This window comes from Rousettus aegyptiacus, unplaced genomic scaffold, assembly GCF_014176215.1.
Source record: "Rousettus aegyptiacus isolate mRouAeg1 unplaced genomic scaffold, mRouAeg1.p scaffold_m13_p_2, whole genome shotgun sequence".
In the NCBI taxonomy this organism is placed as follows: Eukaryota; Metazoa; Chordata; class Mammalia; order Chiroptera; family Pteropodidae; genus Rousettus; species Rousettus aegyptiacus.
Genome location: NW_023416295.1, coordinates 54,828,973 through 54,944,031, shown reverse-complemented (window position 1 = coordinate 54,944,031; position 115,059 = coordinate 54,828,973). Strand labels below are relative to the sequence as shown.

The following is a 115,059-nucleotide window of genomic DNA, read 5'->3' as shown; positions in this document are numbered from 1 at the left end:
GTAGCCTATATAGTGATCCTAAGTAACAATGTAAGAAATTACAGTTGCAAACATGCACATAAACAAGCATGCCAACCTGTCATACTTTTTTTTTAGTAACACGATGAAACAAAAGAATAATTTGAATAAAATAATGCTGATTGAAAATTTATATATGAGAGTTGAGCCTGCCAGTAGTTTTAATTTTGAATAAGAACACATTTCCAGAAACCTATTCCTTGGATCGTGGAGCCTGATGGAGGCCCAGAATTTGCCCTGGGCTTCTAACTAGTGTGGCTGTGCAGTTCCTGAGCTTAGTGGAAGTTTGAACTTTTCTCATTATCCCCAGATACAAATTCTACACACACAACCATCTCTATATTTGCTCTGCCTTCAGACTTTCCACCAATTCATCTAAATCGTGGCCAGTACACACGGGTGAATCTGTGAAGAAGCCTTTCCATTTCTGGGAAGAAGCACTCCTTCTTCCAAGTGGGTGCCGCACAGCTGCCCTGTTCTCATCTACCTCTGCTCGTCTTTGGTCCAGAGACGAGCTCCTAGACTAACGCTGGGCCTAGAAGTCCTCTCCTTTGGCATTTTGGATTTCAGACCGAGAGAATTGAGTCAGTCTGTCTGTGAGTTATCAAGACTGAGACCTTAAAATCCAAGAGCTTTTAGTGACCATTAATGAAACTGAAGAAGTAGAAAGAGCAAGTAAAGGAATGAAACCCAAAGGAGCAGCAACGGAATATGAATAAAGTGCCACCACGTGGGCTCCCATCCTTGGCTCCGTTGCTCCTAATAAGTATCTTTGCCCTTTGCTCAGCTTGAATGTTTGGTTAGTTCCTCCTTGGATTCCTTACATTCCCAATATCCTCCTAATAAACTCTTCCTTTTGCTGAAGCAAATGCAAATATTTTTGTATTCTTCAAATTCAAAAGTGTACTAATATATTTTTTGAAAGGACAAAACCGACATATATCTTTCAATGTCTGCTCATTACTCTCTCATCAAGCCCACATTCTTTAGGATGACCTATGAGGCTTCTTGTGATCTCTCAGACCTCGCTGCTGGCTTTGCTTGTTCTTTCCTTCCTCCCGTCCACCCTTCACCTCCTTTCTCCATCTTCCATGCTTGAGCCATATGCAAAATTCTCACGCACTATACCACGACACTCTACTGGCCTCTTGGCCAGGTTATTTCCTCTCCAAGAAATACTCTTTCACCAACCTCTTCCCCCAGCAGATCCTATTCATCCTTCAGATCCTAGTTTAGGCATCATTTTTTCTAGAAATCCTCTTAGATTCCCGTCAAGCTGGGCTGGTTGCTCCTCCTATTTTAGTACCATGTCTCTAACCCCATTACAACTTTTATCACTCTGCATCAAAATGACCTGTTTATTTGTTTGTCTCTCCCAGGAAGCTCTAAGCTCCATGAGGGAAGACAGCTCCGCTTCACTGTTGCATGGAAATGCTTTGTGCATAACCTAGAATACGGTCAGTACTCAAATATTTGTTTAATGAGCAAATGAATATACACGGAGAACCCTGTCTGTTATCTAAGTAAGAAACACTAAGGCCCAACTGAGCTGTGAATCTTTTCAGAGCAAAGTGTCCAATCAACCTCATTTCTGCTTAGACGAGGATCTGTAAATCTCTAATAACATTTTTGAGAGCTACTGCCTCATATTTAAAAATCAGACAAGTACTTCTAACATATGCAACTTCTTCTTATGCTAAGTCAAAGCTAAATGCACGTGAATCAGTATAAGGATTATCTGTATTTTGTGGACATGGGTGATCCAGACACCCACAAGGAGATAAATAAATGTTTTAGGTGAGTCCTTCAATGATTTTTACAACTGATGCCAATTTGGCAAGCTCGACTGGGCCCTATCAGTGTGGGGAACCATGATTTTGGTATGATGTTGGGGAATTTGTGGCTTCCATCTGCTGGTTATCTCACAAAATGTGGAGCTGAGAAAAAAAAAAAAATCACATACTGATTAAATCATAGAATCCCACACTTGGAAGGGACTTCATGAGATGATCTGGGCCCGCCTCCTGAAGGTCAATGCATAAATCATCTTGTGCAGATGGCTGTTTATACTATTTTTAAAGCTCTTTAAGGATGGAGATTACACAGCTTCCCTTGGTAGTCTGATCTTCATGGTCAAGAACTTCCTTTTTTAAAAGCCCAGCTTCTCACTGCAGTTTGGCCCATTTCCTCTTCTTCTTCCCTCCTTCTCCCCCGCCCGCCCCCCCCCCCAGCTCTCTATGAATATGGAGAGTACATGATCAACCTTTCTTGCTAATTATCTCTGGCCCACACTCCATACTGTTGCAATTAATCATTAAGATTTATGCTATTCTCCCCCACCTAATCTACACAGTTCTAATTTCTTTATTTTTCAGAAGACTTATTTTTTTCCCTCTATAAGAAGTTGTGTCATTTAAAAATTTCTCCTTAGACTCTATTCCATAGCTCACAATATAAAATGGGTAATAACATTTCTGCTCATGTCCTAGTCAGCTGTAAATAAACAACAAAATTTTCTTCTTTTCTTATCCCAGTATCACATTTACTGTTTAAATTACAGCATGTCCTTTTTGTTTCTGGCCTAGATTGTGTTTCAGAATAAATCTCAAGCCTTTTGCTATCAAATTGCTACTTTCTATATGTCATAGCTATGTAAGTTGTCTTGGGTTTTGGGGTAGGTTAAATAATACCACTCCCCCCACCCCCAAATAGTTCATATCTGGATCCCAGGATTTGTAAATACGTTATCTTACATGGGGGGGGGGAGGGAAGTGGGGGGGGGGGAAGCCTTTGCGGATGTGATTAAGTAAATTAAAGATCTTAAGATGGGAAGATTATCCTGGATACCCAGGTAGACCCAAGTAATAACAAGTATCCTTATAGATAGAGACAGGAAGATTAGGGTCAGAGAGAAAAGAGATATGATAAAGGGAGCAGAGATCGGAGACATATACTTTGGAGGCAGAGGAAAAGGCGACAAGCCAAGGAATGCAAGTGGCCTCTGAGAAGGTGGAAAAGGTGGGAAACGGATTCCTTTCTAGAGTCCCCGGAGGGAATGTGGCCTCGCTGACACCATGATTTCAGCCCACTGAAACCCACTTTGGGCCTCTGACTTGCAGAACTGTAAGGTGATTATTGTGTGTTATTTTAAACTAAGTTTATGGTAATTTGTCATGGCAGCAATAAGAAATGAATATGACTTGATTTGTGAAAATATCTGCACTTGTTTTGAACATCATGGTTTTATTTAACAAACCATTTTTCGATTTATAAAGTTTTCTTAGCTATGGTTCCATCATCCAAAACCACAGCAAAACTAGTGAGTGTTTACTAGATTATTGATAACTAATCAATATTTTATCAATTATTTTAAAATAATATATGTAAATAGAGGATCCCATTTATTGAAAGGGTTCTAGGTTCAAGGTACTACACTATGAGCTTCGAATGGACTCTCTTATGGGAGTATCACCACAAAACCACGAGGTACAAATTATTATCCCCATTTTACTGGGGCTCAGAGAAGTGAAGCACCATGGCCGGTCACTTTCAGCGCTGACATTTCAGCCCCAGTCTGCGTAACTGTAAAGCCCATCTTCTCTCTACTCTACCACATTGACTCGTTACCGTTCTATGCTCAATTTTTCTAACTGGGGAACAAAATTAAGAATCTGAAGCATCATGAATTTTGAAAGAAGATGTGTTACTATAAATGTATCTTTCTTGGGGGAAAACAAAAGCTAGTTTCCCAGAAATATCATGTATTTGTTCCAGATGTCAGATGGAAATGATTTCAAACATCAAAGTGAAATAATTTTTGGAAAAGTGAGAAGGATCATTCAACAACATTGGGGGGGAAACAAGAACTTTTTCTGTCCTGGAAGGAACCTGTAATTTGCCCAAGGAAATATCATTCCTAAAGAGTAAAACTTTAGAATTAGTATCCAGCAAGGTTATAGTTTAAACTCATATTCTGTCTACAAAGTTTTCTGAAATTGTGTTATTCTTCAGTCCATTTTTGTTAGACATGTTGAGCAAGGACTGATGCTATTTATCTCTGTGCCCTCTTCTTTCTCTCAGTTCTCTCTGTTGGAAGGAGAAGAGGGTGCAATTTCATTTTCAATATTAACCTTTCCCAACTCTGCTTTCCATGTGGTCTGTGCAGGCTGGGTGGATATACAATTATTTTCTCCAGTTCTCTCTTCTGAACAAAGCAACTGACACATATTCAATAAATTAATACAACCCTTTGGTTCTACTAATCAGCCCTCCCCTTACCCCTTTTACATATGAACAATTAGTAAGTCTTCTCAATTTTATATAACACGTTTTTCAAATATAGCATCAAGTTCAATCCTTCTTTCAACCATACTGATCCTATGTCCTTCATATGTCTAAACCTTACGGCTGCCCAACACCTTTTTTTTTTCCAAGCAAAATTTGAAAGACCACAATGATCTGTACTCGTCATCTTGTATTTTCTTAATTCACTATAAGTCAATCTGCTCCATCAGTCCTCTGTGGGACAAGTTCTAGTGGGCTGTTGTGGGGGTAGGAGTATGTGTTGAAGCCAACTGGGTATCTTTTATATTTCTCTCCAGCTTCTAAAACCTATTCTTCATCCAGTATTTATAGCAGGTCCTTGAATAATGTTTCAATCAATGTCATTTTGTTATAGCAATGAGATGATATAGGCATTTAATTCTTATTTATATCAATTAGCTTATGGTAAAGCTGGTTTTGTTATATGTTGTTTCACTTAAAGTCACAAAACCTATCAATGATGATAAGTGAAGATTATTGTACCTTTCAGTGAATGACATCATCCAGATGCCACACCAGAAATCTAGGATGCAACCTCTATGCCACCTTCTTCTATCCATGCCGCCCCCCTAATATTTTGCTTAGCTCTTCCTTTCTGTTCACTCTCAGCTTTTCAATTCAAGCCTTCATCATTTTCAACTGAATTACCGAAGTCCTCTTCACACTGCTGCTTTCCTCCAATCTTTAATTCTCTTATGAGAGAATTAAAGAATTTCTTCATTTCAGGGGAAGGAAGAAAAAAGAAAAGAGAGGAGACTGCTCAGATGGAAGAGATGTAGATACCTGTACCTAAGCAAAAGACACCCAGAGCAATAAGATGGCCAAAGGAAGAATTAAAAAAAATTGTAAGAGAAATTGAAATTAGATAGAAGACATGGACTAAAATGTCAGGATCATAGTGATTGTCTAAAATGCATATGGACTAGTGTGCTCCTAATTCCCCTCCATCTCACAGAATATGATGGTATAAATGAGCATGAGTAGGTGAAATATAGTCTATGTAAACATATATTATTCAGTGAGAGTTGTTGTGGTGATGAGAGGAGCTGAGTTTATCGAAATGTAACCAGAATAACCAGCTATGGCTACAAAATAATAAATGATGATGAGAATGATGAGTCATTATTCTTATTATTTTCATCTTCATGGGTATTTTATTGGGAAATTTGAAAATAATAGTTTTTTCTTCTCATTCTTTCCTTATCTTTATTTAATCTATAACTTATTATGACATATTTAAGATATTCAAAAAGATATAAAGAATAAATTAATGCAAATATACTCCCCGTCAACCTTAAAATATAAAATTCCAAATACCATAACAATCGAAGCACCGTGTTCAGTCCCTCCTTACCGTGACTCCCTACCAGAGGTAACACACTGTTCTGAAATTGGTATTCTTCTATTACCAGGTGTATTTACTTTTCATGCCCAAATTATAATGGCTCTCACTCACCTGACATAGCATCTCAACCAAACTACCTCATTGTTGAAGATAAAATCTTAGGGGTAATTCTGATTCATCACCTTTTCTCATCCTGTGGAATGAAGGTGGGCTCATATACTGGGAAGAGGCAAGAGTGCACATCTCTCCCCAAATCCACATTCAGTGAGATTGGCCATGGTGGGAGTAGTCTGTTTGAAAACATGGAGATAACTTCAAATCAAGGGTCTCTCCCCCAAGATGTTAAACATTTACTAACATGCTACTGCTCATCCAACATATTCAACTGATTCTGTTCTCCCTCCAGATTACATTTCAAACCTGCTAGTTGATCTCAGAGTCATTGCTACATTCTTGGCCAAACCACTGCTATCATTCTTCTTCTTTTTTTTATTATAAAAATTTTCAAACACAAAGAAAGTAGAGAGAATAGCAGAATACACTCCCATATACCTGTCACCCAACCTCAATAATTATCAATATTTTGCCAATAATATTTTATCTTTTCTACCTCCCTGGTTTTTTTTTTTTTTGGTTTGTTTGTTTGTTTTTTGGTGGAGGAGGCTAGAGTAATTTGGGCAAATATCATCATTTCACCCATATGTTCTCAATATGCGTATCTAAATTACATATATATGCATATACATACGCATATATAATCATTACTAGTATTTCCTCTAAAATTAACAATTAGTCCTTAATATTTTTAACACTAAAATTATTTTCAAATTTTCTAATTTTATCAAAATGTCTTTCTATAGTTTGAGTCAGGATCTAAATGAGGTCCACAATTGCCTTCGATTACTATGTCTCTACCATGTCTCTCTTATTCTACAATTGATTCCTTGAAAAAATTATCTGATTGAGACACAATAATTTTTCCCATAAAGAGTTTTGGATTTTTCATTTAGCTCACAGTTTCCCCCATATTTCTTATCACTTGATATTTAGATTAAGAAGTTTCATAGATTCAGGCTCTAACTTTAGTCAACACTAGTTAAGGGTGATTCTTACTATTGCATCACATCATGATGTCAGATGTTAGCCTGACCCATGCATTGTAAAGTTCTTCATCAAATTTGCATCTAATGCTATTAGTATCTTTTGATGATGATTGTTATCTCGATCGGTTATTTTTATCAAAGACTACCAAATGATGATTTTTCTAATTCTGTAACTTCTTTTTTATTATTTAACTGAAATTCTATTTAAAAAATCTTTCTCTCACTATTTACTGTGAAAAATAATTTGTGCAGAAAAAGTATAACAAATGCCTGCTTCTTTCCCTGTTTATCAGTTTTTAGAAAAAAATTAACCCTTGCAAGAAGTTAAAAGAACAGTGCAATGAACACTCATATACTCCTTATGTTCAAGGTGCACACCAGTTGGTAGTATTTTGTTACATTTCTCCTACGAGCGTTGAGCATTTTCCTTGTTTTCTAAAACCTAAAGTCCAAGATCACATTGTGCTTTACATAGCTCAGTGGAATCAAGCATTTCTCTAGGGAGCTCTTGATATTTTTGGTATAAAATGGTATTTCAAATTGTGTACGTGCACGCACGCGCGGGCATGTGTGTTTGTGTGTGTGTGTGTGTGTGAGAGAGAGAAAGAGAGAGAGAGAGAGAGAGAGATGCGTTGTTGTGACTTAAATTCACATTTATTAGGTAAAATCTATGGGTGTGGTGAGCCAATGTCCAACAAAAGAAGACAAGAGAGAGAAAAATAGAGATGTTTATTACTCACATGTCCTGGAGGAGGCATACAACAACCTTGTGGGGAGTCGCATAGGGAAGAAAAGGCAAGGTGCAGGGAGAAAGAGAGAGAGAGGGCGGGAGGGAGAAAGGGAGAAAGGTGGACCTGGGGCACATGTTTTTATTAGGGTCTGAGTGTAGAGTGGGCTAAGGCTGGATTGGTCAATTCAAACCAAAAGAGTGAAGTTTCGGTAAGCTCCAGGGGTGTCTTATCTAAAAGACACTCAAAGGGAAGGCCCTTGGAAGCATAGAGAATGTTTATCACAGGGGCAGTTGAGGGAGTCCTATCAGGGGCTTACATTTACTCATGACTCTGCAGCTGTTATATGGGGCATATGCTCTAGGGAGAGGCTAGAGTCAGGTCAAGGTGACTGCAAGCCACGTAGGCACACAAAATGGATGCTGAGGCAGCAATATTATGGAGTAGTTTATCTAAATTCTCAATATTATGTATATATATATGTATATATATAAAATATGTGCGTGCATGTGTGTTCTATATGTTATATAATATATGTGTGTTATATATGATATATGTGTACATAAGCATATAATCAATATACAGATATACAATTCATTTACATATATATAAACAAGCACACATATATTCATGCACACATATATATATTAAACTTCTAATTCAAATCTATGTATTATTTCCTTACCTTTCCTACTCCATATTTGTTTCTCCCTTCTCATCCAGTGAGAACCTGATTCTTAAGAGTTTTAGAATTATTACGCTAACTTAAAAATACACATGTTTTTATGAACATTCTTTTTTTTTTAACAGCTTGAACTGAGACTATTGAATTGAAGGGCAAATGTTTAAGTAGTTTAAGTAGTCAAATTCCTCTCCATAAGGGGTGATAACATTTTGCATGCTGATCTGCAGTGTTTGGAAGACTCTGTCAAGAGTTTGAATTAGAAATAAGATCTCAGTATAGTTTTTATTGTTTTGTATATATATATTTTGCATATTTAAATTCATTTATTAAGGCATAATTTTATGTACAGTGAAATACACAGATCTTAAGTGTTCATTTTGCTGATTTATGATAAGTGTATATACTCATATACCCCACATCTCAATTAAGAAATAAAACATTTCCATCCCCCTAGAAAGCTTTTCTGTGCCCATTTCTACTCAAATTCCATACCGTCATCCCCAGAGGCAACTACTAAGCTATTCTACCACCATTGCTTCATTCAAACTGTTCTTAAATTTCCTATAAATACAATCACGTAGTATGTTCTATTATGTATCTGGCTTCTTTTGTGTAATATGTTATTTGTGAGATTTATCTATGTTGCTGCATGTATTAATAATTTGTCCTTTTCATTGTTGTGTATTATTTCATTTTATAAATATCTGTTGATGAACAATTGTGTCATTTTTAATGTTTTGACTATTATAAAGGCCACTAAGAACATCCTTATTCAAATCACATGTACATAAATATTTAATGCTTATGTAGTGCTTCATTTTTTTTACATAACCTGATTCATTCAATCAGGTAAGATAGACAAATGAGTATTTAGGTTGTTTATAATAATCTGTTCCTTTTTGTTAATATATACATAGGGTAAGTATATGTTTAACTTTATAACAAATTGCCAGTTTTCCTAAGTGGTTGTCTAATTTTACATTTCTACCAGAAATATATGAGACTTCTAGTTTGTTCCACATCTTGGCCACCATTTAGTCTGCTGGATTTTGCAAATTTATATAATTGTATGCATTAATTTTATTTTACTGAATTTTTGTATGAAGAATGAGTGTTGATTTTTGTCCAATGTCTGTGCAGCATGTATAGAGATGATCATAGAATTTTTCTTTTTAGATCTCTTAACATGTTATATTACTTTAATAGGCTTCCTTATATTGACAATTTTAAAACAAGTTACATTTGGTGATGGTGTATTAATACTTTTAATATCCTGTTTAATTCTATTTGCTGATTTTTTAGGATTTTAAAATCAATATTTATAAGTGAAATGAGCTCACAATTTTCTTTCTATTTCTTCTATCTTTGTCAAGTTTAGGTATCAATGTTACACTCACTTTATTAAAAGAATTAGGATGTTTTTCTTCTCCTTTTTTCCCCATAGCCATGGAATAATTTATGAAACATTATAATTATTCACTCTTTAAAAGTGTGATAATTTAATATAATAAAGGCCATGTATGACAAACCTACAACTAACATCATACTCAATGAGGAAAAGCTAAAAGTGTTTTCCTTAAGATCAGGAACAAAACAAGGATGATCACTTTCACCATTCCTATTCAACATTGTGCTGGAAGTCTTAGCCACAGCAATAGCATGAGAAAGAGAAATTAAACGTATCTGAATTGGAAAGGAAAAAGTAAAACTCTTATTTGCAGATAACATAATACTATGTATAGCGAACCCTAGAGATTCCACCCTAAAATTGCTAGAATTTATCAATTAATTCGGTAAAGTAACAGGGTACAAAATTAATATTCAGATGTCAGCTGCATTTTTATACACCAATGATGAACTTTCAGAAAGAGAAATTAGGAAAACAATCCCATTTATAATTGCATCCAAACAATAAAATATCTAAAACTCAAATCAACCAAAGAGGTAAAAGATCTGTTCTCAGAAAATTATGTCAATGAAAAAGATATTGAAATGGAAGCATATATCATTCTCATGGGTAGGAAGAATCAACATCATTAAAATGGCCTTACTACCCAAAGAAATCTATAGATACAATGCAATCCCTATCAAAATACCAATGGCATTTTTCAGAGAGCTGGAACAAATAATCCTAAAATGTATATGGAATCACAAAGACCTCAAATAGTCACAGCAATCTTGAGAAAGAAGAGCAAAATTGATAGTATCACACCACCTGATATCAAACTATACTACAAGGCTACAGTAATCAAAACAGCGTGATACTAGAATAAAAGCAGATATATTGTTCAATGGAACAGAATAGTGAGTCCACAAATAAATCCATGCTGATATGCTCACTTAATATATGACAAAAGAGGCAAGAGTATACAATGAGGTAAAGACAGTCTTATCAATAAATGATGTTGGGAAAATTGGACAGATACATGCAAAAAAAGAAAAAGAAACTGAACTACCTTCTTACACAGTATACAAGAATAGACTCAAAATGGATTAAAGACTTAAATGTTAAGACTCGAAATCATAAAACTTCTAGAAGAAATCATACACAGTAATCACTCTGATATAGCTACTAGTAATTTATTTTCAGACATATCTCCTCGGTCAAGGGAACCAAAAGAAAAAATAAACAAATGGGACTATATTAAACTAAAAAGTTTTTGAACAGCAAAGGAAACCATCAACAAATGAAAAAAACAACCAACTGAATGGGAGAAGATATTTGCTTATGATACATCTGATAAGGTGTATATCCAAAATATATAAAAAACTCATACAACTCAACAACAACAACAACAACAACAAAAACAATCCAATTAAAAAATGAACAGAAGATCTGAATACTTTTCCAAAGAGGAAATACAAATGGTCAATAGACATATGAAAAGATGCTCAGGCTCACTAATCATCAGAGAAATTAAAATTAAAACCATGAAGAGATATCACCTCACACCTGTCAAAATGCCTATCATCAATAAATCAAGGAACAACAAACGTTGGCAAGGATGTGGAGAAAAGGGAACCCTTGTACACTGTTGGTGGGACTGCATATTGGTACAGCCACTGTGGAAAACAGTCTGGAGGTTTCTCAAAAAATTTAAAATGGACGTACCTTTTGACCCAGCAATTGCACTTCTGGGTATTAATCCAAAGAAAACCAAAACAATAATTCATAAAGATCTATGCACCCCTATGTTCATGGCAACATAATTTACAATAGCCAAGATATGGAAGCAACCTAAATGCCCATCGACAGATAATTGGGTAAAGAAGTTGTGATTCATATATACAATGGAATATTACTCAGCCATTAAAAACATGAAATCCTATTATTCTTAACAACATGGATGGACTTAGAGGTTATTATGTTGAGTGAAAAAAGTCAGACAGAGAAAGATAAATGCCATATGATTTCACTTATATGTGGAATATAAGGAACACAAAGAACAAACTAATCAAAAACAGACTCATAAATACACAGAACAATCTGGTAATGGCTAGACGAGACGGGAAAGTGGGCTGGGAGAAAGAGGCGAAGGGTTAAAGAAGTACAAATTGATAGTTGATAGATAGTCACGAGGTTGGGGAACACAGCATAGGCAATGCAGTCAGTATTAATGTAATGGCTAGGTGTAGAGCCAGAGGAGAGAAAGAGCAGTAAGGGGGGTCATTTCATAAACTATATAAAAATCTAACCAACGTACTCTATACTTGAAACTAATAATAAACTAAAATTAAACAAAACAAAACGAAGGAATACAGCCACACACCAAAAAAAGAGTTTGATAGCAGCTGCATGCAAACCATCTGGATCTGATGTTTTTTTGATACTTTTCTCCATTTCCTCTATGGAAATCCATTTATTTAAGGTTTACTTTTTCCCTATTAGCATCAATTTATAAAAAATACAATTCCTTTAAAATTTTATCCATCTCTTTTAGATTTTTAAGTCTATTTGTTCAGCACCTTCGATAGTCTCATATTTGTTTTAATTTGTTTCAATGGTTATTTCCTAATTTATTTCCTTTAATATATTATTGTTTCCTTTTATTCTTTGCTTAAGTTGACTGGTGGTTTTTCTTTTATTTCTTTTCATATAATCATAATTTTGATGTATTATTTCTATAGTAAGTAATAAGTAATAAATACAAATTATTTCTTTTTGTTTTATTTTCTATCCAATTTCTTGCCATTTTTAACTTTGTTTCCTTGTGAGAGTTTAAAAATTGTTAATGGGTTTTGAATTTCATCAAATGTCTGCTACATTTATTGAAATCAGCATATGAATCTTCTCCTGTTTGTTTCTGTTAGTATTGTGAATTTCATTGATTTTTTAAAATAATAAACCACTCTAAAATTCTTAGAATATATCTCATATTCTTCTTATATGTTGATAGATTCGATTCTTTGTGTTTTGTATTCAGTTTTTCACCTGTGTTCATAAGTCAGATTGGTTTGTTATTTTCCTTTTCTATAAAATCTTTGTCAGATTTTTGCATCAAGGTTATCCTGGCTTCATAAAATGAGCTGGGAAAAATTCCTTATTTTTCCCTTATTTTGAAGAGTTTATGTAATATTGGTGTTTTTTCTTTTTTAAATGTTTAGAAGAATTCACCTGTTAAACCATCTGGCCTGAAGTTCTTTCTGGAAAAGTTTTCAAAATAACAGATCTAACTTTTTATGATACACAGAGGACTATTAAGATTTTCCTATTATTTTTGTCTATTTTAGCACCATTTTAAAAGGAGTTTATCCATTTCATCTAATTGTAAAATTTATTAGGCATATACTTTTATAATTGTCTTTTTTTGTAAGATCTTTAGAGATGTCCCCTTTTATTATAACTTTTGGTAATTTTTCTTATTTTTTTTCTTGACTAGTCTTGCTAGGGACTTATTAATTTTATTAATTTAGTCAAAGAACCAAATTTTGGCCTTGTTCATTTTTACTGCCAATTTCTCCTCTATTTCATTATTTTCTCCAATTTTTTAATTCCTTTCTTTTACTTTTTTGAGATTCACTGTTTCTCCCCCCACCCCCCTGTTTTTGAGTTGAAAGCTAAACTATTGATTTTCTAATTTATTTATTTTTCCTATCACATGCATTTAAAACTATATTTTACCCTTAAACACTGCTTTAGTTGCATCTCCAGTTTATAGTTATTGTTTCTTTATTATCATAGAGCTCAAAAGTATTTTTAAATTTTCTTTATGGTTTCTTTTTGTATCCACGGGTTATTTAGAAGTGATTGCCTAGTTTCGAACAGTTTTGAATTTTTAAGATAGCTTTTGTTTTTGCTTTCCAGCTTAATTTCACTGTGGCCACAGGACACCACGAATGATTTCAATCTTTGAAAATTATTGAGGATTTTTGATCTTCAAACATTTTATGACCACTTGGAAAACATATTAATTCTATTATTACCAGATGTGATGTTCTATAAATGTTGTTTATTTTGTAGATTGAGTTCATCAGATCTTACTGATTTCTCTGACTGTTTTCTCTGTCAACTATTGACTAAGCTGTTTAAGTTCTCTGATTGCAGATTTTTCTACTTTAATTCTGTCATTTTTAGACTCATCTGTTTTTGAAGCTATTATTTTTGTTGCATAAAGATATAGAATTATTACATATTATTGATGGATTGATTCCTTTTTAAAAATGCCCCTCTTTATCTCTAGCAATTCTAGTTTCTTTAAAGTCTACTTTCTGATATCGATATATCCCATAAGCTTTCTTGTGTATTTGCATGATATAAACTTTTGTAATTTTTTTATTTTAATTAAGTTTTTATGTATAAAATATGTCTTTCATAATAGTTGGCTGCATTTTCTTTTTATCTAGTTGGATGACCTTAGTCTTCAGTATGAATATTTAGTTCACTTATATTTAGTGTAAAATTACTATGTTTGGAATTATATCTGCCATCTTACTTTGGTTTCTATTCAAACTATAGTCGAGCCTCATTTTTTGCTGATTCTGTATTTGAAAATTCACTTACTCATTAAAATTTATTTGTATCCCCAAAATCAATACCCAGAGCAATTCCACAATCATTCATGGACACATGTAGACTGTAAAAAATTAAGGTAATAAAAACGTGATCCTTCTTGTTTTAGGTCTCATACTATAAGTGTCTTTTTTGTGGTCTATTGAGTGTTATGTTTTTCACATTTTTGTACTTTTTGTTGATGACATCACTTCAGCAAATTACATTGAACGACCTGGGTAACCACATCCACAAAAATGAAATTAGACTCCTATCTTATACCACTCACAAACATTAACTCAAAATGGATTACAGATTTGAACATAAGACCTGAAACCATAAAACTGTCAGAAAAAGAGATAGAGAAGAAGCTCCTTGACATTGATCCTGACAATAATTTTTTTGGATATGACACCTAAAGCACAAGTAGCAAAAGCAAAAATCTACAAGTGAGACTACATCAAATCCAAAAGCTTCTGCACAGCAAAAGAAACAACCAACAAAATGAAAAGGTAACTTAAGGAGTGGGAGAAAATATTTTCAAACCATATATCAGATAAGGGTTTAATATCCAAAATACCGAAAGAACTTATACAAGTCAACAACAACAACGACAACAACAACAACAATAACAACAAAAGTCCAGTTAGAAATTGGGCAGAGGTACTGAATAAACATTTTCCAAAGAAGACATCCACGTGGCCAAATAGGGTTGTGAAAAGATGCTCAACATTACTAATCGGAAAAATGCAAACCAAAATCACAATGAGATATTATCTCACATCCATTATAATGGTTATCATCGAGAAGACAAGAGATAAAAGTGTTGGTGAGAATGTGGAGTAAAGGAAACCCTTGCACACTTGCTAATGAGAGTGTAAACTTGTACAGCCACTATGAAAAAAATGTAGAGGTTCCTCAAAAATTAAAAATACAAAGATCATGATCCATCAATCCCACTTCTAAGTACATACGCAAAAGAAATGAAAACAGGATATTAAAAAGATATCTGCACTCCCATGTTTATTACAGCATTATTCACAATGGTCAAGATATGGAAACAACCTAAGCATCCATTGATAGATAAATGGATAAAGAAGATGTGATATATAGGTATATAGACACATGTATCAATATATGCTATGTATATGTGTGTGTGTGTGTGTGTGTGTATATAAAATAAAATAAAATATTCAGCCATGAGAAAGAAGGAAATCCTGCCATTCGCGACAATATGGATGGATCTTGAGAGCATTATGTTTAGTGAGATAAGCTAAACAGAAAGAGATAGATATTGTATAATATCACTTATACATGGAATCCAAAAAATCCAAACTCATAGAAACAGGGCCTGGGAGTTGGGGAATTGGGCAGATGTGGTCAAAGTGTACAAACTTGCAACTAGATAAGTAAATGCTGGAGACCCAAGGCGCAGCATAATGATTATGGTCCATAATACTGTATTATGTATTTCAAAATTACTAAAAGATTAGATCTAAAATGTTTTTTATCCTCTAAAAGAAATAATAATTGTGTGACTTAATGGGGGTATTAGCTAAACCTAAGGTGGTAATTAAATTGCAATATATGTGTATTAAACTGATTCATTGCACATCTTAAACTTACACAATATTATTTGTTTACTATACCTCAATGAACAAGAGAGATAGAGGAAGAAAGTTGGCAATGCTGTATACAACACACAAGTCTCTGGCATGGCAATCAGCAGCAGTCTGGGGCAAGATACTGGACATCGCAGGATGGAAAGATAAAGGTACAAGGTATGAGAGACAAATTTAAATGTCAGTAGGTGCCAGGCAAGCGAGATGTATAAATAAAGTGGGCCAGGGGAAAGTGCTTACATGTGCACATTATGTGAGTCTTGGTGTGTGAGTATGCCCAGGTATGTATTTTGTGCACATGTGTGTGTATGCATGTAGGGGGCACAATAGTGAGCTGAAGAGTTTATAACTCTTCAGAAAACAACTGGTATTGAGCTCCAGCAGAGATTTGTTTTATGGGTCTAATATTGCTTAATGTCCTAATCTTTCAAAAGAAGCTGGAAATCAATATGTTTATATAAAATACCACGAGTTTTTAATATCGGCTCAAAATGTTACAGCACTGTGCAGCCGTTTACAACATAAAGCAATAGCCGGACACCCGATTTGGCTCATGGGTTATCAGCTTAGGAAAAAGGGGTGTTTGGAAGGAGTAGGGACATGAAGAAGAAAGAAGACAATGGTAAAGAAGCTTGAAAATTTTATTTAAGTCTATTTTTGATATATTGAAAGTTGGACATTTTAATGACAAAAATCTTTTTTCAGTTTCACCACTATAGTAACTGGTCTTTCCCTTATCCTGTTATTACAATGTTGTGATTGGAATACAATTTACATGTACAAACTATATCATGAAAAATAATTTCATTGCTAAGTATAAGCAGGTTAGGGTACTTCATCTAAAATAAGAAGAAAATGAGAATTTTGCATTTTTATATTTTAAAGCTGATATTTTAGCAATGTTTTGACAATGGCTTATTTCATTTATAATTTTTTTGGCAACACAATATTGAAAGAATATCTATTTATTGGCATGCAAAGCAATATGGCTTCAGTATACGCCTCTTAAATTTACAGAACTTAAAATTCCAGACATCCTACATGGCTGGCAGGTGATGCTGTGATGATCTTGAATAGTGACGTACTTACTTCCTAAAGGCAAATAACAAAAAACAGTGATTTAACACAGCTGTAATAGCCAGATGATATAGTTAACTTATCCAGGAAATATTTCAATCATTTATTTTGGTAACAGTTATTTATCAATATTTTCATCTTACAAATCCCTAGTCTTTTGGACTCTTCAAATATTTGCATTAAAATATTACTCATCCTTAAGTTCCCCTACCATGAAGTATAAAGTGTATGAATAATTACAAATAGCAATTATTGCCCATTGAGATAAGTGGTTAATTTTTGGTGTTTAGATTTTTATTACTATGTTTATTATGTTAAATATATAATACAGATATACATGTATTTTACTTTATGCTAAAAGTTCAACATATATAACAATTCATAAGGTGACTTCAATCTGTGAATGACTTAACATCTCTGTGTTTAACTCTTACCTGTGTTCCTAATACCTTGTCCCTTATAGACACTAAGGAAATGTTTTTGGAATAAATGGGTGAATTGATAAAACTGTAATAATCAAAAACAAATAAATAATGTATTCTTAAATGACTCATAATTATAATTATATACCAAGAAGGTAAAGATTCTCCCCAACATAGACAACAACCTGTAGCAATATGATATATTCATGAAAGTTTTGATGGTTGTAGAATGAACTAAAATTTATTCACCTGTCAGTGATTTTGGTTTGAAGCAACCAGTTTATAAAGTCTCGGGTGGCGAGATTATCAAGAACCGTGTTCATCTCATCAGAGAAAGAGCCATCGGCGTGTCTGCGGCGGAGTTCTTCAATGATGGTGACTTCTTCTGGGAAACTGAGCAAAAGAGGGACAAAATCAGCATTTGTTAAACACTTTTTAAATTATTTGTTTGTTTGTTTGTTTGTTTATTATGCCTACAGCACCTGGTCTTCCTAGGTGGTCTCCCATCCAAATACTAACCAGGACACTGCTTAGCTTTAAATGTTTTAAATAAATGTTTATTGATAGCCTATCACAGGTACCATGTGTGAGGGTCATTGAGAAAACAATACGTTTCTATTTACAGAGGACCTACTATGAAAAGTCTCACAGAAAACCCATATGAACTGGTGCATGTCAGAATGGAAATTATACAGGTATAAAAGAGCAGAGCTGGGATGTTAAACAAAGACTATCTCTTCACGTCCTTTTCAATATTCCAGTTACTTGAAAGATTATTAGTATAGTATCAACACTGAAGTTATTATTGAGTCTATTAATTTGTTTATAATTCAGAAAAAAAGTATTATATATTATAAAAGTAGTGATTATCAGAACAGCTTTGCAAAGTGCAGTATTAAGGGATTAAATCTTAATCTACATTAGATTTTCTCTTTGATCAGTTTAATTAGCAGACATTTTGGTATCCCTTTAAAACACCAGAAATATCCTCCAGTGTGACTATTTTACCACTGATTTTGTAAATTTGATCATTAATGTTTAAAAAATCAGTGACAAGTCTAGTTCCCTTTAGTCATGAGAAAAATCTTTAAGTCTCAGTAAGCTTGTTTTAAATCTCTCTAAAAGAAATTGAATTGAACATGAATTTCCCACTTCTCATAATTCAAATGTCAATCAAAATGGTCAGGAGAAAATGAGATAGTTTAAGTTTTCAGCATTATTTCTTCTTTTTCCTTATCCCCAGTTTTCTTAGGACAGTCCTGGTTTAAGCTTGTTGTCCTGGTGTAGTTATCAAAAGCACTCTATTCTCAAAAGTGTCTTGGATTGACAAATTAATACCCTAATTATAGTACAACTATACTTAGAGATAAATATGTCCCGTTTGACTCTATTAGTAATACTTGCTACCAAAGATAAAACAGATAAGGCTTTTATAGGCTGTCTTCCATCAATAGGAATTATTTTCCTCCTTTGTGAGACCATATTAATTGCTTCTATAATTCAGATCCATATATAGTCAACTGTAGTCTAAGTTTTTAGCATGAAGCAAAAAAAAAAAAAAGGTTAAATAAGAGTGTGTAGACTTACTCTCGCCTTCCTCGGCCTTTCACCAGCCAAGCAATAAATTCCTTGGCAGCCTGGCCTTCCAAATAAGAACTTACATCACTGGTAAAGGTCCCTTCAGCATGTCTCTCAAATTCATCATGACGTTTGGCAATGTTATTCCTGAAAGAAATGTGAAAATTAAATTGAAGATCTGTCTCTTTAGCAATATGGTTCTCACCTATAAGCAGTGGCAGCTTCGGGTTCGAGATTCTTCGTACAAGGGGCTTAGGGAGATTTGGGAGATGAGGGTGCCTAGGACATTCATCTTCAAATTACATTAATTATCTGGACTGAAGATCTGAAGATTGAGAGGAGAGGGCTAATTACAATTAAGGGAGCCTAAAGTTCCCCCACACCACCTAGTGCACCCATTTTCACCTCTCCTGCTTATCTGTTGATTATTAATGGGGCATTTACTTCAGTCTCAGTATATGTGGGCTCTCCACTCTGCTATGCTACTTGCAAACAAGGCAGCTGTTTGTTATTAGTACATACGGGGTCAGAGTTAGTTAAGTGAGTCAAGGAAAAGCAAAGGATCACTGAAAGTGTCATCAAAAAGACCACATACTGGGTGAAAGGAAAGGTGATAGACAGCAATGAGGAAAACTAACACAATGACCCTCTAACACTTGCAAGTGTGTGCAGTGTTCTGTGGAAGTAGTTGACCAGCTACATTCAGTCTCTTCTGCATATATTAACCTGGAATGTCTCACGTTAAACGCACAACAGAAATTGCCTGAGAGCAAGGATTATTTTGCATTAGTTTACCAAATTGCAGTATTCCCTTTCTAGAAGAGAGTTGTTTTCATTTTTTTTTTTTCAAATTAGTGATTACTCACATTTCACCAATGGCTCCATCTGCAGTCCTTAACAAGGACTTCTCATAATATCTGCTCTAACCATGACCACCTTTCTTGTCATGCCCTCTGCTTTAAGAACTTCTGGTCAACTGCCCTGTATCTCCGATTCCTCCTGCTGGCTCATTCTCTTCATTCTCTTTTTCTCATGCGCTCGCGCTCGCTCTCTCTCTCTCTTCCTCTTCCTCTCTCTCTCTCTCCCTCATTCTCTCTTTCCCTTCTCCGTTCTATTCAGATAAATCTATGCCCTTTTCCTTCAGCTACTTGGTATGCATAACTCCCATCCCCTGTGGGCCACCCTCCAAAGAAATTGTGAAATTCTACCATCTCTGTGAAACTCTTGTGGATGATTTCCTTCAGTAGCCTAGATGCAGCAATAAACCCAACACTGTCAACGAAAATGCAACATTAAAATGTATGCCTTAACGATAGGCTTGTGTTCTTATTTGCCTTCTTCTCTCTTTATGCGGTGCAGCTAGACTATAATTTTAAATGTGTATCTTGGATTGTACTCTACAAGAAAAAGACTGCATCTGTTTCCATGCCTTACCATGATTAACTTGGCTAGGGGATACTTTAATGTGATCACAGTCATGAGTTTGAACCCTACAAGGGAATGTTGAATTTGCTCTTATTTTTTGGTCAGAAATTGGATTCCTAAACTTGCAGTTCTACAAAAGGCAGCTTTCAATTTTAATGGAAAGTGAGCAAGAGAGTAAATATTGCTGAGACCACATTTGGAAAAATAGCTTAAAGTTTATGTTCCATAAGAGGGTAAGTAAGGGGTTTGGAGGGGTGAGAGGTGAGACATTCAGACGCATAAATACAAAGGACGGCATCACCAACCAAGAAAACCATCAAAATTGAAAGAACTATGGGCACAATTCGATGAGTGTGATGACTTAAGGAAGTTGGAATACGTTTTAGACACACTTAAATCATTCATTTATGTGCATATTTTGGACCATGTTTAAACTCTTACTTGTTCCTCTTAGTGTTCATCAACCATTGCACAAAATCCTGGGCACGCCTGGAGTCCAGATACTTGCTGTAGTCACTGGTGAATGTGCCTTGTGAATGGCGCTTGTCTTCATTCATCTGATCTGGATCGTTGAATGGGTCTGTCTGAGGAGCTGGGAATGAGCTGTGAAAAATAGTGATTGGTACAACTAAATCTCTCCTCAAGCTCAGTCACTCGAGGAGCATTTTGCCACAGAATATGGGGCCACATGAAGCAGAATGGCAGGCACCTTAATATTTCAGTTGGTACTTCTGAGAGATCTTGTTTGTCATGGGAATCCCAGAGTTTTATTAGAGTTGGATACACTCTGATTCTGAATTTTAGCAACAGATTTTTCAACTTGCTTTTTTTTTCTGAAATAGGATTAAATAAATCTTTTTTTAAACCTAATTCATCTAGTTATGATTATGCTGATAATAACAGAAGAGAGCAATGACTCAAATTGAATATCTTAAGAGTGAAGAATCCTAAATCATTTGGGTAGCACATTTATGTTTCCAATTTTGTTTTGCATGTATTAATATAAAAAAGTAGTTCTATTACCAGAGTACATGGTAGGTAATGGTGAAATATACAAAAGTTAAAAGAAAGACAAGAAAAAGCCCATTTCTTAATTTGAAACTGTGCAGTAAATAAGCTGCATGCCAGTAATCAACAGTTTATTGGCATGGCAAGTATGGGAAATACTCAACATGATTAATACTCAGAAATAGAAATGAGACACTATTTTCACCTGTCAAATTAGCAACAATTCAATATGGGGGGAAGATATTGTGAAAGGAGTATTTCTATAATGCTGATAGGAGTGTGCATGTATACGACTTTTCTGGAAAGCAAATTGGCAAGATATTATAAAAGATTTAAACTCATTCAAATCCTTTGATATGGTAATTTTACTACTAGAAAAGTATCCTCAGAAAGTGGTAAGAAATATAGGGAAAAACGTTTGCAGCATTCTGTTTGGGAAATTTGAAGAACTCAACTATTTGATAGCGGAGGAACAGTTAAATAAATGTTGTACACTTAAGTATGAGATGAAATTGTATGCAGCCATTAAATATTATATATTTAATAGATATTTTTAATGATATAAGAGCAGATAATAATACAATGCTAAGAGAAAAAGCATAATATGTAATTGTATAATGATCTGGTATTTATTCATATACAGTATATACATAACCTTTTTTGTGTATTTTCTATCGTGAACATGTATGATGTTTACAATTAGCAAAATAATCATTTTAAAAAAGAAATAAGAAAAATTGTTGTGAATAATTAAAATAATGTACTATGCACTGTGTGAGTAAGTAATGGGTAGCTAGGATCAGTTGCAAATTTCAAAGAGCTAAAATTTCCCATGTAACCCATTTTTTCACATTGCCTACCCCATTGGTTGTGAAACAACATACACTAGTCTATACTCCAGAAGCGACTTTATCACAATGATATTTTAAACATTTGAAAATCATGCAGAATATTTATTCGAAATTTCTGAGACCTATTCACCAATCATAGGTTTCACAGGCTATATTCTAACTATAGTGCTATGTTAGTTCCAGTCTAAAGATTTAATACCTGGATTTCATCTCTGTGTCCTGAAGGGAACGTTGCCAGCTGCCTTGTACCAGCATCACAAACAATCCAGCCAAAAAGTAAATGCTTTTCATTTTTGCTGCCTGTTGGAACACAGAGTCAAGGGAGGTGGGGGGAAGGAGACAGGCAAACATATTTAAACATGTCAGGCTAAATTAGTTTGATTTCGACTAAGTAAATATTATAAATAGAAATAACAAGCTAGTCGTCAATTTTAATCTGAGTACATTTCCAACTTATTTTAAATAGTAGATTATATTTCCCCCCCAATTTGTTAGCGGCAAAAAAGAATACAAAAGATGTGTACCACCGTTAAGATTTTTCATTAATGTAGGACACTTCTGTTAATAATTAGAAGGCTCATTTCCAGACTCGAAGTATAAAATGTCCATGATAAACATTTAAAATATCCACTGTAGATGATATGCTACATATGGTTAGCCTGAATGGCACCTTATCCATAATGCCACCCCCTTCACTATCAGTCTGGCTTTCAATTAATAGTCCTTCACTTCCAGGCATTTACATTATACTGCATTTCAACCATCTTAAAGCAGCCTCAGGCTACAACTTGGCATACCAGCTGTCGGTTCAGATGTATTATTCATTTATATTTTAAATAGTGTAACTTGGTCTAGACTTTGTAATTATAAAGCGGCCAACAGATTTGAGGTATTTTAGGGTGCTTTGACCTGTTCTAAATTAAAGGAAAAAAATCATTTTAAAGACAAGCAATTTGCAACAAGAACTAATGCTTCTGGCAACTTGAACAATCGCAACTAAGAAATAAGAGATTACTGTCATAATGAAAATTAATGTTTGCTTCTGAATTCTTGGAAGTCCCCAGGTTGCTTTACAATTGGACTTAGTCCAGGACATGTCATTCACTGTTTGTGACACCCTAGACCTGGTTATAGAATACACCTGGTTGCTCGTCCTTGTGTCGCAAGCAGATGCCTTATGAAGCCATAGGATGCCAAGGACATGATGATGCGGTGTGGATGGGGCTCAGACAGGGACCAGTGAGAACGCGGGGCAGAATGTCCCCACAGGGTGAGCTTCTCTATTTTCTGAATAGAAACCTCTAATCCAGTATTTGTCATGAACTTCTTTTCTCTGCTACTTCAGTTGGACCATATTTACTTTGAGAAGTGGAAATTTTAATTCAAGTTTGATTATGCTTACCCATAAATAATTTGAATGAGTATTTTTAGCAAATGGCATTTGGTTTGAAATAAGAATTTTACAAATATTATCGTTTTAAACTATCAATCTAAAGAAAATAGCATCCCAGCCGTATTTACTATCTTTGGCACTAAAACATGGACACTATTATACCAGCAGTGATTTTTTTTTTCTTTGAAATGTTGCCTCTTTAGATTAAGTGGTCAGTTAGACAAAGCAACACATTAGGAATTAAATATTCACCCTCCTTCATTCATCAGCAGTAAATTACTAATGGGTGCTGTGCTATGCTTCAGTTTATCCAGTCGGCAAACTTTAAAAACCTTGCCACATATGTAGATAGTGTCTTCTAATTGTAATTCTCAATTATAAATTCATGCTTTCAGGAATTAAAAAAATTAAAGCAAGCCTTTTTTTTTTTATTACATCACTTTTGGAAAGTCAATTTAATCCCAAAACATTCCTCTATACAAAGTCCCTAAAGATTACATGATCTTTCTTCTATTATATTCTACAGAAGGAGATTTAGAGCACATGGTGTTCTGCTATGGGAGCTGACTGAAGAGGAAGCAGCCACCCAGAAGTGAAGGTTTGAAGTCCTCTGTAGGCAGTAAAATGAGATCTACTGAAAGAGAAACCAATTTTTTAAAAATTTCATTTATTTGTTTGTGAAAGTCTACAGAATTGTGAAAAAATTTAAGGTGATACCACCACTGAGGAAGCAAATAATTATATTATTTTAGTATCAAAATCTTATTCAATAAGAGAAGAATTTCCAGTTATTTCCCTGCCCCCTACTTTAGGTAGTCTAAGGAAAGAATCTGAAGTTTTGTAAGAACTTCACATTTCCACTCAAATTTAAAGGGAATATATAGTAACAATAGTATTCCCTGTATAGGAAGTTTTTTTAGAAAGATTAATCTTGTACCTAGGCAAGGTGACACTATATAATATTCCTAAATGTATTGGCTGGCATTGTAGGCCAAATACTTTTTAAACTGGTTAGCTCATTTTCTCTCACAGATCTGTAGTATGTGTGGAAAACCCACCAGTTAATCACTTACTCCATTGAGGATTTTGTACAATTGTTCTTTTTCCTTAAGAGCTTAAATGAGTACTTTCTGATTTTCTTTTCTAAAGAGGTTCATTAAAATTTCATTTCTGAATGTGGACATATTGGATATTTTATTTATTACTATTGGTTCTCAATACATAGGAGATAATTACTAATCTGTGGTTTTACTTACCTCTAGTCAAAGAAATCCTGATAATCGATATTTGTTTTCTGTACCAAATATGCTAATTCTTATTTACAAAGGGCTGATTTCATGGACTTTGATTTTTCGATAGACTTATTAGAAATTTGAATATTTGAAAGATGATGTTGAATCTGCTCTTTTGGAAAATCATAAATTTTCATTGATAAGGAGCAATTTCTATTATAACCCCTCTAATGGACACATTTCTGCTGAATTTAAAGGTGCCTTCTGTTCAAAGTAATATACACATTTATCAAATCCAAGGAAAATATTTATTTTTTAAAGTGTTACTACTTATTTTTAAAATGCAGTTCTCATAACAGTTAAATCATGTAACAAGCATGGTTTGAATATCTGTTTTTCTTTCTATTTTATATCTTACCATTGAACTTATTTTCCAACTCCCTTTGCGGCTTCATTATGTTGAAGTACATGTAAATACGTTTTATATCATCTCAATTCTGCCCTGTGTAATATTAGTAATAAACTATAGATGAAATAATAATACTTTAATCCATAATACTTTGTCTCCTTAAAAATACGTAACTGTACCCCAAACAGGATATACGATCTTACAATCACTCAGAATTAACCTTACCTCCTGAAATCCGGACGTGGAGCAGAGCAGGTGGAGAGAGCGAGCCCTCTTTTTGGAGCTGCAGATGTGCTGTGTCCTGAGCTCTGTACTGCCGCACCAAAGCATACCGCTTTTATATATTCTCCAATGCTGTTTATCCTCACAGATATTACGCTGACAATATAAATTTCTCATCTGTAAATAATGAGCTTTTGTTACAAACGATTTCACTCGCTTACTCACTTTGCTCATCTCATTCTACCCGTATATTGGGTGGGACCTCAGAGGCCAGGAAACTTTTTATTTACTCTTGTGCCTTTTTTTTTGGTTGTTGTTGGGAATGGAAAGGGCAGTTTGGAAATTCACCTTTCACTCTCAGTCAGGCATGAAAATCACTTAAGTACTCTAAAGTGAATTTTGATGCTGAAGATATGAAATTACATAGTTCATGGCTAACCCCACTTTGAGCATGACCTCATTTGAAGGTCATGCAAGTCCTCTGTTTTGCTATTTGGTTATAAAGAATTTATCTGAATAGAGTAATTAATTCATTTTTTCATCTACCCCAATAATAAATCATACACTTAAAATAAGTTTAGTAAGAATCTTCTCATCCCCGCTATACAGAATTAATTTGTATTATTTTGGTGGGGAATTTTAAAGAATACCAATTAAGATGTAATGTGTCCTATTACAATAAATTAGAGGCGGAAAGAAAGGATGAAACAAAATGAGGACTACAGATCCAAGATAAGTGATGCTAATAAGACAGGGTCTGGTATTTCTTTTCTCTTCTAATGGATATTTAAAGGTTAAGTTTACTGATAAGACATCTGTACACTAATGTGCAAAAGAATGAGATGCTATGTATACCTCATATGTATTTTCTGAGTTTTGTGATCTGCCGCTTAGGACTTCAATGATCTATAGGATTTACCAGATATGAGTCTAATCACTTTGGAGAAAAAGAAAATGGGAAGTGATCTGGACAGACAGCATCAGGACAGTGTCAGTGTAGTTAGATTTTAGTGTGGCTGTTATCAACAAGCTGTGTGACTATGGTCAAGTCACATACTCTGTGCCTCAACTTCCTGATTTGTAGAATGAGCGATTTGGTTAAATGACTTTTCTAAAATAAACATCTGATTCCATATGACAAAATCATTGCAACGTTTCCTAACTAGGTTTCAATATTCTAATACCATCATGATAAAACTAGTGAGTTATAAAAAAATACATCATTGATACAACTGGAGAAACATTCCCAACAAACAAACTGTTAGATTGTGGATTGGATTCACTGTTAGAAGTAGAGCTACTTAAATGCCATAGAGATCAATTCTATTGAAATTAGGAAAACCTGAATGGGGTTTTTGTGCTGGTGGTTACTAATGGTGGAAAGCCTTGCTATTCAAAGTGTGGTCCAAGCACCAGCATCACCTGGGAACCTGCTAGAAATGCAGATTCGCAGGCCCTAGCTCAGTTATTGAATAAGAATCTGCATTTTCCCAAGATTTCCAGGCAATTCATATGTGTAGTAAGGGTTGAGAAGCACAGCTGCATAAAATACTCATGCCATTTTCTTCACCTCCTCTCTGATGCTTGCTGCTGTTTGAATTGAGGACAGCTTCTTGGCCCTACCAGCAGAGGGGGTGAAAGAGCAGAAAATTGTGATACTCAGGGCCGTCTGGATTAACACTTATAAATACAGTAATGGCTTGAAAAGTGTGAATTAGTTTAATATATGGTCAAATTGTCCTTCTCTCTCACCTCAGTCCTCATGAGTATATTGGGTATGCTTTATTAATTGTTTGGCATTCAGTTTTGTTTTTTTTTTCTCTTTGCCTTTGTCTCTCTGTTTCTGTCTCTCTTTCCTTTTCAGATGCTACCTGTTTGTGGACAAGTCCTAAGAAGGGAGCTCTGCAGATAATGTAAAGATAAAAGATAGAAATATATAAAGCCCTTAACATGACATCTGGCATCTCAGTAAATGTCCTTTCCCAATATTTCATTAAAACTTTAAAAGTTAAAGTTTCTTTCCCTTTATCCCACTTGCTTTCTATTTCAGAATTGACTATTCCAAGTTCTTTCAGGAAATTTTCTCTAGCTTCATCTCCAGCCCACCAGCTGATTCTTAGAGATCTCTGACATAATAAATTCTGAGAATGCAAAAGTATTAAGAGCCTCACTGTATAGGGCACTGCTCTCCTCCCCAGGAGAGGCAAATTAGGCCCCTTAATGGGCATTGTGTCACCAGAAATTAAGACAAATACCAAGTGCATTTTGAACTTATAGATCTTCCAATGGCTGTTCCAACACCAGCTTCCACTTGACCTTCAATTCCCATCATTGCAGTTACCCGTTATTTAGATGTGAGGCAGGGAAAGTGGTGGCCCTGTATTTATACGAGTTGTGTTAAAGCTTGTCTGAAAGCAGGGGATTTCTGAGAGATGTCATACACTGTCATACACAGTTCTCCTATCAGGCGCTGTGGGGTGCCTGGTGGTTGTCAGGGGTTTGCCGCACAATAGCCATGATATGCCATCTTGAAAGGTCAACTTAATTTGATAGAAATAATATAAAATATAATTATTACATGGAGTGGAGAGCAAAAAATTACATCTCTTACAGATAAAATAGGATAAAATAAGATACTTATTTTATCTTTATGTTAATCCAGACAGCCCTGCACCACAATTTTCTGCTCTTTCACCCCCTCTGCAGGTAGGGCCAAGAAGGATTTTTTTGCTTTTATTATGACACTTAGAACCAGAGACAAATTCCATGGGCTACATGGAATGTTGTATGTGGCCACGTGCTTAGAAGGTTCCATGCTTGGCTTAATGTTTTACTCTTGTAATCTTGAAATTTTTAATAAGTTTTGAACAAGGGCTCCATGGTTTTATTTTGCACCTGGCTCAGAATTTATGTAGCCAGTCCTGCTTAGCACCTCACCTCAAAAAATCATGGGGTGGGGATTGGCGCATGCTGGTTTTTCTCATTTATTCAACTTAGGTTGAACTGTTTGAGAATGGCAGAGATCCAGGTACACTCTGGTGGCAAGAATATAGATAGGGGAACTCTCATACATTGCCGATGTGAATATAACATGTCACAAACGATTGGGAGCACAACTTGACAATGTTGTCAAATTTGTAAATACCTAAAACCCTTGGCCTATTAAGGCTAAAGCACTATTCTGAAGATTTATCATATATATGTATATGTGATGTGGGTACAAGGTTCTTCATTGCAGCATTATACATAATAGTAACAGGTTGGAACCGATCTAAGAGACCATCAGTAGAGCAGTGTTTAGAAAAAGAATGAGGAAGCTCTTTATTCACCAATGTGAAAAGATTCCAGGATACGTTGTTAGGTGCAAATAGAGACATGCTTTATCGACATATAGGGGGCTATCTTTTGTGTTAGAAGATGAAAGGGGACAAACATGTTTACTTACTCATAATTGCATTAAAAATGGGAAGAATGCTCAAGAAACTAGTGAAAATGTCTTCCTGTAGGAGGCAGTGTGGAGCAGTGGGGTAGACAGGAACAGGGAGTAAAGAATACTCCTCAATATATCTTTGTTATGCTGTTTGGACTTTTTGACCACTTATTTTAATTATCTATTCAACCCCCCCACCCCCGCCAAAAAAAAAAAAAAAGCAAAAAAGGAGTGACAGAATAACCACTTTGGGAAAAGGTTAAACTTTAAAGCTAAAGGTACAGCAACCTTGTAATTCCGCTTCTAGATATTTTACCCATGAGAAATGAAAACATGTATCCACAAAAAGACATACAAAAACATCCACATCAGCTTCATTTACAATAGCTAAAAACTGGAAACAACCAAACTATCCATCAACAGGAAAAAGAATGGACAAATTATAAAATGAAATTTATGCAATGGGATACTACTCAACAGTAACAAAAAAGAACAAATAATTGATACCGACAGTAACATGAATGAATTTCACAGTATTATGCTGAGCAAAAGAAGCTGGACGCAAAAATACTACATACTATATGAATCAATTTATAGAAGTTCAAGAACAGGCAAAAATAAAATCTAAAAAACCCTCAGAACTGTCATTGTGTTTTGAAAGGGGTGTGGAGGGGAGAGTCTGGAAAAGAACTTTCTGGGGAAATAGAAATATTCCATATTGCGAAAGGAATGTGTGTGACCCAGGTATGTTCAATTCTTTAAAAAGTGTAGCTAAGATTTGTGATGTCAATTTATGTAAATTTGAACTAAAAGGAAAAAAAAGTAATATTTAAAAAGGGGTGTGGGTGTATGTATAAATAATACAAGTATGGCAGAATATTGACAATTGTTGAAACTGATCAATGATTGAACAGTGTTTATTATGCAATTCTGCTTTTTTTATATATGTTTGAAATTTTCTGAGCTAAAAAGTTAAATTAAGACTATAATAAAATAAATGTGGTGGTAGGGCATTAGCATCAATTAACCAGTTATTTTGGAAGCTAAAGAGTTTAACCCTTCAGTTACTAAGTAGTAGTTACTAGGTAAAATAAATGTAGTTTGGAAACCTGGGGTAGCAACCAAGCTTGGAGGTGAAATGGCAGCACAGGGCCGAGCCTGGGTAGTAGAAAACAATTGCAATAAAGGCAGAGCAAGGGGGCCACCATTCGGAGGTAATGGAGTAATAACTCTTCCAGGCCTGTCCTGAAGGTATGCATACCCTGCTCTGTTAGGTGAGACTTAGTAATTACCAGTAAAACTTTTCTTACTGAGTTTGAGGTCAGTTTTTATTTCTAGGAGATGATCTTCTCAATATGCCATACTTTTCCTAGATTAGAGCACTCTTTTCCATAACAAGGGTCTTCTGAAAATAGGTGTGGGCCTTCAAAAGATTTTTATAAAAGTAAATAAAATTAAAAATGGCAAATGAGAGAACAGTTTACATTAATTGAGATTTTTTTAGCTTTGAAAAGTATAATCATTTAACAATAGCTTTTAAATTTTTTTTTAAAAAATCGAGTATATAGAATGTAATAATGAGATGTCCTTTACCTCTCTAAGTGACTAATGGGCTCCGAGATTCAGGGACAATAAAAAGAGAACTTCCAGGGGAAGGTCTGAGTTTACCAGAAGACATGAGAAATAGCCATACTGAGAGATATTTAAGAAACAATTCTTGACCCATCCATCTGGAATAAGGAGGTATGGGGGATGATTTGGTAGTAAGCTTAAGGGACAGTCTTCCAGCCCTGAGGGTCTGAGACCCTGTGAAGAGCTCACAATTCTGAGAAGGGAATTGCGTGGCACCATGGTTTTGCATACGTTGATTTTAGCTTTTGCTAGATCCCCGGTATAATGAGATGTTTAAAATTGTTCTAAGTTTCAGTTGTTATTTTTATTCATAAAGGGAACAAGAAAAAGAAAGAAAACAAAATCACATTTGTACAAAATAATCTTATCTCATAATTTATAAGCAGAATATATATTTATATGTATAAATACATATATATCATTGGATACATGTGTTATGCTTCTATTTTTCGCATATTGTAGCTATAAAAAACAAACCATATGTCATTACATTTATCCAACCTCTTGCTCATCTGGAAAGACTTTTTCTTCAAGCTTCTAAGAGTCTTTAATGTGAACCAATTAAAAAATTGAAAACTTTCTAAGGTTTCTGTAAAAGGAAGTAACTTCATCCATTAGGAAATTTAAAATTTGAAGTCTGTATACTTAAAGATACAGAAAATGAAAAGAGGAGTGATAAATGTTTTTTCTTATTCATTATGCCTTGTAATTGGGCTTGACCCCTGACTGAAGCTTGCTCACTGTTGCCAACCCATATTTTATCAGATGTATTGTAAAGATATGCCCAGTTTTTTTGAGATACAGAAATGATATGAGCATAGAATAGAAAATAATTTATAAAGTCCTCTAGGCTATTATCCTATTTTTACATAGAACTTTATTTAATTTGTTTTAATTCATTGTTGGGCTATTTCACTCTTCAAACATAGAGAATTTCTACAATTTCATTGGGTAATAAATTACCAAAATAATTTATTTCTGCATGCAAAAAACAGTTGTATGGCCAGAAAGTCTTCAGTACTGTGTTCTAATCCTGACTCTTTCCTGCAGAAAAGTAAATCGCTTCTTCGTTGCCATATTGTAAGAGAAAGTAAAGACTGATTTTTCATTTCCATTTTAATAAAAATCATTTTTCCTTTATAGAGTATATTAATTATGAGCCCTTTCTGATTCTGAAGATAGATTTCTCATTCTTCCTCATAAATCTAGTCAATAATCACTAGCATTCTCCTCCATAAATACTGATCAGCTAAACTCTGGAAGTCAAAGAACATGGCTCGTACACTGCTTTTTGCACCCCTTTTCTCTCAACATTAGGCATAACACGTAGCAGAAAAGATGATTTAATGAATATCTTAAAATGTGGCTGATTTATTAAACACCAATTTGCATCTAATGTTTTCCTGGATACTTGTTCTACATGAATGTATCATTTAGGACACTTGACACTGATGAAGACAATCAAGTATAAATTGTAATTTCAGGGCTACATCTGACTAAATACCTGGATAAAACTATAACAGCCATTCATCCCAGCGGTTAGCACATAGTATCAACCACCTAATTAGATGATTGCTTTTTTCATTTTCACCTGAAATTCATATGGAAACTTAATTATAAGCAACTGATATAGAAAATAATAATTTAATGGAATAGAAAATATTTATATTGTTTTATTTTTTGTTATACTTCAGGGTTGAGGAATAAGTCCCCTAGGATAGTAGAAATAGCTACCATTTATTGAATCCCCAGGAAAAACAAAGCTCTCTGAATATAATATTGTCTAATCTTCATGATACATGTAATTTAAATATTTCTGACTTCATCTTACAAATAATAAGATGAGGCTTTAGAATAGGCAATCAAGTTTCTTAAAGCGCATCTGGATCTGAATCCAGATCCAGATCAAGGAAGGCTCTGCAAACTAAGGGTAAGAATCCAGGCAAAATCTTCTAACTGTGTTGGAATCTGCCATGACTGCTGCCTGAATCCATTCATAGCTGCCAGATGGCTAAGGTAGCAAAACATCTAAAGATTAAACAATTGGCAATTTCAGGTATTTTATAGTTTAGCTTCTATTTTTAAAGTGTATGAGTCAGTGATTTTTAGTATATTCACGATGTTGCATAATCATCATCACTTTCTACTTCCAGAACTTTTTCATCATCCCCCCAAAAACCCAGTGCCCATTAGCAGTCACTACCCATTGTTCCTTTCCCAGCTGTTGATGACCACTAATTTACTTTCTCTCTATTTATATATTTGCTTATTCTGTACATTTCATATAAATGGAATCACTCGATGTGTGGCCTTTTGATTCTGACTTTTCTATCATATTTCCAAGGTTCATCAATGTTATAGCATAGATTAGTCCTTCATTCAGTTTTATAATTGAATAACATTCCATTATATGTATATGCCACATTTTATTGAACTATTCAAAAATTGATAGAAATTTGAGTTATTTCCACTTTTTGGCTTTTATAAATAATATTGCTATAAACACTTGAGTATAAGTTTTTGCTTGGACTATTCTCAAGCAATAAAAAAATGGAAATCTTGCCATTTGCGACAACATGGATGGACCTAGAGGCTATTATGATAAGTGAAGCAAATTAAAGAAAAAAAAATATCTTATGTTTTCACTTATATGTGGAATCTAAAAACAAAATGAAACAAATGAACGAACAAAACAAAACAAAAACAGATTCACAGAAACAGAAACAGAAACAGAAACAGAGACCAAGGGGATGGTTGCCAGAGGGGAGGGGTGGGGAATGGGTGAAGTTTGCACAGTGACAGATGATTGCTAGAATTAGTGGGGTGAACACGTTGTAAGGTATAAAAATGTTGAATTACTGTAATTTACACCTGAAACGAATATAATTCATGTTATATTGTATACTAACCATACTTGAGTAAAAAAAGAAAAGAAAAGAAAAGAAAAACATAATTCTAGAAGTAGAATTGTTGGATGACATGATAACTCTAAATTTTGAGGGACTTCCAAATTGTCTTCCAAAGCAAGGGAGGAGATTCCATTTTTGAGGAATCAGATCTTCAAGTTTTGGGTATGTCACACAGTTGACTTTTCACCCTTTCAAATGGCTAAGGATTTCACTTACTAACGATGAAGCTGGGGACGTTAAAAAAACAGGACTCAGAGCAGGGAAAAGGAGTGGGATGGGTCCAGGGTAGGAGAGCCCATTCTTACTGTTTTCTCTATACTGATTTGAAGACAGAATGGGAGGAACAAAGAAGGAGGCAGCCTGAGGTGGGGTATTTGAAAAAGTTACCTTGAAAGAGCTGCCGTGTTTAGTGTAGTTGAGCGGGAAGTTGGAATGACAGAATTTAAGAGTCAGACAAGGGAATTTCCAATATTTGAGAGATCTAAGTGTTTTGAATGCTCAGGAGGTGTAAGGTATGGATCTGTAATGACTGAGGGGGTGAATTCAATGGATTTCCTCTCTGTATCTAGAGGTGTAATGGCATGAAAAACTGATCAAAAGTTTTAATTTTTTCTTTAGTAATGAAAACAATTCTTTTATTGGTAATGAGGGTCGGTCAGAATGAATATTTATAAAGCACCTAAGAGTCTAATTTCTTGGAATATACTTTCCTCATATAAAAAACTTGAGTCTACTGATTCTAGGAATAATGCCATAATTATTATAGATTACTTAGACTGAAAATTATTACAAACAAAGTTTTAAAAATAGATTTAAAAAATTGAGATGAAATTTGTATAACTAAACCAACCCTTTTTAAATGAACAATTAAATAGCATTGAGTATATTCATAAGATTGTGCAAACTCCACCCCTTTTATTACCAAAACATTTCCATTATTCCAAAATGAAACTTCCTATCAGTTAAACTATTTCTCCTCATCTCCCTTCCCGCATCCTCTGGCAACCACCGATCTGTATTCTATCTATGGATATACCTATCCTGAATATTTCATGTAAATGGAATCATACAGTAACATTTTGTGTCTGGCTTTATTCACTTAGCACGTTTTTGAGGTTCATTCACGTTGTAGGGTATGTCTGTACTGCATTTCTCTTTATGGCTTAATAATATTCCATTTTATGTATATACATCAATTTGTTCATTCATTCATCCTTTGAACATGCCTGTACATGTATTTGTTTGAGAACCTTTTCTCAATTCTTTTGAGTGTATATCTAGGAGTGAAATTGCTCGTTTACATGGTAATTCTGTTTCACTTTTTGAGGAGCAGCTAAACTGTTTTCCATAGCAGCTGAACAGTTTTATATTCCTACAAGCAATGCATGAGGGTTCCAATTTATCCACATCCTTGCCAACACTCCTTTTCTTTTCTTTTTTTTTTAATAGCTATCTTCGTAGGTATAAATTGGTACTTCAGTGTGGTTTTGATTTGCATTTCCCTAATGACTAAGGAAACTGAACATCTTTCTATGTGCTTTATTGTTTATTTGCATATCTTCTTTGGAGAAATGTCTATTCAAGTCCTTTGTCCATTTTTTTTTAATTGTGCAGTTGAATTCGTAAGAGTTTCTTATGTATTCCAGGTACTGGGACCCCACAAAAAATGTTAAAAATAAATATATATACATATCTTCATATACATATGCATCGTGCATTGTACATACGAAACATATACCAATATGAATGTAATATATGGAATTATTTTTCAAAAATGAATAACATTTTAGTGAAAAAAATTATACATTTTAATAAATTACACATTTAACAATTGCATTTATTGTTTCTATGACTACTTTTGTTCTGGGAAATATGACACAAGAATGATATAAATATTGAGTGGCTACTTATAAAGTTTATCACAACTTTTTAACACTTTGATAATGATAAATTCCCAGCATTTGTTAAGAGGAAATACCATGCAAGTCTATGTCAAGAAATTGATATCTGGGTTTCCCAAAGCAGATTTCACTGGGCATGGCTTTTTCACCAAAGAAGATTATGTAAACAATATTTTATTGTTCCTGATACCATAACTTGAAAAAAAACAAATAAAAGCACTCCGGAAGTGTGCAAGTGCTTTGGAAAACTAGAGGTACATGTTTTGTTTTGTTTTTCAAACATATATTGACAGCCACTAATTGGAAAAAGGAAAGAGATACAAAATACTTTACATGATATCAAAAAAATTTTACTTTTTGTTTTTCTAAAAACCTAATCTGAAGAAAACCTCAGGTTTATACTTTCATTGTTCTTTATTTCTGAAGATTCTGCTTTGGCAGCCTGACTGTTGCTGGCAAGATGCACCTGATACCAATTTGGGGACTATTCTTTTGTGATATCTTCGAAACTCCCTCCACCCCTCATCCTTCCTCCTTCTGTAGCTCCATGGCCAGGGTGTGGGAGTTGGCAGCAGAGCAGGTTGGGAAGACACATAGCAGGGGTAACATCGGAGAGAAGATATGGAAAAAAAAATACTGATGAGTGGAGAAGAGGTGAAGAGAAGATTGGAAAGCTAACGTTATTTTGAGTCCAGTCACGAATTACATTTACATATTGGATGGCTTGCCTGTACATACACAATATTTTGCTGGGGCTAGAAACAAGATGCAAACCTTACAGAAGTCACGAAGTTGTGAAGGAAGACACAAACCTCCATTTTCAAAGCTGTCCCACAAATGTTTATTTAAGCAGTCACTTAATGGCTACTTCAATAACTGCATTTAAATTCTAATAATGACTGATAAGGGCCTGCTACTAGGATTGTTTATTTATACTCTGTGTGGAACGTTTGATTAATGACAGTAATATATGACAAAGCCATATGAAAAGGCATTCCACATACTCCTTCTGGACTGACAGATGGCACTGCCCGTATTACATGGAGGTATCGTGGGGATAGGAAGACATTGGTCCTACAGAACCGAACCTATAGAATCTTGGGTAAGTGCCATAACTTGTACCTCATTTTCCGAATCAGAAATACACATATTTTGATTCCTAATTTACAGATTTTGGATAATTAAATGAAACGATGTAGGCAGGGGTCCCCAGCCCCTGAGCCACAGACTGATACTGGTCCGTGGCCTGTTAGGAACTGGTCTGCACAGCAGGAGGTGAGCAGCGGGCCAGCAAAGCTTCATCTGCATTTGCAGCTGCTCCCCTGCGCTGACATCACCGCCTCAGCTCTGCCTCAGATCATCAGGCATTAGATTCTCATAGGAGCAGCGGTCCTTGGTACCAAAAAGGTTGAGGACTGTTGGTGTAAGGCATGGTATTATTGTCTAATAATATGAAAGAACCATTAGTACTTGAAATACATTTAAGTAAAATGTATTTTTTAAAAAGTATTGTCTTTTTACACTAGAGGTTGCTAGAAAAATCAAAACATTCCAGAGATTTGACTTTTTCGTCTGAATATTTTTGCCAAACTTTCTGACTGCAATGTCCTGGCGATTCATCTAGAAGCCGCAAGAATCAGAGGTAGGACAGTATAGTGGGCTGTGCTGTCATTCCCTAACCCAGATTGTTCTTCTTTAAAAGACCAAACTCTTTTAGATTTCTGACTAAGATTCATGTCTTTCCTAACCCCATTCTTCTGACCGTGGGCTGCCTGCTGCTCAGGGATTTTTCTTTCTCTTTGCTTTGAGGAGGAAATAGCAAGTTCCTATTACATACCAAATTCCAGAAAGGGTGAGATCTGTTTTTTCACTGTGAAATCACACATGAAAATTCTAGTTTCATGGGCCCTCTTATCCACAGAGCATGGAAATACATTCAGCAAATATTTATCGAACTTCTCCTACCTTATTCCAAGGACTGTCTAGGCCCTGGGTGCAGAGAGGTGAAAAGACAGAGAAGGTCACTGCTCACAGGGAGTTTATATTCTAGTGGGAGAAATAGGTCACAAACTAACACCTATATAAATAAAATAATGTCTGATGCTTATAAGTTCTATGAACAAAACACAATTAACCAATGTGGTTGGAAGTCTCTAGCTGTGGTAGAAACAACATTAAATCCAGTGACTAAAAAATTTCTCATTAACGTGGTAACACATGAGCTGAGACCTAGATGACAAGGACACAGCCAAGTGAAAGTTTGAGAAAACTATATTTCAGACCCTGAAACAGAAAGAAGCTTGGCTCGAAGAAACACATGGAAAGGAGACCAGTGTGGCTGGAGCTGGAAGGGCAGCAGGAGAAGTGGTGGAGATAGGGCCACAGAGGAAGACCTGTGTGATGCTTTGTAGTTTGTGCATGAAGCTGGGTGAGTGAATTCACTTACACAGTTTCCTGGCAGTCAGTCTTACCCAAACGTGTTTCAATCAATACTATCAAATATTTGACTTTTCAGACAGGTATTGAGATACAGGGATGGACGACTCATTCAAGATAAGTACCAAGGTCAATAAGCCTCCCTGGACTCTCATGACTTCTAGATCGATTATTCTTAAAAGCCCACATTGTTTCAGAAAAATATAGAGATTAACTTATGTGACTGATGATTCTGACTTTTGTACTAAATCAACTGATATGGGAAAGAAACTATTGGTTTTTGAATCAGACTATTGATCTCTAGAGAATTTGTTGAAAGTGCTAATGGTTTACTTTTTGTATCTAGTAAACAGTTTACTTTTTGTATCTAGTAAAACCCCTACCGAAATACTTACCACATGCCAGACTCGTTTAGCTCTATAAATAACAACTAATTTAAACCTTCGAACAACCCTAACAGACAGGAATTGTTATTATTCTCCATTTCACAGATAAGAAAACTGAAGCAGAGAGAACTTACACAAATTGAGCAAAGTCACACAGCTAGAATGTTACTGAGCTGCGATTCAAACCGGGTAGTCTGACTTTAGTATTGTGCCCTTACCTATCCCATCCACTACCTCTAAGGTGAGTTGTAGTGGACATATTATATTAAAAGAATTTACATATAAACTACCTAATATTTCATTCAAAAGGAAGTAATTTGCAATATTGCAAAGTATTACTTTAATCTGTAAAAAAAGTTTCCTATTGGTATATAATGAACTGGTATATATTGAAGCATCATCGCTTTCTGTTATCTCTTAAAGCTGGAAATTTAGCTTAGTGCTAGTCTGACATAGGCAAATTTTATGACATGTCTGAAATTTCTATCATGTCCATGAATATCTAAAAAGATATGTCAATAATAAACTGTGAATAGATAGTAGTTTTTTAACATACTAATATTTTTCACATCATTTTAAATGCTTAAGACAATTTTTTCAAAAATTAACCTTCTATAACAATAATTAATGGCTAGCAAAGGTGTTCACATCTTTGCTTGTCGATTATGACAGAACAGTAATTAAGAAAGAGGGAAGATGAGTTGTCCAAACTACTGTGGCATGACCTTGGCTAGATTACAGCTCTTTCTTACTCACAGGAAACAGACTCTGTATGACCACAGAGTGAAGGGTGCGATGCTCTACTAACAAATGTTTGTGAAACAGATACTCTCAAAGCAATTTTTAAGGAGAGTAATAGAGTATTAATTATAGGCCAATAGAATAAAATCATACTGCTCCAGCTTGCCAAAGACATTACCTGTGTGTCAAAAAAGAAGTGTTTATGACCAGCATGTTGGAACTGCACTCCAATAATCTGAGCAGGTGGTCATTAAAGGCTTTTGCTAGAAACCAGATCATTTTCCCATGAATAGCTTGGTAAGGTCCAGACACCTATTTCTTCCTGAATTAGAAATCATTCCATTTCAAATTGCCAAGGTACCTGTCCAATATGCCAAGGAAGTGTTTTAGTAGGTCTTTCACAAACTAAGAATGATTTACTGCGTTCAGATTTTTAAATCTGTTTTATTGGATAAATTCAAAATATCTGCTCTATTGAATAAATTTAAAATGTCTGTTAAGTGCCTTCTTCTTTACAAACAGCATAATTGAAAGCATTGTTTTGGTAGAATCTTCTCAGAATACCACATAATCACTATTTAAATTAGCCCTAATTCATTTTACATTTGCTTATTTTACTGCTAACTTTCCCAGAATGTTTTTTTTCTTTTCTTTCTTTTTTTTTTTTTTTTACAATTAGAACATCTGAATTTTAATTACATTACCATCAAGAAGCTCATTAAAGTCACTTAATTGGCAACGTTTCCAAAAAAACCTTAGCTGGGTTTAATATATTTTAAAGAGTTACTGTCAAAGTATAATTTCACCATTACAAACAGCTTGGCAACAACATTTGCATAAAGATCTGTCAGTTTCTGAAAAATGCTCAAATGTTGGGAAAATCAGATTCGTTAAGTCGCCTTTACTGAAACAGTCCAGAAATGGAGAATTTGTCACATATATTCAATTGTAACCCCTGAAGTGCCCAGAGTACTACCATGTACAGTACAGATATACCAATATGCTTCTTGAAGGAATAAATTATACATTTTATATTTTGGGGTAGATTAAAAAAAAAGTTCCTTCATTTGTGCTATTTTCTTGCTGGTTCTTTCTCAGTCACTCTCAGAAATATTAGATGGTCATTTAGAACTTTGAAACCTTTTAAAATAGCTCTAAAGTCAGCGTTGTGGAACTAAGAGTTGAGATTATTTTGAGATGGTATACTTTTTAATGGTTTCCTTCTCACACATACTCCTAGAGTATTGATCTCTTTGAACTTACATTGGAGTTACTCACATTCATTTCTCACATTTACAAAACTTTAAGCTCCTGCCTATAGGCATGCATCTTATTTAACATACGTGTCTTTTGAGGGGCAGGGGGATCACCTATAGTTCCTAAAACGGTGGCTTACAATTGCATTTGCTGAATAAATGAATAAAAACTCAAGTTTGTGATGTATGAAGGGTATTTATACATTAATTAGGGTGTTGCACCACTCTCCTCCCCAAATCTCATGTGCAAGATTAAATGTAGTAAAGGATAGTTATCACAATTTGCTTCCTAAAAATATAAAACCTAAGATGTTTTCTAATCATTCCTTTTTAGTTTAGTATTTCCTACTAATATTTTTCCCCTTTGTACTTTAGATACCTTTTATCTTCCAAGTCCCAGCCCCACCCCCCACCTCCAAAGAATCCAGTAAAGTTGTACAAAATGCAGACAATTAAAAAAGCAGAAAACAAAAAAACACAAAAAACACTGCCTCTTGAGTTGTTGCCTTGCTCTCCACTGTATCCTCAAAGTCTTGCCCAGTGTCCAGTATACAGGTGGACTCAAAAAAATTTATTGAATGTTTGAATAAATGCATAAACACATGCTGAGAGTCCTGAGGAGCAGCTGGATGATTTTACCTGAGTAGGGGTCAGTGAAGACTTTATCAACAGTATTGTAGAAAATCTGAGTCTTCCACGAACACAGAGGCATTCACTCATTCGCCATTTGGTAAGATTCTACCATAGGCTATGCTCCAAGATATGGTCTGTGAAGATACCTCTAGGAAAGCACCATCCAATAACACTTTCTGTGATGGTGGCAGTGTTCTACATCTAATATCTACGATACTGTTTTGTAGACCACAGAGAATCACTGAAAGTTTCTACATGGAGAAATGACACAATTAGATTTGTCTTCTAGAAGTTGTCTCTGTTACAGTGGGAATAGAGGCCTGGGGCTGGAGACCACTCACTGCGTGGTGCTATTCAACGCTAGCTTTGCATATTTTAGAAAGACAGAAAATAAGTTGGAGTAACATGATTTTCTTATTATTTTTAATTGTCCTGTTATCTCCCTTGATAAGGGTATTAGGAAGTGACTGCTGATTGGTTCTTCTCTTCTTCCTAAGTAGAGTGAATTATAAGAAAATTATGAGGAATTCTACTGGGCTTGAAACAGAGGCTGCTCCATGCAGAAGAGAAAGGGAAGATAGTAGCTTCTTTCTGACCCTCAGAAAGGGCATTAGCAATTGCATGGTTGTGGTCAGTCCTGAATCCTTGGGGTGTTGCCCAGGCTCCCTGACCACCACAAATCTCCTCTTCCTGAGGGATGCGGTAGGATTATGTGGCCTAAATGGGAGGCATAATTTCAAAAAGCTATAGCGGAAATAGTGTTGGACTGAAAAATGTCTGAAAACTCTTGATCTTTGAGGCTCCTTCCTGAATTGGTTCTTCTGGCTACGGAGCATGAGAAAAGTCATGAGCATCTTCTAACTACGACTGGGAAGAGTCAAGCTAGGAATGGGGAAGAGTCATCCAGGGTAATCAGTGCTGGGAAAGATGTCACTGAAAAGTTACAGAAGCAGTGGTTTCATGGATACTTCTAACGTTATTTTAAGAAATAGCTTTGGTGACCTGGTGTGGCTCTTTTTAATTTTGTGATAATTACAGAGATGGCAAGCTGCCCATAGATTTCTAATTGACGGGGATAGTTACTGGTGGAGCGCTGTCTTTGGGATTGCAGGCACTGTAGCTTTTTTTTCTCCCCCAATATAAACTCTTTAACGTAGAACTAAAACTCCAGAAAAATCTTATGAATAGAGCATGTTTCCTTTCCAGCTACTGATGTCCATTTTATTTAATTTTTTGTTTTGTTTAGTTTGGTGTGGGTTAGCAGTCTGCAAGCAGTTACCATTACTAATTCTAAAAACGGATACAAAATAGGAACATTTCCAAATTTGAAACATTTCTTAAAAGGAGCCTGAATTCAAAACTCTGACTTTATCCTTATCAAATGCTTTTGGCAATGTTGAAGAAATCTTATGGGAGAAATTTAATAAACATTTCTTGGAGGGACAGCATGGAGTACAAACATCAGGGTGCCACCACAAAATGCATCTCAAACTCGATTTCTGAACAATGCTGTTGCATACTCTGGTCTAGCATTTGGAATTCTAATTACAAAAAATCCTAAACTGCTTCTAGATTCTTCTCCTCCATGGCCACCCTATTATTATTCATGCACTTGTCAAGCACAGACACTTCTTTCTGTGATAGAAATGAAACTGAAATCAATGAACACAGACAATATAATAGCACTTTAACTTCTGACTTTATTTTTTTTCCTCAAATAAACAGGCGATAAAATACTGTGTCCAAAACAAAAGGCATGGCTCCCTGTTTTCTTCTTTCACAGAGTATCGGACAATGTAAACAATAAATTTTGGTCGAACTTCTGAGACCTCTCAATTTTTTGCCAGCCATTCAAACAACATTCATTTGTTTGTTTATACCAACATTAGACAGCATAAAGAGTAAAACAAGCAAACAGTCTGAGGCATATCTGATGTGCTCACATTATGAACACGTATCAACATCATTTTTAGTCTGGCAAAGAAAAACATTGCTTTAAGAAGTGGGTCATGTGAGTGTACAAATGCTTCGTGGACAGGCCGGATATGCCGTGGTTCTGGTCAGAGTACCACTGAAACACAAAGGGAAGGAAACTGCTTTATTTCTGCAGCCGCACAATGCATCTAGCTTTGACTTTTTGATGCTGTCGGGATTATTTTGTAATTTTTCTAATATTATGGTTGAAATTCTACCTAAGAACATTTCAGCAAACACAATAATTTACATGTAAACATTTGGAGCAGGAAGATTTAAAGACCTATTAACCTTCACTTATTCTTTAACCTTATTTTTTAGATCTCAGTGGCTAAGCTTTCACAGCAGCCAGCGTCCTTGGGGGTCAGAAGACAGGCATGTGTTCCAGAGCTATCTGCTGGGACTGATACTTTACTTCTCTGGAGCTTGGTTTCCGTATTTGTAAAACGAGCAGGCTGGATTTGATTTTCCCTAAGGCTTCTTCTAGCACAAACATTCCATGAAGCTTTTAGACTCTAATTCTTCTCTATTGCAGAAAATCCACAACACATATAATCATAAACATCCTTTGTAGGAGTTAAAAATAGTATCAATAAAAAAACAGGAACATGATATCATAGATTCAAACTTTGTCATTGGAGAGATATTGATAAGATTATTGCTTTCATTAAAGGTGGCTATTGCTCACAGTGTAGTGCTATAGCCTTATAAGCTGGATTTACTTCAGGAGATCACAATTTAAAAACTACAAAAACTCTCACCTGACCCTTTGCACATTATTTAAAAAAAAACAAACATTTCAAAAAGAGGGGGGTTTCCTTTTCTGGGTTCTTATTCAAGTGAGGGAGAATTCATGCTCTCTGAAGTGGGGGAAAGGTAGTTATTAAGGATTATCTCCCTTGCTTTGGCCTTTGCCTTATTTTCCTGTTTTCATTTCCCACTCCCATGCAACCTGAATTAACAGTCAGCTCGTTCACTTATTCACTCAGTAAAAATAGGAGTTTCTGTGGTAGGCCAAGCACGTGCCAGTCACTAAAAACTTATAGACAAAAGGATTCTCTAACTCTGAAGGGAGCTATGTGACTTCAAGAAGCCTCTGGGGTCTCTGATAACAATCTGCAATTGCTTCTTACTAAATAAACAGAATCTTCTAGTTGTTTTGTGACTGCCAAGTTTTTTAGGCACTCTTAACACATAGCTACACTTATGTACATAGTATGACAGAACTATTGGATGTGGGAGCTAGAAATTATCTAACCTTAGATAAATTTATTTTATATGATTCAACTGGGATCACCAGAGGGAAACTGGCTTGCCTAATGTCCTTCAAGGAGTTAATGAAAGATCAAGATTCATTTACCAATGTTATGCCTACTCTACCCTACAGCCTCATTTTCAGGTTTTAGTTATAAAAAAAAAAAAAAATTAAAACTAAGATTCCTCCTTTTAGCTTTAGGGTCTAAGGCCTTGAACATGAGTAAAATAAAATTATGTACCATTGCCTGGAAATCCACTTGTGCATTAACCAGAGCTTTAGCAATCTGTGCTGAGTTTTGAAAGTGCACATTATCTGCAACAAAGAGAGAAAGTTAAAGCGCTGCTAAATACCAGAAAGCATAGAGTGACAATGTACTGCCTGGAAATGAACACCAACAATTATCTAGTCATGCCGTTGACATTGTCAGCAGTGAGTAATCACACTCATTTATGGAAATGTCCCTGACTCTTAGGTACTGACCCTGAGCACAGGCATAGGAGGATGCTTAATGTTTCTTAAACAAAGTGATGCTGGCTCAGTATTTTTATGTGTAAGAGTCTTGCTTAAACCTCACCATCTGCTGTTCCGTGGATGAGAAGATAGTCTACATTTCTGAAATATTCTGCTCTTGCCATCACAGTTGAATTCTGGAAAAGAGAAAAAATTAACATTTTAGTTGCTGCGAGTTCTAATAGAAAACTAGCTAAATCATTGTGCAATGGACTTAGCACCGATACTGAAATTATGTATTGCTTTGGTTGATAAATATTTAAGAGTCAGAGCAACACATTTTCTTCATCATTTGCATTACTTCCATCTGATTCTTAGTTTGAAAAACTGAAAGTTTGTGTCATATGTTACATATGAGTGAGACCTTAGGCATAAATGATGCCCGTTCAAGCTGTGTAGGGTTTGGGGGTGGGGAGGAGGTTGGGAAAGAAAGAATAAAATCCGAAAGGAGTAAATTCCTTTCTAGTGAGGTGTTTTGCAGCTAACAAAAGATCATCATGTTTGCTTGGGAACCCAGCAGAAGGGTAAACTCTGAATTACAGCTTTAAAATGGTTTTGCACATTTGAAATAAATTAATGACCTAAATAAAACAGAACGTGCTTACTTTATAGTGCTCGAGATTATCATCCTTTGTTGGGAGACCCATGAATCGCTCCGTGTAGATAGATGCTATAAAATGTACAAGAATAGGTTGTTTGCATCATCTCATTAACCAACGAGACTCCCTGGATTGATAACTGCTCCTCGACTCTCCCATGTGCAGCTGCTAAGGAAGGCTCTTGCTTTCCTTTACCGTAACACTCTGCGATTTGCCTCAATAGGGGGAGGCGATTATGGAAACGGGAACATCTATTATTAGAAAGGGCTGATTTTTAGCTTTTTCACTTCTACCTAAAGCATTTCAGTTGGAGGAGTATAGAGATAGGAATGACCCCATGGAATTAGTTGAAAAGAAATCACAAATGTGGCCACCCATATTACTTTTGCTGGTGTCTTAACTAATCCGGGATGGAAATGTGGCCCTCAAATCCTCCTCATCCAACACACATAACCAGTTTTTTTCCGAATAAAGACTCCCTACAAGTTACAACTATCTCATCTCTACTACCCAAAAGGGAAGGGATTCTAATGAAAGTTGATTTTTGTACAATTTTTATAGTTAATTCCAAATAATATTACATTCTGCATTGATGCTAGTCATAAATATAGGCACCGATGGGATGTATACTTCTCGAAGAAAGTTTTTATCTCTCTGATTTCTGGAGCAATGAATCTAGCAGCTACCAACTGTGGTGGGAAGGTGAATTACTCAGCCCCTGTCCAGCTTTGCATAAGATGCACTTAAAAGCCAGTTATGCTACATCAATATGCCTGCAAAAACACAGAGTTAGTTCTAATTTTAAAGGCTTGGTTCCGTAAAGGACAATGGGGCTCAGGAGAGAATAAGATACATTAGATTTTGGAAAAGTCCTTCCTCACTCTTAAGATGTTTGATTGTTACAACATGATTATACTATATCATATAAATAATCTCCTTTATAGGTTTTATTTTCCCCAGTGATGCTGAGGTGAATTTTACTGTATAATTTGTTTTCCTAGCAACCTTAAATATAGAGTAATTATGTGTTAAATGTTTTTGCAGCAACATTTATGAAATGTTTCCATACCATAATATTCCCAGCTGGAGACTGGAGCCACTGCTATCCCACATTTGAAAAGACCAGTTCCAGATGCAAGGGCCAGTGATGAAACATAACCTCCGTAGGACTGTAGAGATATTGTTACGTGTTAATCCCACATTTTTATAACTCTCCTCCACATTTTTGCTATAATATACTTGACTCACAATAAGTGCTGATGGGAGATGGGGGACTTGGATAGAGTAGATTAAATGTCTACCCTGCATCCTTGGCAGCAAGCTCCACCAGACATAACAGTAATTTCACCGCTAGGAAAGCATAACTACTTGGTGTGCTGACCAGAATACAGTAGAAGTTTAAGAGATGGATATAAATGCAATTTTCCAGCAAAAATTTCTCTTTTTTTCTTCCTCTCTATTTTTCTATCCAGAACCTTGTGGGAGCAAAAACAGGATTTTACTTGAAAGAAATACACCAAAAAAAAGGAGATTTTTCCAAAATGTAAATGCAAGCTACTTCTAAGAGTTTGCAAAAGTCCTGTGAGGCAGGACGCGTATCTGTGTATTTACTTATTTTCATAACAGAACAGCAATGGGAGGACATAAGAACCTTCTAGATAGTGTAAGACATGGCTAAGGTTTATGTATAATGTAGTTTACTTATTTTGTTTTGGGGATTTCTGGCAAAGCAGCTCAAAGGAGGAAAAGCCATTGGTGTCTAAAAATTTTACATTGAACGAAAGAGAAAAAAACAAAGAAACACAAAAAAGAATACAAATTGAAGAGTTAAGAGTAAGTTTAGCTTTCATCAGCTTTCTTCCCCTAGAAGTCAGAGGTAATTCAGAAATGTGGCCCTAATAGCAGAAGGAGATATTTGCCTGCGTCACTTGGAACTCTGAACCTTATCCTAAAAATGAAGACAGAGAGCATCACAAAGAGGCTGCGTCTCTCCCTGGAGGCGTATTTGCTCTGTATGCACATGCTGGCAAGAGGTGCTTCTCCTCAAAACATCGATTAAGTGGTGACATTCTGGGACATAAACCCCTGAAAACGTGTGTGCTAGATTAGGAAGTGATTCTCAGTGTCTATTCTTGCCCCAGTGCTGGGATGGGGCAAATCATACAAATCATAAGAGAAAAGTGTAACTCTCCAACTGAGGATGTACTTTTTTTTTTAACAAAAAAGACAAAACAATACAAAACACCTAATTACCGCAAAATTCTGGGAATCGTTTCCCTTACGTCAGGAGAAATCATATCATTCTTTAGTACAGAAAAGTCAGTTTTTAGAGAGAGTGGAAGAGTGAGAGCTCCACAGAGCAAGAAAGACAGGCGGACATGGCGGTGGCAGCAGGTCAGTGGCAGGGGTCCATTTTTAATCCATGAAATATATGAAATGGGGGAATAAGCTACACAATCTTGCTGAATGCAACAGTTTAAAGAAGAATTCTCTAGCTACTTTACAGTTTTATGTTTCTAGCTCTAGGAATTTTATTGAGGACCCACAGCTCCAAAACACAGAATAAAAGCGGCAACTCAGATTATACCATGGGCTCTTTTTATCATACTTGGAGGAAAACTAAAACATAGAGGGAAAAAAATGTATTTAAAAACAGAATAAACACTTGGGTTTCAAAATCATTTCAGTAAGTGCAAATCTCTCAGATTCAAACTTTCACCTATAATATCAAAATAATTTGTTTTGATGAGTAGGTTAGCAACAACTATTATGGAAATATGAGAATTTTCCTTCCTTCTTAATTTTAGGTTTAGGTGAGGGTAGAGTAAGCTGGAGTCCTTTAGAAATATTCTCATTGTTTATGGTTTTATTGGAAAAGTATGTTCAGTGCAAATAACAATACTAGGTCCTGCTTCTCCTTTCCTATGCCTCAGAACAGGAAACAGCATGAAGTGAGATTTGAAATTGGAAGCATCTGCATATAGTAAAAAGCTTTTAGGAATTATTAATCTGTATCCAAAAAGTGATTCGATAATAGTGCTGTATCTAACTGAAATTTTCATGTTTTCAGGATGAATACAAACTGTCTCCCAGAATTTGTAAGAACAAAACTACTAGAGCAGCAGCACAACAACAAAAAAAAGGTGTACTTTAAATTTCAAGGCAGCTTAGAAAAGCTATTCCTATTGTAGAAATGAAGAGGAAAAAAAAGCACCCGAGTTAACTTTTTTCTGCTCTCCCATGGGTGGGGCTCCAAGTCAGAGTGGGTGGTTGCCGCAAGAAAAGAACCCACGGAGCAGATTGGCCATGAGAATTCTAGAATTTTGTCCTTTGCACTTAGACGCCTTGCCATTTTGCTTAAATGAAGGATATCTTTAAAAACATTTTTAGAAGGGCACAGAATTTTGAGGGGTTTATAGAATATTCTTATGTGAGCTATAATGCACATTGGTACATTTTAGCCACAGGCAATAATAATAAAGAGCTAATGTTTGTGGGCCAAGATCATGGCAAAGGTCTTTTTGGTCCCACACAGTCTGTCTCCCTTTTCCCACCTCACACCACCCCCTTGCTCATTGGCCTTGTCGTTGTTTGTTGAACTCTCCAAGAGTGATCTAGCCCCAGGACTTTTGCAAATGCTGTACTCTCTGCCTAGAATGACCTTTCCTCGGAAATCAGCATAGTTTACTACCTCCCATTTCAAGTCTTGACTCAAATAAAAAAAAAAAGCCTCACCTGTCCTTCTAATCTAAAATTCCACCACCCCTGCACCATGCTTCTTTCTTGTTTTGTTTTTCTCAGAGCACTTATCATTGTTTCACATCCGAAACATTTTAATTATTTATCCTGCTTATTGTCTTCCTCCCAACCACTCCAACTCCACAAAGGTAGTTTTTAAGGTAGTTTTTTCTAATCTGTCTTCTTAACAAATACATCCCCAGTACTGAGAATACAACCTGAAACACAGTAGAAATTGCATAAATGTTTGTTTGCTATAAGACTTTCCTATTAACTCATCTAATCTTCACAGCGACTTGGTGAGGAAATTATTGCTGAGTTTCATGAGAAAACGAGCTCAGAGTACACTTAGAGTCGTTACAGAGTCAGTAAGCACCAGAACTGAGACTCAACCCCGGAAACTTGACTCTACAACTCATGCCATTCCCTCTACATTCCTACACTAGAGCAACCTCTTTGGGAACTTTAAATTTTGAGTCTAATACAGTCTCATTAGAGGTGCATTTGTCCTACTTTTACATCGTTGATCACACATAGCAATTCAAATTGCTTATAATTAGTCACTGGAAGAGAAAGGAACTAAGATTAAATCATGAACTAATGCTTATTCAACACCACCTGGCTAGGCCTATATTAACAAAGCAAAGCCCATAAATGAGGTTGTTATTCTAATAATTTAGGCAAAACCCCCGCTGCTCTTCATTTGTCAGAAAATAATTGCTTCAATTTTTCCTTGCATAAATCAGGATTTTGCAACCTCAATACTACTGACATTTTGGGCTGCATAGTTTTTTGGGTTTTTGGGGGGCGGGGGAAGGGGGGTACAGTCCTATGCATTGCAGAGTATTTGACAGTATCTCTGGCCTCTATTCACTAGATGCCAGTAGTACTCCCCAAGTTGTAACAACTAAAACTGTCTCCAGACATTGCCAAATGTCCTCTGTGGGACAAAATTGCCTGGTTAAGAATCACTATCATAATAAAAACTTCCTAAGCATAGTGCTGGGTGCATAGTGGATAGCTAAGAAGCAGCTAAAAAAAGAGCTAATAGACTTTGGTTTGTGTGAGTTAGAAAAATGAAAAGGTAAGATAAAAATGCCTCCTCTCTCCTTCTAAATCTGGATAATGAAAGGAAATGTAGGATTTGCAACTTATTCACCAATTGACTACAAAAAATGTGTGGTTAACTCTTGTGTATTTCTTAGATCACTAATGTGCCTAACACTTTATGGAAGCAGATACTTCCTTCCATGATATGAAACACAATAATAGTTAAATAACCCTCATGGTCATTCTCAATGTCTTCCTCTTTCCTATCTCCAATTTTTCATAGGTACTTGCTTATTACACTATAAAAGGTCACTTGGAGCTATGACTTCTCATCTCCTACTTCACTGTTTAAATTCAGGCTCTTGGTATTTGTTGCCAGAATTTCTGCTTTCTTAGACCATTGGCCCACTCTCTCTCCTACCCCAGGTCATCCTTTGCTCAGCAGCCAAGAGTTTCTTTCTAAGACACCAATTATACTCCCTATTGACTTCAAGAGCACTTCTCAAAGAGAAGTGGGTCGAATATATTTTGGCAATACTGTATTAAACAAAATTTAACAGGATTCTTTACTACTCCTTCATACACTTTTACATAGAATTTATGATTTACCAAATTATCAGATCAGAGAATATTTTCTTGAAAAAATTTTCTGGCACTAATAAAACACATTTGGGGGAACATTGATTTATAGGGTTAAATTCAGTTTAAACAACATCATAGATGTGCAAGATGGTGAAGTTTAGTGCTAAACATTTAAGAAACAAAGCTAAAAAAAAAGACAAAGTCCATTCCCTTTATGAGCTACGTTTTTGTGAGAGAAACCAACAGACAGATAAGATAAAACATTATAATTTATATAGGAGCAGTTTTTTTTTTACTCTAGTACAAAAAAACATCTTTTCTGAGTTGTGTCTTAAAGAACAAGTAGAAATTTTCCATCGTGGAGTGAGAAAGAGGTAGGGAATAGAAGAAGAGAATAGACATTGCAGGCTAAGGAAACAGACTTTACAAAATCATGGGAACAAGGAAGCACAGACAGAAGTCATATTATTCAATAAGGTGTGGGGAAAAGTAGAGAGAGATGAGACTGCAAAAGTATGTTACAGTCAAGGGCCTTGAATGCAAGTAAATGTGTTTGGATGCTAGGATGAGGTCAATGCAGAGCTTCAGAGATAATATATTTATAGAAAATAACTTGGTAAGAACTGTGTTTTGGAACAATAACTTCATTGGCAACATTGGAGCTTGTGAGACCAAAGCAGTGAGTCTAGTTAAGAGGCAATCGGAATAGTTAAACTGATAACAACCAACCTATGGTCCATGAATGAAAAAATCAGTATTACTTGGGTTCTTGTCAGAAATGCAAATTCGTGAGGCCTCCCTACCCTGGAGCACTGAATCAGAATCTTAGGTGATAAGGCCCTGGAAACTGTGTTTTAACAGGTTCTCCAGGTGATGCTTATATAAGCTAAAGTTTAAAAAGCTCTGGTCTAAATATCATATGAAGAAACTTGGACTATGGCAATGTCAATGGGATTGATGAGAACAAGTTTCGATGTTTGAAGGTAGAATTGACAGACTTCAGTAACCAACAGAATGCTTGAGTCAGGGAGCAGGAGAAATTGAAAATTGCTTTGAACTTACTAACCTGGGTGACTAGGTATGCAATGAGGTCCTTAGTAAAGATGAAGACTTGTTTTAAAGTAGAGACTATAACAAGTTTAGTTTGGGCAAGTTAAGCTTGAGGCCCCTGCAAGTCATTTGGAAGAGGTGATCAGTAAGCATTTGAAAGGTGGAGCTCAAAAGAGACTGGAGCTGGTGGCAGGGATCTGGTAGTCACCATTATCCTTGAGCCACATGAGTTTCCCAAGTACCCAAGGAAATGAAGAATAAGATTCAAGGCTAGATCCAGAAAAATAGCAACATTTAAAGAATGTATGGAGTGTAAAAATCATGGAGACATAGAAAAATGAGAAGTGATGAGCCATGTGAGTTTCCCAAGGACCCAAGGAAATGAAGAATAAGATTCAAGCCTGGACCCAGAAAAATAGCAACATTTAAAGAATGTATGGAGTGTAACAATCATGGAGACATAGAAAAATGAGAAGAGAAATGTGTCTCAGAGCCACAGATAAAGCCTACTCTTCCTCATGTGGCTTAAAAGGGCTTTTATTCTCTGACAACCTACCTACCCAGACTCATTTTCTACACCTTCTTCCATATGCCTTATGCTTCTGAAATTTTAAGCATTCCTAACCAACTGAGGGTCCCCACACAAATTCTTTGTCACTTCAGGACCTGGGCAATGCTTTCACTCTCCCTGGAATACCTCCTAACTAATCTCTGTTCACCAGGCTGAAATGCTACCTCATTTCTGAATCTTGCCTTAGCTCTCACAGCCAGAATTAACTACTCTTCTCCTTGATGTTCTCCACAAGTTACATCTCTCTTAACACTTTGAACATTTCCTGAGCAATTCCTTTTTTTTTTTTTTTTTGCTGTCTATTTTCTCTACTAGTGGTCCAGAGCAATAACTTACTCATCTTTTCATCCCTTAAAGAACCTAATGTATGATCTAGTTGAGATCCACTAAAAATTCTATACATGGCTGAAAAAATGAATAAGATAATGATAACGTAGATGGATTAATAAATATGGATTGGTCTTAAACTCAAAGAACTGATAAAAACAGCACAGTATTAAGATCTTTTTTCTTCAGGACCTTCTGGGTCCTTCTGCTAATTTAAGGGCTGCTCAAGTATTATATCCATTAGCAGTTCGCTCATTACTTTCTTCTCCCACACATACTCTCTCACACACACACAAAATTTGATTATCCCCTCAAGAAAATCAGGGTTTACTTCACAGTCACTGCTATGTTGGAACATAAGCAATGAAGGAGGCCTAATATAATATTTCCTCCAGAAGCATTTGCACAGACATGGTGAGAATCTCTTATTGAAGAAATTCAGACTGATATGGATGTATTTTTGGGTGATGAGTGGGTTCCTTAAATCATCCCACATAGATGGTTCTCTACCAAACTAATACTTAGAATGTTCCAGAAATGACATTAAAAGTTCCACTTTATGGTTATTTCAAAGCCTGAAGTAAAAGCAAAGTAAAACTCTTAAGAGAAATGTTAATGATCACATGTAAGTATTCAGCTTGAAATTTGAATCTTTTAAGAATTTACTTTAGGAACTTTCATAAAAATATATGATAGGAAAAGTTATATGTGAAGTATTTCACTATAAATATTTTATTTATTTCCACCCTTTAAATACCATTCTGTTTGGATATTTAATATTCGATAGTTTTAAGAAGGACTAAATGGCTTGAAGTAACAAATTTCCACAAATTCATTAACAGTTCTTCATCTGGTCACCGAGCTGAGAGTAGAGCCGAATACTGCAGATTCCCTTCAATATTGGGTTTCATTCCCTCCATCTTGTGCAGGCCTCTCTCAGAGAAAACAGCCAAGAAAAACAACCCAAGCACAAATGGCTGCAAATTGACTTGCAAATATACAAATTCAGACCAAAAAGTGAAACAGGAAATCTTTCTCGAAGGGATTATCATAATTTATAATGGGCGAATCTAAATCCTTTTCAATATTTCTCTAAACTTTCCAGTGACTTCATTGCCCATGACTGATAACTTTTGCTACTTCCTTTTAATGTATGTTTTAAAGACCCTGCACAGTTCCTCAAACAAAAGAAATTATTACTATGACCCAGAACACGGAAACTAAATAATATCTCTCTCTAGTTAGCACAAATTACCATTCAGTTTGGTAAAAAAATTTGATTACCCCCCTCCCCCCAAAAAAAAATCAAAATAGTAAAGTTATTACTGGCATTGGCTAGGTACTAAGGAATTTATAATTTGAACATTTCTGTAATTTAAAACTTTAGCTTAGCTTCTCAAAAAATGAGACAATGAAATATAAAATAGAAGGTATATAGTAACTATAAAATAACAAAGGAAATTAAACTTCTGATGAATCGGTTTAGTTCAGTATATTATAATCTAATACCAAAATTTAAATTAAAATGTATCAATTACAAGTTAATTCAATATACATTTGCTAAACTAAACTATTGAAAGAAGAGAAACACTTATAGCCATTACTTTGAAATCCAGATTATTCAAATGAACTGTTTTCATTGGGAGATTAAATTATGCTGCAACATTACCATTTCATGAGAAACCTTATAAGCGAACAATTTAGAAAAATGATGATTGCTGAACTGAATAACAGGCATAGAACATATAAAACGACTCACCCAGCCCCATATGGCTATTCTTTTTTCATCAATGAAACCCATTTCTATGAATTTTCTAAGGCAAAAAACAAATTTTTAGAATTTTAAGTGTGTACACATGACATTTACTTCATTACACAAGCACATTTACTCCAAAGATTTAATAGAAATGTTATATTTTCTTTGTTTAAACACATGCATAATCAGACTTCATTTACAAATAATTAAAAGAATATTATCATGTTTTCTGCAAAAAGTAAAAGGATTCTTTAGTCTGTACTGTACATCTATTGATTATTACTTTCCAGGGCTGGAAAGCCTTGTATCCTAATTGTATTTAAGTCACTTGGGACTCAGAGAGCTCAAGAGACAGGTCATAGTAACACAAGAAGTAACAGCAGCATAACTAGGACCAAATTTCCAAATCCCCAGCTTTTGAAGAAATGTTTTTGTTCTTGTTGTTTTAAATTGTGTTAATTTCACATGACTTTCTTTGCTTAGATGTTAATCACCATCTCATTTTTGGTCATATCCATTCATGAAAAAGTATTCATCCCTCTCCCATTTCATACTTAGGTACCTTCAATTTATCATGGTATAAATAATTATGCATCTATTAGGGCATGGACATGATTCAGTTGTGCTCTATTATAGGAGAACCTCCAACTGAAAACTATTTTGAAAATAAATCTCTCATTTGGAGCTAGGGGCCATACTGAAGGGCAACCTTTAAAAAGTCATGGTAAGCCCTTAAAAATGTAACTTCAAAATTGGAACAAAACAAGAGTGTTTTAGGCTAATTTATTCCATGCTCCCTTGAGAGCTGATGTTCTGGAGCAATTGTGATTTATTTTGGGAATGGTTTGATAAAAACTCACAAAACTCTCAGCAAAACAGAAGCAGTGGAAGAAAAAAGCAAACTAGATGAGCCACTGCAAAGGCCTGGATGCCGGGAAGGAGGGGAAGACACAAAGTGACACACATGGCCCCAGACAAATACTGTTTTGCTCCCTTTAGTTACATTAATGATCTTTCTGAACCTTCTCTGGAATCAGGACAGAGTGATTTTCATTAGTTGAAAAACTGAGTTTCTTAAAGGGATTTCACAGCAACCATTTTGCTCATTGCATTGATTTGACGTATGTTTCTAATGCATGGAGGAGCTGGGCAAATACCCTGGACAAACAGATGGGAAGAAGCCCTGTCAGTCACAGCTTAACCGACACTGATTCTGAGGGACACTGAGGAGTCTACAGGGAAGAAATGCAGTAGCAAATGGAGAGTTGCTACCTGTGTGGATGCCATTCATGATAAAGCAAAGAAAATGTGTGGCAAATTGTGGCATTTCAGCAAACTAAAAAGTTCAAAAAACAAATGAAAGAAAATGTTCACTTTCTTTGTTAAAAAAAGTAAGCTTGCCACGAGTGCTTGAAGACGGTTCTGAGCCGTAAAATCAATCTTTGATTTTATGATCTCCCAGAAACTAGCAATCATATTGCCTTGTATCTGGGGTAAAAGCAAACAACAGGTGATGCATGGGAACAGAAAATTCTTAACAGCTCCCTTCCTAGGTTAATTCTGAAATGATGACATTTACAGGAAATGATAGTGCAATAGTTAACATGGAAATGAAACATTAACACTTAATGTGGCAGGACTAGGTTAAAGGTTACCTAGATATTATGAGCACTTTGAGATCAACAAGGCTCTATATAATTTACCTCCAAATTCTGTAGAGCTTCCAGGAGGGTTATCAGAAATACTGTTGATAATGTGGTTAAATCAACAAAATGTTAGTAACAAATGAAAAAGCATGTTTTTCTAATTTTGGATGCTGGACTGAACTTTACAACTTTTCTCTCATAAAAATGGCCTTAGACCAAAGGTCAACATGGAATCCTAGTGATCAATTATTATTCTAATTTGAAACTGTTCTTATCGATACCTTGTATAACAGTATGCTAGGATGTATTTTCTCTCTCATATAATCCTTCTTCAAGACTAATTCTCAAGTTATATAAAATTTCAAAATTGTAAGAATGTCAAAAATGCCAAATATACTCCAAATGAGCAGAGTTGACCCTATAACTAACTACCGACGTTTTATGGGTCTCACATAGTACCATTTGCAGAAAAGTCCAAAGAAAGCAGATCCCGGTTTCACTTATTCTTTGACCTTGCAAATATCTGTGAAACACTTCTTTTGTATAGTCAAAAGTGGTAAGTTGCGTGGCTTCTTTTTAAATTTTTTCCTGTTTTTCTTTATAATCTATTTATTGCCTCTGACTAGTATTTACTGTTGTTTCCAAACATGTACGTATGATTCTCTTTTGGTATGTAAAAAATTTAGCCAGATTGCATTTTTTATAACAGATTCAAGGTGACAAATTTTATTCTTTTGGGAGGAGGTAATTCGAGGGCTACACAGAGAAATCACAATCCTAATTCCCTAGGTCAGACATCTAGTGTCTGATTCTTAAAATATTTCTTTTAAAAACATCATTAAATTTATTGTGGTCATATTGGTTAATTAGATTATATAGGTTTCAAGTGTATAATTCTATAATATCTATATATTGCATTGTGTATTCACCACCCAAAGTCCCAAAACACTTGGGGAGACATGCAGTTGAGTTATTTCCAGGATTGTCATTATAAATCTGTTCTTTTTAGTTTTTATTTTTTCAAAAGATTTCCCTTTCACTTTTGCAGAATAATGGTTTCAAGCAAAGCTAAGGCCAGTGCCAACTGGCATCTGCACTGTTGCATATGTTCTTTGCGTGAGCCATGCAGCCGCCTCTTGTTCATAAAGGTGTTTACTGAAAGTTTTATTGAACAGCAATGCTGTCCCTTTAGAGTGCAGGTGGTTTATTTACGTTACGAAGATTGTAAGTATGTTGAGAGTAGAGATTGTAAATTGCACAATTTTATACAGAGGGTCTTGCAATGGTACATATTAATATTCGATCTCTTGTTGAATGGCTGAGTATAGAAGTGAACATTTATGCCTGCTCTATAGCAGGAAGACTTTCTTCAAATGGCTCATTGATAAAGGGATCCAATTACACTTTCTGGTCCATCTTCAATTCTAAAGGCCGGAGACGTTTATGTTATTGTGAAAACTGGTAGAATTTGTGGCTCCCCGTCTATATACTGAACATCAGAAATAATAGTTTTTAAGGTCTATACATGGGCTTCAGATTTAAATTTCCATTTCATCCAAGGAACACATTAAGAAGCTATCTGCTCTACCTCGTGGGGTATTCTTAAATTTGGATGTTGAATTTTCGGTGGTAAATACATGCACAAAAATATAATGTCATATTTTGTTGTCATTGGTAGGTCATGATGATGAAATGATAATGAGGATGAGATTGTTTTTTTAACCGAAGTCAAAACAAACCACTTTTTTAGCTCTATTAATTTTGGAAAAGACATAATTGAGGTATAGTTTATATCTCTGTCTTTTGATGTAATGCCAGGATTACATATCTTTGGCGTTTATTGCATGGTCTAAATTTTTTTGACACTGTGACCCACAGTATCAAAAAAATTCTAAAAGAATGAAATCTATAATTCTGACAATTGTTTTAATATTCCCATTAAGGTGCACCACAGTCTTTGTATGAGAAACTAATCTCTCCATGGAGCATTTCTTTGAGCTATCTCTTCTCTGTCTCTTCCTCATGCAGAAGATTCTTCCAAAAAAATTAATAGTGGAAAGGTAAAAAATCTGGATCAGGCAGAAAGATTGAGTCTCCTACAAGTTAGGCATGAATGATGCCTATAGATTGTGCAGTATAATTTGATAATCTACTTATTTGTCAGGTTTTATGAAAAGAGACTGTTTTCAATCAAATATTTTATGCGTAAAAGTGCTTATATTATTGTTCACAGAATGAAAGAAAAATATGAAAACACATGGGCTATAATTACTTTCCTATACTTTTTAAAAAGAATTACTTGTGAGGCTTTGATTTGAGACAAAAGTACAGAAAAATATTGTTTTGGCCTGGCTCCTAGTTAAATACAATTTGTGCTGTATATATTGCATTGAAATCAATAGTTATTAATAACATTAAGATTAAAAATAAATGTACTAATTAATTTTTTAAATTTCTCTTTGCTGTGAAAATGTTTGACCTTTAGCTATCATGCAAGCATGCATATTTAGGACTAAAAGTGCAATTGGCCTGAGTTAGCTTTTATGTTTATAAACTGGTATTCTTTAGCCTCATCTTCTCACACTATACTAACAGAAACCCAACAATTATGGAGAAATATCCAGAAAAGTAAGTGTTTTCAAATAAGCAACAATTTGGGTGACTACGAAATTTTGGTAGGAAAAGATAATTGAGCCATAAATTGTGGTTGAGAATGTAGTTGGGAAGAACTCAGATACTGAATCTATCTTTCCTTTAAATGTTTTCATAATAAAATTTGTATTATGTAAAATAAATTTTTCGTCACGTGAAAATAGGGAAACACTTTCATGTTAATATAGCTGAGCTTCATAGCTAGTTTAATTACAAATAAATGCTTCACATCTATAATATAGAGTTATGATGTAATCTTGACCCATTTCTAAATCTATAAGGGAGAACCCACAATGCTTGAGCATATTCAACTGTTTGGTTTCCTGCAGACTGTCCCTAGAGTCACACAATTTTTTCAGCTAATTGCGAGCAGTGTTAACAAATGAAAGGATATTGGAATGTCTGAAATATTGAAACAGTATTCGTCATTTATCAATATAAACAATTTTTCAAACATTTATCAGCTCTCTTTCATGAATCCTTTTTAATCATATTGGACAAAAATATCCCTTTAAAATCAATGATAGCTTTAGATGAAGGTAGAAAAGTAGACATTTAAAAAATAAATGAGAAGAATGACGTCATTAAGGATGAGAAACCTAGTAGTGATTGTGTGATTTTTGTTGCACATCAGTTTTTGTTTGAATGAGAATGTGCTCACCTGACAGCTGTGATCTGGTCTTCAACTTCATAAACACCCAGCTTTCGATATACTGCATACAGGTGTTTGTCACCTTGGAAAGCTGTTCCTCGACCATCCACCAATGCAATGACTATCCCTTCCTTACTTGCAAGATAAGAAATCCAACTAATAGCAAATACAGACCTTACACTCTGACTGCAGGGACCACCATATCTAAAGAAAAAAAAAAGAGAGAGAGAGACAATCTCTGATTCTTTTATAAAATTCAACTTCCCATAATTGCCTTTAGTACTTCCCAGTACATTTGCATGATAAAATTTCAATAACAGTGGCATTAGAACTGGCTCAAAATCAAGAGAGGACCAGGCTTTTCCCAGAGGTTTGCTACAAGGAAGTTGTTTTGGGACACAGCATCTCTTATTCCCCAAAACGGATACATCTAGGGTTGGCATTTCAAGGAATATGTGTGGGTTTTTCGTCATTTCTGCCACCTGCCACTTGCTAAAAGCAGACATAAGATATACTAAAAAAATGCATGGTGTTTTAAGCAAATTGTGTGTAGGTCAGCACTGATTTTGGGTGTGATTCCACTAAATGTATTCCATTCCCTTATTTCATATCTAACTCAATTACATAAGACGTTAAGATGATTTACAATATTCTTTTTTGGCTGCAATTTATCTCAAAGGTATTCTGACACATTCGGCAATTTGCCATACAAAGGAAATTCAACACAGCAAATGCAAGCAAGTCCATCTAAAATCTCAAAACTTCCTCAATCTATTTTAAATAGCCATATTTTATTTACTCTGATTAGTTGAGGAATATATAAAAACAGCATCAATAGGAAATGTTACTAAGAAGAACAGTTCATTCTATTTCATAAATGTATATTTAATCCAACTTATTTTCGAAAGCACTCTTTTTACATCAAAGAAAATATTACGTACACTTGAATTAGTAGGGGATACTTCTTTGAGCTGTCAAATTGAGGAGGAAGAATCATCTTGTACCATAAAGCTTAGAAAAATAAAGGAGAAAAATCTTTATTCCACTATAATCATAGCATTATTTATTTTCTTTAATAATAATATGTAACAAAATCAATTTATAACTAGTCAATTGTTAGAATCAAGAATATGTTTTAAATTAATTTCGATTACTTATTTTTGTCTAATTAACAAATTACTAGAAATATAAAATTATTTTTTCTAGAAGCATATTCTAAAATTAAAATTAAATCAGGTCTTTTAATGAAATGGAGTTATAGAAAAGAATAACATCAACTCTATTTACAAACATATTAGAGATATTTAATGAAAAACTTAACTATGTTACAGTAAGATTGTTTAATAAAGATCTTGTAACATTGTAGGATTTGTACTATATTTACCCCATCATTTTTTTTAAAAGCAACTTCATATCTTTAAATGAGAAGTTTTTAAAAGATCTTACTAATTTCATCCACTTCAAGTTTCTTTATTTCCTCTTTAGGCAGCTGGATATTTTTCAATGCATTTTCCAAATCCTTGTTTTCTTCCAAGATTTTAATTTCTTAAAAAAATATATAATGTTCATTTTTAATTAGTAACATTTCCATAAGAAAATTTCTTTCTAAAAATTCTTTTGGCTTTAATATGGATGAAACTGAAACTGTATAAAGATTGCTTTAGGAGTTTCATGTTGGCAAGAATATTTTTAACCCAGCCTTTAATGCAGGTATGAGTTTATGAAAGACAGCAATCATTATCTCCTAAATTGATCCTTACCAAATCAAAACACATTTCGAGCAAAATCACAGAAGGAACGATGTTTATTAAACCATATTTTCCCATCTCCAACTTTTCCTTTTTAATACGAAGTTATAACCTGAGTGACATTTTTTTTATCATTCACTAAAAAAAAAAGTAGAAGTAAAATTTATATTTCCGAAACTGCAAATTTAAAATATTTAATTATGTAGTTACAAAGGGTGTTTTTAAGATTTTCAATGTGTGAATTCAAATACATTTCTGTAATTCTTTTCTTTATCTAAGATAGCAGAGGAGATGATTTATTGTACGCATTACATTCAGCCACAACTGAGAACAGAACTAGTCCAGAATGTCATAGGCCAAGGGACCAAGAGGGACCAAAAGGGACTGTTTTGTATGAGCAAGGTGGCTCTTTCAAAGGTGGTCACAGCAATCAGATGGTGATGGATGTTCTAGATTCACTGAGAAGTCCTAGACAGCAGGCATGTAGTCCAGCAATTTGCACCGGTGTCCCTGGCCTCTCTCTGTATTTCTGATGCGGCTTCTGTGCTAGCTTTCTACTCGAACCTCTGCCTCATCTTTTATCTTTTGTGATTCTGCCTGCACATTCTCTTCTTCCACTTGGCTCTCATGGCTCAGATGTTTCTAAGAAAATAGCGCTAAAGAGGAGAGGAGCATTTCTGTGATTTTTTAATATCTATTTCTTTCTTAACCCTTTCCTGTTGTGCTTGATTAATATAGAATATTCTTCCTTTTTTTTTGTACCAAATAACTGTGCACTCTATTTCGTCAATTCTTTCTCTCAAAGTAGTTACATATTTTATTAAAACAACAGTACATACACACCATAATTTCTTTCTGTCTTTCACCTTAAAAGATATTCTGAAAAACTGCTATTTATGTGTGAACTTAGTTGTGCTTCACACTTAAATTTTTAAAGCTGAACAAATCCTAATCATCTCCTGATGCTATAGATTGGTGGTGTATGCAAATGTATTTCTAGCAAGAGAGGATTTTTCGTACGCTTCATTTTAAACTGGAATTGATACCAAGCATCTTCTAATAAAAGTTAGACTTTCACATAATTTGTGGAGATTGTAGCCTTACTTTTTGAAAGAAGGTCTGAATAATTTCTGAAAATGGAGGCTTCTACAAAAGACATCCTGTAGACTTCTTGTTTTTGTGCCTTTTTAAAAAGTGGTCCTCAAAGATAAGGAACTAGAGAAGTACTTGTAACTACGCTAAGTTTGCCAAACCACTTTCCTTGTAACTCTCAGTTTTCATATACTCATGACATTTTGCTCTAACATGTTATATTTAATCTTAGAACAAGTATAGTAAAAGTTATATAAGATACATAATGCATTTCGTTTTAACTTTGGATAATCCATCAGGAAAGAGATACTTGTGTCATCTTAAAAGTCACAACAATAAACAAACAAATAAAAATAAAATGGAATAGACAATTCCAAGTAAATGAAGTCAACTTTTCATTTCCTTTGAGTGGGTTCTATATGTGAAGCTATCATGGATAAGGGGAATCTTGTATAGAGCAAGCACTCAGGGTGGTTGCATTTTTTATTTATTTATTGCTATTTTTTATCATTTAACCAACAGGTACCAGAAATCAGAGACAATACGCAGGTGTTGCCATGTTGGTTTAACTTTGACTCTTTCTCTGTTTTGTTCCTAGCTATTGAACTTTTCTGATTCGCGACTTACTGAAATGTCAAAACTTTTTAAATTAAAAAAGCTTTTAATTTAAAAGGCTTACTAATGCTTCTACAGTTCATGGTTGTATTTTTACTAATGATAAGTAAGCAATTTTTCCACCCTTTGGAGCAAAATGGAATTTAATAGGTCTGTGAGGAGAGGGAGGGATGGCAATTGGGCTTCTCTATGTGGTTTTACATTAAAAGACTATCACTTAGCTGAGGAGTGCTACAATCCAGACTGTACCTTTTACCTTGTTTCACTAATAATTGCATACTCAGCTCCCAATATACACTCAGTACTTACTTAGTATCTGACATGTAGTTTGTGTTCTCTACATATGTGTACTTATTATGATGAAATCAAGCAGTAAGAATAATGAATCATATATGAGACTTTTGTTTGTACTTAAATCATATTAAGTACAATAAAATCATATTAAGTACAATATATTGCTTATTAATTAAATTACATGAAGAATCTGAAGAAAAGCTGATAAATGAGGTCGATTAGTCAGATAATTTTAATGAGCACCTGCTGTGCTCTAAGCAACTATGCCTCAATGGCGCTCTCAATGTCAAGTGCCAGATCTTCTGAGTTTCTTAGCATCTGCTTTAAGTACTATCTGCTATTTTCAAATGATCTTACTCTACTTTGCAGAGAAATTGAAGCCATTGTACTGTTTGCTGCAATGCCTTCAAGCTTTCATATTATTACATCAATAATTCTTCACTCTCTCTTATCACAATGCCAGAAAATAATCCCCTTGCCTGGCTCTGGACTCCATCTTTTCCCAACTTCTCAGGGACCTCCCTCTTTTATATCTTCAATCCCTTTTGGTCTCCTAATTTCTTCCATGAACATTTAATCATGGTCAAAAGTTCATCATCTTTGAAAAACAAAATTAAACCTCAGTCACTTTCAGCCATTATCCCATCTCTTTCCACTTCTGGTCAGTCAAATCTATTGAACATACTCTCTCTCTTTTCTTCTCTTTTTTTCTTTCTTTCTCCCCCTCCCTTCACCCCTCCACCCCCACCCCCACCACATCTCTGCAGGCCTAAATTTACTTCGGTCTGGCTTCCACTTCAGCTGTTCCACTGAAATGGCTCTGACCAAGCTAATGCTAATCACTCTTTGCTAAGTTCATTCATTGGTTTAAAGCAGGTCTCACTTCACTCTCTGTAGCACTTGATACAGATCTGCTCCTGCCCTGCCTTTCATGGCACCATACTTTCAAGGTGGTCCTTTTTCTGTTCCCTCTTGGTTTCCTTTACAGGTTCATTTTTCTCTTTCCATTTCTTGTGTTGGTGTTCCAAACACTTTCATTCTAGGCTCACCTCTCCACTACTCCCACCCACCCTCATTTTTCTCACTCTGCTGTCCCATCCACTTCTATGACTGTAGTAAACATGTCATTAATGTCCGTAAATGAATGACTTCCTGATCATCATCATCAGTACAAACCAGTCCTCCACCATCCAGATCCAGAACTATGTCACTCCAGGATGGCCCCACTTGGATAGCCCATCAATAACTCAAACTCGACATTCAAACAAAATTAATCATCTCCCCCAAAATGTTCTCTCTACTGTAAATCTCCCTTTTCAGTAAAAAGGATTAATATCATTTCGCTTGACCAAGCCAGACAGCCAAGCAGCATCAATTCCTCCTTATATTTATGAGTCACCAGTTTGGTATAGCTCTCATTAGGAAGCATGGCCTAACGCCCAAATCCAGATGAGGCACTCTGCTTATGTGCTTTCCATGATCTAGTTTCCCCATCTTAATACTTTGCCCTCACTATATCGTAACTGCCTATTCACACATTTTTATTATCCTTTGATCTATAATCTCCTTGAATTCAGAGACAATATCTGACCCAATATCAGTTCTTATTAAGACTCTATTATCCAGTACGGGGTCTGATTTAATGTGATAGGTACTTAATAAAGATCTGTCCAATAAAAATTTTTGCCACCTAATGCAATGGAAAATGAGTGAAAGACTACAAATAAATAGAAGATGTAGCATTTGCCTTTAAAAAGTAGCTCCAAACTTTTTCTGGGAATTTATTAAAAATACAGTTTTCCTAACCCAACCCAAGATCCACTGAATTGAAATTTCTTGGAAGTGTCTCAGAGTATTTACAGTAAACACCTCTGGAGAATTTTATCATTAGATAAGTTTGCAGAATTGTGCTCTAAAAGAATTTGCATTCTGTGTTGCAAGTCAGAGGACGTGTAAATACATATTACACGTATGAGAGTGACATCAATACTGTATCTATTTGTAAGTATTGGGTGACATAATCAAACTTCGTCATTCATTCATTTACCTCTAAAAATTGGTATCCGGGAAAATAGAAACTGACTTTTATTTTGCAGTCATGTCATAAAACAAGAATTATATATTTATGATGATTTCCATTAAAACAAAAAGTTACGTGTTTGAAAGAACTGCTTTAAATTCTGATGATTGAGATAAGACAAATTGAGAAATACAATGTTACTCTTAAAAGTATTTCATTATGAGACACAAAGTAAAAAAAAAAAAAAACTTCGACATAAAACTTAATTCACAGTTCCATTATTAAAATGCCTGTCCTGTCAGAGCTCCTGAACTGACTCTGTTTTTCCTCATTACCTTATTTTCACCTATCCTTGAACTATTGGGCTGGCTGCCAAACTAATCCCAAAGCAGTCTTCTGCCTTGTCACCAAAGCTGTCCTGGGATGATTGCAGGCATGAGTACTGAAGTCCCTTATTGTACCTAGTCACTAACAACTTCGACCCTATGACGTTGTTTAATAGTACATCAAAAGATAATGAAGAACTTCAGGAAAAGTTTCAGAGCAATATACTTGGATAACTGTTGAGAGCAAAAACGGTTATCTTTGATCTGTGAACTATTTTGAACGAATATCACAAATACAAGATGAATGAGGACTATTTTGGTAGCAGTGGAAGATGAAAAGAGCCTCCAAAATTCAGGGTGTTCACATATAGCTGTTAAAACAACAAAACTAGCATAATAGTTACTGTGTACTTTGAACTGGAGTTATATCTAAAATTTGTCTCTAGTTTGAGATGTTCACACACACACACACACACACACACACACACACATGGAATTTTTATTTGGGAGGATGGTTATATGAAATGTCCTAAGTTTCCTTCCAATTTTAAGCTTCTGTGCTTTTTTAAAATCTAATTGGGAAAGACAGAATTAATCCCTTTGATAAAACTCATCTATGTTATGTCAGGTTCTTACTGCAAATAATTATTAAATTTCATATAATCACGTTTGACTCAAAGAAAATTCAAATCTGTGTAATAATAAGCTAATCGATAACAAGATTCCATCACACTTCCTGTTGGTGTGGGTAAACTGTCTTGCTTCCCCTAGTCTAGTGTCACTGAGAGTTCAGAATTTCTACAGACAAGACAACAGCATGCAAGAGAAAGTACCTTGATCTGTGTGGCCGTCATGAAGGGTGGAAATGGGGAGGCCTGGGCCTGTGCACAAAGGAAAGAAAAAACATGGCTTAGGTTTAAAATAACACTTAGTTTCCAGCAAGAACTGATAGTAGTACTTGTGATTGGTATCAAAAACTCAAGTACATCTTTTAATTTTGCAGCTATTTTTCCCCCTAGATAGTAAATATCACCTTTTAAGTTACATTTAAACAACACATGAGATCAGAGCCCAGTCAAAAAATGAATGTGAAAAAGAGTTGCCAGCATATTTTTCCAAATAGTTAGTATCTAATTACGCAAATGGACCTCAGAAACTGCAGCGATATATGGCCTCTGGGAAGATGTGTCATGCTGTAAGGGCCAGTTTTTCCTGTGTCTTTATTATTAAGTAAGCTTCACTGATGTGAAGATTGTATTTTCAATTTGGTTTTTTGGTTCACTTTATTTTGGTGGGTAGAATATAGCATTTTAAAAAGCAATTAATATACGAAGAGATAAATTTATATAGAATATGTTTCCTGTTCAAATATGCTGTGGGAGGTCATTTTCCTTAGGAAACAGACCTAGAAGGAGTTTTGTGGGCCTCAGTTTATCTGGTGGTGCTAATAGAATGCATACCTGTGGGAGAGGGGAGAGAAGTTGCAGCAGCTAAGGAAGGTGAGCTTCAGTGAAGTCCCAAGGGGGACCTCAGCCAACCCCATGAAGACCTCTGGAGCTGGATGGCCTGCAGAGTTGTCTCAAATGGGATCAATGGAGCTGGCTTTTGTACTCCAAAATGGAGCAGTCATTGGATATATCCTGGCATAAGAGCAATCCCCAGAGGAGGGATGTGGAGCAGGGCTCTGCGGTGAGCTGTCAGCCACCAGCACTCTCAGCGGATAAAGAAACTAATGATTCGGTCCTGAAGTTGAGAGATCAAGGTGGCACACCAGCGTTCACTATATATTCCAACATCGAATTCAAGTTCCCCATGCAGAAACCGGTCATTTTAATAAGCTCTATAAATAATGAAACACTATCACTTACTTGAATGATAGAACAACATAATACCTGGCAATATACTTTTAAAGGATAATTTAGCTCAGGCAGTCAGTGGGTTAAAAGCAATAAACATGGAGGTTAGGGGTAGACGTACATTTGCACTCCCTCTGAAGCTTGCTTCCTTTTATGTGGAGGGAGCGTCATTAGTGTAGCACCCTTGGTTCCAAACAAGCAGAGGGGGAAATGACCTCTTTGGTGAGTTTCTAGAAGACCTGGCAAAAGTAACATTTTCTTTTGCTTTCTTTCTGGCATCTTTCTGCCTGCAGAGAACATGCTTTGATCTCTTCCTCAGGGGTCTAAGTGTGACAGTGCCAGGCCCACTGGGGGAAGCCAGTGTTGTCTAGCTGTACCTGTGTTTGTGTGAGTAACTAATTCTGGGGTTTAATATTAGGAAGCTACACACCTTAGCTACAGTTTTCAACTAACCTTTATAGGTAATAAAGCTAATATTGTGATTTCCTTACTGACACCTCAGTCTAACTTGGGAGTAAGGAGAAGGGATATTATTTATTAAGATTCCTCAAGAACCAGCAGTTCTTTATTGTGTGGAGTTTCAGAATTTTATATAATTTAATTTCAGAGAATTTCATTTTGTTCAGCTTTTCTTCAAAGTTATTAAAAGGAACAAGCACACATTATATTTTTGGTCAGGATATAAGGAAATGAGACATGAATCTGAATTTCTTGACTTTAGTCAATCAGCATCCACCTTATGGAATTTTTATGGTTATGCAGTTCCAGAAGTGACAACTGGCATATCTTTTTTGCCCAAACTATGAGGCAAACCAATGACTAACTGCCCTTGACACAAATGGCCTCGGGGTGTGCTCCTGGTGGCACAAGCATCAACTCTCTAGAACGTGTTTGCATTGCTCGTGTTCCATCGGCATCATAAACTTGATTTTACTTATTTTAATCCTATTTATTATCTTGGATTTACTCACCAACTCTCTTGGAGAATTTGAAGTTACATAATGAGGCTTTACTCTTAATCCTAAAGGGAAAGATTTCAAGGTTTTTCTTATGATGGCGCAGTGACTCATTTTACTGGAGCTTCAAAAACACCAGACGATGTGATGCTTCCCACACAGTATATTTTTTGCTAAATGGGAAATTACCATACTGCCGAGCAAGAGTGAGTGTGGAAAAGTCAGGCAATTCAAGTTCTAGAAAGGACTCTTCCACCAACTTTTGATGAGAACTTAGTCTTTGCTTCCTTATTTACTCAGTGGGCACTCAGGCTTAAGCAAATATTAAGAAGATAGAGATATAAAAGTGGCGTAGTGCTTTCAAAAGGGTTAAAGCTTTGTACAAATGCAGAATGTATATAGATATATTAGGTCACTGATATCTATCAGTGAATATATCAGCATAAGAATGAGTTTTTTAAAGAGATTTTGCAAAAGGCCGCAAGGCTTTGATCCTTCTAGCACCTATGTTCAACCAGCAAGCATTCAATGTTTATTAGGCATTAGCCCTTCTTCTTGGCCTTATGAATACAAGAATTAAAAGAAACAGCCTCTGTCTTCAGAAGAGATAGAGAGGTAAACAGATGACTTGGTACAGTTAGTTCAATGGTACTCTATGCCTGGCATGTAAGCTTTAAATGTATGTTGCATAAATACATAGACTGGGTTGAAAAATGTTACATATAACTTGAGAGGGATATTTAATTTATTTATGCCTTTAAATGCCATAACCACACATATGGTCATGAACAACAATCTCTTGACTTTTCAAAGATGCCACTGACCAAACGTTTTGTGAAAATGTATCAAGCTGACTTCTTGAAAGGAGCATTTGGAGTTTAAACTCATATTCATTTCAAATGAGCTGGGGCTCAGGTCCTGGAGCCAGGTGGTTGGGGTGAGGGAAGTGGCACGTCAGGGTGGCCTTCTTTCTGAGAAGTAAAGGGAACCTCAGTGTCTTCTGCAACTGGGCAAGGATCTCAATCAGTAAAAGATTCCATTCGAGCCTCCTACCCCCACATGGGGAGCTGAAACCAGAAACAGGAGAGTAGTATGTGTTTTGTAATAACCTCCTCTATTTTCTGTCCCTTCCTAGGAAAACTCAGGGATGAACTGGGGGAATAAAATAGAGAATTAAAGAGTAGATATTTCCCAAGTCCGTTTTGTAAATCTCCATGGTAACTACTAAGACCCCAATGGATCTACTGGTTGCCTAACCTAACCTATTTTTTTTTTCCTGTCACATGTTCAAGATATAGAGAAAAATTATGCACAAGATAAAATTATTTGGATAGAAATTATTCACTAAATGTTCACATGGCCTAAAGAACCTGGAAATGTTTATTTTATTACCTACGACCTTCTAAAATAATTGAATGAATACTTATGTTTTCAAAATTTAGAAAAGAGAAATTAGGTGACAAAAGTCCATTTTCTATTTATTTCCCTTGAAACTACAGTTCAAAGAATTACTAGCCTCCAAGGGAAGAGCTCAGGTTTCTAGGCCATTATTCTTTCCCTAGGCTGCATGAGTTTGAAATTTCTCCAGGCAAATGGGCAAAGTCCAGTAACCGTTTTATCAGAGAACGCTTCTTTTTATGATAGTGTTCAGATTCTGCTGTGACAGCTGGTAGATAGTGTTTGCATACAACGTCATGGTGCAACGGCACGTGGTGGGTAAGAGTTCGGATTTATAGTCAGCAGACCCTTGCTCCCATCCTGGCTCTAATGCTTACCAGCCACGAGGACCTTTTGCAATACTTTGTTTTCTCAGCGGCAGAAATAATGGCAATAATAAGGCCTTCCTGTCTCCTTTTTCATTTTTTTCCATGAGCATTAGATAGGATAATGTAGATATGATCTTCACATATAACAATCATTCAATAATCTGTACTAAAGATTGACCGGGTGGTGGTGATGGGGATGACCCTAGTGGCAGGGAAGAGATAGAGTTTGTGTTAAGCCCATTACCTACCATAGCAGACGAGTGCATAATACTTGGAATAGTCGCTGAAACTTGCTGTGTAATATTGGCACCTTTCTTGCCTTAGATGGCAAGTAATGCACTTCTTGATTGGAGGATAGCTTCCAATGTTAATTCTAGAAAAAAATGAAAATAAAACTAAGTTCAAATTATGAGATTGTATTTATCAGAATGTACTACTCTATGTAAAATGACTAATTTATATACTGACATCAAACCCAGCTTATTTTTCTGGTGCCAATGTCATTTAAAGTGAAGGGGGAAATCACAGTATTCTGATGCAGCCTGAATTTCAATCCATCTTTGCCTGAAGAGGCACAAGCCATGAGGGAGAAGCCCTCTGTGGTTTTCCTGGGGTGAGAGAAATAGCTAACACCTCAAATGGAAATGAGGTAATCACTTCCCATAGACATTCACCCCTTATACTTTACAAAGTGACTGGGAATGCATAGTTCTTCATCTTCCCATCTCTTTTTTGCACTCCCATTGGCAAAACATACAAGGAGAATCTGGCAGTCTCACCAGGAAAGGGGTCCCTGTTCTTATCATATTTCTGGAAGGAGAAATTAGTAATGAGCAAATTGGAAATTTAAAAAAACCATGGTTCTAAGTGCCTCCTGTGCCTTTCATTCCATCCGGCAGGATATTTGGGCTCATGAAAGCTCTTCCTGGAATGCTCCCTCCACACACTCCTACATGAGTCAAATTGTAACTGCCGTGTTGAGCCCAGCCTCTCCTCAGCAGAGCGCCCTGTGTGGTTCTTGAATGGGGATGATTGGCTCTAATATACAGATTCTCAGATTTTTCTCCAAACCCTCAGAATTAGAATCTCATAGGAAGCCGACTATGTGGTTTTATGCCAGGTTGGGGCACGGTCAGAGACACAATGTGACTGGTAAGGTAACCTGTGGCCACCGCAATGTTTCCTCTGCTGCTGCCCCTGACCTTGCCTTGGGCATGGTAGACGGTGACCATAGACATTGCTAGCACCACAGAGAGATTCTCCCCAACAGATAAGGATCCATGATCCAAGGAGGAACAGAGAAATGCAGCGGAGTGAAACATCTTATTTCCTCAGTTACAGTTAATATTCATATTCATATTTAGTGTGATCTTGGAAATGTTAGGTAGGCAGTCAACGGTAAGAGGTCACGGTCAGCATGCTGAGGTACAAGTTCTGGCTTCAACACTATCACCTGCCTCATAGATTTGTTTTGATAATTAAATAAAATTAATGTGTAAAGCAGATAAAAAGGTATATGGCTTATAGTAGACTACCAGCCTAAAGTAGCTATTGTTTTTGTTTCTGCACCCAGAAGGGGCTGTCAAGGGCACCATTCCAATCACCAAAGGGACCACTGGACTAACTTGAACACTAATTTAGGAACAGAGACGAACTCCTACAAATCATAATAGGCTAATGCCAAAGTGAGTTATGAAAGAAATCACATATTATGAAAATAAATACAATGCCTGGTGCACAACAGGTACTTAATAAATGTAAATGAATAAATGTCCTCAGTTACCTCTAAATTTAGTTTAATTATTTAGTGTCATATTTATATCAGCATTAGAATTTATTAGTTTTTCTTTTAAAAAAACACATTTTGAATTAGCTACTGTTTTCAGGGAATAGAACTTTATTCTGATGTGGTATGCAACATTCTCTGAGTGTTTTATCTTAATTCATGTTATTTTTATTACATTTCAGGCTTTTAAAAAATTATATATATCCTGAGGACTCTGAAAGATTTTATTCAAATATCAGTATATAAAAATACTAGAGTGAATTGACATAAATTACCTGTAGATATTTCTTCTTCCAGGGTAGCCTTCAAATTCATTGCTAGAATAAAATCTGAACATATATTCAGAAGTCATTAAATAAGGATTGATAACTAAATGGTAACAGTATTGCTAGTACTAATACTAATATATTAAACAATGAGCCCCATGTTCATCTAAATTACTCTATTAATAACTAATAAATGAACCATTAATTTATAAACTAATAATAAACTATGAATAAATAGTTCATGACATCATTTATTAATTGGAAATTACATACATAAATCACTGCTGTTTATAACTCTGAATTTTATGTATTTACTGACTTTCAAATCACAGGAGAAAAGTGAAATTATGGGAAGTACCTCTTTTATTATAGAAATGTATTCTGATTCATTAGTTATGAGCCACACAAAATAAACTAGAATATTTTATTAATATCACCAATTTTCTTTTCCATGATTAACAGTTTACTGGTTTCTCTTTGCTATATTATTTGTGTGTGATTCTGAATGCATTTTGAATTTATTTTATAGAAGCCCTGGCAGTAGGTAAGTTTGATGTAAATCAGGAACCTCATTCACACTGGGATTCCACACAAAAGGGCATGTTAATTTGCCCAGATGCAAAACAAGTCACAAGAGAACATACTTGTTACTTAAGTGTCCAGGTCCCAGTTCTAACCTGTCTTAATATAGACATGGAGTGGGAAATCCAATTTAGCAGCATGCTTTTCACTCCTCTATGAGTTCATTTGAACATTACAAAGTAATTTTTTTTTTATTTTTTTTGGAAGAGCATAATAGGATGTGAAAAGTTTGGAACAACCAAGGTTTGGTTACCAATTTTTAGTTCTCAGAACTGCCCAGGTACTTCTCTGTCCTCACTGTCATAAAAACCCTGCTATTCTCATGTAAAAGGAAAAGGCAACAGGGTATAGCTCACTCTTGGTATTAAATTTATCTTCTAAACCGGCATCCTTCTACAAGTCTGTAGTAACTTCACATGACTCCAATCATCACTTATACTTGCCTTCCCATATCATTTTGAAACAACCTGTGAATAAATTACTCAGTATCTTTTCCAAACAACCCTCTGCAGTTTTCTTATGTCATAGGTTTCACAATTGTCTTCATCTCTAACACTTGCCAACAGTATTCACTTTCCCTCTTTCTTTTCCTTTCTTCCTTACAGCTACTAATTCACCAGTTCTGTTCAGCCTCCGTCTGTCTTTGCTGTCTATCTACCTTTCCTCTCATTCGGGTAACAAATATTTATTGAACTCTGATTCTGTGTCAGACACTATGCTGTGTCAGGGATGCAAAAAAAAAAAAAAATGATGAAATAGTTTTCCCTCAGAGAGTACATTATTTCATTGCCACTATTCTAGTTCAGGCCTCTGTCACCTCAGGCCTAAGTTATGACCATAGCTGGGTTTTCTGTCTTCAATTTCTCCCCACTTCCTAAATGTATTATGTCTAAAATCTCTCATTTGTTTTGATTTTGTTAGTCATTTTACACTGGCAATTTTAATGGCTGCTCCCATAACGTCCAAACTCCTTTGCTGACTCTTCGAAGAATTCCATGGATTGGCAATAGGTTTCTGACAAGTTGTATCTAGTGAGCCTTCACTAATATCCTCTTTTGCTCTTAGAATTCCAGCTAATGACAGGACAGATTATAAGAGAGTATCCTGGATTTGAACTTTATTAGGAGTGAGGGAACAGAACTGTACATTGTTGATTAGAGAAGTCTGATCATAAATGATTATTTTAAGGTAGTTTATTTAGACAGTATGCAGGATGGACTGAAGAAGAAAGAACTGAAAGGAAGAAGTCCCATGTTGAAGTTAACAATAAGAAACTTGGATTTAATGCATTTTAAGTCTGAATCCTAATTCTCCCACTAACCAATTGTGTCACCTTGGCCAAGTTAATTAAATTTCCAAATACTGTTTTTCTTATCTGTAAAACTGGCATAGTCATTTCTACTTTAGAGTATGCGGTCCACAGTAATTGCTCAATAAATGATAGCTGTTATAGATAATGTTAAATTTATACAATAGTGAATCTCTACAAAAATTTTATATATCTATGGGCTGTGAATCACGAACTTTTCAAGCTTTCTCATTGCTCCAAGTACTGAAGAGTAAACTTTGTCTTTAGAACCAGTTGTTTTTTAAAATTATATAATTAACTACCAAGTATCAGAGGACAAATGACCACCTACTATAATATGTTCTTTCTAAAAGGAAATAGTGTTGACTAGTTGTTAAGGAACACTCAATCTTAAATGAAACCATAGCTGTCTGAACTAAAACTATAGAGTAACAAAAGTGCTCTTAACTAAAAGAGGTGGAGCAGTATCATTTGTATGTCCATCAGTGCCAATTAAACCCTGAATGGTACAACATGCTTCATGCAATACTTACAGTGAATCCTGTGTTACTCTGAATATATTTATGGCCTCCCACTTGCCACTTGTAATTTGAATTGCATTTTCCTATAAAAAGACAAACATTATGTTGTGTGAAGCTGTGCGTTATTTGAGCAACCTCAAGTGAATGATCTTTGACGAGATAAATCTTGGAAGGAACATACCACAGTGTCTTTGATATAGTGAATATGTTTGTAGCCATTCTTGTCGCTAAATATTTTGTAGTATGAAGTGGAATCATAGCTGAAAACTGGTGCTGAAACAAAGAACTGAAAAAAAATAACAAGAGGTTATGTTCTAAAGATAAACTAAACTAAAACTATAGATCTTTTAAAAGCAAAGCATACAGGAACCAGAATGCCTTGTCTTCCCTACCTTCCGTCACTCACATCTGAAATTCTATTCTTTTCTAGTGACTCTGACAGGCACTTGCACGTTCCAACTACTGCTTAATTGCCACTACATACCTTTGAGTTTAAAATGTTTAATTTGATTAAATTTCTATGTTCTGAGAATATATGGTTTGAAATAGAGTTGAAAAAATCACACATGAATGTTGATATTTAACCAAGTCAAACTTCAAAATGTGGTAATTGACCAAAGTGTGACTACTATGAAGGCTGATGGCCCTTTTAATTCTTGATTTGTTTGATGCCAATTACCTAGTGCCAGTGATCCAGTGAAGACAGTTTAAAGATTAAAATATCGTGCCCTGTTAGCCACAGTTTTCAACAGTAGGGAGAAACTTCTGAACTTGAGAAAAATAATGTTATCCAGGACAAGCAAGTGGGGGGGTCTCTCCTTGAGCTCAGGGAGCAAAGCAGACCTCATTATTCATCTCTGACCTCTTCCCAGGGCCCCTGCTGGGAACCACTTAATGACCTAAGGAGGCACTCAGGTCTGGTGCATCTTGGATCACAGCCAGCCACATCTCAACCTCCTGAATGGTACAGATAACTAAAATCCTGCCAATGTTCTCATACCCATTTTAACTAGTAGTTTCTCCCATCAAAAAAAAAAAAAAAGACTCATCTTACATTTTCTGGCCTCTTCCTAATGCTGGTCACCACATTTTGAAAGAAGAGTAAAAAGGTAAAAGAGTAAAATGGAAAGAGCTATTGTACATCGTGTGGAGTCAGTGTTCCCATAAATAATCCCAAACCAGCTCTCTCTAGCCGAGTACTTCCACATGACAGTGAACCAAGATGTCCATCTCCTTTAGAACTGACCAAGCAACAACCACCAAGAGGCTACCGGTATCTAATAGCTACGAAAACCTATCCTGCTGACATCCAGTCTCAGACTCAGTTTTGAGCAAGAACAGGCAAAGTCACTGTCAGCCTCTTTAATGATGGGCCCATGTATGATCTGACACTTGATACTTTTTGATAAAATTGATGATTATGATTGCGTGATTTTAAAATGAAGTTTATTTGATGTGGTGTCAATAGTGTTCCAAATAGTGTTTCCTAAAAGTCACTCCCACCCAGAACCGTGAAAGGTGACTGTTATAGACTGAATGTTTATATGTTAAAATTTTATCTTCCAATAAAATCATTAGGAAGTAATTAGGGTTAGATGAATTCGTAAGGGTGGAGCCCCCAAGAATGAGATTAATAACCTTAGGAGAAACACCAGAGAGCCTGCTTCCTCTGCTCTGCTCTCTACCACAGGAGGATACAAGGAGTTGGCAGTCTACAACTCAAAAGAGAACTTACACCAGACCCTAACTATGCCTATCTCAGACTTCTAACTTCCAGAACTGTGAAAAATAAATTTTTGTTGTTGATAAGCCACTCAATCTAAGGCACTTTGTTATAGCAGCCAAAAAGGACTAAGACAATGACCCTATTTGGAAATAGAGTCATTACAGATGTAATCAAGATAAGACTCAAGACGTGATCATATTTGATTAAAGTGGGCCCCAAACCCAATGACTGCTGTCCTCCTAAGAAGAGGAGAGGACACAAAGAGACACAGAGAGATGTGGAGATACAGGTTGTATGGAGGTGAAAATAGGGATTGGAGTGATGAAGCTGTAAATTCAGGAAGTCCAAGGATTGCCGGGAACCACCAAAAGCTGGAAGAGGCAAGGAAAAATTTTTTCTTGGAGCTTTCAGAGGGAGTATGGCCCTGCTCACACTTTGACTTTGGACTTCTGGCCTCCAAAATGGTGAATGTACTTCTGTCGCTTTAAGCCATTGAGTTTGTGGTAATTTGTTACAGTAGCTGTAGAAAACTAATATGATACCTTAAGTCTTATCATTTCAGGATAGAAATGATAAATCTTTAACAAATAAAAAATGGAATAATGCAGAAGTGCTGTCTTTTTACACGATTCTCTTATTAGTTTCAGTAATAAGACCAGCCTTGGTAGGATTTTGTGTATTGAAACTAATGCCTCTAAGTAAAACTGAGAGCCAAGAGTACCAGGAATAGGAAATTCTGATTAGCAATTTTGTAGATGGAATTCCATTCATGTATTTATGACAAATTATTCTTTCATTTTAGAATGAAGCTATGCCCTCTCAGCCAAATGATGATATACTTACTCACCAGTAACCACTTCACAATACCTCCCTCTAAGTCTTCAGGGCGAAAGACAAAAACTGGCCCTGCATCGTCTTAACTACTAAAATGGAACCAGGGTCCCCAAACCAGGTGCCAGAGTAAAAATATTCTCAAATCTGCAGTTAAAGGACTTGAAGACAGGTTGTATTCTAGATAAAAGCTTAAAATGTAATTTCCATTGAAAATAAAAAAAAAAAAAACAGGGCAGAATGTTATGTTTTAAGATATTAGAATCAGACAACAGGAAGAATATTTTTGCTAAGCAAAGACTGTTATCTTTTCCTCTTTTATTGCACACACCAAAGACAGCTGCTTTAGATGAACAGGTAACTTGGGTGAGGTAAAGAGAGTGTAAAATATTTCCTCATTCACTTTGACAGAACTAGGTCTATAATGCATTCTGAGTTAAGTGCTTCTTGCAACAAGTCACATGCACCCTAGATAATCACACATAACTAGGTGGTTCTCACTTTTAACCAGGTCTCTTCGCGGGTCCCTTTATCATGCTTAGATTTTCTGATAAATTACTCATTTCTATAATGCGAAGTCATTTAAAATATTTTATTTGGAAGGTAAGATTATTTATCACCAAATATTTAACAGATCAATTACTTTTAGCAAGTCATTTAGTCTCAGTTTTCTAATTCACAGGTTATCTTTGAAAGTCTTTTTCAGTTTAAATCTCTTTGATAAATTCTAAAGGAATAACTGTTCTAAAATTGCTCTTTAAATTTATACTAATATGAGTAGCCTGTTTGCTTTGATTACAAACCTCGTAAATATTATTTAAACAAATGTCTGCAAGACATATTTCTGGGTGATTGTATTTAAGTCACTGGTTTGATTTTAGTCAAAGAAAGCTATATGACATTCTATGATATATGAGCTATAATTATATGAAGTTGTTGCCTGGCTTTTTAAGAAGACATATCAAAACTTACAAAATCTAATGAATGACCCTTTTAAAGCAGTTTCCTTGGGAGAGTATGAACTTACTCTCAAAGGTTATCATTACAAAGAAATTCTGACAATTCCTCTTCGGGTACTTAGAAAGTTTACTGACTATTAGAAAATTTTTAACAGATTGAGATTAGTGCACGAGAAAAATGTTTTCCAACAGAATTCTAAAGCTACAGATATTAAAATGATCTAACACAAAATCATATGTTGCAGTTAAATAATTCATTTATTAACTAGATTTATTTTGGCATTACTTTTGATTTCATGTAGGGACCTCCTCTTCCCTCAAAGGACAAATATGTTCCTTCACTGAAGATATTTAAAACAATGTTCTACAGTTTTACAAGCCAATTAACTAATTTATTTATTCACTCACCCATTCATCCAGCTAATATTTTCTGAGATTGCAAAGTTGGTCCTACACAGATTGTATAAATTGATAAGATTGGCCTTAAGATGCTTATAAATATAAGCTTTCAAAAGATGCATTCTAAAATGTCTTAGAGTGTTTTGAACGCTGGTAGCATTTTCAGAATAAATCTGTATTAATTCTTAAGATCATGTCATTGAGGAGGTTGTTGGAATCATTGTTACGTATTTTTAAAATCATATCATTCATGTTACTTTGTAGTAGCCCTAGTTATATTATTATCATGGAGAATACAACTAAAGGAAGCTTTAAGTATTCTTCCCCTCATTCTTTACAATAGAGTGAATTCATAGATTAACTTTCCCCTTTCCTCAAATTTTTAAGTGCTGACCTAGGAATTATCTTTTTGGAAGATGAGCTTCTAGTTGAACAAGAATCAAAAAAAAAAAAATTAGAAAATCCTGTTCTTTTACTGACTACTCCTAATTTTTCCTGTGTTATTTAGTATAGTGGCAAAGAAGAAATTTAAATGACTCACAGTTTTTTCTGAATTACACACTTATCCTTGTTACTTTGTTATTTTAGAATATTTTTTAAATTTACTGTATATAATTAAAAACTAATAGCTATTCTTTAGTTAATGAATACAACTAAAGAGAATAAATATATGTAAGATAAACTCACTAGATCAAGAAAAGTGAATAACAGGTTTTTAATATCTGAAGATTTTTACTTTGTAATTTACCTTCTCCCTAGCCATTTTAACTCTATTTTTTTTTTTACAAGACTTATCATCTTAGAATTGACTTCTGAATTCTTTATCGTCCTTATAGCATGGATTAATATGTGAAATCAGGTCCTAAGAGTTTCCTCTTTCTTTACATGTGCCCAAGTCTCTGAGAAATAGCATTTTTTTCTTTATCCAAATGCTGTTGAACTCAATCCTATGTTTCTATTATGTGGCAGCAACCACACGACATTCATTTATTTTCTGTCCTATTTTGTATTCTTCATATACGATGTAAGATACAATTGATATTTCCTTAAAATGTAATTTTTACACTAAAAATCCTTATAAGTCACTTACAAAAATGTATTCAAAAGAAATTCAGATATAAGTTATCACAACCATAACAAAACATTTATCTGTTTGATAAGTAAAAATTAGAACGACTGTATATATGTATACGTACACATATATAAGTTCATTTATTTATTTTGGTTTATAATAAAATTTAATAAGAAGTATATTTTCTCTAAATTACCAAGGGTATCCAATGTTTTTATTTTTTCTGGATTAAAATGGCTAAAGATTATTAAAATTATTTTAAGTTTATCAGGGATTATGTCTTTTAAAAATCATTTTATATTTGCTTAAGAAGTAATATTAATTATAGAACATCAGAGTCAGTTGAAAAGTTAAGGTTGGGATATGAGGAATATGATTTTTTCCCAACAGAATTCTAAATATATAGACATTAAAATTGTCTAGCAAAAAAATGGCTGAATGGATCACTACCTTTGTATTTTTTTACTTTGATGTTTTTTTTCTACTAAAACAAATGTGTCAGTTTGAATACATTTCAAATAGTCCTTTGATAGCTAAGAATTTGCCAAGTTTCATTCAAATATAAAGAAAAGAGAGCAAAATCATACTCCACCAGCCCATCCAGTTCTGCTTTCTTCTACGTGTTCCTGAGTCTAAAAGAAAAAAAGGTCACATGAAGCACAATGTTAGGAGAACAGTTTTTCCTAAATATAATCTGGACATTTGAACCAGTTAAGCTGCCTCAATCAACTATTGCTAGTCAACTAACTTCAACTTGAGTTTAAGATGGCTATATTCAAAATCTTATATACGACACTATTGGATACATTGCATACATATGAATAATCTAAAGATTTTACTGCAAATAATTATGTTTATACTTCGAGTGAGATTATCGCAGCATCTATGGAGGCCTGGCACAACCCAAGCAGTTGCTGTCATATAAGCAAAAAGGCATTTCACAGTGGAATGTAGGTTAAACTTTTTCCTTTACTCAGTCTTATGAAGTAGCTAAGAATCTTAAAATTTTTACCAAATCTTATTTGGGTGTATATTTAAGCATGATGCAATCAATCATTTATTGAACCAATATTTTGTAAGCTTGAAAGGATGATTAGGCTTTTCCAGACAAATTATTAGAGAAAGAATAGTCTAGGTAGAATAAAAGGCAGAAACCAGGCCAAGCTACAGGTGGTTCAGCGCACTGAGAAATGTGACTATGGGAAAGTTGAGGAAGAATGCAGAGGTACCTGAAAAGTCTTGGAGAAAGTTTTATGCCACCCTAGGAAACTTGGATTTTTCTTGTAGGTAAATCCTTTGAAGGATTTCAAAATCACAATTTGGAAAATACAATTGTAAATATGACTCAGATAGTTTATTAGACACAGATAAGATAAAAGGAGGCAAAGAGATCAGTTGGAGGTTTACTATAATATTTGGAAAAGGATGATAAAAACCCAAATCTGAGGATGGTGTAGAGAAGATATAGCCAGAGATATTTAAAAGTTTATATCCTCAAAATGAATTTGAGAGGCAAGTGGTACTGAAACCTCTGCTACAAATAAAAATTACCTAAAGAGAGTAAGTAGAGAATTGTGACAAAGACTATAAGATAATCAGCAACCATTTCCTCTTTCTGCTAGAACTATAACAAGGCTACATTTCCCAGGCCCCCTTCCAGTCGAATGTGTCATGTGATAAGTTCTGATCAATGGCATGAGAGCAGAAGTGACTCCTGCTACTTTTAGACCTAAACTGTAAAAACCTCTTATATATGATTCTCTATTTTTTTTTTTTCATTCCCCAGAAGAATGTTAATTGTCTGGTTTGAATAACGTTGGACTAGCTTTGGAAGTCCCCAGGCGAAGACAGCAGAAATGCCATCAACTGGGGTTCCTTAATGACTGCGGAGCAGAGCATGCCATCCCCGACCTCTCACCATTTCCTACTTACCTAGACTCACTATTGGATGAGTACATGAATGTGCAAAAAATTTCTACTGTATTAATCCACTGAATTACTGGAGGGGTTTTGCTTTTGGTTGTTGTTGTTTTATAGTAGTTAGCCTACTTTGCAAATATATTAACGTGGGGAGTACTAAGATTGCTAGAGAAGTCAGAAGAAGAAGAGCTGGAAAGAAAAAGAATAGTCAGTGAAGCAGAAAGAGAACCATGAGAGAAGTACTGTCATAAAACCCAAGGGAACAATAAATTTTAAAAACATGGTTTGGACTTTCTCCTATAGAGATAGGCCAGTGCCTCAGAGAGAACAGGACAAGACTCGAAAAAATAGTAAAACTTTTTTGATTTGTTATTTTTAGCCATAAGGAAAAAATTAATTTTAATTCCCTCTTCAGAGAAGGTAGAATAATATGAAAGATTTTTTTCCCCAAAGTTACAAATTTCTTAATAAATCTTATTTATTAAGAAATAAATAAAAACTATTAACAGTTTCCTTTGTTTTTTGTTTTGGGTATAATTTCCAACATGCATAAAATGTTGTTGGGTCACTTAACCTTAAATATTATTTGTTTTCACACACACATGTGCACACACGCACACACACACACATCAATCATGAGCATGGTTGCTGGAAAATCAATACTCTGTATTTTCTTAAATCTAAAAATGTGTTGTATGTATTTATTAGACTATGTTGAAAAAGAGGTTGTTTTAAAATCCTAAGGTTATTCAAATCTGGTATTCTAATATGCACTCACTGTTTTTGGCCATAAAACTAAGGTTTGTATTCCAGGGAATTCCACATCTCATTGAATGAGCATTTTATATGTTCTGTCAGTTTGGATATAAGTTGTCTCAGATTTTGATAAATTAGAATTTCAGACTCCAAAGCAATCATAGTTTTTAAATGCCTAGTTTAGGAGCTAAAAATGATATCTAAATGATATCATTTATAGTTTTAAACTAACAAAATTAAAGCAATAATTTCTAAGACTCGAATTCAATGAAAATGTTAAAGACATGTACATGCAAATCAGACCAATGGTTTCTAATTAACTAGCACAATCAAGTTTATTCTGTCCTCTTTTTTTTTCCCTATGATACTGCATTTAAGCCAACATCTTTCTGCTTTGTATATCAAAATATAAATAAGATAAAAATAAGTTTCCAGCATATTCCATTAAAAGTAGTAAAGCTTGTTAGAGACACAGTAGTGATTTAAAAAAATATTTTTAGCCTGAGTAATGTTGACTGTTACAGTCCTGATACATTTCCAAACAGATTCACATGACTTTTTCCTTGCAAAACATAATGTCCTAATTTCTAGATGGAATTCAGTGATTTACTTTGATTGCTCTATGCTTTTTTTCTTACTTTATAAAATAAGTTTATTCTATATTTGTCTTAATGAAACATTTCTTCATAATTAGACTTATGAAATGTACCCATCGAATTTCCTATTTAAAGACAACATTTTGTATTCCTTAGTCTCTAATGTGTGTACTTACGAACAGGCTTATTTTAAAGCTTTTAAATTGGTGAAGTAGTTTTCTGACTCATTAATTCAACAGATTATGTTTGGATTTAAGCAATAGAAACAATTAAAACTCAACAATAAATCTGTGCCTAGTTTTCAAGTTTTTTTTTTTCTCCTAAAATTAGCACAGTATAAAGCAATCTCCTAAAATAGGATAGCAGGTTGATTTGATCTAATATTTTATGTTATGTTCTCAGTTATCTATTTTTGATTTTAAAATGGGAATACTTGGCTTTCTTTTGATGATATCCATTTCCTCCTTTCGAACTTTTATTTTTCAGGTTTGACATTGAATTAAACATGTTGCCATTTACATATTGTCTCTGGTTTTTGTTTGTTTGTTTGTTTGTTTGTTTGTTTTAATAGAACACATCTATTTCCCTAATAGACCCATCTTATTTTTTCATCTTCATTATTTTGCTTTTTTGGACTACTAATTTTGTAATCTTAAAAGGATGGACTTCCATCTTAATTCAGAACCAGATACCTGATTTTCCCAATGTTACATTGTTTTAGTCTTTTTCTCTATTCAAAACTAAAGTCATTCAAGAAAATAAGAGGTATCTTATTCATTTAGTAAAAAGAATGAACCTGTGAATAGAGAGGTTTTTTCCCTCAATTAGGAATTGAATGCAGTAATTCTGTTTATAGCTGTAAGTCCCCACTCTTGTACTTTCACCTTCGGAAATATACTTCTGTGGTTTTAATATAACTTACCTTTGGACAATCCCATGTCTGCCAATCTTCCCTGAAATCACATATAGACAAGACTGAAACATTCTGAATTCTTTTTAGCCACTGCAAACATATTCGATCATCAGTAACCCACGTAAGCCAACTGAAATAATAATCACTGCAAGTAAAAGCAAAACAGTCAGTCACAACCATAAACCAATATTACATTAAAAATTTCTTAATTTCTGTTTTCTAAAGGATCAGTTTTATTATCATAAAATATTTTATCTTGGATATGGAAGACAAAACTTTTCTTTATCTGCAGAGAAAGTTTAAATATACCCACTGACTTTTAAGGGATATCTATGATGGAATTAATTCATCTAATGGAATTATTTTATACTTGAGTCTTCTTCCCATTTTGACTTTTTATATCTTAGGAAGAAATTTAAGACATAAAGCCAAAGCTATTGTTCAATCTAGAGTGGGGAAAGCATTAAATTGGCTATTATGCATAGGAAAACTCAATTTTTCACTTTTTAACTAGTCGGGTAAGGGCCAAGTGTGGCCTTCATCTTTCTCTCCAGGCAAGTTTGTGTTGAAGCTGAGTTTCAACTGTGACAATAGTCAGGGACAGAGGGAGAATTAGGGTTAGTATAATAATCAGAGATGATGCATATAAAGTTACTTAAATAGTGCTTGGCACATAGCAGATGTCCGTGACAGGCAGTGAAGATTATTGGCTATGAGGATGAACTTGTAGATGGAAAATATCAATGTAAATGAACCACAGAATTCTGGACATTGATGTAAAGGCATCACAGAACTGAGAGGATTCTCTGACTCAGATTCTGGCTTTATCTTTTACTAGTTATATTATCTTAGACTTGTTGCTTAACATATCTGTGCTTCTGCTTCTATGTAAAATGGGAATAATAATATTACCAATTTTAAAGTTTGCCATAAAGATTTGCCCAAAATGTTAAGTCTTAAGAATTATGCCCATTACATAGTGACTGATCAAAAAAATGTTAGCTATTACTATTATATTGTTAGTATTCTACAGATAGTCAAACAAGGCTCTTGACTCCTTATATGGTACTCTTTCTGCATTCCTTTTGCCTCCTAAGGCAAAAGACATAAAAAAAAAAAAAAAGATTTATTTAGTCAAGTTTTCATCAACTAGATTAACATAGGGAAAAAGGGATCTTCCAAAAATTTAAACACATTTTTGATTATCCAAGAATAGATTCACTAGCAGAGGCCTCTGGTAAGGTTCTTCTTCATGTTAATGATGAATCATTCAGTCCTGGTTGACTCTTCTTTATAAAGCAAGAAGAGAGAAGCCAAGCCTTGATCTTTTTGGATTTAGGAAGTGGTAAGAAGGCTCACTACAGACTTTGGGGACCCCTACCCTGGACTAATCAGACAAGATATACATAGGGCACCATGCTGGGGAAGTGAGAATGCTTCAGCTCCTTGTCTGTATGCAGTCAATCTCAAAGTAGTTAATTCTACAACCAGTAATTGCAAACAGACTGCATCCTAGTTAAAAATGTTATTAGTTGGAGAGGCTTGGTTTATCTTCTCTTATTTGTCACATACATAGGATATGCACACTATATTTACAAACTCTGGGTTGGAAAGAAAGTAGGCCAGATTTGAAAGAAGCCAGGCTGAGGATATATATTGATTTTACTATCTGTCTATTTGTCCCAAGTTGACATTCACACACCTGAAGGAAGTAACCTTTAAGTTGATCTCTGTGGTCATTTTACGTATATAATAAGAGCTAATGTTTTAAAATCAATTTAGGAAATGTGATTTTTGTCTGTATTTAGCTTTGCATGTCAGTTTTATTTATTTACTTATGCTTATAGTATCTGCGTCATAAACTCACTAGAAAAAGAGTGTAAACACTGATTAAGAAATTTGTGTTAAAATTCAGTTTAAAAGGTGGAAAGTATCTAAGATTAATATACCTTGAGGCTATCATTGCTGGAACTGGCACTTCTATGGGTCCTACATGTTCAGGATAAGTAGTATCGATGACAAATATCCGAACGACAGGATTTTTAGCTCCAGCCTACCGAGAAAATGGAGACCTTTAAGCTCTTAAAATTCTAATCGTCACCATTTTAAAGACGCTTTGGGAATTTAAGCATACTTGTACAAGCTAAAAATGTTACTGTTGAAAACATTCTAATTATAACATGACCAGGAATTTTATTTCAATTTTACTTGCAAGACAATTACAAATATTGTGTCAATCATAATGAAAACATATACTTTAAATGATTAATGAGGAAGCTTTGATTCATAGAGAAAAAATTTTAGATTTGAAAATGCAGTTCTGTACTTGATATTCTCTTCTTATTTTTAAGACAGATATTTCCTACTATTATTACTATTAATATTAATATAACTATAATAATCATTTTTCCATGTGTTAGAGGGAGAGCAGAGACGGACTGGTTTTAGGAGGAGAGTGTAAAGAATAAATAATGAAAAATACTTTTTGCTTTTACCCTATAATTTGGTCCAGGCAATCACCAAACTATCCATCCCCTAGCTGGTTACATTACTACTGTTATCATCTCCCCACTCCAAATTAAGAAATTTTCACCTCCAAATAAAGGTCCATGGAATTCACACTTTTCTAATTTTGTGCTTTCTGTGCTATTTTATACTCTAAATCTTGCATGACCATATCATTCACACCCAGACAGCTTCTAAAATTTCTCTGGTATTTTACCACAGAAAAAAAGAATTCTTATAATTGTTAAATAATTTAAATCCACAAAGTTTAGGTAAGTAGTCTTAAATGACTTATGCTGTCTAGATTCATCGAAGGAACTGTTCAGACTCTCCTCTGGCCTCCCTATTTCACTCAAAGTTTAGCTGACTTCTTGCTTCTTTCACAGAAGCCTCTCAGTCCAATGTCACATGACTCAGCAACTTCAGCCTTCAAAGAAGCATGAGAATTGGGTCCTAACTTCTATGTCAGTGTCAGTTACTTCTCAGTTCTGAGTTTCTTCATCTCTTCCTTTCCCTTACACCTTTCTAAATACCCAAGTCCTTTTACATTTTGAGTCTCAAGGATCACCCCTCTCACTTCCAAACGTCTCTAGCTTTCAAGACTTTAGACAGAGCCCTTGAGGAGTCTCCTACCTAAACACTCATCTCCTATCCGTTGACTATTCTCAAATGACTTTAAGCATATATTTTAGGCTATATGGCCTATTTCTTTCACTATAACTATTTCAGCTCACTTCAGAATCTGTTTGTGTGTATGCACATCCACTGCATCTTTGTCACATAGAAATGCACTGACCTATGCATGACAATGTTCCTCTCAGCAAGTAAAAACAACAGGGATGAAAGGACAATGAGCTGCATTCTAAAATCACTTTCGGTCCTTGTGCAAGAGGATGATTTATGATTTGATGCCCTTTCAGATTTCTTGTCTAAATTAAATTAGGATACAATGCTTCACCGTGACCTGGCCATTCTCTAACTGTACATAAAGGTCTCTTCTCTTCAGATATGAGAGTGAATGGAAAGTATGCACACTAATAATTCTAGAATATTAGTGCAAAACACTTCGGGCTCACACCCTGCCTAATTCATTCAAGGAAAGAACTAGGCTCACAAACTTAAGCTACCTTACATGTCCAGAAAAGACCATAACTCAACCCTGCTTCTACCTGACAGGAACATAAAGTCCAACATTTGTATTTCCCATTCTAGTTTGCATTTACATGAGAATTCAAGAGGGAATTGCAAAACAGAACTTTACCCTGAATTTGGAGCATGAAATATGAGAAAATTAAAATTAAGTTAAGCTTGTTTTTCCTCCATGATCTAGACCATATGTTTTTCAAAGATTCTGCAATAGATTTAGCAAAGACTATTTCATCCAGCACAACCAGATGTCCAAAGCAACAGATGTCCATATAAATAATAGAGCACAGTACAATGTTTGCTTTACAATGCACAAGGATAAGAAGCTCTCCAAACTTGTTGATCCCACCTCTATTCATGGTATTGGTTGCTCATTTTGACACCAGGGAAATAGAACCATCTGCTAAAAATAGTCAACATACCTTTGGGTATGGAATATTTATTGTCCTAGGATATTGCTCATCACCATAATAAGAATAGGCAATAACTGGTATCTCTGTATCATTAAACTCTGCATATGCCAAAAATTTTCCATTAGGAGACCACCAGAGAGCATATTTTGAAGCAAGCATTTCCTCTGAAAAATAAATACTAGCATATTAGTTACAATTACAACTTACTCCTAAAATCATTATAAATGTTTCAGAATACATTGTATATGTCTATTTATTGCCTGAAATAATTTATTTAATGTGGATTTGACATATCATACTTTGGTTATTAACATAAATAATCTGGTTTTAGAAGAATAGTTTAACCTTATATCCCTTTATCAAACATCAATTAATCTCCTTAGTTATTGACATTAATCAGAAATGTAATTTTTAAAATAAATAATAAACATATCAACAATAATTAATTTTTCCTTTTGGGGCATCTTTTGGTTTTGATAGTCACATTGAAAGTTGACTTTCTCTTCTGCGAATATTAAAAAAAAGTTTAGTTGTATATTTAAATGAGGAAAAGGACTAGAAGAACTATTAAAGTTAAATACTGGATCTGACATGACCTAGAAAGAGAACAAAATACCCAAGAGTATAGAAAACTGAGAGTATTCTCCCCCAAAATCATTCAGATAGTTGTTTAGTTTTGGAAAAAAGGATTTATTTCTCAAAAGAAAACAAACCCGAGAAAATGTGCTAACATAGCATCTAAGGACAATATACTTTTTGGAATAAAAATTATCATTACCATTTTATAATGTTCAAAAATAAATTTTACCAGTCTGATAACAAAATTTTGTTCTTTCAGGACATGTTTATCTTTTTTGTAACCTGAATAACAGCTTTCAGAAATGCCACCATCCATCTCAGTAACATACCACTTCTTTAAATAAAATTAAATGCATGTAATTTTTTTCATTTAAAAGCCTAAAACTGAAATAGTGGAACAAGAATACAGCTTACCTTCATAAACCCAATCGGGGATTCCATTAAATATTTTATTTTCTCTTCCATTATATGTTACTTGAAAAGGTGGGTCTTCTGGTCTTTCTTTCAGATAGACATTGTTTTGATAGACATACGCCTAGAAGTAGTGGTAAGCTACTTAATAAGGAGAAATTCCATAAGAAATACAATGAACCATATATTTGTGTTAATTATTCACTTAATACCTTTAAAAAGAGGGGTAATCCAGATATAAAAGACTCACAACCAAAATATCATTTTAGTAGGTCAAAAACAAAACAAAACAAAACAAAAAACCCCTACCAACTTACATTAGCACCAATTACAATTTTTAAAGTCTACATCAAATAAAGAATAAAGCCTCTAATTTTATTAGTTGTTTTATTACCCCCCCCGAAATAATTATGTGTATTGACAGAAAGTCAAATAAATCTTTAAATATTAATAGCTAACCAGATCTAATCTTTATTTAGAGTCTTTAAATAAGAGCTTGGACAAAATTTCATGTTGTCTGAAGCTAGTCTGGGAAACTTGTGAAAACCATATTTTTCTTAAGCTTTCTGGCACAACGCATTCTGGCTGAGTATAAGGATAAAGTTTCTGACTGCGATATTTAAAGAAGTCTATCCATGAGCATGAGATTTTGCGGAATTCTCAGATGGATTTCATCAAAACTCTTTTTGTTTTTAACCACTAAAATAGTGATAAAATTTTTTTGTTTTGTTTTAAGCAGGGAAATTTAACAAAGACCAAAATCAAATGGCTCCTCTTTTACTTAAATGATTAAACACTTCCATAATTTAAACACTTACTAATTTACTCCCAACAGGTGACCAGCATATATACTGAATTGAGTGAGGAAGCTCATTTTTTCTTACAAACTCTCTAGAAGAAAAAAGAAAGACAGAAAGAAAAGAATAAATAAACCTTAATATTCAATGTGGAAAAAAACCCTCTGCATAAACAGAAAAAAAATAAACAATAAAAATGAAAGATTATCCTCTCTGCTTTTTCAAACCTAATGGAAGAAGGTGTCTACTTGGGGCTGGAGACATGGGGTAATAGTTGCAATTATTTGCTACTTACTTAAAGGTCATTTAACTTCTCTGGGTCTCTGACCCTTAGAGTGTGGTGAATGGATTAAAGATTTATAGACTGTGAAAGTGGGAATATCTCTAGAAATCATCCAGTGCAACTCCCTCATTTTGTAGAAAATGATATGACTTCGAAAATCACATTGATAGTTCTTGGCAGACCCCTAATTAAACTCAAGCCTTTAACTCTCAGGACTGTAAAATTTGTACACATCAGGCTGAGATGGTTGCTGAAGTACCTTCCAGCTCTGAAATTCTATAATGGTGCTGAAGTTTAATATGTACTCTTCCACATTTTCATTCACAACCCCCATCACTGTGAATGCATATGCATTTCAAATTTTTGAAAGTAAGATGCCATTTGACAATCTCCCCAGGGATCTGACTTGAAATCAGAAACGAAAAGGAACATCTGATCTCACGCTAAACTGAAAAACAGATCATATACTGGGCAATAAGCCTTAAGCTTACAAAGTCCTCCACCCATAGGGAAATTCCAAATATCCTGTCGGTCAAGAATCTCACTTTGATCCTTGGAGTAACCCTGCAAATACTCAATTGACTGACTTGCACTGTAGAGATTTATAGATCTTCAGCAAGAATGTGTTCAGATTTTTATGTGTTAAAGAGTCATAAGATGCCATGTTTGAATTTTGATTATCTTCTTGAAGATTGTATTAATAGTTTCATCAGGAATGCATCTGTGGAGACAAAAACAAGACATGCTTCCAAGGTGTAATGTGAGGAGCTTGAAGATCCTCTGGTCTCCCCTTCCAAAAAAATATCTCCAACTTGGAGATAACATATGCCTGACATATCTATTTTTTCCATAGTTTTAAAGTCCGGATGCCTGTGAAGACTTCTAACACACATCACCTTGTTTAGCTTATTGGGTCATGTAGCATGAGGCTTAGTGAATAATGAAGGAGCATGGCACTGGACAGATTAAGTTTGATTGGACAGTGATGCCCCTGGCAGAAGAAGACCATTGGTGCTGCAGAAGGAATCCCAAGTGCCAGATGGCAGTTTATGAACACCCAGCCCCTGGAAGGTGCAGAACCTACTGAAAGACATAGGTTCAAGGGTACAGGCAAAGAAATGATCCAAAGAGAAGACATTCTTCACTTGGTTTTTAATTTTGTTTCAAATCAATGTTCATGTTACCTTTGACACTGTAACATTGTCTTACATTTCCATATGCTGTGGGATTATCTATGCAATCATGTAGATAGCACGAAGCTGAAAACCTCAGTGCACGGTTAGTCTCTTCATGACTGGCAAGTCACCACAGCTACCATTTTCTGTTTTTTTTTTCTAAATAATTAATGTATGAAACAAAGTGAAGGAATCTGCTTTATAAAGGCTATCAATTCTTCAGTATTCCTTCCCTTGCTTCAAATCAGAACCATCTTCATTTTCATAGACTCTTTAGAGGCATACAAAAGACGTGAAGTTAACTGTATCTAATCTTGTCTTGAACCTCACAAATTTGTCATCCCTCACTTCCTAAATGATCATATATTTACCTGACCACCCCTCCAAAAAAGCAATCTGGCAAATTAATAGTTGTAAAGAAAATAACAGCAACAGCAGTGGTTTGAATAAATTCACTGCACTAAAGCTAAATATTTAAAATAATACTAGGTCACAAAACTTCTACAAACCGTAATTAAAATATTAATATTGCCATATTCTCCTGGAATGCTATTTAATTTGGTGAACCTCAACATAGATGGACTTGGAGAATTTAAATATGATTAAAAGAAAAATAAGAAAATAACTATAGCCTTAAGGAATGTACTGAAAGAGTAAGGTTTCCACTTCATTACTAAGTGTTTCTTTAGGGTAGGGTTGACACTTTGATTTCATTTGTATCCTATATAAGCGTCTCGCATAGTAAGTAATCAATAAATATTCTTCGAATTTGGTGACAAAGTGGATACAGAGAAGAGAAAGACTCAGAGTGTATTAGGTAAATTTAGATTCCACTTTATGTACTTTATGTACTATTTCTCAATTTGACAGTTTAAGGAAATCTGAGTTATTCTTTTCTGAACATTTAAAAGGAGACAGATTTTCTTAATTCTTGTGCTTTTGCTAGACAAAGGGGGAAATAGAACATAAGATTTTTCAATACCTCTTCAAGACATATAATTATTTTTCCCTTTTATATAACAACAAATCGGATTGCATATTAAGATGAGTAACTAAACCCATTTATTGTCCATTATTAGTCAGAGTGTTTTTTAAGTGCAAATCTGATCATGTTATTTCCCATTTAAAACCCTTCAGTGACTCCCTATTGTCATCAGAACAAAATCTAAATTCTTTTTAATGGTTTCCTCATTATTATTTGGCCCATGCTTCCTGGCCTCAACTCTTTCTCAACCTTACTTACACCACCTCCAACTAGTCCACATGCCCTCCTCCGATTTCAACTCAAGTGACCTACTTTGAATTTTCTAAAAAAACTTCAGGCTTTCTGTTCCCTTTGTGCTTTTAGATGTTATTCCCTTTGCCAGGAATTCTTTTTCTCAGTCCTTAGCCTACCTACTCATTCATTTAATTTTTTTTCTTTTAAATTGTAAAAATTTCAAATACATATACAGATAAATAAAATAATATAATAGATAGCAATTTATCTACCATGCTAATGTAAGAGATATTAACATTTTACTATTTTAAAAACAATTAATTTAGAATCAACTAGTGGAGTATATGTTCACATACAACTAATGCTGCATCTCCCTCCCTTCTGCTTCCTTCCAACGAAGTAGCCCCTCTTCTAAAACTACTGCATCGTTCTCATACATGTTTTTGTAATTTTACTATACTTGTTTACTTTCATAAATGATATATTTATAATTTGGTATTCAGATCTTCGTGGGGGGGGAACTATATTGTGTATAAAAGTGCAAAATATCAACCAAATAAAAAGAGATGAATATTCCATAAAAATATTTCCTCGCATTTCTTATTTTATGGATGCACATATATTGTAAAGAAATAAGAAACTAAGGTTAGTAACAAGACAATACAGTCTTCACTTCAAATCAGAATTTGGAATGAAAAAGTCTGTATTAAAGTTAAGCAGTATTACAGCATATGGAATGCAGTTAGCATTAATATGATGGCTATAGGTGGAGGGCCAGGAGAGGGAGGGAGCAGATGAGGGGATTGTTTTATGAACTATACAGATGTCTAACCAATGTACTGTATACCTGAAACTAATTTAAATTTTAAAAAGTTAAGCACTATTAATAAATAGACATAAAGTTTTACCCATTCGTAAGGTCATAGATGTGATATGTTGCTGTGTAAGAGAATCTCCAAAGCTGTCAGGAAAAAAAAAAGGGGGCGAAGACAAATTATGGTTTTTAAAAAGCTTATGTCAGTAATGCATAATCATTCAATTGAAGGTTCAGAATTATAAAATGATTATTTTCAAAAGTCACTAGAAAGGACATGCTTCAATTCCTAATGAGTCTTCAGCTGAAAGAATTTTACTGTGGATTTTTGTGCTGTTTGTCCAAGTTCCAGAACTAATCTCAGCAGCGATTCAAATTCCATGCCACAAAAAAACCCACACTGAAATATATTTCTTAACATAAGTTTTTCTTTAACATGCTCTATCCTAAGAGTTTTCACTTTATACTTTACCTTGACTGAAATAAAACCCTTATAATTTCTATGGCCCAGAGGGATTACCTGCACCTGAGTAATCATGATGTCCATTAAACTATGTAAAAATAATTTCATTCAAGATAATAGTTTTATTGCAAAATGTTTTCTTTTTTTTAAGTTGAGTGTTTTGTTTTGTTTTTGTTTTTGTTTTTTAAATAGATATTGAAAAAACAAATAGGAAAGATACAGCTTATAATTCCTCCTTTTAAAAAAAAATCTGCTCTTTTTCTCATAAGTATATTTTTATTGTGGTTAGTGAATAAAGCAAGCATTATTTTAGATTTTATTTTTTTCAAACTCTTGGCAAACAAGTTCCAGGTAGAAACGTCTTTATGGAGATTGCTGGTACTAGGACATGGTCCATTGGAAAATTATCAGCTGACTGAACAAGCATGGAGGGGCAAGACTGACTTTCCATTCTGAATTTTAAGCAAGTTTTGCATCCCAAGTAAGATATGAAAAATAACAGAACAAAAAGTTTTTGATCTAAAAGTATTGTTAGATGTTTAATAGTGTATTCTTTTGCCCTTTTGTAAAATAAAATAATCTTGAAGATGTATACATACAAAAATAAGATGATTAACTTCTTATTTCAGGAAGGGGAAATTAAGTAAGAGTAAATGGTCTAAAAGAGTAAAAATAAATTTTAAGAAAAGAGTAAATCGTCTTAGATTTGGTGAGATTTTCCTACACTACGCTTTTGAAGACACAGATTTAAACCCTGGTTTACCATTGACTATATATTTTCCCGCTTAAGCAAGTGAGTTAAGTAAGTGACATCATGATTTTTCCAATTTCAACAATAATAAATTTTTATGAGGTTAAATGTGAAAATTAACTAATGATTTATGATACTAAATAGCTTTAGAAATACGAGAATAATTCTCCCATTTCTGATGAATATCATGACCTCAAACAAAGTTTTTTCCCAAGAGGAAAACAGTTTCTGCTACTTGATGACAACCAGACAAATACACTAAATTCTGAATTATTTGTATATGTTTCAGTTATGCTTTTTGGTCTTATCTAGAACCCACATTAACTTCTTGAATATTTAGAGATAAAGACAAACTCTTGATTCCTCTTACATTTATAAACTACATTGTGGATTAGTAGGAGGTATAATCAGATATACCTAAATTAAATAGTAAATACCTTTGAATAATCACTTTCTAGATATGCAAATTGCCGGTCCGGTGATAAGCCCCAATTTGAAGCATTCACACTTTTCTGAAATTATGAAGAAGTTAATTAGAATACAGAAAACATAACAGAGGCATGTTAATTTGTAGTTCTAAAGAAATATTATATCATTGATATACTACTACATATACGTGATTTCAATGCACTTTAAAAATGTTTATGTAGTATCTACTGTATACAAAGAAATTTACTAGACACTATGGGAGAAATATATGATTAAAAAAAGATATACTTTGTGATTTCAAGAAGCTTATGTTAAATTTGTAGATTAGCAACTTATATTACAAATTAGTTCTAGAAAAAAGATATAAATATAGCATTATTTAAGGAAGAAGTGATTGAATCTAAATAAAAGAGTCAAGGGGGATGGAGTAGTAGGTGCCTATATATCATAGCTACCATTTATTGAGCCTTTATTCTATGTTAAGCACTATCCTAAGCGCTTTCATGTGTTACTTCATTTAATTCTATATTAATCCAAAGAGATATTATTATGTCTATTTTACACAAGAAACTAAGGCATAGTGAAGTTTAGTCAAATTTCCATAACTAGTAAGTGACAGAGATAGAATTTGAACCTCAGTTTGCCTGACTAAAAGATTGAGTTCTTAGTTTTTATCTCACACTGTGCTATTTCATAGAGGAAGAAAGATGCTAGGTAATTTACAGTATGCAAAGGTAATAGAAGAAAGAATTAAAGGAAAACTGTAGTGAGATGAGATGGAACTGAAAAGATAGATTGGGTCCAGATCTGTGTCCAAGAGTTTGGCCTGCTTCTTGGTCAGCAAAGAGCTGGCAAAGTGTTTTGAGGAAGAATATGATGTTGGATACATACCATAGTAGTATTATTCAAAATGGTATATGATTCTCCTGTTTCAATATTATAAAATATTATATTATTATCTGTAGATTGGTGAAGATATTCTTGTCCTTTTAACAAGAAAGAAAACAAAACTTTAAATAATCTCCTTTAATGGGAAATACATTATAACAAAAGGAAACATCCCTTATTTCACAGACTTACTTTGTTTTTCCTCTTCATCCACTATATATTGATTCGTCAGATTTAAAACAATAAGTTGATGGTGGAAGGAAGGAAAGGATCCTTTTTCCTACTTTCCACAAAAATGCCTTATTTGCTAGTAGCAGCTCTATTCCCACTAGTTCAAGTTGTTTAGGAACAAAATTGGGTTTTCGCTGTGTTACAAAAGGATAAACTAGTTTTAAATGATATTTCTTTTGCGATAAAAATACATTTAATTTGGGTTGTGTTTGATTTATTTTAAGTCTTTTTTATGAGCATTTTATTTTCTAAAGAGAAAAATGAAAATATTCAATTTTGTTTAGTAGCACTTTAGCAAACTGTAGCATCATAAACAATTTAGTTGACTTTACCATTTGTTTGATTTGACTTATTTGACAACTTCCTATTTTGAAAAAAAATATCAATTTTTATAAACCTTAAAGAATTTTTTGTTAGGGTAGGATTTGTCTATTTCTTTTATTATCCTAATTTACCATGGGTTTCTTTTTTGGTAAGTCTCATGACCTCTCCTAAATAAGTACTAATCTCCCATTCTGAACAGTTGTACCATATGCTCTAACAAATGCAATCTCAAGTTTTACTTTTCTGCTAAACTTCATTTGGCCTCACTACGATTGGGAAAATACAGTCTAAATGGTTCTGTCACAAGTGCTTTTCTGGCCACTTATCTAAATAATTGCTCTTTTTTTTTTTTTTTTCCATTTCAACTTATGTACAGCTTCTGTTACCATAGAGATGGATAGGGACTAAAAGCAAAAAGAAAACAAAAAAGACATACATTTTAAAATTCAAAGGTAAAAAAAAAAATAATTCACCTACCTGATATCCAGTAAGGAAAAAATGTTTTATAAAAAAATGTTCCATTTAAAATATCTTTCAGTGTGAGTGCTCTTGCTGTATTTCCTTCAGAGTTATGAACTTCAGGGGAGAAAAAAAAACAAATTATTACTAAAAAGATCACTAGCTCAAGTAAATACTAACACTCTTATCTGTTCTTTCTCATATAATGAAAAGATCTGCCATTAGCAAAACACTTAACTCCTGTCGTAATAGTTATAAGCATTATCTTCTTTTTAATAGACAGTATAACTGAGGCTTACTGAGGTAATTTGATGGCCTGGAAGGGAAAACTGGTGGGAAAATCTTGAGGATTATGAAAGCCATAGAGGAGGACAATGCTGAGCAGTGGGCACATTATTCTTCAGGCAGTGAAAAATAGTCAGAGATTTTTTAAGAAGGAAAATGAAATGAGGCTCCAATAACTCTAAGGCTTGCAAGGCTGGGATCGCAGACCATGTGGATTTGACTAAATACCTAGCCTTTAAGCACATTACTGCATTTCCTCACATATGGTTGGCTTGGATTTCTACTGATTTATCAATGATGTGTTTTAACATCCCAGTTGGTCAGATGAGATCAGCCAGAATCATTACCTTCAGACATCTCAAGAGAGGCATTAATGAGCAGAGGTAGCTGCTTATCTTGACTAGGGATTATTATAAACAGAAAGTGAACCAGATGAAAAGAAAACCACATCATCTAGACACATAATCTTAGAAACTCCATGTTTTCCATATGAAAGCTAACCTAATGTAGCTCATAAACTACAAGCAAATTTCACCTATATTTAAATTCTCCAAAACAATTGTGTTTTTCAAACATGACTATTCTCAGAACAAATTCATTATAGAGATCTGAAACAAATATGCTATATAGATAGTATGACAACCAACTTTCAATCCTCCTTCATGTCCATATTGCCATTCTCCATCCCTCCCACCTTTCCCCTTCTCCAGGCCATCACTTACAGAACCAACTCTTTAAAAATGTCCTATACCTTGAATAGCATTTATGAATCTGGTATTCATCCACGTAAAATAAAACCGTTGAAGATGAGAGCTTTACTCTACTGCTAAATTCTTCCATAGCTTTTCATGACCCTTAGGATAAAGTCCAAAAATATTAGTCCTGACTAAAGGCCCTACCTGGTCTGGATGGCCTATTTCTCCAGCCCCTTCTTGCCTCTCTCTCATTACCTTAGTAAGCCTCAGTTACCCTGTCTATTACTCCAAACATGTTGAGCTTTCTGTTCCTCAAACACTCATTTCTTTCTCCAGAGCTTCTACACCTCTTTCTACCCTCTCTCTTCTCATAACTTCTATTTAGCTGTTAGTACTCAATATAAGGGCCTTTAGTCAGGTCTAAAGGCCTTGACCAACCCCCCTGCCCTGCCTTGTTTAGGTCTGGCTCCCTTGTTGTACATTATCGCAGGCCATGTTCCTTTTTTTTTTTTTTTTTTTTTTTTAAGAATATTTGTCTTCATTTGTAATAATTTATTTGTTTGAGTAATTATTTTATTAATATTTCTCCATCTCCCACTGTATTATCAAAACAGTCACTGTAAGGCCAGAGAACACGTTTAGTTTTCCTCACCATTACATCCCTAGTGTCTAGCACACAATAGGCATTTAATAAATATTTATTGAATAAGCAGATATATGGAATAAAGAATAGATAGATGAATGGGATTTGTGACCTCTTCCTTATAGGATGGTTCTACTACTAATTTCCTGTATGGCTTTGGTAAGTCAATCTCTGTCATCACAGCTTTTTCATCCTATAATATAAAAATATGGAGTAGAAAATGCCAATAATACCTTCCAGTTCTACCACATTAGATTTTGAAACTTGAGACTCAACATGTTCTATTAACCTCGTAGTTACATAAATGTACTGCCACGTGGTAAGAGCCAATTGACCAACTGGATAATAGCGTCTTCTGATATTTTAACTCATTCACATTGATGTATATATGCTCCACACACTTGCTTAAGATCATGAATTATTTTCTTAATTTATTAAAAAGTTTTCTGGTGGCTATAAGAACACAAGTGACTGGTGAACCCTTTTGCAACCAGTAATAGTATGGTCATAGTACAGCTTTATAACTCTAAATACTTAATAACATTAGGTTATTCTAGTTTTGAAAATGATCATCTTCTTACATTCTCTTTGCATCATAAGTAAGGTTGTGCATGACATACAATGATAATGTAAGTTCTTCTATTTAATTAACTGGTCTTGTGCAAAACTCAAATTTTATAATTCCCAATCAATGAATAAAACACCTTTTTACTATAATAGCATTAGAAGAACTGCTAAGCATTTAATTCAATTTTATTTAACTTTTTAAAGAGCAAATCACAACTTGTTTCTAAGGTAGTCAAGGGGAAATTCTAACTATTATTTGCGGTAAAAATAGTTTTCTTTTTGAGATACATTTAATTCGTGTCTACACAATCCTGAATATATAGATTTAAAATTCAGCAAATCCTTTTATTGTAAATACAAAAAAGAAGTTAATTATTTTACTTTTTTAAAAACTTTTTTGATATTAATTTAATAAAAATATAACCTTAGTGATTTTTTTTGTTCATCAAATAATGCTTTGATTATGGCTAATGACATTTAATAGTTTTTCCTATTTAAATGTTCTTGCATATGATTTTCCTTACTTGTAACTATGCTTGAGAAATTCATAGCTGAAATTAATCTTTATTTTTATAGAAAGTTAAATTAAATGAGCTAATTTAAGTGAAACATTTAGCTCTATGTTTGGCACATGATAAGCAGTCAATGCATGCCAGCTTTCACTATTATCATAGCTTATCAGTATTCTTTAATTAAATATTTTTGATCGGTGTTTCCGAAACTAATTTGACCAATGAGATTTTTGTTTTTTGTTTTGAATACCTACTAAAATCACAGTCTAAGAAAAGCAGTGTCATATTAGGCTATTAGTATGTACAATTAATGTTTACTTTTATTCTTATTTAAAGAAACTTATCAGTTGTGCTTGAAACATTTTGGTCATAATATGACTTTATAACTGAAATATCACAATTATAATCATATATTTAGTATCAATATCACACATATTGATAAATATAATTTATAAAAAACAAGAGTTTCAAATTATGTTTAAATATCTAAACTTACTAATTTTTCTTTTCTTATTATTAATAATTATGCTGATCCTTACCAGATTTCTCCAAAAAATTTCAAGGATTAGTTATTTACTCTTTTGGAATTTCTAATATAGATTACCCAAGAAAGTTACATGAGAGTATATTTCATATTACTTCCTAGTTAGTCATTTATTTAAATGTGTTCATAGCAGCTCTAAATGCCAATAATCTATCCAGAGAACTCAGCATATGTCATATTATGACTCAAAATACCTATATAAGAATGTTATCATATATTAATTGTACTAATTACCGTGATGATAATAAGCTTCACCAGCACCCAAGAGGTAATGCGCGTATGTTCAGAAAACATATCCAGAGGAGCCAGCTATATTTATGTGGAAATAAGTTTTGTGCACAGATTTGGGATAAGTGATTACTCCTAACCTCATATGTGGTGCAGCCAGGGCTCAGAAGGTGCTATACTGGAATCAGGCTGGGCTCAGAGTGTCACCCAATCAAATGGGAATATTTTAAATTAGTCATTCTTATCTGTCTGCTGAAAATGACCGCATTTTCGTAAATGCAGCAGAGTGCCATGTCTGCTCTGAGATGTCGCGTTAGGTCACTTATTCACAGTTATAAAACATAAAGTTTACTTAGAATTTCTAATCCAAGCATTGGTTCTTTGTATACCTAGAAATATTATAAACATAATAATGTTTCACTATACTATCACTGTTGATCCCTGTATCAGGCACCAGCAGAAATGACCTTCTCTTGGGCTCTATAGAAATGCCATTCGTTTATTGCTCTTTCAACACCTACCTCAGTTTATTGAAAATGAACCTTTTTTTATCTCTGTATTTATATGAATTGTATAAGGTAGGTCTTTATCTACAAGAGTAGAATCTGTGTTTGATTTTTCTCACTATTACATGCCCAGAAGCTAGGACAGTGCTTGGCATATAGTATGAGCACGATAAATGTTTGTTGAATAAAATAATAAATCAACTTGACAGATTTTAATGTTCACTTATTTTTACTAATCTTTCCCCCACAGATATGCCTGCCCTTACTATCTACATTTCTGTCCATGTTGTAAATTTCATGTATATACTCTTCTACCTGGACACATACCTTCATTTAAATATGTATCAAAATTTAGTCCATGGAGTTATTAGGAGTGCTTGTTTAAAAAAAACCAAATTCCTAGTCCTTATCTCAAACCTACTGATTCAGAATCTCTGGGGATAAGGCCTTGGTAGTTTTCATTTTTACCAGGCTCCCCAGGTGATTCTTCTGTAAAGAATCCAAATTTAATGATTTCACTAAATCTACTCAGTTCATTGTACTCCTGTGCGTATCATTGGCATCGCTCCTTGCCTAAAAAATCCTGGTAGGTGGGTGGGGCTGGCAATTCATACCTCATGGACATAGACTCCCCACAACTAAGTATTGATCATGGCCTTCAAGGAATATTAATGGTCTCTTGTAATATTATGCCCCAATTCAGTCCTCTTGCTCAATCTTTTGAGGTTATATCTGAATGGATTCTTCTTTAAGTACATTCCCTCTGCTGATCCTTGAAGAATGGAGAAAGGGGAAGGGGCTGATTCTGTCTCAGATTAGATTTAAGCAAGATTACAGGGAAAGCATGGGGGCGGGGTGGGAGGGGGAATCACTGTTTTCTAGTGTCATGAATGTGTGCGTGTGTGTGTGTATGTGCGTGTAAATCAGTATAAAATAGTGCATCTCCATGGTATCATTTGCACTAAACATATTCCACTAATAATTACTGAATAAATAAATGGATTTTCATACCCCTTTCCAAGTAATGTTTTAAAATTGAAAAATAAACTTTTGATTATTTTTGAAATTTAGTTTTGACATCTGTAACTTTTAAATTCTAAATAATTGAGCAGAAGTAGAAATTAATTCAGAAAGCATATCTCTTTTCTATATATAGCTGACACTTACTTGATTAATACTTAATTCCTGATAGTGCCCTTATATTTAATTTGGAGCAACTTTAGCAGTTACTCATACACCACTTAAAAACTCTAATTAAGTATACTTTAATTATTTGCATTTTCAGCTTATTAAAGCAAAGCTGAAAATAATTTCAGTTATGAATCTAAGAAATTACAATCCACAGAAATGATTCACAAGTAAGTAATGATTCACTATTCTAATTCTTTCTTAAAACTTTGTGTTTATTCTTTATTAAGATTCTGTTTCTATTTCTGCCATTTAATTTTCTAGTCCTAACAAATTGGAAATAAGTGTCTGAGCAGTGGCATCTGATGTTAGCTCTAACAGCCATCATAAACTAAATGAGAGAATAAGGTTTATTAAAATGGGTACACAAGTGACTGGCAGGTCCCTTTCTTCTCATATTTACACTTAATTCAAAACCGATGCGCATGAAGCCAACCCAAGGAAAGTGGCATGGGCTTCCAGGCACCCACACCTTTCCTTCTGCTGGCTCTGGAGATGCTATCTATGAGGAAGCATCATCTCCAGCTACTGCATCAGGTCGTGTTTGTTTTGGAGCGAGCACCACAGGGGCAAATATAGGAAATACTATGGTATAAAATCTACTATATACAAATTACTATTATATTTGGGCAAAGGGTGAATAAATAGGCTGAATTTTGAGAAAAAAATGGATCTGAGGTAGCATTAGATTAATAATAAGAAGCATTATAATTGTCCAAGGTTTTATAAGTATCAAGTACTCTATATGCATGGTCCCATTAAATTCTCACATCTGCTCTCTGAGGTAACTAACTTAATTTTATAGATTAGAAAATGGAAATTAGAGAGGTAATGTAACTTGCCTAACAGAGTTTGGGATTAAATCTAGCTCCATCTGATTTTAGAGGCTGGGTACTTTGTCAACATTCTATGATTTAAAGAGAAAACACATGTATAATAAAACAGCAACACAAACAAAAAATAAGGTCAGGAACCAAGTAACACACAAGGAGACTACAATAAATATACCTCAAAATGTAGTCCCACTCAGTCTCCTTGGCCAACTCATCTTCCTCTAATCTCTACTATAAATTTTGGTGTGGCTCATATTGGTGTTACTTGGGGCCTGAGGAAGAGCCACTTTTCTCAATCATCTCATTCTCCCCAGGTTTCTATTACATATCCCTGGTCTGATTTTACCCCCACCACCACTGTGCCATCTAATTCCCACTGAATTTCTTCTCTGAATTCTAGACTTGTATATTAAACTTCCTCCTTAACATCTCCACTTTCATATCTCATAAGCACTTCAAAATAATTAAGAAAAAAAATTCATGTTGCCCCTCCAGCATGTTTCTGGACTCTTGATTCTATTTCATTAATCTGTATGTCTATCTTCATGCCAGTACCATATTGTCTTGACTAATACACTTTGTAGTAAGTTTTGAAATAAGGAAGCATGATTCTTACGACTTTGTTTTTCTTTTTCAAGATGAACTATTCTGGGCTCTTCGATTTATTTCTGTACGAACTTTAGGATCAACTTGTCAATTTTTGCAAAAAAAAAAAGCCATTTAGGATTTGAATATGAATTGCATTTAATCTATAGATAAATTTGAGGAGTATTGCCATCTTAAAAATATTAAACTTTTTGATCTGTAAACATAGGATTTCTTTCCATTTATTTAGGTCTTTTTTCTATTGTTTATTTCTAAAGTATAGAAATTGATTTTTATATATCGATCTTATATCCTGTAACTTTTCTGATCTTGTTTATTAGTTCTAATAGTTTTTTAGTGAATTCCATAGGATTTTCTATAAATAAAATCATGTCATCTGCAAATAGCAATAGTTATACTTCTTTCTTTCCAATCTGGATACTTTTTTTCTTACCTAATTATCTTGGCTACCACCATTAATAAGATATTGAACAGAAGTGTTGAGAGCAGTTATACTGTCTTGTTCTTGATCTTAGGGGAAAGAATAGAATCTTTCACCAGTGTGATGTTAGCTGTGCATTTTTTATAGATGCTTTTTAATGAAAAGATGCTGGATTTTGTTAAATCGTTTTTCTATGCCTATTAAGATAATCATGTGGTTATTGTCCCTTTTTCTATTAATGTGATTTATTATAGTAATTGGTTTTTGGATGTTATATAACCAGTATTCTTGGAACAAATCTCACTTTGTTTTGGTGTATAATCCTTTTTATATATTGCTGGATTTGGTTGGGGATTTTTTCACCTATAGTCAATCATAAGAGATATTGGTTTGTAACTACTATTGATCTGTAACTTCTTTTCTTTTGACTTCTTTGTATGGTTTTAGTATCACAGTAATACTGACCTTGAAGAATGAGTTCAGAAGTGTTCTCTCTTCTTCTATTTTTTGAAAGAATTTGTGAAAAATTGGTATAAAATTTCTCTTTATATGCTCGGTAGAGTTCACCAGTGAAGACACCTGGACCTGGGGTTTTCTTTGTGGGAAGTTTTAAAATTACTAACTCAACCTCTTTAGTTGTCATATTCTATGTAGGTTTTATATTTATTCATTAGTAAATTTTGGTAGTTTGTATATTTCTGAAAATTTGTTCATTTTATCTAAGTTGTCTAATTTTTTTGATAGTCTTTTATCCTGTTCTTTTAAAAAGTCCTATCACATCAGATTTTCTACCAATTATAAAATGGTAATCTGGACAAAAAATTAATTTAGGCACTAAGAAATCTTATTCTTTTTGTTATTAATGAGAATAAAAGTTAATAAAAATTGTAGGCTATTGTTTTTACTAAATAATTTTTGTTAGTTCACCAGGAAACTGAAATGAAAAATAAATTCTTTGTTTTACATATAGTGAGCAATAAATTTTCAAAAGGTTGATTATTATTTGCTTATTCTATGGAAATATCATTTTAGTTTGTGCCTACTGTGTTAGTTACTGCTATATTTTAAGGCTCACTTCAACTGTCTCTGGTTCTTAAAAACATTTAGCTCCAATTTGAGCTTTAGGACATGTTTTTCTCAAAGTTCATCTATGAGTAGATATTCTTGTATAAATTGTTAACACAATTTGTTTTGGAAATCAGAAACAGGTAAACTCCTCTGCGTTATAGGAATCATCCAAAGATTTAAATTATTTTATGAATTATTTAGAATTTAGTAAAACTCAAAGAGAATACGCCAAGATTCACCTTCAGTTATTTTAAAATCCAAGTGAAAATTAGGAAAATATAATCTGCAAAGCTGGTTTATTTATACCCAACTTAAAAGCTTAACTTTTATGTTTATAAACTTACTAAATCTTGTCCTCAATCTTTTAGATTTCCCCATATTTCCTCCAAAGGAACAGTAAGTAAATAAGCTTAAAACTCTTATGTTTGAGGGAGTTTGTTTCACAGTTCTAAATGTTTATACTGGGAAAATTTCAACCTTAAAAACATATTCACATCTCCTTTGAAGATGATTTCATCTCACATGTATCTTATTTTACAAAAAATGATTGTTGACGTTATAGTAGTAGTAATAGTAACAATAATGATCATAATAACAATAATGGATTTCTGCCTAAAATACATTTTAAATGATATTTCTTCTTAGAAAATATTGTTTTCGGTTCTATTTCAATTGTCTGTTATTTTATATATCTTCTGAAATAAGTCATATAGGGGCTTTATTTAGCTAAGTATGCAATCACTATAATTTATATATGTGTATAATCATAAATACATATGTATATACATATTTTTGTTAGTTAATTTATTTATATAATTTTGGCTTCGCAGCTATCAGTCTCCTTTTGGTTCCTTGAATTTCTCTAGCTTCCAGGCCTTTGTACCTGCTTTTCCCTCTGCACTGAGGATTTACCCTACAGTTTTGTCCTCCCTGTCCTTAAAGTCTCAGCTCAAATATCATCTCAGAGAAATCTTCACTGACCATCCTTGTTATGGACTGAATCGTGTCCCCATAAATTCATAGGTTGAACCTCTAACTCTCAATGTGACTGTATTTAGAGACAGGGCCTTTAAGGAGGTAGTTAAGTTTAGATAATCATAATGGTGGAATCCTAATCCAAAATAACTGGTGTCCTTAAAAAAAGAGACACCAGGAGTGCACATGCACAGAGGAAAGGCCATGTGCTGACACAGCTGCAAGAAGGCAGCCATCTACAAGCCAAGAAGGAAAATCTCTGGAGAAATCAAAGCTGTCTACACCTTGATCTTGGACTTCCATCCTCTGTTGTTTAAGCCATCCAGTCTGTGATATTTTGTTATGGCAGTCCTAGATATCTAAAGCAACCCTCACTCCAGTTCTCGGTTGCACTTTTAAGAATTTGAAATATTTTGTTAATTTATTTGTTTAATTCTTTGCCATCTGTTTTTCTTAATGGCAGAGACCTTGCCATTCATGTCCTAGACCAGTGGCTGTTATTTGGAAGATGCTCAATAAAGTATTGTTGGACAAGTAAGCAAAGCATCCAGGAGCCACAACAGATAAATATTGTGAATAATGGATAACCAAGGGATGCTAATCTCAGTTTTTTTCATATTCAGTAGATTGTTATTCTTAATCCCAGGGGGCATTATATATATTTTTTCAGTCCAAAGGCTAAAAATCCAATGTTTATAGAAGTCAGGCAGAATATGGTATCCTGTGCATAATAAAATAGAAACTTGTGGGGTCTGCAGCAAACTGGAGAAAACATTGCCCACATAAAGATGACTGTTTTTCAGCTATTATCATGGGCCTAATGCTGCCAGATCTAGTATTTCAAAAAAGCCCAAATCCTAAACTTTTATGTGAAATCATCTGATTTTTAAAAATTGGTGACTAATACAAATTTTCATAAAACATAGCAGGCCGAAAACAACAACAATGAAAGGAAAAGTGTTTAAATATAGGCAAGAAGATTTCAGGGAGATCTGAGGCTGAACTAAGAGGTTTTCCTTTCACTGAGAGGTACTAAAAGCATTGCCTAGGAGACCTTACGATTTCTCCACGCTGCATACCTCGCCTCTTATTTTTCTTCCATTCATCTTTTTTCTCCATTTGACCCTTCCCCTCAACTTCATTTATTGTTCTTTTCTTTCTTCTTTCTTGCTTTTATCTCAGAGCCTTTCACATAAAAGTTTCTGAAAAATTTTTGTCTATTTTGATCCCAGGAGATGGGGGATAGGAATGGAGATAATACCCAAGGATAAAGACTCTCTACTCTCATAATTAAGAAGAACATAGTTGAAATTGAAATACATCACGTAGAAGGGCCTAGTTGTTAATTTTTTGTATATATGAAGATGAGGATGAAGAATACAATAAAATTCTAGCTTTTACTTATTAAGTAGCTACTGCATGTTAGAAATTGTAGAAATATTCAACATAACACTGGAGGTCCTAATGAATCTGATCAAGCAAGAAAAAGATATAAAAGGCATCAAAATAGAAAATGAAGAAGTCAAACTGTCACTATTTGCAGATGACATAATTCTCTATATAGAAAACCCTAAAGACTCAACAAGAACACTATTAGAAACAATAAGCAATTACAGTAAAGTCTCTGGATACAAAATCAACATTCAAAAATCCATAGTGTTCTTATACTCTAATAATGAAGTGCCAGAAAAATAAGTGGAAAAAATAATTCCTTTTTCAATTGCAAAAAAAAGAATAAAATACCTAGGAATAAATCTAATGAAACATGAGAAGGACCATATAATGAAAACTATAAGACTTTATTAAAAGAAATGGAAAAAGATACAAAGAAATGGAAAGATATTCTGGGTTCTTAGATTGAAAGAATCAACATAGTTAAAATGACCATATTACCTAAGGCGTTGTACAGATTTAATTCAATCCCCATCAAAATCTCATTGGCATTTTTTAGAGAAATGGAACAAAAAATCATCAGATTTGTATGGAAGCACAGAAGACCCCTCGTTGCCAAAGCCATCCTGAGAAAAAGAACGAGGCTGGAGGCATCACCCTGCCTGACTTCAAATTATACTACAAACCGACAATCATCAAAAAGGCATGATATTGACAGCAAAACAGACACACAGACCTGTGGAACAGAATCAAGAGTCCAGAAATAAACCCAAATTTATATGGGCAGACAATTTTTGATAAAAAAGCCAAAACATACAATGAAGAAAGAAAAGCTTCTTCAATAAGTGGTGCTGAGAAAACTGAAAAGCCACTTGCAAAAGAGCGAAACTACACTGTTGTCTATCACCGCACACCAAAATTCACTCAAAATGAATTAAGGGCCTGAATATAAGATCTGAAACAATGAAATGCATAGAAGAAAACATAGGAACAAAACTCAAGGACCTTGGACTCAAAAAGGATTTCATGAATATGACCTCAAAGGTAAGAAAAGTAAAAATAAATAAGTAAATAAATAAGTAAGTAAGTAAGTAAATAAATAAATAAATAAATAAATGAGACTACATCCAACTAAAAAGTTTCTGCTCAGCAAAAGAAATCGTCAACACGGTAAAGAGACAATCATCTGAATGGAAAAATATATTTGCAAGCAGCGCCTCCGATAAGGGCCTGTATCCAAAATATACAAAGAACACATATGACTCAATAACAACAAAAAAACAAATGATCCAATCAAAAATGGGCAGAGGAACTGAACAAACACTTCTCCCTAGAAGACATACAAATGACTGACAAATATATAAAAAGATGTTCAACATCGCTAGCTATTAGGGAAATGCAAATCAAAACCACAATGAGATACCATCTCACACCTGTTAGAATAACTATAATCAACAGGACAAGTAATAACAAATGTTGGAGAGAACGTGGAGAAATAGGAACCCTCATACGCTGCTGGTGGGACTGCAAATTGGTACAGCCACTATGGAAAACAGTATGGAGTTTCCTCAAAAAACTAAGACTTGATCTACCATATGATCCAACAATCTGTCTACTGGGCATTTACCCCATATCTGAAAAGATATTTGCACACCAATGTCCATAGTAGCATTATTCATGGTGGCCAGGACATGGAAGCAACTGAAGTATCCTACAATAGACAATTGGCTAAAGAAGCTGTGGTACATGTATACAATGTAATATTACTCAGCCATAAGAAGAGATGAAATACTGCCATTTGCAACAACATAGATGGAACTCAAGATAATCATGCTAAGCAAAATAAGCCAGACAGAAAAAGTTGAAAATCACATGGTATCACTTATATGTGGGATATAAACCTAAAAGCAACAAATGAGCAAGACAAACAGAGACTCGTGGACATGGACAATGGACTAGTGGTTACCAGAGGAAAGGGGATGAGGGGAGAGGAGAGGTAGATTGGATAAAAGGGGTCAAACATGTGGTGACAGAAAGAAATGTAACTATGGGAGGTGAACACACAATGCAATATATGCCTTACTGTTAAATTGTACATCTGAAATGTACTAGATTTCCAATTTCATCAAATTAACCAATTTCATCAAAAAAAATGAATTAAAAAAAACAAATTGTAGAAATATAATAGCTAATATTATTGAGTATTTGCTCATAACCATGTGAGGAAACTACATTCAAGAGAATTCAAAGAGAGGGCAGATAACGCCTACATTTTTTTAACAAATAATATTGACAAATTCAAGTCCAGGAATTCAGAAAGTATGAATCGTGAAGCATGACTATAAGAATTTACTTTTGAAATTCTAGTACCTCTGTCACCTCTATAAATCTCTTGAAACAAGAAGGTCTATGTGTTTGTCTTTGGAGTTGGTAAACATGAGGAGGTATGTGTGAAGCTTTAGTTTCCACTCTCGCTTGGTTGCATCTTCACACAGGAAGAGAGGTGATGCTTGGGAAGAAGAGAAAAGTGAATAGAGGTAGGAGAATAGAAAAGGAATTAGTTGAAGGAGAGTAGGCTGAGGCCAAGGAGGATAACCTGGGACTAAGGGCTATAAACCCACTTCTGTTTTCCATTTGGTGAAAATAAAAAATAGGAAATGTTGAAAATTTCAAAAACAGCTATCCTTTATTTTTATTATTATGTGAGTGATCTAAATGGATCTTTCTCATTTCACTACCACATTTTCCTATTTGTTTCTAAAATCCTGCCTAAATCTTTTACAGCAATTTTAATCCTGAGGCTGGTACTCCTGAGACCCTCTTCTGCAGAGGAAAAGCCCCGCTCTTTACTTCTTTCACTTGGACCTGGTAAGGAATAACATAAATCCTGACCCCACTATTGGTGTGATGGCCGTGCATCCATACTGGGTTCTCACTCTGCTTTTCAGGGGGAAAACTAGACTGCTGCACCTTTGTTTCCCTAACAACTGGCACAATAATGGACAGATAGTTAGTGGGACTTAATTCATTAATATACAAATAAATGAATGAGTGTTACTTAAGTGGGTCTTTAAGTTTCTCAAAAAAAGACTGTTCTTCTGCTGGCACATAAATCCCAAGCTAAGGATACAAGGGCATCGAAAGCAAATGTGAGTAGTGGCATTTCTGAGGAAGGCTAACTAGAAGCTAACTTGGTTTTAAATTCTCTCTTCCTCTTGCTCCTTCCTCCTTCCCTTCTCCTGCCTTGCCACCCCTTAGATCCTGTTCTCACCAGGCATTGGGCAGATGTCAGAGTGAGAACTGGACTTGAAGATCCAGACTGGAGATAATTGAGGAGCGGGATGTAAGAAAGGAGGGATCAGAAGGACCCGCTTAATATCAAGACTTCATATACCACACCGACTAGAGAGAAGACCGCCTTCAACCCTCATCTTGCTCAGAAAAATAGGGAAGTGACTAGTTTTTTAAGTGGCATTCTGAGAAGTTCTTCAGCTAATTTAGAGTAGGAAGTGAATGATATCATGGACAAAAAAATATAGTTCTCAGCTTTTATTGTGATTTTTTTGTTTATTTCTGAATAATAAAATTTCACCTAAAGTTTAATTTGATTACTTCACTCTATAAGGATATTGCTTTGCTTGAGAATTATCATGTTGGTTGAAACAGAGAACTATGCTATAAATGACATAAGATTTTACTTTATAATATACATTTATGTACATATTATGCATATCTAAACCTGGGAAGATGGTAAGGATTGGGGTTATATATAATTACACAAATATCTATGTGTGCCTATATTAATATGTTATTTGTAAATGTATAAATACAGTGTATTTCTTATTAAAAATTATAGCTCAAATTCCAAAGTACAAAGGCAATCTATCCTTGCTAGTGGACTTCGAATGAGGCTCACAGTAAAATCCACACACTTTTGTCCTCAGAACATTTATTTTTGAGGAACTCAAGTGTCAGTTTCAAGTACTTAGGAGTTTCTTTTCAAATCTGGAGCTAATTTTGAGTGGATTCACACAGAACGAGTCAATCAAACCTAACCTGTCACGTGACACTTGCTGGTATAAGAGAAACGTGGCCCCCAAACCACTGAGGTGAAACACTAATCCGAAAGTAACTTTAACTAAAAAAAGTATTTAAAAATATACATGTACACAATATTTTTCAATAGCCTAAGAATATTGTATGATAGCAGAGAACAGGAATAAGAACTAAAAATTAACACTGAAGATATAAAAACACTGCTTTCATCTTATTGGTTAACCTTCTCATTTTGTAATTTTGTGAAAATCCCATGAGCATTTTGAATGATTCGAAATATTTTCTGTGCTTTAATTTTTTAAAGCAACAGACTATTTAGGACTCACACATTCTTCAAAGGCTTGTCATTGATCTTCCTTTACTGACAGTTAACTTTTAACCAAAGATATTTCCCACTGTAGTTACCATGAGCTTTTAATATTTGTCAGTACAAACTATTTCCCTTTCCCTAGACCCCAAGGCACAAACTTGTTACTATTGTATTTCTTTTTCCTGCTTAGAAGTTGAGCTTCTCTTCTAATAGTTTCACAAAAACCTACCCCCCTAATATCAATAGATTATTTATAGGTAGAGTCTTAATTTCAAACTAGTCCCAATATTAGTCTTAGTATCTTTCAACTTTCAGCAAAGGGAGATTGTTTTTAAAAAGAATCAATTTATCACTAAACATAATGTTTACTTAATAATATTTAGTCTTCTAATTTAGTTGTTTATCGCTACTGCATCTAGAACAACAATTTCAGTTTTTCTATGCAACTGTTCCTAAGATCTCTTTTTTTTTTTTAAAAAAAGGTTCTGTTTTAACTTTTCCATTCTTATTTATTTTGACTTTTCATGAGCCAATCCAATAACGAAAAGCAATGTTAGTTAAAAATATTGTCTCTAAAAGCCTGTCAAAGCTTGTAATTTACCATATATTTTGGAAAGATGTGGAATCATTTAGAATAGTGTTTAGTTTTTTCTGTTGCTGAAATAATACTGGAAATCGCTTCCTACCCATACCTAAATTCCTCATTATTTCTAATGCACAAAAACATGTCTCTGAGCTTATAGGTCTTCTTATTATATTTCAGAAATAACAGACTTTGGAAAATGAGCACCCAGGAAATGTTCCATCAGTTATGAGCATGTGTTAGTGAATTTTCCAAAGCAGATCGTGCAATTTAGAGAAAATTCTTACCTTTTGAAGGACGTAAGACAATGCACATCACCAGTAAAGCAAGTACAGCAGAAGTGGCAACTCCAAATACAATTTTTAACCATGTCTATGTAAGATAAAGAAAATTAGAATACACACAGTCTCGGCTAAGTAGTAGAAACGGCAAGATTTTGTTTACAACTCAATCTTATTTCTCCTTCCCTGTAAAACTTTTGATTGTCTTCCACTTATCTGGCTATAATTGCTGGAATTTTTCCAGCTCGGCAAGAACAAATGTTTTTACAGTATATTTAGAACAATTTCCCAATCTCAACCCACTCCAGGAAGTACATACTTATGTACAAATCCTCACCTTCTAAACAATAGAAAACTCTGATCGCACTCATTTCAGCCAGTCCCCATTCTTTAGCAACACCTGAGAGTGTATATACTAACCTTCATTTTTCCAGATGTTTTGAAAGTTAGCTACTTCTGACTTCAGAGCGTGGGTCACTGGATCTGTGAAAACCGTTGAAAGGAAGCAAGTCTGTCTTCGGGGTTGGAAGCCAAAGCTAGGACAAGGTTTTTTTTTTCTACGGACTTTTCAACACCGTGCCAAATTTCAAAAGATTTCTGTAAAATTAGAAACAGATTTTGGGGGCTTTCTTGGCCTTGAAATGAACTGTGAGTGGCTCAAAGGAGATTTTATAGCCTTCACATCCTTGTAAATACTACACCAACATCTGCTTACGCTGACATACAGAAGTTTTTAACTTTTTTTTTTTTTTGCAAGTTCAGTTTTAAGTTTCATTTTCTTCTAGAAATCACTTGTGAATGACTTTGGCAATTTATTGGGTTTCGTATAACCTTTCTATTTTCAACCAAAAGAATTTTAAATAATACAAACTTCCAGGTGTGTGCAGTATACGTATATCTAATTTTTAGCAAAGGAGGAAAATTAAAGCCACATAGCTTTTGTGAGAAATATAACCATACTTTTTTCTTCCTCTGAGAGATTATGAGGTACTGCAGACAGAAATGTTTTTCTTTCAGCACAATTTCTTTGTCCATATAGCACCATATGCACTTTCAGTAAATACAGAAGTTTAAAAATTCAACTGTCTAAACCCACGACTGCTTTACTTTAAAGAAATAAAATGCCATCTGGTGAAATTTAGTATGGGTTAGGTGTGTATGCACAGGCCAGAAAAATGGAAAGATCAGTAAGAATAATTTACCAGGAGACCTTTGGAAGAATGGAAATGGCTTTGCAAAAGTGATATTTTTGCTTCCATTTCAGAATATCTTATGAGAGAGGAGAACATTTAGTAATTATAAAACTTTTAAAATAAATACAAAAAAAAAACATTTGAGAAAAGAAGGAAATCATATGTACAATTTTATTTTGGCTAAATCCACATAATTCCAAAGCAACTGGTCAATTTGACAGAGCAGCAAAAGTTAATTGACTGAATTCAAAACAAAACAAAACATACATACAACAGTTTCTTGGTGTATTCTGGCTGGTTCAAGGCAATTCACATGGACAGAGCCTGCGCTTCCGCATAAACACAGTTGTTAACGTACTGTGTCTTTAGTTTTTCCACTAATAGTTTTCTTTGGAAATTTATAACGTTCTTAACCTGACTAAAACAAACTTCATGCTGACCTTTCATGGATTGTTCATGAAAGGTAATAAAGAAACGTTACCGAAATCTGTTGCTGTTTGCTTTAGTCGACTGGCCTGGCTACCATGAGAGGTTTTCTCCAGCAAACAGCAGGACGGTGGCTTGTGAACTTTCTCTCAGACATTCTCCAGACATCCCTCCCTGAATTCCAGCCTTATGAAAATTCTGTTGAGGAAAATGAGTCATTAAGTCTTACTGGCAGAGAGGTACAGCCACCCAGCTTCCAGATGAGGCCCCCTCCTTTGCAGTTGATGGGGCCAGCTCTTTACAAACTGAAACAATTATGAAGAATAATATCCACATTATGTTATACGCTTATAGGCATCTCCATGTGATAGTGAGATTCTCAAATCTAAGATAAAGCCACCAACGAGGTCCCAAATGAACTGGTCCCATGTGAGTCCTCTCTGATTGACTGACTTCTTTGGAAAATTCACATAGTGTATTCTCAGAAGTTCTGTCTCAGCCTGCCAAAGCCCCATAATCCACAAATACTTTTTAGTGGGTTATTTCCAAGACTTTATACACTGAAGAAAAACTGACTGTAATAAATGATTAGGGCGTAATTAAAATAGATACTATTCACTTTAGCAATTAAAAATGCACTGATATGTGATGGGTCTGTGTATCACTTAAGACTGCAGCCAAGTATGAGAGTCCACAAGAGACTCATTTAACAGGTTCTATGAAGAAATTGGGGTGCTTTAAGAGGGACAATTGTAAATTGAAACTGTTAGTGGGGGGGGGCGGATTATGAAACTGAAACATGTTTATTTAGTTTTTTTTTTTTTTTTTGGAAGTTTGGGCAATGCAAACTGCAACTTACTGGTTTGAACTGTATTAAGAAAAATGAAACTCACTACAGAAAGAAAGATGCCAAGGGTGTTTTTCATTTGATTTCATAGGTTAGTGATATATTGCTTATAACAGAGCTAAATATATCCATCCTTTTGAGATAATGTGCAACTATTCCAATTTTTCTCCAAACAGGGATTTCTACAAAATTTGGATTCCTTTAAAATTATAATGTCTTAAATTATATGGCCTTTTCTCCTTTTAGAGTCAAAATGAAAATGGTTATGCTTACACTTTTTTTAAAAAACATTAAAGCAGCAGGATACTATTATTAACATATAGGCTACATTTTTGTTGGGAAAACAAATATAAAAAAGTCACAGTCTGTGTCCTCAGGGAGCTTACATTCTAGAACAAGCATGGCAGGTAAGTTCTTACATATTTGTTTCTTCTTCCTTCCTGGAGCTCTTGCTGAGAATGAGCCTGAAGCTGGGTTGGTGCCTAGTAAAAAAGGATGCCCTGACTGCTTATTGATTTCTGCATGGACCCAAGAAGAAGGGTAGAAAGGACACAAGCACATGTTTATAATCCTTAATTCAAGTCT

At 34.5% G+C, this 115,059-nt stretch overlaps 2 protein-coding genes across 8 annotated transcripts; both read right to left on the bottom strand.

Moving 5' to 3' along the window:
- Positions 1–16,440: 16,440 nt before the first annotated feature.
- GCG (glucagon) lies at positions 16,441–25,509 on the bottom strand. 2 transcript variants are annotated; one of them, XM_016146415.2, is made up of 6 exons: positions 25,434–25,509; positions 22,374–22,474; positions 20,757–20,918; positions 18,900–19,037; positions 17,562–17,705; positions 16,441–16,905 (listed from the first exon to the last, which is right to left on the bottom strand). In XM_016146415.2, exons 2-6 carry the CDS (start codon positions 22,463–22,465, stop codon positions 16,899–16,901), a joined length of 543 nt encoding a protein of 180 aa, XP_016001901.1. In that variant the 5' UTR covers positions 22,466–22,474; positions 25,434–25,509; the 3' UTR covers positions 16,441–16,898. The 2 variants fall into 2 exon arrangements, with proteins under 2 accessions (XP_016001901.1, XP_016001902.1); XM_016146416.2 differs by lacking the exon at positions 16,441–16,905 and having other exon boundaries at positions 17,558–17,705.
- Positions 25,510–42,434: 16,925 nt separating this feature from the next.
- LOC107511737 (fibroblast activation protein alpha) lies at positions 42,435–113,823 on the bottom strand. Of its 6 annotated transcripts, none has more exons than XM_036236975.1 (27): positions 113,469–113,823; positions 112,429–112,605; positions 112,015–112,099; positions 96,334–96,432; positions 95,305–95,399; positions 94,422–94,496; positions 92,865–92,917; positions 89,301–89,373; positions 88,486–88,606; positions 87,502–87,656; positions 85,378–85,481; positions 83,438–83,573; positions 79,831–79,875; positions 74,438–74,542; positions 74,269–74,339; positions 71,854–71,907; positions 70,041–70,165; positions 66,048–66,095; positions 60,566–60,664; positions 60,061–60,130; positions 59,129–59,323; positions 54,173–54,227; positions 46,165–46,264; positions 45,102–45,166; positions 44,561–44,633; positions 44,225–44,298; positions 42,435–42,825 (listed from the first exon to the last, which is right to left on the bottom strand). In XM_036236975.1, exons 2-27 carry the CDS (start codon positions 112,432–112,434, stop codon positions 42,724–42,726), a joined length of 2,283 nt encoding a protein of 760 aa, XP_036092868.1. In that variant the 5' UTR covers positions 112,435–112,605; positions 113,469–113,823; the 3' UTR covers positions 42,435–42,723. The 6 variants fall into 6 exon arrangements, with proteins under 6 accessions (XP_036092868.1, XP_036092871.1, XP_036092867.1 ...); XM_036236978.1 differs by having other exon boundaries at positions 112,429–112,491; XM_036236974.1 differs by having other exon boundaries at positions 113,473–113,823.
- Positions 113,824–115,059: the final 1,236 nt, after the last annotated feature.

Coding starts and splice junctions, on each gene's coding strand:
- LOC107511737 (XM_036236975.1), bottom strand. Junction 66,096..70,040: donor TTATGCACTCGTCTGCTATG/GTAGGTAATGGG, acceptor CTTTGTGCACAG/GCCCAGGCCTCCCCATTTCC. Junction 54,228..59,128: donor GACCAGATCACAGCTGTCAG/GTGAGCACATTC, acceptor TTTTTGCCTTAG/AAAATTCATAGAAATGGGTT.
- GCG (XM_016146415.2), bottom strand. CDS start 22,465: ATGAAAAGCATTTACTTTTTGGCTGGATTGTTTGTGATGCTGGTACAA. Junction 20,919..22,373: donor GACACAGAGATGAAATCCAG/GTATTAAATCTT, acceptor TATTTTTCACAG/CTCATTCCCAGCTCCTCAGA. Junction 17,706..18,899: donor AAAGGCCGAGGAAGGCGAGA/GTAAGTCTACAC, acceptor TCTTTTGCTCAG/TTTCCCAGAAGAAGTCACCA.